This window comes from Trachurus trachurus (genome assembly GCF_905171665.1).
Source record: "Trachurus trachurus genome assembly, chromosome: 5".
NCBI classification, from domain to species: domain Eukaryota; kingdom Metazoa; phylum Chordata; class Actinopteri; order Carangiformes; family Carangidae; genus Trachurus; species Trachurus trachurus.
In genome coordinates this window covers 34,934,415-35,056,310 of record NC_139896.1, presented here as the reverse complement: position 1 = coordinate 35,056,310, position 121,896 = coordinate 34,934,415, and the positions used below count along the sequence as shown (strand labels likewise).

Below are 121,896 nucleotides of genomic sequence, written 5' to 3'. Positions count from 1 at the left end.
TGATGTGCTGAACGTGCAGCACTTATGACGCTGTCAGGGGAATATCAGTGTTGATGCATGTGTGCAAGACTGCTGCTGCTGCAGTAATAACATTTCCATTCATGCTTTGTTAAGAGGCCCATGAGGTTCTACATAAACAGATGACAAGGCTGCTACCTCAAGGGCTCGTAGCTCCACTGCCTACACACTTGAGGACAATAGACCACTCAGGCTAACCAGAGTTATTACCTCGCAATAATGAAAGCCGTCAGGGACACAAACCTTAACTGCAAGTTCACATTCTGTGTACTACGTCAATGCTTTATGTAATTTATTGAGAAGCACTTGGGGTAGGTGTGGATGACATATGAAAATCAGGTGTTTTTGCAACTCTAATTACTCTTGTTAGATTTTCAATACAAGAGGCAGCATACAGAAAATAAATCTTTGTTATAATGAGCCCTGTTTCAGAATTTTAAGGGGGAGACACTAGAGGTGAATAGGGTAAACATTCTAAATAACAGATATCACCATGAAACTTCCCAAGATTATCACTCACATTAAGACAAATATTTTTTGTATTACAAGTTTTGTCAAATTTTATGTTTAAATGTGAAAATGAGACAATATCTGATGAAATATGCGCTAATTTGCATACATTTCCAGAACCGAAATCTGAAAAATGGATAAAGCCACTTTCAAAATTCTCGTTTTATTTTGTTGACATATTAGAGTCAGGAGTTTTTACAGAGGGGATTTTGGATATCTCTTTTTATCACTTTGTAAAAAATACTGTCACTGGCCCTAAAAAAAAATCTAATTTCGCCTTGTTTTTAGGAATAAAATGTTGTATAAATCAGGCTTTGTATGATATATCAACAATCCCCTCTGTAAAAAAAAACCTTCAGAATATAGACAGGAATAAAACTGGAAGGTTTGGTGTCTCTAAGTGCTGCTGAAGTGGAGATTTCGGGCTCAGAGTCTGAGGAAAAACTCATTTTGAGAAAAGAGCCTACATCATTGTTCAGGAGTGAGAGAGCTTTACAATGATACCTGACATGACATGAGTCAGACAACAGGCACAGCACAGTATGTCACAGTAGTTTTGGTGAATTTAGGAAAAATCTACCAACAAAAGAGACAGAATGAAGTAAAATAACCACCTTAATGTGGATGTTCTACCATTTCTTTTGACTTTTCTGAAAGAATACATGTTAAGGAAGAAAAATAGCCCCAAATCTGTTTTGGCCTGTGTCTTTTTCAAGCTGAGTGTACAGGTGCTGTTGTAGTGTGTTTCATAGCTGGTGGCTGAGATGGCAAGTTTTAGTACTCACTGAAAATGGGTTAAGACTGAAGGTGGTATATGGTCTCTGACAAAATGCACATTGGAGAGCAAAATAAATAAATAATGGGGTAGTAAACAAAACAAGAAATGCAGGAAGATGAATGTCTTGTCTGGCTGGATAAATAAAAGCAGGGAGATAAAGAGATCTAGAGGGGCAGGGTGAAAGTAAACAGAGGTGTGTGACTGAGGAGAAGAATGAAAAAAACATCCCTGAGAGACAAGTGGAAAGAGAAAAATGTGAGAGCTTGTACAGCCAGTCTCAGAATGCATCAAATTAGTGAGTATGCAAATGTCAGATAAATGATTCTTCACTCCAGTGTTCCTTGCAAAAAAAAGGGCTTATTTGACAAATGGTCTACATTGTTCTTCTTTATTTCTAAGAAAAAAGAACGTAACACTGTCCTGCGTAACATCTTAAATAGGTGCCGACCTTGAAATGAAAAGGCAACAACAACAAACACTCATGTTGGAAAACCAAAATTGAATGTGACAAATACTGTATGGTCAGTCGTGGAAAAAAAAAAAAGAGAGAGATTAAGGCAGCATGAAAACATTCAGTCCACACATTTCTTAATCTCTCTTTTATAATCTCAGTAGTGTTGGTAGTAGTAACAGTCTTTACACATTCTTTTTTTTACTTTGTGCCTTTTCAGTCCATTGCCTTACAGAACAAATGTCAATAACAACGTTTGCCTTGCATGAGATTATGACCATCTTTTCAGGGGGATCCTTCAACAAATGAAATAGTGTAAGGGAATGCATCTTTTCATTTTCAACATCTTCATATTCGCCAGTCGATGTTAACAGCTTCTAAAAACAGCTTTTCAGCATGGTATCAAGACCATGGGAGTTCATTAAACACTATATGGTGCCTGCTTCACCACAGTGAAATATGATCTTGTTCTAACAGGATGTAATGAAGCTCTGACTGTCCTGTACTTTTAAAGACTCTTCTGAATTGCCTGCTCCTGCTGTAAAAGTGAAGCCAACCAAATGTTGCTGTGTTTCTGCGGGTTTCTCTCAATCCACAGCCAACAACATGATTGTTTTTCATTTATCACCAATATAAAGTGGGACAAACTAAAGTTGCACGTTCTGACCTTGTGTCCACGTTATCACAGAGCGCTGCGAGTGGCAGGATGTGGTGCAGCAGTGACTTAGTATGGAATAAGGTCATTATTTACATTAGATCAACGCATAATCACATGAGCTATGAAAGCAAATAAGGTGCTTCCCATGATCATTCCCATAACGTGACCGGATTAGTTACCACATCTCTGTTCAGTCCAACAAACTCATTGCGATTTGAAAACAGGAAGTTCAAATCTTTCAATAGAGAAGTGAATGTAAAAAAAAATCCACGTCATGCAACAGCCCAGTAAAGTCTGCAGCCACAGTGTCCGATTTCCTTTCCTCCACCAGCTGTAACTCTTGTTTCATTGACAGTGAGAGAGCACACTCTTCATGCAGTGTTCAATGAATATTATTCATTAACCATGAGCACTAATGGCAGTGCAGCTGTGAATGTGTCAAGGTGTGAAACTTAAAATTTGTGATGTGGAAGAAATCTCCATACCTCTAACAGAACAACAGTTCAGTTCAGTATGTGGTCTGTGATTTAGTGAAGGATCTACATAGTCTCCATCACTAATGTGTCAGTAATTGTAAAAAATGACACAATTAAAATTGTTTAAAGTAAGAACATTTTGTTCTTTTTATACACAAAGAACTGATCGTTTCTTGATCATTAAAAAAACTTCACATCTCTCTCTCTCTATTAAATGTATTTCTCATAATTACACAGCTACATGACACTAGTCTTGATTTGGATTTAGCATAGATCAGCATCAAGTTGATGAACTGCAACTCAAGTTTTGGTCTTTGTGTCTTCAACTCAGTTGAAGGATTTCACAGCTCTTATTATAGCTGCAAAAATACAAAAGGCACAAGGCAGCTTTAAGCATCACTGTACGTTAAAGCAAAGTCTAACTTGAAAATAAATTCATACTGCATTCAATGAATATTTCATAATTTACAGAATACAAAGAGAAATAACTGTTAATCTCTGTAACTTGTACAAAAAGTAACAAAAGGTCCTGCACACACAGTTCTGTTCAACACCTTTTCCGCTAAAAATAGTAGTCAGTAAAAACAGTAACACAGTATGAGATAGGTAGAGCAGTTTTTCCCTCTGTATTTATTCAGCAGTGATGTGCCAACTCAGCAAAAGAAACAAACAGAAATCATTCCCACCTTTGAAGAAAAAAATAAAAAGGGATTAATTACACCACATTTCACTCTAAAACCCAAACAGAATAATGATTTACCATAATAAAAGGTATTCAATTTTGTTTTCAGTGCTGCAACCTGCAGCCGGCCGACTGTACAAAACAAATGCACTGAGCTAGAATTGATCCTGAAAACTGTCCCTGAGCACTCGCACTGCTGCATAAAAGAGTCAGAGGGAAAACACTGCCTGCTTCTCTCAGTATGTGCGGGCTCCCGCTTTGCTGTCCTGGGCCTGGTTGAAGGGATTGGCCGGGCCAGAAGACTCATCCTGCTGGTCAATGGACTGGTAGGCGTCTCTGTTCCGTGATACGGACGGGAAACCTGCAGACACAGGCCCAAAGTCACAATCCCTGCCAAGCAAATGTACTGTTTTATTCATAAACACGTCTAATCAAGGCTCTTGTTTTGGAGAATGGACTATTATTGATGCATAATAAAACAGTTTTCACAGAGAATGAATCATTAGAAAGCTTCTATACAACTTTCTCTAATGTTTTTTCCACACCCACTACTTCTCCTAACACACAGATTCATGATACACTTGGGCAGATTTGTTATCTTGACTCGAGTATCTGGCCTCCTCTGGATAAATATAGATTATAATGCTGGAAACTGTTTTTGCCAAGCACACACTGTGGAGCTGATGAATGCTACACCATGAAAACATCAGATTGCATGCAACGCATCTCTGTGAGTGGTGCTGTGAAACTGTTTACACTGGAAACCTGTGCATACAAGTTCTTGGCCACATTGTAAATCATAATGAATTCTATGAAGGCAGTGGAGTTATAATCTCTCTGAAACGTCTTCCAAGACTTCCCATGATACACTACAAATAGCCATGGCCAGAATAACAATGCTGTGGAAGTTCAAAGGCCCAAGTCTTGGGATGGCCTGGTGATGCATTTCTGGGGCAAACATGTATCAGTGCTATCAAACAATGTTTTGATCATTTCAAAATCAAAAACAATTGATTTTATTTTTGTTATATCCAACTAAAAAGTATAAAGTCATGATTTTAAAGAACTGCTTCATGTTGGTCTTCTACCAAGTGTGCATACATACAGTACATGTTGCATTCATTGTCTATTATGAGTCAACATTATGTTGACTTTAATTAGGCTGATTTGAGAATGTGCACCATCATGCAGCCCTGCTTTAAATATATGCAAACAGAAAACACAGCCACTAATGAGGCGTCTGGAGAGTGGAAATATGAATAAAACATAGATGCAAAGTTGCAGAAACATATAAACATACAATAAAGTAGCCATGAATACCAACATATTATACTGACAAACACAGGAAAGCAGTGGGAAGAGAACTGATGAAGATGGGAACATACAGATGAAAAGCCAAAGAGAAAGGAAAATTTAACATGGACAATATAATAATCCGTAAGAAAAATACCATGGAGAAAAAAAAAAGGTATTTTTCTTTTTTTTATGCTGCCGCCTGATTTGTGATCTTACTTCCTGTATGGAAGGGGATGGGAGAAGATGACTGGAGGAGAGAAATGGTAAAAAGGAAGCCAGGAATCAATAGCGGCGGCCAATAAAGGCACTGTCAGCACTATCCGTAGTGCATCGACTGTCCACAGAGGTCTCTAAGTCTGAGAGGTCGAAGGTCAGCAGGGGAGAAGAGAAGAGAGGAGAAGTAAAATGGTCAAAACATAACAAGAACACCACAAGACAACACAAGTGTTCGCTTACAGAAAACATGACAGTGCAGTGTGACAGACTGACAGAGCAGGAATGATGACATGCAGGAAAAAAGGGAAAATTGGGTTTGGAGAAATTCTTACATGACACAGCTGGGAAAATATAAGACTGTATAAGGCTATAGGAATGCATTGTAGGCCTTTAAGTGTTCTGGTGTCCCTCTGCCATCATGGTAACTCATTTTACCAATACCACCAATATAAGCAATAACTTCTGCAACAATGTGTCCACAATGTCAGAGAGAGGTCAACAAAAGAGTTTACACAGCTGAAATGACACCTATCATGTAACTAAGGCTGGTCCTCAAATGAACGAGGCTTTTAACAGAGCCATAGCCAAATTAATATATGTGAAGACAAAAAAGACACAATGCCTCTAAAGTTCCTTGTTACTGCAGGATTTAGCTAATGACTACTGTACAGTATGATCAGGTAAAACTGTAATTTCACTCTATGCCAACCCTGTATGGATGCTAATTGCTAAATATATAAACACACTATTAATACATGGCACTATCTAAGGTAAGAGGTCTGGTTAGGTTCGCTGAAGGATAATCCTTTCCAAATTCAAAATTAGCTGCTAACATTAGCCTACATGCTAATTAGTGGCACGACCTTGGATCACACACAAGGCATGAAACTGTAGCTACACAGTGGCTGTACTAGTATTGAACAGAGGTGTTTTAGCATGTGTAATCCCATACAAAAAAGTAATAATAGGACGGTATAGTACAACATAGTAGCCTTTAGTATAGTTAGTTTTAGAATGGTATAATGACAAGATTTTGAGCAATGACACTCAAAACAATTGCTCTTGAATGTAGAGCCCCCCACTACAGAGCTTCAGCATGTTGACAGGCCTGATGCTATGTTGCTAAGATGTAATTGGACAATAGCAACTTGGGGTGATTTGTTTGGTCTATTCAATTAAAAGCAAATGGTTAATTGCTTGTTCTTGAAGCCCTTCTTGTAAAACTAAAACACACAAACCTAGAATTTAAAGACAAAAATGCTGCCAATCAACATTCAAGGAGCGCTGGATATGGGAAATCAACAATTCACTCAGTCATGTCCCTGATTAACTGCATCCGACAGTGCTCACAACAGTGGGGGACCATGTTAATGCCAGCTATGCAATCAGGCCGCAATTAAAACACACATTGTCTGAAGCTAACATTAGCTACATTTATCAGTCTAATGGATGTGCCTGCTGTGTGTGTGTGGTGCTAAAGTAAAACCACAGCGAGAACAGGTTCATCAATATTCAATTATCCTCCGAACAGGCAAATCAAGACATGCATTTCATCAACTACAATATTAGGTGGAAATGCAGGAGAATTTCCATTACATTTCCCTGTGTGCAGTGTAATAAGTTACTATTCTAGCTGACAAGATCACAAAAACCTTGTGTTTAGCGTTACACTCCCACATCCTGGTTTGTTTTTTCAGATTGTATCTTATTCTTCTTTTTGTAAAGATACACAATTGGACAAGAAACAGCAAACATCCCTGTATGGAGCCACTCTGAATACTACCATTAAATCAAACACAAGGGTGTTCATTCATATACATGTGTAACATTTTAAGGATTCAAGACTCCTGCACAGCTCAGAGGGATTCCTGATGGTGAAGCTCTCTGCGGAGCGAGTCCAAGTCCACAAATCAATGGCCACACATGTTTAATCAAAAAATATATTGAGTGTCTCCTGACTAGTCAGTGGAAGACGGGTACTTATCATTTGCTACATAGTCACTGGTGCGCCGTCCAGTGCAGATGCATCTCGACCTCTTTTCGCATCAATCTTGAACTATTTTTCTATCATACCAGATCACACATTTTTCAGCCTCCATGGGTCTAATAAGTTTCTCCATGCAGTAACTGGTAGCCAGGATGACACACATACGTTACAAACAACTTGTGGAGAAATGATTTCCATGCCCCAGCCGAGTTGCAGCTAAGATATTTCATTGCATTTAAGGTCTTGTGACTGCAACTAATTTGCTTGACTGTGGAATCATCTGCCAGTGGTTTAGCACAGAGACTTCCCAGTTTGTGCTGCACTTGGCAGGCCTTTCATGACAAACAGCATAAAACAACACAGGGAGGATCTCAGAGCGCCCCTGGACACATGCATCACACCGTGCCTCAAGCTTTAGTCACACTCCAGGCTGGGGATCAATTTTTGTGGGAAGTAGAACCTAAAACCTCACATATCTTAGATAATTTCTCAACAACGTGTACTGGCTAGAAAGAATTAGTTTCCCGTGTCATTTCCCTCTCAAACTGGAATCGGATCATAGTTGGTTTACTGGCTGTAAATTCTAATCAACTGCTGAATAAGATTGCACTTGATCGTCATTGCCTCGTGTGTTACGAGTTTTATTTATACTTTTAAATATGAGTTACATTTGTACATTCCTATGTTCCATCATGCTACCTCTGACATGTGTGTTAGGCTGTGTGTGACTGACTGTATGTGTATGGTGGATTGTAGAAACTGAATTGCCCTGCTGTTACTGTTACTGTTACTGAATATCATCAAGTTTACTTTATAGTCAGTGTTTAGATCACAACTAAAAATGTGTTTCATAACTAGCCTCTGACACATGACAGCACCTTTAAAAACGGACAAACATCTTCAGTTACTGTACTCGAGCCTACGCCCTCTGTCTGGTGGCACTTACCAAAGTTGATGTTGTAATCTCCTCCACGCTCGCGGTACATTTGGTAAACAAAGAAGCAGGACACAGGTTTGAGCAGCAGGTTGAGGATGGCCATTCCTGCACTGAAGCGAAACACGTCCCTTCGCGCTTCTGCTGCATAGTCATTCAGCGGGTAAAAGATCCCAAAGTGGATGATGTCGGTCAATATTGTCACAATCATCCCAATTAGAAACTACAGGGAAATAACAACAGAGAGAGAGAGAGAGAGAGAGAGAAGTCTTGAGAGAAGTCCACACACAGTGTGGCAGGCTTTTAGAATGACTGTGACAATCAATGTGAAGTGTACACATCCATGAAATTACTGAGAGAAAGTGTCTTTGTAACATCCTGCATGTGCAAACCTCTAGTAAAGAAGAAAATGTCTTTCTGAGGGAAAACAGGGTTAAAAAAAAGTATAAGAAAAACATGGTGCGTGCAAGTTCTACTGTAATTCATAAAAACGTGAAAACCAAAACGATCCAATTCCTCTATAACATCACAGATGCATTTAGTTGACTAAAAGGTCACCTGAAAACATACTAGACAGTTGAAAAAGCAAAGCCCTGAAAAGAAAAAGAAATAGAAATAGCAAAGCCCTGAGTTAATGCTAAAAATATTACAGTAGATTACTTTGTTCATTTCATTTATCTTTCAAGGACCATGCATGAAAAAGCATTTTCACACTTTGTTTCAGATTATAGTAAATACAGCAATACAGTAACAGAGTTCAAAATATCCATTACAATATAAATACACACAAAATAACATGTAAATATAGAAATGTGGGGCATTTGGTGTTGGTTTCTCTCATTAAAACTCAGCGTTGACTCTATGGTCAATCAGGGCTGAAATGAGCCAGACATACTGCATGTATGTGGTTGGCGCTGTGCTGTCAATAAAGTTAATAGGCTAGAATGGTAGTTTCAGGTGGGTCCAATTAAATACTTTTACAGCATTTAAAAAGAATTTCACTGCCAACAATGTGGGACCTTATACATTCACTACAAAAAATTCCTCCTTTGTGGTCACATCTCAATGAAAACATCTTTCACAGGTTCAAACCAGAGACAGATGAATCAGTCACAGTCACAAGTCTCATTGAAAGTAGACGGCAGGTTTTTCTACAGATGCATGTCCTACATCAAAGAGAGAAACACACCATTGTAGTCAGTTCTGACAACGACCAAGGTTTAATCTAAATTCCTCTGTTGCACAAAGCTTTCCATTTTCTTCTTCATCTTAAACGCAACAGATTTCAACCATGAAATGTACATGCAGTAAAATCTTAAAGCAGTACAGACATGCTACAGTGCCTCAAAGTGTGGCAGGACTTCAGTGCTTGAGCTTACTGGTCAGTAGATGACTGTTGGAAACATAGCTCTTAGTTCAGAGTTGTTAGCTCTAAAATATTGATCCAAAACTGTTCAGTACATTACAGAAATCTACAGCGAAACACAAACTAAAACCATCACTAAAGCTCAACAAAGTCTATACAGCACTTTTTTGTAAACTGACAACCATGAAAGCCTCGGCCTCTGTTCTATGTGCTGAATGGAGGGCTTTCCCTCTCAAAGGGACACTCACAGATTGTCCCAGATTCCACAGACAAATAGGTTAGCACGGGTACACAGTGGTGCGCCTATAGTTAGACTCCTGTACGTGTCACATGATGTTAAGGTTACAGCCGGCGTGAAGGAATCAAGGCAAAGACTCACCATGAGCACAGCATCAATGGAGTCCCTCTGCGCGATGGCCCAGACCCCGACGGCTAAAACAGCGAAGTTCCCCCAGGAGTAGGAGAAGGGCAGCCATGCCATGCATCCCCTGAAGGAGACACACACAAGTCAGACCAGACAGATTCTTACACATACTTCAAGAATGATGCTTGATTACACAAAAGCACTGGACGTGGAGGTAAATACGCCTGGATGAAGTGTGTGAGTCAGTCTCTGAGTGTTTGTGTGCCAGAGGAGGAGAGAAATTCCCCAGGTCTGCGAAAGAAAACCTGTGCTCATACTCACCATACTGTAAGCAGCCAGTGCACCAGTACTATGGCCTGTGATAGAGAGCAAAAGACAGAGTTAAAATGACATATTGATATTTCAGTGTACAGCTGGAACAAAATAAAATAATAATAATAATAATCAAGCCCCAACGAGGAGACACATGATCAGTTATTTACCGCCCAAACAGCTCCAGCTGCTCTGTTTTATATCATTGTAAACTGAACCTCTTAGGGTTTTAGATGTTGGACAAACAGAGACATTTGAAGATAACACCTTGGACTTTAAGAATCTGTCACAGATACAATATTTCACTAGTTCTCAATAAGACCGAGTAGTTAATCACTTAGTCCAATTTTCTTTTGCTATTATGGAAATCATTGTTAGCTTGCAGCCTTTGTTCAATCTTTATGAGCTCACAAACCTCACAAACAGACAGACACTTGAGAGTTAAATGTGAAGCATGTGACAGGCTGAATAAGAGGTGCTCAAACTGCTTTTAAACCTCAAAGGCATAATTCAGTTTAATGGTTTTCCTTTTAAAGATTATGGCATGACACGCAGACACCACCTCACTTAATGTGTGTTCCCTACAGAGACATCAGTAGCCCTGATAGATTAGTGGAGAAATCACACTGACAAGATATCATTCACTTTGTGCGATAAATAACCTGACAACTTCAAATTCACTGCATCAGTTCTGATATAAACTCCCATGATGCCATTTACTCCACAGGCCGCTGTTCTTCACTTTAAATGCGACTGTGTATACACTGCTAAGCTATTTTTTGAAAGCAACAACCACTGAGTAACTTTACCTTCCATTACAACTCAACAAAATCCCAGCAACACAAACACAGTGCACTGGTTGACTGTCAGCTGAGTCTTAAATAGAAATGGGTAGTTTCCACACAGAGGAATTACCAGTTACGAATTGAGCAACAATGTCGGCATCAACAAACAAGCCAAGGCCAGTCTTTGTTAAAGACTCTTCAAAGACAGGCAGTCATGAACACAACAACACCAGAAAGTGAACAACAGCCTCACCTTTAGATTTATGGCAGGGATTTCCATAATAGGCTGTTTGGTCCAGGCAGCTCTACCTTGATCCGATTCAGTGCTTCAACTTGTTGAGATGCCTCATGAAAAAAAGTGGCAGATTTGTTCTTCTTACACAAACTTCTCTGCAAGGCTCCTCCTCCCCTCAGCTCAGCCTGCAAACACAAACCATGTGACATCAACCTGACTGTTTCCCATGTGACTCCCACCCTCCTCATCCATCTCTCCCTCCCCTCCTCCTCCCCCTCCCCCCTCCCTTCCCCTTCTCAGCTTTCAGTATGTGAGTGTGGTGTCCCACCAGTGGTTCACTATGAATGATCAGGAATGTTGCATGTCTGATTTGAACATTAAGTAAAAAAAAGAAAAGAAAAATCTGACTGACTGCTCAGTTGCTCAGCTAAACCGACAGATACAAAATATACAATTCTACAATTCACATTTTAAAAGAAATATAATTATATTTTACTGTCTTTACTTGTCTGACTAATGAGATAACATGCCAAGCAGCAGTTCGATATCAAGTATATGCACATGTTAAATAAATTATATATATATATATATATATAGACCAGTTGTCATTTTCTGCAAATTGATGCTCTAAATTACTATATTTTTTTATTTCAAATTTGGGAGAAATGCTGGAAGTAGTTCGTAGAAAAAATCAGAAGTGTTCATTATACTCAAACACATACGTATATACACAGAGATAAGAAGAGTCTGTCTGTCTGTCTGTCTGTCTGTCTGTCTGTCTGTCTGTCTGTCTGTCTGTCTGTCTGTCTGTCTGTCTGTCTATCTATCTATCTATCTATCTATCTATCTATCTATCTATCTATCTATCTATCTATCTATCTATCTATCTATCTATCTATCTATCTATCTATCTGAATGTTTCCTGTAAAAATAAAAGCACAGATATAGTATGTCTGATACATGTTTTTCATATGCATGTCCTCATATATCCAGAGGATGTGTATGTGTGATCATACTGTAATATGCCCTCTTAGACTCCTCAATGTCTCCATAGAATTTCATGAAATCTAACCAGCAGGTCCTGAACATGGATCAAAGTGATGGACTCATAGACAGACATCGGCATCTCTAGAAAACATCAATGTCCAGTTTTTGGTGTGAGGCCTTAAAACCAGAGTGTTCAGCAGTTCAACAGGAAATCTGCATTTCTACATTTCTTCACTAAAGCCGCCTCAACAGTTCTGGCTGGTAGCCCACTGTAAAGGCCCATAAGGAACTATACTACCACTATGAACACATCTCTGAATGATTCAAGCAGCACTTTGTCTCCCTGCAACTTCTCCTTCAGGGCGTTGTTGTAACCATGAAAATCCTCTCCCACAGTGTTTCCATACAAATTGAATTCTGAACAACAATGAGGTTGGTTTAGATTGATGTCAGCAAAAGCTCACAGCTGATCAAATTAAAATGGGTTTTCAGACTCATGTTACAGTCACTTTGTCAGATAGTTTGTGGCCTTTTGTGGAAATGTCATTCGATTGTTGCTCACTCATCCTTTCACACTCTTTGTTTTGTAGAGATACTGAATCTATTTTTACAACAACCACTTAGTTCACCATGAAATTTATTGAGGATTCCTATAAACCCTAGAGGACTTCTATTGATTTGTGGCCAGACTTCTTGTCCAGCATCACAGACAGTCACAACATCCCTTTTTCTTACTCTTGGGAGTCACAGTCCCCCTATAGGCTACAGTGCTGCTTAAAGGTTTGTGAACAAACATGATGCCTGCATGCTTGTGGCCATATTATTCAATTTTAGAATAATCTGTCCAGAGACTGGACTTCCAGAAGGCCTCTGGTTTGTGCAAGTGCTCTCTGGCAAAGTTTAAAAAGGGCAACTGTGTTCTTGCTTGCAGTGGCGTGCACAGGGGGGGGGCAGGGGGGGCGGTCGCCCCCCCTCGTGGCCCAATTGTTGAAAAACGCGTGCTAAAGTGCCCCCTGGGAGCCAAAACGCGCGTTAAAGTGCCCTCTTGGAAGCCAAAACACGTGCTAAAGTGTCCTCATGGGGGGCAAAACGTGTGTTAAAGTGCCCTCTAGGAGCTAAAACATGTGCTCAAGTGTCCTCATGGGGGCCAAAACGTGTGCTAAAGTGCCCTCTAGGAACCAAAACGTGTGCTAAAGTGCCCTCTAGGAGCCAAAACGTGTGCTAAAGAGCCCTCTAGGAGCCACAATGCGTGCTAAAGCGCCCTCTAGGAGCTGAAACGCGTGCTTAAGTGCCCTCTAGGAGCCAAAACGTGTGCTAAAGTGCCCTCATGGTAGCCAAAACGTGTGCTAAAATGCCCTCTAGGAGCCAAAACACATCTTAAAGTGCCCTCTTGGAAGCCAAAACACATGTTAAAGTGCCCTTGGAAGCCAAAACGTGTGCCAAAGTGCCCTCTTGGAAGCCAAAACACATGTTAAAGTGCCCTTGGAAGCCAAAACGTGTGCTAAAGTGCCCTCTTGGGAGCCAAAACACGTGTTAAAACAGGCCACATAGATGTTTTTTAGTCTTAAGGTATTGATATTATAAAACAGGCCAAATCAACGTTTAAAAAGGCCAAATTTTTTTCGCCGCCGACCTGTGGTCGTCGGCCAAACACACCATGTCGCTACAGTCTCACTCTTGTCATTTTCTGAAACTTGACAGCCCTGAAAGTGCCCTCTAGGAGCCACATCTAGGAACCAAAATGTGTGCTAAAGTGCCCTCTTGGGAGCTAAAACACGTGTTAAAGTGCCCTCTTGGAAGCCAAAATGCGTGCTAAAGTGCTCTCTAGGAGCCAAAACGTGTGCTAAAGTGCCCTCTTGGGGGCCAAAACACGTGTTAAAACAGGCCAAATCGACATTTTTTTAGTCTTAAGGTATCGATATTAAAACAGGCCAAATCGATGTTAAAAAAGGCCAACATTTTTTCGCCGCCGACCTGTGGTCGCCGGCCAAACGCACCATGTCGCTACAGTCTCACTCTTGTCATTTTCTGAAACTTGGCAGCCCTGAAAGTGCCCTCTAGGAGCCACAACTAGGAGCCAAAACATGTGCTAAAGTGGCCTCTTGGGAGCTAAAACACGTGTTAAAGTGCCTTCAGGGAAGCCAAAACGTGTGCTAAAGTGCCCTCTTCAGTGGCGAGGACGCGCTATTAGGTGCCCCTTTTTTTCCTTTTCGCCCCTGCCCTTCAAAAAGTCTGTGCACGCCACTGCTTGCTTGAGAGCAAAGGCTTCCTCCTACCATCTCTCCAATGAATGGCATGTCTATTCTTTTTTTTTTTTTTTTGCCTGATTGTAGACACATGCACATTTATCCCAGAGGCTGCCAGAGAGGTGATGTGTAGGTTGACCTTTACCTGATACCTTTTTCTTCTTCTCGTGCTTCTTGGTGAAAGTTTTGATGCTGAATTCCCTCCATTTGTTAATGATTTGTCTCACATGTGGTCACACAGTTATCTCAAAACAAGTATATGGAATTGATAAATATAGACCTCATATTTCAAAACTGGTGATGATAAAATAAGAAAATCATGGTATAAAAACAGAAGAGTCGATACTACTCAAGTGGTTCACAAGCTTTCAAGCAGCACTGTATATTATGTACAGTATATACACAGCGAGGAAAATAAGTATTGAATGCGTCAATATTTTTCTGAGAAAATATATTTCTCTCAGCTCTCATAGAGCTATTGGAATACATTTTTCACCAGATGTCAGCAACAACCCAGTAAGTAAGTGACTAACAAGTAATGCACATATCCAAACATTTATGTCCATAAATTAAGTGATGTGTAATAAAGTGAAATGACACAAGGAATAAGTATTGAACACATGAAGAAAAGGAGGTGCAAAAGGTATGTAAAGCCAAGAAAGCAGCTGGAGTCTGTCAGTATTTAGAAAGTAATCCTGTCCCCTATCAGTGCAAAGTAATATCAGCTGGTTTAGTCAAAATTGACATCTATGAAAAGGTTTCTCATCACCAAGGTGTCACACAAGAGGCATCTGAGGATGGGTAAAAGCTAAGAGCTTCTCAAGACCTTCAGAAACAGAACTTACTGTATGCAGAACATACCGATTGCATGTCCGAATACACCGCTTTATCTGTTAGTGCCATTAGTCAGGAACTGAAAATAACTTTATTTCACCATAAACTGGCCACGACAAGGTGCTCCTCGCAGGATTCTGACCCTGTGTGAACCCTGACCTCTTGGTGACCCCTGACCCCTGTGACTGACGGATTGTTTTTTGTTTTTTTGCCACCGCACTTGTCTGGGTAGCATAGTGCATCAGCCACATCTCTGAAAGCGGCCTCGCAGGCGTATCCGAGCAACACTTCAGCGACCCAGCAACATAACGGTGTCCCATTGGTCAATAAGAAGCTCATTGCAGACAGGCAGAGTCAGTCACAACTGCACTGGGTCTTTACTGTAATAAAAATCACCCAACATGGATTTTCAAAAATATGGGACACGTCTTTTAGTCTCCAAATACGGGACGATTCCGTATTTCCAGGGACGGTTGGCAACCCTATGACTATAGGTATTATGGCAATGGGCCAATTTGCCAAAATGTTGAACTATCCCTTTAACAGCAGATATATAACTAGCTTTTAGTAAAAAATGAATACAATGACTCAAAAGAAGTTCAAAATACTGAAATGTCTAATATGTTACAACTGTCCTCGAATTTCCCCAACTTTAATCAGTTGAACAACTCATGCAATTGCAAACAAATTAGCACCTTCACCTACTTAGGTGCTGTGACAAACTTAACAAGTGTTTGACAAAGTGCATGCACATTTTGCTGCACAGACTGTTAAAGAAAGGTCTTCCCCTATTTATTTATATAATTTTTTTAAATCAGTATTTACTTGTCATTGAATGATTCATGGTGTGTTTTACTGTCTCTGGAGCTGATGAGAGATTGCACCATTTCCTGCACCTTTGTTCCCTCAAATGTAAATCTCATCACTTGGCTAGTGTTGGAAAGTTGGGTTAAGATAGTGACTTTGGTAATTAATTACTTCAAGAAAATGCTTAAGAAAGGTGGAAGTGCCTTTGTGGTGTTGGGTGATGTGAAGCTGCAGCTCTGCCTGGATGTGGCTGTGTGTAATCTATCACTGTGCTGGCTGTGGGCCAGGTTTCAACAGGGCACTACACCAGGGCACTCTGTCAGGGGTAAGTATTAAAAATACATCACTGCTGCTTTTATTCTGCGGCCGTAAATCAGGACAGCACAATCACCAGTCACACTGAGCTGCTGCTTAGGGAGGAAAAATGAGTGTTACTTTCACCAGCTAATCAAATATTGATACGGACAGATTTTCCGAGGCCTTGTGTGTTCTGATCAGAGATACATTCAGTGTTATTGCTTGCACTTGCTCTAATGTGTCGTAAGCTAAAAGCTTTTGACGGTTCGGAGTGGTTGGGAGATAATGAGCTTCAAAGACTGTGGCGATAAGTTTATCATGGAGATGGATGGTGGTTTCACTGACGGAAAAAAGATGATGTGAAGCTGTTATAAGCTTTAATCTGACACACAGTTTCAAGAAAAGATGTTCCCAAAAATCCCTTTATACAGGTGTCATATTTTTTTCTTTTCTTGAGCTGATGTGAGTTTAAGATCAACATGTCAAACAAGTTATCAGAGCTCTCACCCTAATAGACACTCATTTACCTGCTACAAGAAGTAGAAAAGTCACGCACATCCAATAAAAAGGTGCTGGCCTCAAAAATGAATGTACATAAAGAAAAAGGAAAAGTGTGAGTGTGCGGTCTCCTCTTTTCCTGCTACAGAGGTAAAAATATTTCCAGGAATTTTTACTTTACATTTATCGTTATTTAGATTTCAACTTTCATTCATCAGACATGTCCATGAGTTTGTAGCAGGGTCATCAAAGTGATTCCCTCTTGAATCTTCTTAGACAGTTTTAAACAGCAGCTCAAAGTCTCAGGTGGCAAAATTATCTAATATTTCACAATAAAATCAATGTCTTCAGATAAAATGAGCTAGTGTGGCCAACCTTTCCAGTTTTCTTCACTTGGATTAGCTATAGTACAACAGTTCATTTTTCTTTAGCTTTAAGTGCATTTTCATGATAAATATTTGGTATTCTAACTTCAGTAGAATTTGGGATGCAGTACCTTGACAAAAATGAGATGGCTGCTCATCTCAAGGAGCTATCCATAAATAAATTTGAATCTAATGAAACTTATTTACACTGATGCACCTCCTCACCAAATACTACACCTTCATACATTAAACATGTAAGTGTATGGTTATGATGTATGTTACAATAGTGGATCAATGTGTTTACACGTACTTTCCATTACAGATATTCTTTTGAGGATTAGGATTTCCTTTTAGGATAGAAATGTGTGCATGCTAATTCCTAACAGATGAAAGTAGCAAACGCAAATATTAGTCACAGCCCAAAATATTTATCCTAGTAAGAGTTTAATCATGGGCAACAAAAAGGGCAGGAAAACACAATATATAGACAAACATGTGTTTTAGGTACATTATAAATAAAACATATATTAAGACATGGATAAGGGAAGTTAAACAAGCGTCTTTGTTTATCATTCTACTGTTAAGTACATTTCAAGAGTAGTGGTGTCAAAAAACAAAGTCAAAAACAAAAAAAACAACCAACCAAAAAAGAAACAAACATCTGTTTTCAATTCAAACACACTCATATTTACATTACAGGGAAGCAGACTGCTTTCAAATAGCATTTACAGAGTAGTGTTTAGTGTTTGTCTGGAGAACCAGATGAGCAGAGTGGCAAAAAGTAGCTGTCAAAAGTCATTTTACCGTCATTTCTGTGAGTGACAACCTGGATAAGGTGTGGAGTAGAAGAACCAGTCTGTTCTGTGAAAAAAAAATGGTTTGTAAACACTATTTGATTCTGATCAGCAAGACAGAGACAATCCATAGATCTACAAAAAAAAAAAAAAAAAAAAAACTTTCCAAAGAAGTTTTCAAACTTCACTCAGTCACCAGCCCAGCAGCTCTCTCACGTTTTTAAAACCATGAAAACCAATTAAAAACATATTTTCTAGAACTGAATGAACTTTGAAAAAGTTCCTCTTTGTGTTTTCTGTTTGCCTCTGTTGTGACTGTGGAGTGAGCAAAACCCAATGAAGACTAATGTATTTCCATTATTAATTAAATCAGTCAAATGCTTAATTATAGATGATGATTTGGTAGATGTGGATGAGGGCTCACCCCACGATGCAACATTCAACCTTCAGTCTCTTGTTTTGTTTTATCTGAGCAGATTTTGGATTTGGGTGTGTTACAGTTTGGGAGTTTGATTTGAAGCTGTCCCTTGGTCTGTCAGCGGTGTCATGTGATGTCTTGGCAGCACTGTCTTCTACGTATGTGAGAGCGGTCATGGGGGTCATTCTTCTTGTCCCTACTCCTTTCAGCTCCTTCGTCTCTGCCTCCGTCTCTCCATCAGATGGTGATGAAGCCGCCCTGGTCACTGTTGACTGACTCTGGCACCACGCAGCGGCCCCTCCTCCGGGTCACGCGTCGCTTCCGGTGGAATTTAGCATAACAACGAAAGCCTTGAGCAGAGACAGAGAAAGATTGAACCCTAACTGAGTCTAGTTGATTAGAGAGACATGGATGTGGAAACCACCAGAGCTTTAGTAATTAACATGTCAAATCAATGCTTTGCAACTCTGAATTCATCAGGAGCATGCAACCACTTTCACATTTTTATTAAAATTGACCCAAGAGCAGTCCCAACTGCACATAAACAATCTCTTAATGTTTTTAAATTCAAACCGGTTTTGAATGAAATCAGCTTTTTCTGGTAAAGGGATAGTAGCATTTTTTTTAAAGTGGGGTTGTATGATCTACAAATAACCCCTATTGCAGTAGAAGACTCTCTGCACTCCTCCCGTTAGCAACGCCAGCCCATAGCCCTGCCCAGAGATTTACAACATACAGTGTTGTGAACAGACCCAAAGAAACGGCCTATTTTCGCAGTCTAAAAGAGGTTTTACCTGGAAAAAAAAAACACAGTTCCATTGTTCGCTATAATATAATTTTTTCCAGCCCCTCAAAGTGCAGGAAAAACGTTTTTATTTGGACCTAACCAACTGCTGATCGGCGGGCGCTAACCCTGGGTGGAGGGATACGTGAGTTGGTTAGGTCCAAATAAAAACTGCGTTTTTCCTGAACTTTGAGCAGCTGGAAAAAATTATATTATAGCGAACAATGGAACTGTGTTTTTTTTTTTTTTCAGGTAAAACCTCTTTTAGGCTGCGAAAATAGGCAGTTTCTTTGGGTCTGTTCACAACACTCTGTTGTAAATCTCTGGGCAGGGCTATGGGCTGGCGTTGCCAACGGGAGGAGTGCAGAGAGTCTTCTACTGCAATTAAAGTACTTAGGGGCTATTTGTAGATCATACAACCCCACTTTAAAAAAATGCTATTATCCCTTTAACCACTATATTAGTCTGCCACTAATTTGGCCACTCCCACCCATCACCTGGCACTGACTTTTAATGAATGAATGAATTAAATAATTATAAACAGTGACAATAAGGGTCCCTTAATTAACGTTAGTTAGTACATTATTAAGCATTAATTAACTGTTTACAGATATATTAACAATCATTTTATTATGTATTACTTAGGATTAGGAAACACATGTTTAATACTCAAAGTTAGTTAATACATTATTAAGTAATAATAAAAGTTGAATAATGTAAAATAGTTATCATTATGTATGCATACTCAGCATTAATTAACACATCTGTTTATATATTAATGCTTAGTAATGTACTAACTAACGAGGGACCCTTATTGTGAAGTGTTACCAAAAGTTTCACTGTTTATAATTATTTAATTCATTCAGTGGCAGGTGATGAGTGGGAGTGGCCAAACCTTTGGGCTTGAGCACATGAGCTGCACATGAGAAGATGAACTGCTGCTGAGGATCACACAGCATCCTCCACTCACCTTCCTCACACATGCAGTCGTCGTAGCATTTGTTGTTGAGGCCTCGGTTGTGAGGTTTACACTCGTGTTGTCTCAGGTCACAGCAAGAACCTTCAATGAAACGAGCACAAAACATGCAACAACTAAACACACATGATGTTCCCCTGGCAAGGATTACAGTAATGTGTACTGCTGAAAAACAAATGATGACAGCATTACTTGAAAGGAAAATCTTCTTATCATTTCAAAACACACACACACACACACACACACACACACACACACACACACCCTGCAAGGTCTGTATGTTCTGCCAAAATTAAACCATAGCAAGCCTGCAGGAAGTGAACAGCTTTTTGTTTTTAGGTGGTCTACTGGTCTCTGGTCAGCCTATGAGTATGTGACAGATATCTTGTGACATCATCCAGTCATCTAGGGCCTCCTGGAAGCAGGAAGTCACAAGTGGAAGTAGCTTGCTGCTATTCATAGCCACCAATATTACCCAGTGTAACTGCAACAAAGTTATTTCACACAGTCATGATTTCAGTCACTGGTTTCATCGGAAGCAGAGTGACATGTATAATTAACTTGATTTAAGCCTAACCCCAGACCTACCTGGCAGACAGTCCAGGTGGTGGTCACACGGCTCAATGGCATCAGCATCCACAGTTGCATTCCCACTGCTGAGGTTCTTGCTCCGCCTCTTGTCTGCAGCAGGCAAATGAGATCAATACAATCACTGTGATCTGAAAGGCTTCTGATCAATGCACAGCTTCAACCAAACAGATGTCACTAAGTAGCAGAATAATGCTTTTATGCTTGTTGTTTTCTAGTGAGGTCCTTTATGTGCCAAACAAAGCCAGGAACAAAGACTTTTCTACTTGGTTTAGATCTTCAACATCTGTGATTAGTTTGAGTAAAACGTTGTTAATATAATAATAGAATCTCCACCAAAATGTTTCCTGGTGGTGCCACTATGTAGTTTTGTATTTTTTGATACGGTATCTTGAAAACTATTCGATAAATTGCCGTAAAATGTGCCACAGTTCCCCTAGGATAAATAATAACTAGAGAATGCATTTCCTGAAGGAAATACCTAAACCTAATGAAGCCATGACTATCATTCTGGTAACCACTGTGGCAATTGGTATGCAGGTAAAGTCACATGTATTATTATTTTGGTATTTTGATATTATTATGGTATTAACCATGAACATCTAGGTCCATTACGTATGGTGCTGTAGGTGCAGTATTTCAGGAAACACTGTTAAAATATCTGTTGAATTATTGGATTGATTGACATGTCACTGACCATCCACAATGAAATATAAAAATTTGAATCCCCTGATTTTTCATTTACAGTAATATCAACAACAGGTTGGTTTGGTTGCATTACTAATCTGACATGCAGTTCTAACATGCTATATGAAATTGGTTAACATAATAACTTAATTACTGCCATTGTCAGCATCTCAGCATGGTGATAGTGAACATTTTGTTCCTGTAGCCTCACAGATTCGTATAGCTGCTGATTCTTGTTTATTTTAAGGTTTATTTCCACCAAGACTGTTTTCAGAACCACTAATGAACACACATCCCCTTATCAGTTAATAGTCAACCTTTTTTCCTGGATGATGGCCAGGTGTCCACGGGTTTCATATCCTCGTAGTCTGTCCAGTCAAAAAGCGCCATGTCCAGTGTTGGCATCACCTCTCCCTGTCCTTTTCCTCGGCCAGACCTCTGGTAAAGGAAACACAATTTCAACACACACCCTCCATCCTATTACTGTACATGGGAACTGTTATTGTATCACATATCATTGGGGACATTTGCAAAACAGCTTAACCCACGTTCTGTGTAATCCACACAGGACAGCTCAAACACGTTGATATGCAGATCTGTAAACACCTAATCCCATCTTCATTTATTTTCACCATGCTGTGTAAATTCTGCTTACATTATAATATTTCATAAATATTCTGTATCTATGTATTCAAAAACAATTGTGATCAGAATATGAAGATGTGCATTAAAAACTAATCCCACATTTGACGCTATCCTGCAGCACATGAGCTGTTGTAGAGAATACATCGGACAGATCAGCTCTGTCTCCTCAGACGAATGTTCACTTGCTTCAATTACAACTGCTGTGGCAGGAGATGTCTGATCAGCTCACTTTGTTTTGTAGGTAAAAAAACAAAACAAAACAAAATGAGGTTGTTCTCAATGAAACGCAAGGACAGGCGTTTTGATGAGCAGCAACACTTCATAGATTCATAAATCCTCCTTACAGGGAAAACAGAGATAGTAGGAGAGCTTTAAAAACCAATCGATAACAACTGATAACAGAGAACATGACTTTCCACAGCCTGGAATACAAATTTGTAGCATTTGTATTATTAAATACATACACAACAAACACACATATAGATGGAAACATATGGCTCATTACACACAGCCTCAGGCTTTGTACCTGGTCTGGCAGGCAACTAGTAGAATCCAGGGGTGAACAAACCCATTGGAGTTGTTATTTCTGCACTGCGTGATTTTAGTGTTGGAAGATATTTTAATTGATGTAATTTGTAAGTTAAGCCTGTAGTATTTTTTATTATTTGTCATTACTATTGGTAAATTCAGTCAGTCAAAGGGATTACAAGGACGTTTTAAAAAGTAAGTATCAGGAGGTTGTCTCTGGTGGTTTCTTGCTGACAGGTGATGGTGATGTGAAAGAGATGTAAGGCTAAGGTTCAGTGGGACGGACTGGGACTATAGCTGCATGCTGACTTCAGCAGAAGAAAAGACAGAGACAGGAGCTCACATTAGTTTCATCTAAACACATAAGTAAACAGCTGATGTGCTATGAGTGCTAATATTTGCTATGCAGCAATTGCATAGTAGGAAAACTAGCCAGCTCATCTAAGTAAATTCGACAGTACATTGGGAGTATTTCTGCTTGATTCACTTATTTAGGCAAAGCAGTATTTAACTGCTACACCAATGTCCTTGTAACTGACTAATGACTGTTAATGATATAAACACACAAAATCTGCGGTTTGAGCATTACACATCTGACACCTATTTGTTGAGTTTGTTTAAGCCATTTAAGATATTTGATTAAGGTTAATAAAAATACCTTAAAGGGACAACGAGGAGTTTTGGAAAAGCAAAGCGTTTTCACACTACATTTACTGTATGAGCCTCCGCGTGCACCGTAAAATTCTTTTGACCGGCGCAAGACGGACTCATGTTTTCATTCATCAAGAATTAAAGTCAGAGGTTCAAAGAGGATCACATACCGTCGTAGTTCCGACCATAAACGGCGATTCAGCTGCGTTATTCTCATGACTCGTTGCGAAACCGAAAGTAAAAAACGCTGGTCGGCTCGACCAGCATCTCCGCCACCACTAATAATAACAAAATAACGATAGAGACAGAACGATATATTTATCGAAAATGGGCCCATTAACAAGTGTGGGTAGCGGAGATTCATCCACATTAACGTGAGACTTTTTTATAACCGAATAGAAACTCCTCGTTGTCCCTTTAATATGAAATAATCCATTGGTAAATGTAGGAAGGAGGAGGGATGCAGACCTTTTTTACACTTTTCTTCTGTGGCCTCAAATTTTCATTCATACAAACAGAATTCAAAACATGTTTGCTTAAGTTGACACACAAAAATGACCTTCCATTTTGGACACTTCTTGACCTTTCCTGGAGAAAATATTTACTTTGAATCTCTCAGCTTGCCTCCTCAACAGTGGAGGTCAGTAACTGGATACATTTGGACTGAACATAAATTCCAACACAGGTCTGAGTGTCATAAATTCCAATACTCGACTCTCCAATACTCTACTTTCTTCAATAAAATGTTGTCATTCAGATTAGTATTTTATGATATAACTGTAAAACAAAACTCCTTGGTGAATTGCTCAGCCATCACTTCCTGCAATAAAAGCCATAACTTTCTTCTAACAAAGGAAACAAAATAGAAATGTTACATGGGATAATTAAGTGAACAAGAAGTGTCTCCAGAGGAATACTCCATCCATCAAAAAAATAAGAGCTTCATGTAAACAGATCCATACTTGTTTCCCTTCACCCTCAGGAAATAAGCCTATATGGAAATATCAATGAGATTAATTGCAGGGGGCAAGCTACGTCTTCTCTGCTGCTCATTAAACTATCAGCAGAAGATCGAACATTAATTAAGAAACCTTGCTGTGTGCTTCTGCCACTGAACCTGGGATCAGGATAGGCTATCACTTTTTCTTCTGTGGTCCAATAATATTTGACTGCTCTCACATTAAAGGCGTGCACAGTCTCCGGGGGTTCTCAGACTCAGACGTCTTGAAAACAGAATACCAAGTAGACAGACATCAAACCATACAGTAGGAACTGTCCAGGGAAATGTCTGAGTCAACTTCTTTTCTTCTTTCAAACTTCAGGCTGTAAATTTGAATACAAAAATCTTGCAATTAGTCCCTGTTTGGTTGTTTTACTTCCTGTCCCCATCCCCATTAGTTTCACCTGTAATGACACTCTGCATCTGCAACCTATCTTTGTTTCTGTTTGTATTCACCTTGCCTGTGTACCACAACCCTACAGTAGCAACTAACGTCAAAAATGGTATATTTCCATCCCTCTGGAGCCTGAAGCACATTGTTTCAGGTTGCCCATCCCTCTGTCTCATTCTCATGGACACAGTATTTCAGTAACACCTTGATGGAACTTCCTCTTCTTCAAATGTGGTACCATTCACCAGGACTCAAGGAGGAACTGATTTGGTGGACAAAGGTCAAAGGCCAAGGTTACAGTGACCTCACAAAACAAGGTGTGGCTCTGTGACCACAATTGATTTCCCAATAAATCCTTCAAATAGCTCCTTCAAATTTGGAACAAACGTTCACTTGGACAGTCTGGACTCATGGAACAACTGATTTTGGACTATAAAGTTTACAGGTCAATGTCCTGGTGACCAGACAAAAGTTTTGTCATTGCCAATGCAAATCTTTAAGGGAATCTTGTCAAATTCGGCACAAATGTCCACGTGGACTCAAGGATCAGCTGGTTGGATTTTGGAGGTCAGTGGTCGAAGGTTAAGGTCAGTGCAGCTTCAGATAATGCAATTTTGTCCTTCTGACTGGTATACCTTAGTAACTCAGCTCTATGTATCAGAATGTGTCATTTCCAAAATGTTAAATGTAAATTTTCTCTGCAGCTGAATGTGGTGCCTTGCTGGGAGCAGATGGTGGTGGTGGCGGTGATAGTTGCTTGCCAAGAGCTTCAGCCATCATTGAGTTTACGAGACAAGATGTAACAATATGGTCTCTGAAAAGCGCTACTTCTTCATCCTCTCATGCAAAACTGTGGGCAGTGGGAGCAGAGTGACTGCAGTGCTACAAGCTGGGGCTAGCTGGTTAGCATGACAACTTTAGTGGCAGAAATGATAGAAATAGAAGCAAAACTAGAGTTAACACTGGTCTTTCATTCAACTGTTTGAAGCTTTATCCACGTTTCTCTAGTCTAGACTAGTAAACAGGTAGCTGTTAATATAAATGTCAGCTATGCAATGATAGCAAAAAGGTACATATAATTTTAATGATATCCCATGAGATTACAATCTATTACATTCGTACTGTTTTGTTTTTTCTCTCTCTCAAACAGAGCTTCTTTAACAAGAAAAACTGTCAAACAGTGTCAGTCATACTGTGGCTCTGGACTCTTTTCCCATGAATGCTCTTCAAGCTGCTTGGTTTTTGAAACAGCATCAGTAACAAATGTAAAAGCTTTAATGGCGTGGTCTCTTGTCCACTGTTTATGGACTTCGGGTACCATTTTGTCTTAAAAAGTCTAATTTGTAATGGTTCAAACTGACTGAAGGAGGCACAGGAAGATTGTTATTCTCCTGTTTACACATCCTGCTGAAGCATCATGCTGGGTTAATGTGACAGGTGGTCAGTGGCGCCCCACGCACTCCTGTAGATTTTTCATAACACGTTCCCAAAGTTGGAGACAAAGAGGACTCTCCATGGTCACATAGATTTTACCCTGACGTGGTTTCTAATAAAGGAAAAGGAAAGAAGTTGGCTCTGAAATATGTGATTTTGATCCCAGAGGTGTAGTTATTATTCTAAAGAACACGCTCACATCTATCAAGCACAATGTGACCAAGAGCCAGCCAGTTTGCCCTGCCGGCAGATATTTTTCACCGGCAGCAGTTTTGGGTTCACGCTGTACAGAGTGTCATTTCCAAGATGAGCTATGAGGTTTGGGGCGGCATAACGGCAGTAATGGGGCCCATTTTCGCTCTACTTCCCCCGCACACTGGAACCACGCTAAGGCACAACAGACGCTGCCTTTAATAAGCACTCGGGCTTTGCTGGGGTTACCTGGGGTTTGGTGGAGGCCGGGGGCAGCGTTGGGGGATGCTCGTTCATCACCGTGGTAACCATGGAGGAGCCAGAGCCAAAGACGGCGGCGATGGGGGAGGGGGTTTCACTGGGCGGGGTCACACTGATGGAGGGGGAGGGAGCGAAGGAAGAGGAGGATGAGGGAGGGTCGTCAAATAGATCTCTATCCTTAGACGCAGACCTTAGCTCAGGATCCGCAAGAAACCCTGGACAGGGATGAGACAGAGAGATTTCACGTTTCCCCAATATGGATCCAATTTATCTTCATCTTCAATTGAATATTTAAGAAAAAACTAATTACAAAACCCTTTTTTCTGTATAAAGAATCTCACCATCAGGTCAAATTAGATTTTCTTAATCATGGACCTCATCACGGCCCCATTTAAAACTTACATGGGCAACAAAGCTGAAGTTTCATTCATTTGCAATTTCATGTCATGTGGAGGGACTGATTCTACATGTGTTGTTCCCGAGATCAAGATTAAACTTTCAGTCTCAGGTTCTGGTTTTATTTGTCTGTGAGTTTCTACCTCTAAAGCAGTACAATGGATATGAATAGAATTTCACTGTGGTGCTCACATTATTAAAAAGTTAAGCTTAGAAAGACATTCAACAGCAACAGTGTTCTTGTTATTACTGGTTAATACACAGATGTTTACTGAAGCAATTCAATTAAAGACCATTCATCACTGATGCCTGGGGATTATCTCAAACTCATTATTATGATTCATTATCTGTGGACAGAGATGTTGCTGTGCTGTGTTTACTTCAATACCATGAGCACCACAAACACAATTCAGTTTATCGCCGCTGTATCACAATTGAGGCAGAAATCTACAGTAACAACATGACCATATAAAAACAAAATGATATCAATAAACACAAGTCATAAAATACAGTATCTGTATTGAAACATCCCTGTAAGGCACGACAGTGTGACAGTGAGCATCATCAATACTACCTGGACCTTGAAACCGAAGCAGCTAAATGGGATTCAGCCAGGAATTCAGGTTTTTGTACTTTAAAGGGATAGTTCACCCAAAATTGAAATTTCACTCATTATCTACTCACCCTCATGTCGACTAAGGGCTGGGAGAAGTCTCAGAGTTACAGGGGGTCTCGGCGTAGCAGTGCATGTCCATATAATGGTTGTCAATGGATACCAACTGTCTTCATAACAAAAAGACACACCAAAAAACATCCAAATACCTCCATGCTGCTCGTATGTAATGTCCGTCCGAAGCCCCGACATGAGAAATTGTTCCGCCGGTCAGGAAGAGCAGTGAACCGAGACACTGGGAACTTCCGCTACAAACAAGCTTAAAATATAGACTTGTTTAATTTTTTTTCGGAACAATTTCTCATGTCGGGGCTTCAATACAAGAGGGACATTACAGACGAGCAGCATGGAGGTATTTTGATGTTTTTTGGTGTGTCTTTTTGGACGAAGAAAGTTGGTATCCATTGACAACTATTATATGGACAAATACTGCTGCGCGCCGCGGACCCCCCTGTAACTCAGAGAAGGCATGGAGGACTCTGAAACTTCTCCCAGCCCTTAGTCCACATGAGGGTGAGTACATAATGAGTGAAATTTCAATTTTTGGTGAACTATCCCTTTAACTTGTCCAATGACCTTGATGAAGGTAATTTGGTATAAATCATTTTCACCCTCCAGATTTCCCTGAGCTCACCTTTTCCATGTCGTCCCTTTTCACGCCGACTTCCTTGTCTCCTGTGCTCAAAGTGGTGTCCATGTCCATGTCCATTCCCGTGTCCGTGCCCTCTCCCTTTGCGTGACCCCATTAGTTGGTTTTCCCGGGCCTGGGATGGATTCCTCAGATTCATACGGACTCTGTCTCTGTCTCTGTCCCTGCCTGGGCCCATCTCCAGTCTGACTGGGCTCAGCCCCTCCAGGCCTGTCCCATCGTCCTCCGGCCTGGCCAGGGGGTGGGGGGGCCTGTGGGAGAGCAGCCCCGCTCCACCTTTGGAAACACGGGCCCCCCCCTGGCCCCCATGCCCTCCGCGGTCCCTGCTGTAGCCGTGGCCCTGTAGACCTTGTGGGGGGTGCTGCAGGGCGTTGCCGCCCCCTGCTGAGGTCTGCGCCTGTCTCCTCTTGCCATGAGCAGCTCCGGGCTCTGCAGAGTGGGACAGTGCCAGGGTGGCAAAGGTAAACGCCAGGAACAGACTCCAGGAGAGAGCCATTGTCTGTGCAGCACAACGCCACCTGCTGGTAGTAGAGAAAACATGTCACTATACTGCACAGTCTGAGTCTGCAGGGCTCAAACAACTGACACTGATGTTGAAGTTGAATTTAATCTGCACTTGTGAGTTCTTGTACAAAACAATCTTTCTTAGTCGCATGAAAAAGTAGTAATCCACAGCTATTTTTGATGAAAGGTCATTTAAAGCAGAAGTAAGCGGAATATTTGTGTTAATATAAGTCTTAAATAGTTATATCTTCTGACAACAATCACTTCTATAGAGTGTTTGGTCTGAAACACGGGTCTGTCAGTCACTCTGCTCTGCTGTAAGCCGAGGAGAAAACTTTCCTTGTATCCTACAACCTTTATCCAATGAGGAGAGAGAACGGCATAAAGGGGCGGTCCTCTCTGTGTGTGCAGCCAAGGGATGCGCGTGAATGTGGTGACGTAGGGACGAGGGCGGGGACTGCTAACTCCATCTGCTGACAGGAAGTTAGCCAAAACCACCGGATCGCTTACTTCTGCTTTAAGAGATGTTACCACTTTACTTTGCTTTACGTTTTCTTTTGGACAAACAAAACTATTTGAGGACATTTCGACTTTTGGGCACTGTGACTGGTATTTGTCGATATGAAAAATCTTATAATAAATAAAGTAATTAATGATTCATTAATAGAAATAATCATTTGATACAGCTCTGTATCAGTCATCTAGTTACCTTAGAATTTGACACACATCACTGATTATCACGACTGAGACACTGTGATGGTGTTGTAACTATTGTCGATGTGTGCTCTCCTCTGCAGCATTCACACTCTCCCATCATCTACTCTCAGAGTTCAGACTCCATTTCCCTCAGCCTCCAGAATGTACCCAATTATCTGGACTAGGTAGGATGAAGGAGGTGATAAAGAGATGGGCCGCCACTTCTTTTTAAAAATGCCTTCATGCCTGTATTCCTTCATGCCTTTCTCAGTGCAAGATACCGCACTGCACATAACCTACATTACTGACTGTTGGGTTGTCTTACGGGCCCTCCAAGAACACCTTTCATTACTAAAGTCAACATAACTGAGGTGTGACTAAACTGAAATATGAGGTTGTGTATGCCATTGTATTAACAGCCCAGCACCTAGTCCTTATGTGAATAAAATTATGGTATACAATCTAAAAATTAAACCACTGGTGTAGAAGAATTTTGTTTTGTTTTTTTATTCCTATTTTTTAGAACCAAACAACATAACTGTGAAGATGTAATGATAAATTCATAATACACCATTTCCAAAGTGACAAGATTATATATTTCCCAATATATAAAGGTCTGATGCCCCAAAGTTATGTTTAATGCAATGCACTCAACCCGTCAAATGTTCAGAACCTCTCTGTGAAAACTGATGAGGATAAATAAAAAAGAAAATTAAAAAAATTGAAATTGGAAAATCAACCCAAATAACTGATTAGCTTGAGATAATTTAGATTTAGAAATGATTAATACAGAAATTAGTCAACCACCAAATTCTGTCTGACAATTCATAGACTCTTGAATACCAAAGAGTGGAAGATAAATAAAGAAAAGATCAAGTATCGTTAAATGATAAGTGTAAGAATGATAAGCATAAGCAAAAGTATCAAGTTGATATTAAAAAAACTCATACACCCCTCTATTCATTTAACCACACATGCTTCTGTCATCTTGTTCATCAAGGTGGTGCCTGAGGGTATTTCTGGTTCTTGATGAAGCTCAACGATCAGTCACTGGAGTTACAGATCACCATGTTACTACGTTGAACACCACTTTTGTTTGTATTTTAGTGTATGTTATGTAAGACGACAGTTCATGGTTAATGTGGTGTGGTTTGTTTTATCCTCCACTTTAATGGGCTGAGACGATCCATATCCAGAGCCCCGTACGATGTCATTATGGCTACTCCTTTGTGTTAAAAGATGAACAGCAGGGCATGCAGAAAATCAATGGGGGAGAAATATTGAGCTGCTGGTGATGGCATGGCTGTGTGTGTGTGTGTGTGTGTGTGTGTGTGTGTGTGTATCTATATGTGAGGTGGAGTCTTTAAGACCTTTGCCCTATCATCACACTAAAACAAACACATAGGTGGAAAACGCACATTCTTGGGTTTGCAGTGGGTTATTTAGGTGTTTCTAAAAACAGCACAGAGGTGGCTGGTTGTGTGTGTGTATGTGTGTGTGTGTGTGTGTGGGGGGGGGGGGTATTTGCAGTGTGAGTGCAGGCAGCCCCCCAGGGGATTTAGAGGCAGACTGTGTCGGCTGGCCTTTGGGAGTTCGACCAGCTGTGCAGTTTTGCAAACAAGAGTGTGAGGCTGGCTGCTGAGGTGAGACCTTTATCTCCAAACCGGCCCTCAGAGTGTTGGAGAGGGGGGGGGGGGTTGCTGGAGAGGGGCAATCGCCCATGTCAGGCACAAAGTGTTTAGCCAGGAAACCGGGATTACACTCTGTCTGTTTGACACACGAGGCGCTGCTGGTGTGGAGTGGCCCAGAGTCTGTACACAGCGGCCAAAAGGTCGATCTCACGAGAAAACAAAGAAAAGGCCTGAACCTTATACTGTGGGATGAGGCAGCAGAGACACAAGACTGACTATGGGATCGTACCTCAACAGTCCTCCAAGTCTGTTAATCCAACGTGTGGTTCAGATATTCTCTGCACTTGAGTTAAACAAGAAGACTGATATCACACAGACAGTAAATATGGACCTACAGTCAGCAGCCAGCAGGGCCGTTGTATAGGGGAGAAAGGTGATGATAACTCTAGGGGCCCAGCGCCCAGTAGGGCCCACAAAAACCACAGTAGTCTAATCTTTGTATGACTGATTTATTCTGCAAAAGACCCCAACTAATACTCATAGTAATGCGCATTAGCATCAAAACAAAGTAGGCTAAATAAAAAATGATAATACATATGTAGTCTAAGAAAAAAAGTGGAACTTTAGTATTCTTTCAGGGGCCCCAGAATTCCTAGCAACGGCCCTGCAGCCAGTTATTTTAGCTTAGCGTTAAACCTAGAAGCAGCAAGCTTACGTTTATATGAAGGAAACAAAGTCCACCCAGCCTTTACTGCATGCCATCTATCTCGTATCTCTCCAAACATCAAATGTCAGAGTTGTGTTTCTGCAGGGGATGTTTAAGGGCTCAGAATATTTATGCAGTTTGTAGCTTGAGGCTTTGAGCCAGAACACATCTGCAGATTTGTCAACAAATGCTAATCTTACGGATCAATACATGGGGTGATTGTTTATAGTGCTGTCTGTTAGCCCTGCTTTGTTCAAGAGACAATGTACATGTCAAAACTGCTTGTTGGTTCATCGAGCATCCCCCCCCCCCACACACACACACGCTTCTGAATTAGATTTAGTGGCAGGCTGTGGATGTTTTTCAGGACTGACCGTTTGAAGATGTGTGGCGTTATCCCAGCAACAATCACTCCCTCTCCTTGTCCCAAGGGTTTCTTTTTCAGTAGGTAGGCTATAGACATTCTTACATGTGGCTGTTGAACACGTTGAATGAACTAGTTCTTTCAGGAATGACCCGACCTTTTACCAAGTCCAAGAAATAATGACTATCACACAAGAAGCTAAGCAGCGCTACAACAATAATGCGACCCTTCGGAAATTAATTTTCCCAAAGATGCAATGCCGCCATAGCAACAGTGTGTCAAGCCCATCAAACCTCAGGCCTGAATAGAGTTGTCATGTGAAAGGGAAGGCAGGCGGTGATGGAAGAGGACCAAGTATCTCAGCACAGCGGTGCCCTGTTTTCCTCTCTCAGACTTTCATGTGCCTGCTAACAGGTGGTCCTTTGAGGAAACACAGGACGGGGATGATAATGGAGCACTCTGGGTGGGATTCCGGGTTTTAAGCACAGTCTCTTGTGTGCGATAAACAACCTCCATGAACAACACAGCCTCCCACCAGAGCCTGTTATACATGGCTGTGTGCAGTAGGTAGAGCACAGCAGGGCAAGCATCTGCTACTGAGGCGATGAGAGGCCAAACGAATTTCATCCCCAAATAAAATAATCCACCACTTGAGCTGCAACATTTAAACAGTGACTGATGGTTGACGGAAAAACTGCAGCAAAGCATTTGGTCTTTAATTTATTGGTTAAAGGGACAACGAGGAGTTTTGGAAAAGCGAAGTGTTTTCTCACTACATTTATGAGCCTCCGCGCACCGTGAAATTCTTTGACCGGCGCAAGACAGACTCATGTTTTCATTCATCAAGAATTAAAGTCAGAGGTCCGAAGACGATCACATACCGTCGTAGTTCCGACCATAATTCGGCGGCGTTATTCTCATGACTCGCCACGAAACCGAAAGTAAAGAAACGCTGGTCGGCTCCACCAGCATTTCCACCACCACTAATAATAACAAAATAACCATAGAGACAAAAGGATCTTTTATCGAAAATGGGCCCATTAACAAGTGTGGGTAGCGTAGATTCATCCACATTAACGTGAGACTTTTTTATGACCAAATAGAAACTCCTCATTGTCCTTTTAAAGGGCTGAAAACACGTTAGAGGCCCCGAAAACCTGTTTTCTCATTTAGCTTCTTAGCTTTAGCTTCTTAGTGTTTTGGTTATTGATCCATGTGCTGTTTTTATTTGAACTCTTGTCACGTATATCAGGAGAATCTGGATTTAGAAACATTTAAATTAAGATGTGAAGCCTAGTAATGGTTTGTTGCCTTATTAGTCAATCAAACCACACCCACACAGTCCTGAAGACTTTTGAGCGTTGGACTTTTAATATAACAAGATGTTTTTGTCATGAGCTTCAATTATTGTTTTTTCAGTCATGATTATTAATGGCCATAGGAAACCACTCAAGAATTGTAATGAAGTTTTAAACAACATAAATAACAGGCTTTTAATTAGATATGTCGAAGCAAAGCTATTTGCCTCCAAAAATCAATGCAGGGCTTTGCCAGAGAAGGGTTTTTATTATTAGTATTGCAAAGACTGACTGGATGCAGCCTGAGGAATAACAGGAGGTGATGAACCCTTTCAATTCAGCCAATTTTTCACCGCCTTAAAATATACAAGTACAAACTTGTGTTGATGAGTCCAACACTGCTGCTGCTGTCACAAAATATGGGACTGGCATCTGTTCAGAAAATCGACATGGGGGAAATCGCTTCAGCTTTAAAAATTTCAACAACAAAAAACAGTGTTCACTTTTGAAAACGCCTTTGACAACGTTATAGTAGCACTAATTATACTACGGTACTTAAATCCAAAAAATAAAGTCACGTATAAATAAATAAAAAAGTCTTAATAATGCAGTTTAGCAAAAATAAAGCAACAAAACATGAAATTAAATTTGATTTTGTCACATTTGGTCTGTTTGTGCTCATCAAAGACTTTCTGAGGTTCACTGCTGTTGAGCTGTGTCTAACACCTGAATGTCCTCTATGAAGAGAAGACGATGCTCAGGATATCAGGGGAAATTTATAGCTCACAAGAAATAACTGAGTAAAAATCAACAAATAAGGTTTTTTAAAAAGGACACAACTCTTGGGCGACTCTATATTTCACCGTGACCTGAGGTCTTGAGGCTGTAATGTTGAGTTTATGGACATCTAAGCTCAGCAATACAAGGAAGGAGATGAGGTACTGTAATATAAAATATAATAAAATTGATTCTACATTTTGAGGAAGCCAGAGCAGAGACACCAATATTGGGTTATTATGGTTAACGTTTTGTAGGAAACACAATGCGTGTGTGTGTGTGTGTGTGTGTGTGTGAGAGAGAGTGAGAGAGAGAGAGAGAGAGAGAGAGAGAGAGAGAGAGAGAGAGAGAGAGAGAGAGAGAGAGAGAGAGAGAGGCTTGGAAACATGGAAGAGGCAGCCACCAGAGAAGAGTAAGATACGTATGAAGCGATAGGTAATCTTGCAAGAAATTGCAAAGGGGGCACTATTGGGGGCTGGATGATAAAGCTCTGATGAGATCAGAGACTTCTCTCCAGTCTGTGATCAATCGGTGAGTCCCTTAAGCATGGCGGCCATAATAATCTACTTAACAGAGAGAGAGTGGACCCAGACCTGAGGCCGCGGTGAGCAAGGTAAGCAGGAAAGGCAACGAGGCAGAGCAGGAGGCAACCCCGGTACTAAACTGCTGCATGTGCGCATCTTTTAGCTTCACCTGCTGTGACACCAAATCTCCAGGAGCCATCTGCTCCTGTTGTTTTATCTCTCATAGCAACCAGCAGGGCCATAAGGATCCAGCAAACAAAGGCTCCAGAAACAGGCGGCTGAAGCAGAGCTGTCATGACAGGCAGAGGCTGTCTTCTTTCTCCTGGCCACATACAGAGACTCAAAGGTTTAAATCAGAAAAACAAATCTACTGTCGATTAGTACACATCATATGCGCCGGGACAGAAGGTCGACAGATACCTATTAATCAGGCGTTTTCAACATACGCTGAATTTCAAAATTTATTACAGGCTGTCAAAAAGAGACCTACGGGTCAGTGTGGGAGTGTGTGGCTGCACAGGGACAAGCTAAATCTCTCCTTTCAGCTTTCATGGATCACTGAGCATCATCAAGTATCTGCTTTAAACAGGCACGATGGATAATAATACTAATGAGAAGAAGGGGAAGAAGAAGAAATAAAAAGATGATCAAATATATCTGTCGCACAGAAAAACAAATGCATCATCTGTTGTGTCACAAAAACAGTTCAGCTTCACTCCTGTCTGTCACCAAGTACAACCGCTGAATATCTGATGCATAAACACTTTGTTTTATATTTCTCATCTCGTTTATGCCGCCAAATTATCATCAATATCAGCTCATAACAGGCGCCCAAATTACAGCTCTAGTTAATGCCTCAGCGTAATAAACACCTCTGCCAAAGCAGCAGTTAACACCATAAAACTTCATTTCCTTAAGGGCCAATATGAGTGACTTCGGCAACATAAAAGTGCTTTGTCTCCCAGAATCCTCCTCGGCAAACAATATTGGTGAGATTCACACGTCGACTGACTGGGGAGGAGGCTTTTTGCAGCTTTTAGGTGTGTATTGGACGGTAAAGGCGGGCGACACAGGGTGATAAAAAACAAGAGCCATAAGGAAGGTCCATCTGTCAGAGAGTGAGCCAAAGCAGAGAGCAACTGGGACGCCGAGTGATTCGCTGCTAATTTGGTTGCAGGTACAACAGATGTGGGGCGAGACCGGAACATTGTCACTGATGCATGGTAACATCATCCTGCAACGAGAGCCTTATCTCACCAAGGCCCGACACACATGCACAAACACACACACACACACATTTCCTCTCCATTGCAATCAGTGCACACAAATACACACTCACAGCGGGGAAACCTCCTCCAGACACCTACATAGAGGCATGTTCCAAAAATGCTGTGAGACACATAAAGCACCAGAAGCACAGCAAGAGGCGTCCCACAGAGAGGAGAGAGAATGAGAGAGACAAAGGGGGAGAAGGAGGAGAAGAGGGATGGGAGGGGGGCTGAGAGGAAAGCAGAAAATAAGATGTAACATTGAGAAAGAGAGAGAGAAAGGAGGAGAGGGTAGAAAGAATGAAAGAAAGAAGTGAGATGGAAACAGAGAGGGAGGGAGAGTGGAATCAAAGCGGGAGAGAGAGGGAGACAGAGGGAGGATTTATCCTGTCTTAATTAGAACAAAGTGTCGGTGGCATCTTTCATTTTGGTGGCAGATAAGGACACCAGCTGAATCCCACACACACAACACAACAACAAAGCTTTGGCTTCTGAAACCAACAACAAAACTTGTTCTTTGCTAACCCGTGAAATCTGGACACCTCGGTCCCTATCTGGACGTTCCACATGGGAACGGTTTGACCGCTCAGCGGGGGGGAGACGCTCCTGTTTAGAGGTGATCAAGTGAAGCATGCAAACGCATTATATGAACCCCCAAAGTTTCTCTCCAACACCTCCTCCTCCTCCTCCTCCTCCTCCTCGTCTTCCTTTGCTGGAAGCGGGCGGCATTGACTGGCTGCCAGTGTAGAGAGAGACTTGATCAAACAGATGCGGCCACGCTTGGCAGTGGCGTTCAAGGCGAGTTTCACACCACGGTGGAGGAGCCTGGATGGATGTTTAGGGATGTACATAGCCTTCTGGCTGGAGATCAACGCCGGGACAAAAGAAATGAGGAGATTTGCTCGTGTAAAGACCGAGAGCACAAATTGGAAACAAACAAAGTGTGATTCTTTACAAGGGTGTTTGGATCCATGTTTGACACCTGCAGATTAGATCCAGAGTGTTGCTGCGCAGATGAATGATGAACACTTGGACGCTAATGTATATGAATCTCCATGTCAGCATCAAATGGTGTCGGCGTGTCCTTAGGTTATCTTCTCATTTCCACATAATTCAGTGATGAGTGGATCTGAGCTGTTGTTTTGGCCCGAGGTCGACTCACTGTGGGATCCCACCACACTCCCTCTGATGGGCTCTGATGCTTCCCTGCTGATTGACTCGCAATTAATTAACAGCATCTCATTAATGTGAGTCCTCAAATATTGCTGCTTTGCAGTGTGTTCCACTTTTAATTGAACGGTGTCACACTGAGACTCCCAACTTTAATCTCTCTCTTCCTCACCTCACCCTGCCTACCTTTACCCCCACCACTCATCTCTCTCTCTCTCTCTCTCTCTCACACACAAACACACACACACACACACACACACACACACACACACACACACACACACACACACACACACACACACACACACACACACACACACACAGTCTTTGGTGTGCAGTGAGCAACAATGAGCTGTCAAGAAGAGATAATGGCACCACTCACTTCTGATTCTCCTCACTTATTCATACAGTAAATTCCCCTGTTGATGTTAATCTGATTTTTAAAGCATGACAGAAGGAAACACCGCGCGCACAAAAGTTGAGGTGATCATCGGATTAAATCTGTTTTTCCGGTGTCAAACCAAATCTAATTTAGCTGTTTGTGAGGGTGTATGTGTGCGATACTCTCTCGGCCGCGGCTTTTTTTTTTTTTTTTTTTTTTTCAGTGAAACCTTTTGCATATATTAAGTTATTAACTTTTGCGACATGCGTTTTAACCCAGAACTGCAACAAACCTGGTGTTGATGAGGACTTTGGTCCGAACTGGGAACTATCCTATAGATAATCTGTCATTTGAATGACATTAAATCAGGAAAAATGAATAAAAATAAAGGCATGAATCACAATAAAAGTCGCCGCAAACTCATCTGAGCGTCACAGAAACAGCATGAAAACCAACAAACACGGTGCTGAAGGAACGACAGTGGTGTTTTTTTTTTCATTATTAACTAGAATGAAAGCGTCAGGAAGGTGAAAGCCGACCAACCCCCCCTCCAGCCAGCCCTTACCCTGGGAGGACATGCAGCTCCTGTGTAAAGATCATTCCTTACCTTGTGATTGTTTGTTGTTGTAGTTGTTTTTTCCTCTTATGTGTAAGGTTGGAGTGGCAGCTCGGTCATATGGCTGCAGGCTGAAACACAGCGACACACAGCAGCAGCAGCAGCAGCAGCTCTGTAGTCCGCTCTCCGTGCACCCCGGGATGTGCCGAGCATCCGGACTGTCTCCTGCTTCTTATGGGGAGGAGAGTCACTCACTGGCTCCGAGTGCGCGCTCCCGAGTGCGCGGCCGCGTCAGGACTGGCTTCACGGGGCTTGTCCGAGCAGGTGAGGCGAGGACAGGGTGGAGGAGGTGTAGCTATTGGTCGGGCTGTTTATTCAGAAGTGACCTTTAACAGGATTTTTTTCCCGAGTCCCCACTCCACAGCCACATTACATAGATGCCCAATATAAAAATGACAATCTTTTTCATTCAAAATTAAATTGCACCAAAAATATACATGACTCTGTTGTGGTGCTGTTTCCCTTGAGGCTGATCTTCAGTGATGATCTTGTGGAAGAATGATTAATACTAATGGTTTTGGGATGAAGGTTTCAAAAATCACACAATGCAGGGTCCAGTTCACTTTTGATTTTCAGTTCATATGGAGAAATAAGTTTTCATTTTTAAATTTAATTGGGGGAAAAATTGCAACTTGCCTTGTCCTGAATATTTGGAGTAAACAGCCCAGGAAAGCTGCAGTAACACCTTCAGTAACAATCTGTTTTTATTCAGTGGATATCCTCTGCAGTGAAACACTGGAGCTGCATTTTTCATGGCCTGTACTTTCACCAACTCAGTTGACTCCAGAAGGAATAATTCTAAAATCTACTGTGTGGGCCTGTTGTGGCTGACAGATTTAACACTGTGTATTTGCAGAGAGATTCTGTGCAAATCACTTAGGGGAGTTGACATTTAGAATTTGAGTCTGTAATTTTCATTTGTGCATCTGCTCAAAAAAAAATGTTTCTCACTGAAACCAATAGACAAATGTTTGTTATTGAGGCCGATGAACAAGCTTTATATTAATTTGGTTTGAATGCAAACAACGCCGACAAGCCACTTAGTGAAGTGTGAGTGTGGCACAGGGGGACCCGAGTCTGCTGAAGGAAGATAACAGACTCAAATTCAGAATGCCTTTAGAAATTTCCACTGAATGCTCAGACATCTTATTTTGTGACGAGTTCAATGATGCATGTTGTTGCATACACAACATACATGCACCCTGTGGGTTTATTTGTGTTGGTTACATACATTGCAGCATGTTGATTTATTTATCCATGTATCTATCATCTGTTTACTGGGCACAGGGTTTCTAAGCAGCCTTGTTTGCACATTGATCCCACAGTCACTATTCTTGGGATTTAAAAAACACATTAAAACGCTTTGATTTTTTTTTTCTCAGCTTCCGTTTCAAGTTGAGATTTCCAGATATTGCTTCATGCTTACAGCCTACGTCAGGCACATTTGAGAAGGATATCAACAGCTCTGCAAAGTACAAGATGGCATTTGAATGGGACCCCCGTGGCTCCTGTGTGACAGCAGACAGACATTTTTTGTATTAATTTTTTTTATTTTGGTATTCCTACAGGTCTACACTCTGCAGAACATTCACTGCAGGTGTCCTTGTTTGAAACGCAGATGGATGAAGTTTGCTCCAGCAGATTTCATAAAACTTTTTACAGATGTAAAGCTTATGTGCAATAATGCATAATTAGAAATCACTAGCTACGACAGGTTGATGGCACAAGACTCGCTCCCCATAGTCCCAGAGTGCATGCAAACTGTGGCAAACAATCCAATGACTCTAAATAATTCATGAATCAGTGATCGAAATATGCAGCTTCTGTCAGTGCAAGTGATGTGATGTGACTGCAAACTTGACCAGACTTGAAAACTTGGTGGAAAAATTGAGACCAAAACGTCACGGATGGTTTTGTCTTGTAGCACTATCCAAGTCAGTTCACCAACCTGCTGTGAGAAATTAGGGTAAATTCACTGTATTTACATGCATCTCAAAAAATAGTTGTGAAAATGTCTCAGGTCACCTGATTGAACAAATTGATGTTATTGTTGCTCAGAAACCACAAAAGGTTCAGCTACAGTGTGTTGAACTAAAAGCCGGGGGAAACCGCCTTTAAACATTGTTGTTTACTGTAACTAAAGTAATTGGTGTTATGCAAACGGTTATAGTCAATGCTGTACTGTTTTCTCAGGCTCTCTGGTTTCAGTGTGTTATGGGTTTTGTCTGTAATTAGAAAGTTACACAGTGACAGAGCATGCAACAAGCAGTCTGTCCCACTGAAGCTGCAGAAACACATCTATGAAAACTGGCACTTTATCAGTTCATTCATGGAGACTGCTTTTACAAATAAAATATGGAAATATCATTAAGTATTCATAATAAAAGTAATTTATCGTGTATTTTATCAATGTGTCAGTCAATGTCAAAACAGAACTAAAAGTCTAGCGCCATGCTAACAGCTCTGGGAAGCTGCACCAAGGCTCCATCAGCTTTGAGTGAAATGCTAATATCAGCAGGCCAACAGACAGCTTCTTGGCTGGTATAATGTTCACAATATGACCTGAGGTTTGACCTGATCACACACAAATTTCATTTAAATACAGTCTAATTAATTTGTGAAGACATTTGCATCAAAACTGCAGCGTAGCTCAGACATCAGAAAATGAGAGCCCATGGCCAGGCTTTCTTTGAAGGCTTTCTGTGGTATTTATTTTGTTTCTACCTGAGTGATGATCTGCTGTAGCTGTGGACTCCTTTGGACGGTCTCTCTTCATCAGCATCCAAAACACTCAAGTTAAGATTCAGCTTTTGAAACCAACACCTGTCTGTGTCCTGCTCTTATTTTGAAGGGATGAAGAGACTTTTACACACCTGAGCTCATGAGCGCCCTGTTTCATTATCCATTTATGAGTGCACTGATCCTGGAACAAGAGTCCACACTGGATATTGTTGAGTATAAGAATAATAATTAAAAAATGAAGTAAAAAATGGAGCTACAACAAAACAGAGCAGACCTTATATGTAGATGTCACTAAATCCTCGAGGGCGTCTCACAGAGCTGGCAAGTGTGTTCTGGCAGCTGGAGTGATGGGCGAGGAGAAGCAGGAGGACCCCCTGCCGGGCCTCTTCATGCATTATCAGCGTGCAGCTCCCCAGCAGACATCAACCACCACATACCAGGGTGTCGAGCTTTTATACCGCCGGGGGCAGGTTCGCTTTTTTAATATAGGGCAACTCTCAACTCCCTCAATTTCTCCACACGGCTGCAAACTCCCGTTAACGCAATCGCAAACTGAAATGAAACACACAAACACACTCGCGAGAATAAAATAACGGTTTTCAACCATTTAATTAAAACTGATTGTCAGGAGAATAATAGACAAAATTGTGCTTGGTGTGCTTAGCTGAAGTGATGCAAATGGATTAAAGATATATATATTTATATATATGTATACACACACACTTGTATATCACATATGTACAAATTAAACATACAATATTGCAATTTGAGTCCGTTTGTCAAGCATTGTGTAACTTTGGGAATTATTTTCAGACCAAGTTTCAATCTGATCCTGCCTTGGTTTCATATATTTACGATGAAGTCACAATTACAGTCAGCCACTTAACAATCACACAGTGTTTAATGTTTGTTACATCAAGGTGCTGCAGTATTATTGCCTTCAAACCGTTGCATTTTAATTTAAATCATGGGATGGATCACAGCGTGGACATGTTAATTACAGTGAATCCAGAAACCGACGCAGCTGAGTGACAGTAACATCCACGTGATGCTTTGATCAGAAAACCGTTCAAATATTTAACCTGAAGTATGCAGTGTTAATTTTGACACCAAGCACCTTGGGATAGATTTGAGAGAACTGTTTTAAAAACACACAGCGCAGTAGAACACTGCCACCTTGTGGAGGAACGTGACCGTATTTCTTCAGTCTGATAAAAGTGCAGCCTTCTCCCACTGATGAAACAATCTCCCTGATGCCACTTCGACAGCTACACAAGTCACAGTGGCAAATGGTTCATTTCTTAATCTCAATTAATTCACTGGCAGTCGTGGAAAAACAAAACAGGAAACGCATGGGTTCTGGTCTATAGTCTATGGCGTGAGACTGCTGCGAAACAGAAGCGGATTTTTGTGTCAACAGAAATTCAAAGCAGTCTGAGTGAACGATGCTTTTATCACATCAACCTCAAGGCACATTAAATACACTTCCTGTAAAATGTGTTACCGCTGGAAGCTGCAGCTCACTCTCTCAGAGAATCTCATTTGTCCTTATGGGTGCACAGTATCATGCGCTGGCAGCCTGTTAATGACTGATGCTGATTTTTTTTTATTATAAAGTTTTGTTTTTGATTCATTTTCCTACAAGCTGAAGATCTCATCTGTTATAAGAGACAGTTCAAGTTAACTGAACCCAGCCAGAGATGCTCATGACACTCTCTCTGCTCAATGAGATCAATAGGCAGTAATGATGGCAGCAAAACTAAGTGATTGTACAGGATAATAGAAAGCAATGATAATTATCTTAATGACACCCGCACTAAAATCAATAGTGTTTTAAAGTAAAATCTCCCTGTAAATTATCACCTTTAAAAACCTGCCAAAATATTACAATCAGCTTCACAATCAGTCATTCACCCAGTGGCAGTATCCGATCGTCGCCTTACATTCAGAGCTCCAGCTTTTCCCCTCTGCTCGCTCGGCTTCAGTGTTTCCTGTCCTGCTGAAACTCGAGCGCCGTCCCCGCTCATGAGGGCGTCAGCGGCGCAGAGTCCTGGCTGGCTTTCCCTCCAGCCGGCACCTCGTACTTGAAGACCACGCTGAACAGCTTCCCTCCCAGCCGGTCGGCCAGCCACGAGTTCTTGATGACGGCCATCTTGAGGCTCTCGCAGCTGAGCATGGCGTAGTAGTTGGTGTGGATGGCTCGACCCATTCCCTCGATGATCACCAGGTCGGTTTTCCGCTCTCGCACCATCGTCGCCAGCACTTTGTCCAGACGGCTGGAGGAAGACACAGGATTGTATATGATTACAACGGAATTAAATTTCACACTTCTAACTTTGAGACAATGAAAATGCTGTGTTGTAACATCTTTTTGTTTCCTGATTCAGCTATTTATACTCGTCAGAAGCTTCTGGTAAGCTTATATATAAACAGCACATGTGAATATGTGAATTTGGTTGTTTTATTGTTTTGACAAGGACATACGGGCTGCTCTCCAACACCTGTAGGAGGAAAGCTAATAAGCTCAACACACCTACTCAACTGTCAGATTATATATCTGACTGTAACCTTTCAATGATGCTCTTGTAAAAAGATTAACACATTCTTGGTCAAATTCAACACAGCACAGATGGAGATACTGCAGGTTTTAGCTCCCAAGTATTAGTATGAGCAGTGTGAGTACGTTTCCAAACTCTGTTTCAGTAGCATGTTGTTTTAGTCTTCTCCTGCCCAGTGAGAGCTCATGTCTTCCCATTTGATTTGATTTAGTTAAAAAAAACAGTGCAAAGAGGGAACGAAGCCTGGAGGGCTTGTACGAAGTTCCACTCCCATCATCTAAGAATTACATGAAACTCAAGATAAACAATAAGAAGTATTACATAGAAAAATTCAAGATAAACAATAAAATGTACAGTACAACATAGAAAAACTATAAAACATAAACAGCAAAAGAAAGGAAGATGGATGCATAATTAACACCAGGAAAATAACACTGAAGGTTATGACATAAGGTGTTTTTTCAGTAACTTTCTAAAGGTTGTGAAAGATGATGTTGACCTCAGAAACACATCCAAACCATTCCAGAGTACTGGACCTCTAAATGTAATATTAGATTGATGCCCAGATGTTCGACAGAAGGGTAAATGAAGACTGTCACTATGCCTAGTTGAATGAGAATGAAGGTCAGATGAAAAAGTAAAAAAAATGTTGAAAAGTGTCAGGAAGATTTTGTTTACCGTTGATAAACTTATGTACAAACAAACAAACATGAATGGAAGACATTAAAAGGGACAACGAGGAGTTTCTATTTGGTTATAAAAAAGTCTCACATCAATATGGATGAATCTACGTTACCCACACTTGTTAATGGGCCCATTTTAGATAAATATATGGTTTTGTCTCTATGGTTATTTTGTTATTATTAGTGGTGGTGGAAATGCTGGTCGAGCCGACCAGCGTTTCCTTACTTTCGGTTTCGTGGCGAGTCATGAGAATAACGGCGCCGAATCGCCGTTTATGGTTGGAACTACGACGGTATGTGATCGTCTTCCAACCTCTGACCTTAATTATTGATGAATGAAAACTTGAGTCTGTCTTGCGCCGGTCAAAGAATTTCACGGTGCGCGGAGGCTCATAAATGTAGTGTGAAAACGCTTCGCTTTTCCAAAACTCCTTGTTGTCCCTTTACGTTTGTGAATGGGCAATATTGAATATTTCATAAAAAGGGGTGCACATGGTTCTAGTCTACTAGACCGAGAGATCCTTCTTAGAAATCTTTTTTGGATTAACAGTAATTTGTTCAGGTAAACTGGATGAATTGCAGACCAGGATTGATCAGGGGAGAAACCCTTTTCAGTATACCAAGCATTTTCATTGATCTTTTGCTAACTTGATTAATATGATTATTCCAGTTTAGACCTTCATCCAAAATGACACCCAGAAATGTGGTGTGTGGTACTTGAAGGATTTCAACTCCATTGATTAGTATTTTGGCTTCTTCTTTTGCATGAGATTTATTTTTGTTGTAGAAGATCATGAAGTTACATTTATTTACATTGAGACTTAGCTTATTGTTCTGGAACCAGTTTGATAATTCATCATTTACACATGCAATGAGAGTCGTTCAAAATCCGTGCCCCAGTTTTCAATGCAACTTCTTCAGAATCACTCTAGTCTTGAAGCCCAAGTCAAGCTAACATCAGTCTATGGCAGATAAGAGCAGATAGCATACTGCACTCTCTTGAAAATGTCAAATAACTGACCTCAGATCAAGGCAGGGGGAACTGGATCCACTCTGGACCAACGTCAGCCTGTCCTCCCTCAGACCGGCCCTGCGCAACAACAACACATCACAGACATTCTTCTTGTTGGGAGTGTTTCACAAGATCCGACATGGAAAACAACATTTTAGAAGTTACAAGTTGCTGGTTGTCTCTTCATTGCCACCTGTAGGCAAGGCAATGCATACATAGTTCTTTACTTTGTATTGTAGTAAACTCAATACTCACTGAATCACTGGATCCATAGCAGCGATTCTCTCGGTCAATATCTGCAGTTCTCCATTTGTGACGTCATTCAGAGCTGGACCAGAGTTGCTGGCCAAAACAACCTAAATGTAGATGGACAATGGAGCTTCACAGAATCAAACACTTTGATCAAATATGATTTTAAACGACGCTGTAGCTGTTCCTCACCTCTGTTCCTCGAGAGAGAAGCTCTCTGACAAAAGGCATCACGCCTAGAATGATGTCTACTCCACTATTATCTACGAAAAACAAGGCACACTTATGAGGAGGACCCTGTAAGAGAAAACCAGGATGGATTGTTTTCAAGCACTAATCGTCAAGAGCAGACAAGACAGAAACACCATCGTAAGCATGTGAATGTGAAATGTTACTAATGAGCTACACAAGTCTGTTTTCTGCGTTTCCTCTCTGTGCTTCATGAAGATAGTTGTGCCTGGTAATGACAGCATCTGAGCTGTGTGTGTCTGACTAATCCAGGCTCATTTTGTGTTAAATACAGAGTGTGTATGTATAAAATCATGATAAAGTCAAGTGGTTTTAATAAAAGCCTCTACCCTCCACCCATATAAAGGTTTTGCCCGAGTCTGACCTTTAGTCTCTCCAGCCACTGGTCGTAGGAGTCAACCAGCCACGGCCGCTCTGAGGAGGCAAAAGAAAACACAGAATTAATCTCTGTTGATATTAATGAAAAGACAAAGTGTGAGACACCTTGAGACACAGTTTCATTTTCTTCCATGTAACTACAGTGAGTGTGTGTCCATTTCTGAGTGCTGCCAAACCACTGCGGGCAAGAAAAAGAAAAGTCCACACACCAACAAAAGCTCCAGAGCAATAATTTATTATCACCCAAGGGGGGAGTGACGTTTCGGGATCAAAAACCCTTCCTTAGACTAACACAGGTGAAAACAACAAGCTTCTAATGTACTCACGGGTCACATGATCAATCAGGTGACACATCATGTAAGTGCACAGTATTCAAAAACATTACATAATTATAAAACACACAATAAGAAAAGAGAAAAATGTGTGCACAAGCATGCTATGGTAACAGTAACATGACATAATCATCAGGTATATAAAAAACCATCATACAGTCATGTGATAAGTACCAGAGGCATCTTGATTTGTTCATATCAGGTGATAAACAAGAAAAAAAGGAGAAATAGAAAAAGATCCATCCGATGTCACCAAAGTAACAGGAAACAGAGATGCCTCTTGTACTTATCACATGACTGTATGATGGGTTTTTATATACCTGATGATTATGTCATGTTACTGTTACCATAGCATGCTTGTGCACACATTTTTCTCTTTTCTTATTGTGTGTTTTATAATTATGTTATGTGTTTGAATACTGTGCACTTACATGATGCGTCACCTGATTGATCTCGTTGTTTTCACCTGTGTTAGTCTGAGGAAGGGTTTTTGATCCCGAAACGTCACTCCCCCCATGGGTGATAATAAATTATTGCTCTGGAGCTTTTGTTGGTGTGAGGACTTTTCTTTTTCTTATCATTTACCTATTTTGTCCGGCACCCAGCGTTTAGATTTAGGGATGTGCATGCTTTTTCTATTTTTTCAAAACACTGGGTGCAACCTACTTTACTTTATTTGTTTATTTGGATGGGACAGTGCACATTAATGAGCATATAAAAACCATGTAAATGTGCCGGATTATAGCAGCAATATAAAACAGTACTCTCAGCAGTGTGCCTGAATGCCTTGGGTGTAGATGTGTACGGAGCACTGAGGCTGCTGCTCTGCTAAAATGCTACACCTCCTTTGTAGTCAACAGAGATACTCTGATACCTTCCAGCTGTCGTTTTGCCTCCTCAAAGCCGAACTCAGGATCAGATTCCAGGACACTGCACGAGAGACAAGACAAAATATTCCAAAGTACAATGTTAGGATTTAGCCGTCTGCCTCAAAAAAAGCTGTTATTGCACGTGCCCACTATAGCTGGCCATTTGGCAGTCAGTGGCTGTCAAAGTGCAAAGGAATGAAATAAATCTTTGAAAGAGTCACTGAGTGCACTCATATTGATTGTTTGGATCCATGGCAAGCAGCACTTACTTTAATAGATTTATTATTCTGTTCATATTGGGCCCCTGCAGGCAGGCAGGCAGACTCGAGGTATTGTAACTTGACAAAACAAGGTGAAACTTTCAAAGCAGTAAAAAAATCTCCTTGTTTTAGGTTGCCAGAGCCTCTCCCATTACAGTACCAACAATCAACCCTAGAACAGAGCAACCAGTCAAGCAGGCGGCTGACAGCTGGGTGTTAACGCCACTCACTCCGACACGGCCTTGGCTCCCCAGTCAAACACATTCCCAGCCAGGACGCCCCTGACCAGGGCAAACTGTCTCTGCTCCCAGCTCAACTCCTCCACCGACTTCACCGCCTTCTGGTAATACTTGAGAGCGGCGTCATTCTCCCTCTGTTTAATCTGCAACACAACAGAGACATGATACAATTTCACAGCTTCACATGAAATAAAAAAAGACTAGTCAATAATCAGAAATGTTAAACTCAAGAAGAAGAAAAAAAAAGCTATTGTGTTAAAACAACATAAATTTATGTTATCAGCTAACAGGTGAAAAACATGTGCAACACCGTGAGACTGTATGAAATGGTAACAAATTCACAAAAATGGATCAGTGAGGGCCAAACCACCTGTGTAACACACCACAAGAACACAACAAGAAAACAAAATAGGTTGATAGATTTCACTCAGACCTTAGAGTAGGGATCAGGAAAGTTGAACTCGTTTAAACAGTGTTCCCTCGTGTCTAAAAGACTTCTGACAGTGAGGGATCCATAAGCACTAGGTGAGAAGAGAAGCACTCTACATTAGCCAGAGAGAAACACATACACACAACGGGGCTTGGGCAGTAGATGCATAAAACTTGTTGTCGTGGTGTTTTTATCTATATTGTGGTTGATGACATAGTGTCAAAGTGACCTCTTAACAATTTCAACCACCACTCTGATATCAGCACTCTGCTAAGTCATTGGCATAATCAATACAACTGACACACACTTACGATGTCCGCCCCATTCCTAAAAACTGAAACAGTAAACAGAATTAACCTCTTCATTGACAAAGCACAGTTACAGTGGGCAGTTACAGCAGGTATGAAGACATGAAACTAATGCAGACAATGAAGAAAGGAGTTGGAGTTTTAGTCTGCTAAAAGCAACGTCTGGGTGGAACGGAAAGGGCCACGGACGCTGAGGAAGACACAGTTCTTACAATGGTTGGTGCCGGAGGGTCTGAAGCTTGTGTCTGTATTTCTGGCGGAACTTCTCGGCTCGCTCGTTCGCCTCCGGTATATCAGGCTGGCTCGCTACGGCTCTTTTAACCACCTGCTCCGGAAAAAAACAAAAAAACAAAAACACAACAAAACTAATCAGCCATGGTCATGAGCTCACACTGTGTGTAGAGTTCAATCATATCAGTTCATGTTTATGAAAAGTGCTGAACTGCAGACACACAGAGTTTTTGGTTCATCTCAGGGTTTATTTTGTTGACTAACGAATGACGCTGAACTTGTTTTAAAGGTATAATATGTAGGAATTCCCCCCATCTAGCGGTGCGGTTGCATATCAGAACGTATTCTTGATGTTGCATTCAGGTGAAATGGGGCAGACGTCAGACAGACAACAGACGCTGCATGTAACAGGATAAACAAGCTTCTATGTAAACAAGTGGTCCGCCAGCACGAGGCAAAACAATACAGGCCTGACAATATGTTGTCATGGTGATGTCGTATTGTTTACCTGACCCACGTTTTACCGTCTTTCTCTGGTGGAGTAAAATGACATCCGGTTGGTTTGTCGACGGCCGTCTGCCTGACTGCACCTGAATGCAACATCAGTGCCTCCGTCCTTCCTCACACTACACAGTGGTGACAGTTTTAACAGGCCGAGCCGACAGCTCCGCTGAGTTTCTATGGTTACCTACGGTCACGCTGCCACTCAACGTAAAAAATGGCGATGCAACATGGCCGCCTCGGTTCGGTGCGTCGCCCACTTATGTATTTGTAACGACTTGTAACAACTCATTCTAAGGTACCAGAAAGCTTTCATTTGTATGCGGGTGTGATTTGACGTGAAATACGAAGGCAATATTTGATTTTTGCTAATAAAAAGCCAAATAAGTTACATAATAGGGCTTTAAGCTGCCTAATATATCAGCAGGAAATGTGAAATTTTGCTGCGAGCCACAGACAGAATCCATAGAAGGAGGCAGAGATACCAATACTGCTACCCACCTACCGAACTGTTTCACAGATTCATTCATTCATTTTTCCTTCATAAATAGTTTCTGCACTTCTTTTCAAACCTTGCTTTTATACTCTGAAACAAGAGCAGCCGTCCTTACCCCGTCCAGGGCCTCCTCGAAGCAGTAGAGCCAGTACTCGCGAGCCAGAGCGTCCTCTGTGAGGTCCACGGTGTCAGGGATGTAAGAGGACGGGTCCTGCAGCAGAGGCAGATTCACCAGCTGCCTCTCCAGACGGTCCATCTCCAACATGTCAAACTAGACAACACAGAGACAGTGATGATACTTTCTGTCTTTCACAGCCCCCAAAATAGATCGGTGTCTCTTCCATTCTTCCTCTGTTTTTCCTCATTGAGGCAACAAGGAAGTTGAAGATGCAGTAAGGAGGAGACAAGAGGGAAGATCTTAGCAGAACTCAATCCTAAGGACCAGTGGATCCATTCAGTCACTAAGGGCACAACAACAGTCCGTTAGAGGGCGTCAGGTGTTTTTAAAAGGGAAATTCTGCATCTATTGGAGGTTTCTGATGTGGCATTTCACAGAAAACGAGCAAATGTTTCATTTTCAGTCCTGCTTCACACTTTGCCCATTTGCACCCATGAAAACTAGGCAATAAAAGCTGTAATAAAAGCAGGAATTTGTGGGGTGAGTTGGTGGTTAACAGCTCCTGATGTTGTATAAAAACCTTGCATGCTCCAAAAACCACAACAAGAAATGAGAAAGCAAAGTGCAAACTGCTATTGACTCCCTGGGAATCAAAAACAGACCTTCTCCATCTTCTTAGAAATGATCTAATAAGCGATACAGCGAAACAGCAGCAGGATCCTGCATGAAGCTAAACTAAAAACAAAACCTACTGTACTCTCCCGTCTCTAAGTGAGCACGAGTTGAGTGTCTGCAGCTATCGAGGGCGCCGTAAGCGGGACAACATGTCACCAAACCAAACCAGTGCACACAAGTGGAGCAGGCGGAGGTACTTACAGGAAACTGAAGGAGAGGGTTTGGTAGACAGAAGAATGTGTAGAGAGGAAATGAAAACAAAGATCATCAGATTGCAAGGACTGAGGTGATGACTGTCTTTTCATGATGGTTGTGGATTAGGTGAGGACAGAGGTGATAATATTTCCACAGGGGAGATGAAAAATAAAAACCGCAAAATAAAGCTCAAATGTAAAAGTATCAGATATTTGATAGAATGAAGTGAAAGGGGAAAAACCAATGGACAACTGACAAGAGTGAAAATAGGTCATGAGGCTTTTAAAATGGCACACTGTGGTGCACGGCCCAGCTTCAGGTCTTCATATCTGATCGCTCTTCACTTCCTGTGCAGACTCACCGTTCCACTACGAGCACGTTGCATGGGATTCATATCTGGAGAGACGCTCATCAGGCCTGAGCTTCCAGCATAGTTCTCACCCCAACTGTACTGGTTTGGATCTAGAGGAGTGAAAAACAACATTATGACATATTTATGGCAGAACATGTGCAATTAGATACATTTTATTTAGATCTTATTTAGGTTTGTTTTGAAAAAAACATTTGGTGTGCCATTGGCTGGCAATTTTTTGACAATATACCAAATTTCTAATTACATTTAGATTTTACTCCACTTATTATCAAACTAATCAGTCTGCTGTTTTCAAATTAATGTGTGTCATCAGTGTTTGTCCTGTTACTTAAATGTGTTTACATCAGTAGTTTCACAGCTGACGTCTGATGATTTTGTTTATACTTGACATCAGTGAAAACTTCATGGAATAATAATAATATATATACGATATGAGGTTGTGTTTTTCTTACTATCTTCCTCTGCTCCTTTAAGAAACGCTCCAATGGCTCCAAGATAGCCTTCATGTCTTAGGAACAAGGCCTGAACTTCACCCTACAACCACAAAACAAGAGGAGGTCATAACATAGAAATCTGAGTTGCAGGTGAAAGTTCAGCTAAAGACAAACCACGCTCAGAACTCAATTGAGATTGAACTAAGAGGAAGAGAACACAAAACATAGAGAGGAACTCTAACAGAGCAACAATACATGTTGTGTATCACATAAGATTCACTGTCATGGTCATGTGTGGGGGATTTCTAATGTGTTTGTGTGTCAGTAGAGAAATAGAGGCCTTGCCTTTGTGAAGAAGTTGATGCTGTAGGTGATTGTGTGCATGGTGACAGGATGCCCTCGGATGAAGAAGCCTCCAAAATAGACTCTGGACAGGTTGTGGAGCTTTGCATACAGACAGGCCAGCTGCCCGATGTCATTGCTGATCATATGGAGTAAGCTCTTGGCCATGTCTTCTTTAGAAAACTCTGCATTTCAGAAGAGAGTTATATAAACATAACAGCAACATGTCTATATCAAGTGAAAGACTGCTTGAGGACATTTAAAACACTAAGCACTGAATATACACAATTAATATCGGGATAAAACTGTTGCTTTTTTTTATTTTTTTGAACATTGAGACAACAATTAACATGAATGGATATCAACATCAAAAACATCCATCATATTTCCAAGCTTAAACTACATTAAATTCTCAAGAATGGCACGACCATAAGTAGATGAAGAGTAACAGGATTGAAATGAGCCTGAAAACGCTACAGATATCTCTGGAATGGTGCCATCTGTTAATTTCTTTACGGTTACAAACGCGGCGCAGGGAGCAAAGCTGCATTAGATCTGGGTGAAAGGTCATCCACTTATTTCAACACAAGCGTTGCACTAACTGTGAAAAATATGAGCCAATATTAAAATACGACTAAAAAGGACTGTATTTTGCCATAAACTGGTGACAGTATGACTGTTGGCAGTATTTTGAGCATAAGGGTGAACAGCAGAGAAGTGGATTAAACTGCAGAAATGTTTTCAGCGCCAATGGAAATTTTGATAAACTCTAAACTGTGAAACTGGGTCAGCATTGGAATATATTTTACCCACTACAGCCGCTGCCCTTCCAAGCAGGCAAATGAGCGTGTTACTTTTTTTTACAGCCACATCTCTAGTCCATACAGCACTAGTGTTTGATATTCTGCTTTTCTGTGTTTTTGTCATAATGACCAAATTAAATGCTAAATATTAATTCAGATTTATTACAGTGACCTGAACACAGACATACATAACACCACAGTCAGATCACATTAAGTCAGTGTGCCCATGCGTTACCTTTGTCAGCAGTAGCAGACTTTCCGAAACTGCTGGCGATGAGATCTCCAGTCAAGCCCAACGACCCGTAAGATCCTCCGTAGATATCTTTGACAAGCATATCCACACTTGTGTGCTGCCCTTTTGAGGCCAGCTGTAGCAACTCGTCAAATCTCTACAGGAGAGTAAAGAGTCACAAGTTCAAGATGCAGCTTTACTTCAAAGACATAATACAACAGTATTAACAGAGACCAAGCTATTCAAGATACCTTTGTTTTGGTGAGCAAGGCTCCAAGGCCCCAGAATGTCCCTCCACCTATTGAGCTCCCTCCTATTCGCTCAAATTTGTCCTCTGATTCAACCTGTTGAGGAGGAAGTGAATGGGATATTTATGTGCAAACTTGTTTGTGCTAATGTTAGCTATGTAGAAAAAGTCAAACATGCTTTTTACATAGTCTACTGTATAGATAAAGACATGAAGTCATTTTCATAGGGCTGTAACAGAGAGAGAAACATTGGTGAGTCGTGACAGAGAAGCAAGGCACTTGACAGATTTTCCATCAGCTGCTCTTCTGTGGATTAAAGTATGTAAACAGTCAAGTATGCTGCACAGACCTTGTGATGATGGCACTGTTTACACATTGATTTGAACTTTTCTTTTCTGCTGAGTCATCTTTATTCAATGCACTTTCTGAACAAACACATCTGAGATAAGCAGTCAATGCCACTTTGAATTATGAAACTGAGTCTGAAATGTCCTCATTGATAAGAGATGTAGGTCGACTTCGGCTCTCACTTGGTCAACTAAAATCTTCTAGTTGAAAAAAAAATAACTCTTGTTACCTTGACTATGGACACCCCAGAGCCGATGTTTACAAGCAGGTAAGGGAAGATGTCTGGATGAGTTGTCTGAAAGCGGAACTCGGAGTCGGCGTGCTTGGCGTACACAAAAGCTTCATGGGGAATGTTCCTCAGCACAAAGTTACAGCCTTTGATAAGGCAGGTCATCTCATCCTCTTTGTCCACTCTGCCACAATGCAACACATAAACAGTTCATTAGCTTGAATCCCTCTCAGACAAATTTGTAATAAAACCAGAGCAGGAAAATAGCCGTTCTGTATTGTCCACTGGCTCTTAAATTACAATGTGCAATCACCTCTCCTCGAAATTGCCAGACATTTACATTTTTCCAAACAGCATCTGTGTGCAGTCGTGAGTGTTGATAGACACACAGGCAGATTTTAATGCCAAACAAATACTTTCAAAAACTTTCACAGTCCAGCTCCCATTCTCTGGAGCAGCAGGGCCACATTTAACAGGAAAACTACTGTATATTACCTACATATTTTTCTCTCATTGGAGTCAGACATGCAAAAGCAAGTCAAACATCATATGAATGTTTTTTGTTTTCACATGTTTGCTTAGCCAACAAAGGAGCAGCTGAAGTTGTCAAGCTGGCAAATACTACTTTTTTCCCAGCATAGTCTCCCTAAAGTCTCCTAAAGCTCTCTCCAAAACAATCCAATCTGTCCTCTGATTTAAACCACTTCACAGGAACAGAGTAGGAAATTGCTTTGTGAGTGGATCGGCTAGAGGGAGGGCAGTGAACCGTTGTTTATTTCAAGTTAGTCATCCAGAAAATGCCAGAAATGTGCCTCCCTTGCCATTTTGTTTACAAATATACTATACACCAAATAGACAACAGGCTAAGTTAATGCAACACAAATATATATACACCATTCAGTTGGTTTGAATACTCACTTAAGTCCAAGTTTCCTCTCAATGAGTTCCTTGAACTTGTGCGCCCCTCCACCTGTGGCTTTGATAACTTTGGTTTCTGTGTTGACCAGGTGGTCTTTGATGAAGTCCAAGCATGTTTCAATGTAAGCATTTTCAAACTTGATAAAGTGCAGGCGTGCAGTGACCTCCTCCTGCACCGAGATCTCATACAGCTTGTCACTGGCAGCGTCCTGGGGCACAGAGGAGAGAGAGGGGGTGTGTGGATACATTCATTCTGCTGCTTGTGGTGTTTTAACAGAGAGGCAACACAGACTGCTGGGAGATAAATGCCTCCACGATGGATAATTAATAATTACCTCCGTGCTGTGCTCAAATGACCGTACTTTGGCCACTTTATGTTGAACCGTTGAGTAGTAGGCGAGCTTTGTGAGAGAGCCACCTGTTAAATAAATGATAATAGGCGATTAAAAAAACAACAACAACAGTACAACAGAAACATGCACACGTGAAACAGCTGGGTTGACGCCAAAGACCCTGACCTTAACAAACAGTGCACTTACAAACAGTTATGTGGGTGTTTAGGTCAGAGACGACAACACAGCCCACTAACGTTAACTAACACAGAGCTAGCCTAGCAGCTAACGCCAACGCTGCTGCACTAGTTGCCAAAGTTGAGCAGGTTGTTTGAGCAAATTCGCTTTAAGAGACAAAAACAATCCCGGAACACTAAACGAACAGATAGCGGGACTCGCTCTCAAACAAATTCAGGTTGGAGACGACTCCATGCAGCTAACATTAGCTTTGTCTTGTTTACTTGCACTAAAGTCATGTGTTGTCCTCAGTGTCAGGCTGCGGCAGAGCTGCTCCATAAACACACAGATTAGCTGCGTTAGGACAAAGTGACAGCAGAAAGCCGCCAGACGTTAACACCCCCAGGTACCTATGTCTATGGCGAAGCGTTTGGCGTTCTCCAAATTGCGGAATATTTCATCGGGCGGAAGGGTAATGCTTTTATCCATGGTATGGTTACTTGTGCTGCTGTCAACTCGACCACATTCCGCCATGGTCGGCGATGATTTTGACGCTGCGTGCTGCGTGACGTGCGTGCGTGACCGAGACGTCCAATCAGCGTGCACGCACAGTCTGACGAGGGGGGGGGGGGGGGGGGGGGGGGGTGTTGTTATTTTGTTTTGTCTGTTTGTTTTTTTAGGATACATTTGGTTCATTATGTAGGAGGATTTACCCACAGTATCTGAAATACATACTCTCATACTCTCAACAAAACATAGTTTTTACATACAGTGGGATCTTTTTTTTTTAAAGTAATTTAATCCAAAACAAGTTTCTATCCCCTATCAAGGGGTAGGCTATAATAATTGCACAGTTCTGATGCCGAGTTCAAATGAAAAAACACTCAACCCCTTTATTCTGCCGAACATAAACATTTCATGGTTAAAACTCTCTAGTGGTAGGCCTATTGGACACAGTAGTGACCGTTTTAAGTAAGCTATTTATCCATCTGCAGCATATGCAGCAATCAAAACGCTGCTAAGACTGTAATCGTTTTCAGTTATGTCATTTAATATTGTTCATGCATCAGTCACCACATACAGATGCCCATAGTGTATCTGACTGTGTAGAATAAGATGAGTTCATCAACCTTTAAAAGCTTCAAGGGGTCAACTGAATTTTGCAACTACATTCAACAGATGTGATACCCAAGCTGACCACTGAAGGTTAGTGTTCAGCCAACAAAAGATGCTGCAATTTATGTGGACTCCATACTGAGGGATGGAGACAGTACAGACATTTCATCACAGCAGCCCAGGTAATGATGTCAGCCCTGCAGTGTAGCTGGGCTCAGACAAACTTTTTTCTTACAGCTAATTTCACTCAGTGAAAGAATGCAATGTCACAGCTCAAGATTCGGTTGATGTTTTTTTTTTATTCAGAAAGAATCACATCATGTTTCTGTACCTCCACAGAGGCAATAGTGGTGATGATGCATCACAATAAACACTTAAGATCTAAGATAGTGTACTCAAATTGAGTCAAGTCAGCTTCAGTGTCTTTATAAAAGACAGATAATCATTTTGTCAAAGTCACACAAAGCAAACCAACTCTCTGCACTGAGAGAAGATAACTTTCAAAAGTCACACTTATGCTGCTGACACAGCAGAACATGTTTATAATAAAAAAGAGGACTCCAAGACCCAACATGGGTCAGTAATCTTTTACACTGTAAAAAACACATCAGAAATGATGCACAATCAAAAATGCCAATAGAAAGTAGCTGAATTTGCCAGCTCCTGTCACTGGACTGATCTCAACACGAGATCACAGGGATTTAAGTCATGTATAATTCTGACCAGTAAGGTCACTTTTTTTTTTTTTAAACAATATTGATAAATCAATAAAAGAATGTCATTCATAGAATACAATCTTGTGTTTCCCAATACTTTCAGAAAGAAAGAAAACAAAAGTCCAATAGGACTAAGATAAATGAAAACACTTGTCTGATAATAACTTTTGACCAACATGGTCGGCTCAGTTTGTCAGGGAGTAAGTCCAGTCTGTAGGTGTCTACCACGGCCTCCAGGGGGCGCTGTTGACTGGACTCTTCTCTTTAGTGGTGCTGATGTGGACTGTGGAGCTCAGGGGAGAAAAGTCAGCCTCCATCAGGGTCTTATCAGAGGAAGACTGCAGCTTGTTGACGTGCTTCAGCAGTCTTCTCTGGGACTGTGTCTTCACCTCCTCCTTGGACAGGAAGTGTGCCACCTCGTGGACACATCTGCTGTAACCCTGATCAACAACGGCTGAGCTCACAGCTTGATGCTGCTGTTGATGCTGCTGCAGTTGTCTCAGGAGGCAAACTGTCATCTCCAGGATGTCTGCTTTCTCCAGCTTGGAGTCTGGCTGCTGTTTGAGGAACTCTGGACCCAGGAGAGACTTGAGCTGCTCAATGCTGCTGTTGATTCGCTCTCTGCGTAACTTCTCCACCAGAGGCTTTCTGAGCTGTAGAGAGAAGAACAAAGTCATTAATAATCTTATTCTGCACAGTAATGATGAAGTATTAAACAAGAAACCTTCTTATACGTTTTGTTAAAGTGTTGAATCTTCAATTTACCTTGTGGGTCAGAGTCAGATGCTCCTGAGAGTTGGTGATTGCTGCAGTGATTGTAGGAGCCATGGCTGGATCTCTGTGCTGTAGAGGTCTCTGTAGAGAGAGTCTGATCTCTGCTGGCTTCATCCCTCCTATTTATAGTCCCACATCTCCATATGAATGTGTGGGTCTTGGTCTGGATGGAGTTTCTCACAGTCTCAACCAATCAGAGAGCTCGGTGAGACAATAGGACATGTGGAGCAGCAACACACTGAGTGCTGTTATTGCCCCGGGGACAATGGTTAGATCTCAGGGGAACAGGTGGAGGACTGGGGGGCGGGTGATGAAAGAGGCTCACAGAGCTCTGTGTGAATCTGGGAAAGTGTTGACCCTGTAGAGAGAGCAGATCTACTGCCTGATGCCGGGATCAATGACTTTGACTGAGCACACGCTGATCAACCTGTCGCACACGTGGGACAGTGACAACATCCCCAACATCAGCAAGTAACTAAATAGCAGCATTTCTTTAGCATTTATATATACAGCATACGCCAGGTAATTTGGGTACTTTTAAGTCTAGCGTAGGCCAGGTACTTCGGCTTCTTATACTTATACAGGGTAAGGCAAGGCAAGACAAGGCATCTTTATTTATATAGCGCATTTCATACCAAGGCAACTCAATGCGCTTTACATAAAGACAAAACAACTGTCACAGATTATAGGTACACACAGTACAACACACTATTTAAAAATGGAAAAAGATCTCTCATCTGATAGCTGGTCAGATGTAACAGAGCCTCCTGTCTGGTCTGTCCACTCTGAATCCTGTCAACTATGATCAATGCAACATAATAGGAGTTTGAATGCTTCACTGATGACCACTGCCCTGCTCTGAGAAAGAGACAGAATCTGATGGCATGAACCATCTGGAGGGAAAAAGGGAGGCGTTTTTATTTTTTATTATTGATAATACCACAATATCCAGACTGTGTTTTCTAATGTCAAACATTTCGTCACAGGTACTTGATGTTTTTAAGTAATTCCAAATCTCCATTTTATTTTGGCCAACAAAACCAGCTAACACTTCTTCCCCATCTTTTGTCTGTTCAAACACAAGACCACCCTCTGCACCATGAGATCCTGCTTGTCAAATAGTCACTTCATTTGGAGGTTTTTTAAAAGACATGGCATCCACATAAAGGTGTGTGTGTGCCAAAACATTAGGCCAGACAAAGTCTTGATAACCTTTGTTGTTAGGGCCACATCGCTCAGACAGTTTGGCAACCATCAATGGAGTAAATATAAAAGGCTTAGGTTGAAATGATGACCCGTTAGACAGAGGGGAAATTAAGTTGGCAAAAGTTAGTGAGTTGGCACCACACAGAGCCAGACACGGAAAGAAACAGAGGAAAAAAGAGAGAATAAGGAGAGACAGGAGTCTTCCTCTGGAGTGTGCCAACTCCCTTTGGAGAGTAGTCAGGTGCTGCTGGGGCTGAGGATGCTAATCACACTGAACTGTGACTCTGCTCTCTCAGCTTTCCCACACTCTGCCCATTGACAGCGCTCCCACTCAACAATAGACATGTGCCTTGTTAAATGCTAATTCATCCCCACACAAGCAGCTCCCAGCTCCTCTCCCCCGAGGCTGAAATTTGTTGTTAAGACACTCTCAATTAGGAGAAGAGAGCTGGAGAGATAAACACAAATATTTTGACTGGGGATCTAACCTAAAAACCACATCAAGCACATGGCTGCAGAGTTTATAATTAAATAAGAATTTAAACCACATAGTTGTACCTCCTTTTAACCCTGACTCTTTATGAACAGTATATAATAATGCTTTACAACAAACTATAATGTAGTCATAACATACAATCATATTTGTTGCAGTATATTTCACACAATTATATTTGAAGACTGCATGAATTACATTATTCAAATGTGCTATAATGAGTAATTATCTCCTCATTCACAAATGCATATCCACAGAAATACTGAAATACTACTTTTTGACAGACACATTCATAAATACTTATATATTGTATTGTATTGTATTGATATAGATATATATTGATTATTCGCACGCCCTCCTTAGAGAATTAAGGCATTGCAGTTTTGTATTGTATAAATTGTAAGTATCATAAATTAAAAGTTTGGTTTAGTTCTTAATTATGGAAATATAATTGAATTTCTTTAAACATTGATAAACCTCTACTCTTTGATTGTGTGTTTTCTAATTTTTTAAAACTATTTGTACCAATAAAATGAGCAACATCATCTATATTGTGAGATACGGTGAGTAAAAATGTAAACATTTAAAATTCAGTAGTAAAGAATTTCTCCTCCCCCCACAGACGTCTTTTGTCTGGTCTGCCTCTATTGTCCCACAGGGGCTCTGTGAGTGAGTTTTCCCTGGTTTCCCACACTCTGTCCATTCACTGGCTCCAAGAACAAAAGAAGTGTGTCTGGTTGCACATCACATTAATTATGGAGTCAGTTTACGAGTTTTGTCTCACCGCCCCTGAATGGAAATTCCTGTCATCAGGACTCGTCATTACCAGGCTTTTGTAAAATGTCTATGAGGAATTCTGTCATGCTAAGGATTAATGAACATTCAAAAGCTCTTGTTTCTCTCCTGCTTTAGATTCAGATTGTTCCTCTGCATTCCAGGCGGTTTATTTTGACGGGACCAATAAAAGGGAGTCCATTCCTGAATTGATCAGCTCCTGGTTATGGTGTGTGCAGCAAGACAGAAGCTAAAGTTTATATTTGTGACAGCCACAATCAAACTGTAAAATATGACCAAATCATCTTCATCCAGCTGCTGATAATGAAAACCCATGTTTAAACGGTTCTGTTTTATATTCTGTTATTCAAAGTTTACTTTTTATTACCTCAGCTCCAGATTCAGCATCATCCCCTGCTCACCCTGCTAAATAGAAATCAACCAAGTGGGGTGGTTAGTTTTTATGTGTTGTATAGTGTTGCATAAAGAGACTCCTTATTACAGTAAATCTAAGAAGTGTGCCTTAGGCTATATAAAAATAAATATGCATGTTTCGAAAATTGAAACTCTAAATTGTCTTCATTATCATTCTTCCACATGTGTGGTGGGGTAATGAGCGTGTGCCCAGTCAAAATCATTGATCCCAGCATCAGGCAGAAGATCTGCTCTTTACAGGGGTCACCACTTTCCCAGATTCACACAGATCTCTGAGTCACCCCCCTCCCACCTCTAAGCCCCCCTCCCCCCTTTAAGTCCTCCACATGTTCCCCTGAGATCTAACCATTATCCCTATGGCAATAACACCATTCAGTGTGTTGCATCCCTTATTGTCTCACCGAGCTCTCTGATTGGTTGAGACTGTGAGAAACTCCATCCAGACCAAGACCCACACATTCATATGGAGATGTGGGACTATAAATAGGAGGGGTGAAGCCAGCAGAGATCAGACTCTCTCTACAGAGACCTCTACAGCACAGAGATCCAGCCATGGCTCCTACAATCACTGCAGCAATCACCAACTCTCAGGAGCATCTGACTCTGACCCACAAGGTAAATTGAAGATTCAACACTTTAACAAAACTTATAAGAAGGTTTCTTGTTTAATACTTCATCACTGTTGTGCAGAATAAGATTATTAATGACTTTGTTCTTCTCTCTACAGCTCAGAAAGCCTCTGGTGGAGAAGTTACGCAGAGAGCGAATCAACAGCAGCATTGAGCAGCTCAAGTCTCTCCTGGGTCCAGAGTTCCTCAAACAGCAGCCAGACTCCAAGCTGGAGAAAGCAGACATCCTGGAGATGACAGTTTGCCTCCTGAGACAACTGCAGCAGCATCAACAGCAGCATCAAGCTGTGAGCTCAGCCGTTGTTGATCAGGGTTACAGCAGATGTGTCCACGAGGTGGCACACTTCCTGTCCAAGGAGGAGGTGAAGACACAGTCCCAGAGAAGACTGCTGAACCACGTCAACAAGCTGCAGTCTTCCTCTGATAAGACCCTGATGGAGGCTGACTTCTCTCCCCTGAGCTCCACAGTCCACATCAGCACCACTAAAGAGAAGAGTCCAGTCAACAGCGCCCCCTGGAGGCCGTGGTAGACACGTAAAGACTTGTGCGAAACAGAAACTGAGAACTGTACACTGTAGTTGCACCAATTCTTGTGGTGGTCTCATATTTTGATTATCATTGTATATGATTGATGATTTTCATTTTTACGAACTTTTGTGAAGTTTGAATTCTTTGTTTCTGTGATATTTGCAGACAGCAGGTTGGCTACTATCTTGCAATGCAAGTAGTCACATATTTCTGACGTCACATTGTTGTGACATTATTATTCCCTGTGGGAATACCTGTATATTGTTGGTAACACTGACATTGATATGTGACAATTTTATTCCATTAAGGAAACATAGCTATTCATGTTGAACATGTTTAAGATTTATATGTGATATTCACATATCGGACTGACATGTCCTTTATGATGTTGTTTTTTTTTTTTTAATATCTTCATATCTTGTCTGCATTTTCAGCAGATGAAGTTTATGTATGAAGAAAAAAAAATCCAAGACAAATGTGCTGCTTTATTACTCTGTGAGTGTCAGCACCCATACCTTCAATGAAGGGTCGTTTCTTTGGAAAATGTCTCAAAATGAATGTATCTCTTCAAGCCAAGTGATGCGCATTAAAACAATCACAGAAAAAAACAGAACATATGTGTACTTGTCTCATTTCCTCGTTTTATATTTGAACAACAAGTTATGCACACAGTGATGACTGGGTAATAGTCCGGGAGCCAAAGCCTGATTTTTTGATGAACCTTGTTTCGTCTGATAAAGTTTTTTTCTCTGCTGTTTCTTGTAGCTGGGGGGTTCCTCTTCAAAATCCAAGAGGGTGCCCGGTGATATCCCTTGAGCATTTTTAAATATTAACCCTTTGATGCCCAAAGCGCCAAAATCCCATTATAAATACTGTAAGCCCTGATTTAGTTACTATATGAGTGTATGATATTTGGTAGGGAGTATCATGAAACATAGGGGAAAGTAAAAAAAATACGTTTCTGGGACCTAATGTGTTGGTCTTGAGAAGAGGTCTGAGGGACATTTCATGAGATGCTCAGAGCTGCTGCTTTAACACATGTCAGCTTGTCGTTGAGATAACATCTGAAGTATCTATTCTACAGTATCATCAATGCAGACTGTGGCACTACTTTTTGAAAGTTATCTTTTGGGCATTTTAGGCCTTTATTGGATAAGACAGTGAAGAGACACAGGAAAGCAGGGAGAATGGCATGCAGTAAAGATCGTATAGGTCGGAAGTCGAATATGGGATGTGCTCTAACCCCTTTACCAACGAGCCTGGCCCAGCTGTGGCATAACTTAAAAGAGGGGAAAAAATGACAAACACCTCCATGTCTCAGTATTTGTAGTTATGGGATGCACCATTTCTCACAGCTGGGCCAGGCTCAGCCCCCCCCCCCCCTGTCCTCCCTGGAGGACATTGCAGATTCTCAGGGGCTCAACAGAGCCAAGAGTATCCTTGGTGATCCATCTCACCCTGGTCACAGCCCCGCCCCCTTTAACCTGCTGTCCTCTGGCAAGAGGGACAGGGTCTTGAGGTAACGCACAATCAGGCTCAGGAACACTTTTGACCCCTGGGCCATACATCAGGCTCTTGAACAATAAGATGCCATGAATGAATGATGTGTGTGTGTGGGATAGATTATAGTATGCTGTATTTTATTATTATTTTTATATACTATTGCTTTTATATTTATATTTATTGTCTCATATTTATTGTCATACTTTTGCACTAGGTTAGGGTATCCTAAACCAATTTTGTTGTTACACTGTTTACAATGACAATAAAGCATATTTATTCTATTCTATTCTATTAGAGGTATTCCCTTTTGATGCTGGTGATGAAGAAGAGCTGTCAAAAGGATGTGATGAAGACAAAGACCATATAATGTATTATCATTTTAATTGCATAGTTGTCCTTCTCTTAGCCTGCTCTCTCTTCCCCTCTCTCTATATAAAATATATATATATACAGAGATGAGCTCTGCTTTAAAATCACTTCTATTGTGATTTGGCACTATATAATGCAAATCTTCTATGATTCACATCATTTTCATTTGCGTCGTTCACGGAGCCTCTGTGTTTGCAATGATGTCTATGTTGCTTTGTTAAGGTTTTTCTCTAACTTTTGACCTGCCTGTGTCATGGTGGCAGTCACAGGACCAAAGCAGTAGGCTCCACCCACTTAAGACCACACTCAACAAGAGCCTTGCATATGATTTTTAAAGAAGAACCTAAACTTCCCCAAAGCCCAAATGTCTGCACAGATGATACTAAAATGATTGAGTCCTAAATTTATATCTTTGAAAATGATCAGTGTACAATATGTTATGCCCATGAAAATGATATACGTGAGACTTCATCATCTTTAACAGTTTTATTTTTTTGAAACCAGCAAAAACTTCAAAACAAATCAAAATCCACTTTGGATGAATAGAAATAAAAGTGATGAATAAAACAATTTAAAAATGCATACATGGCATACACAAAATAATAACAAATCCCTTTTCAGAAGAAAGGATGGTGTTTAAGAATATGACACATCAAACCTTGAAACAAGGCAGTATCAAAACAATAATGGTACAATATTAGCCTATACGCTTTATTTTCCCAGGAACATATAGGTTAACATTGTCGTATGGCTTAAAATGTTAAGCAGATTTCACTGAAGTTAAACAGTGAAATTTCTGAAGGTAAAATAAAAACCCATAAAAACATTTTGGTCCTAAATTCAAACATCAGCTTCTAATTACTGCATAGTAAACAGACTGGATTCATCTTCTGTGGCCTTGTTCAAAGAAACAAAGAAACCACAACCACTAGAATCATAAATCCCACAAATAGCAGCACGACATGTTTTAACAGTCTCCTGTTCAGTCAGTGACACCTTCACCCACAGATCTGACTCGATGATGATGTTGACTTTTCCTCCTCACACTGAATCCACAATGTGAGTGGTGGACATATCTTCTGTAAGATGCTGGATCGGGGCTCACAACAAGGCACATCAGTGTTTGCATGTCCACTTGACATAATGCAAAAAAAATGCATTTCTTCTCCATCCTCCAGATATTAAAACACACAGATGCAAAGTGCATCAATAAAATTCTGTTGTCCATCATCCTTATTAAAAGCAGAGTGGAGCCACGTCGTCCTCTGCGTCGGGGAACAGCCGTAAAATGTCCCTTGAATATTTGGAGTAACCGCTGTGGGACAGGAGGGCTTTTCTCAAGGTGAGGAAAGACTTTGTCTTCTCCAGGATGTCTGCCACAGGGATGCCGTTGTGAAGGTGTTCTCCAATCAGAGCCTTCAGCTTCTCTACTCCTGTGCAGCACTTCCTCTCCAGCATGTGGAGTTTACACCTGAAGGAAACAAACCAACAAAAGCACGTTTACTAATATGTTCAACAGTTTTGACTTTAACAGATATTAAAGCAACTACAGCGAGACACATTCTCAAGTGACAGTTTTGACTGAGCTTACCTAAAGAGCTGTTCCTTGACTGTGTCCTGAAGAGCGAGGTCTGTGTATGGAGCCATTGCAGAGCTGGTTTCTGGTGGTGGAGAGTTCAGGAGTCGCCGGCAAAAGGTTCAGAGATTGCTCTGTTTGACATGTGCACCCCTGCTCTGTATTTATGCTGCTCAGACTGCGCTCTCTCTCTGCTCCTTAGCCAATCAGGAGCCTCAGAGCAGTGGACAAAAGAGTGAATTTAATGGCTGTCACAGAGAACAGGTGGGATGCTTTATCTGTATGCCACACATCACAGAGGTCAGTGGGAAAATGTTTTTTTCTGGAGTGGACATGGGAATTTTTTTTTTTTCCCATACTGACCTACACGATGATCTGACATTAAAGACCCTGAATTGACACAAATGTAGGAATGAAAATAAAATGAAAATAAAGCATCACATTGCAGTTAATACAGGAAACACAGAGCACAGGCAAAATGCAGAAAAAAAGTATTCAAACACCAAATGTCAGACGGTGAATTGGTTCCTAAATCGATTATCATTTTCACTGCTGACCTTTTATGCACTTAACAGCAAAACTTTCAATTGTATATTTAGTAAGAAATGATATCAGCTATGGAATAAACATTCTTCAGTAAACAAAGTCCTAACCTTAATATCTAGCGATTAAGTTTTAAAGCTATATTTTCTCAGCCTGTGTCTGTGCAGTGAGTTACAGCTGAACCAGATGGTTTATCTGTGAAGTGGCCTTCTGTCTGTTCCTGGCCTGAGAACAGTCCTGGGGCTTTGTGAGAGCAGACACACTTCTATTGTGTGCGCGGCTGAGCGGGCTGCATACAGAAGTGTGGGAAGCCGTGTGTCGTGGTGGCTCCCAGCACCGGAGAGAGAGAGGAGGGCGTGTGACCGGGGCACATCCAGCCTGGTGCAGGGAGCATGTGGGGGCTCAGAGGAGGGGTGCTGGGAAACCTGAGCCCCCCCCCCCCCCCCCCCCCCCCCTGCACAGACAGCAGATAGACACAGAGGCAGATGGAGAGGAGATAAGCAGGGAAGTAATCCCACCTGAACCTGGTTTCACACCAGTCTGCCGTTGTCTTGGAGTGTGCTCACAGATGATTATGAACCAAAAAATACATTTATCACAGACAAGAAAACAACATACATGCACATAAACTCATGTGCATCAAAAAGATAAGGGAAATAAAACACAGTTATCATGAATATACAGTCACTTTATAATAGAACTGCATTACATTTAATAAGAAAATATTGCACTCATTGATTTTAATCAAAAGTTTTGCCAAACATCTTTGTATTAAAAGCATTCAATAAATAGAGAATACGCTGTTGAAATATGTTCAAATTTTCTCCACCCTGACAAACTACAACACTGACATTTTAGTTTCCCAGGAGTAATAGTAACCAGTAATAAAATAACAGTGATAATTTAACCCTCACAAGGGCCATTTTTTAATATGATGATTAGAAAATGCAGTACTTGTGTAGTTTGACTTGATAATTTTTTTTCTTTACTTTTATCTGTTTCATTTTCCCACTGTCACCCATCTTTATGTCTCTCCCACCTCCACTTACAGATGAGAACTTTAAAGGGACAACGAGGAGTTTCTATTTGGTTATAAAAAAGTCTCACGTTAATGTGGATGAATCTACGTTACCACTTGTTAATGGGCCCATTTTCGATAAATATATCATTTTGTCTCTATCGTTATTTTGTTATTATTAGTGGTGGTGGAAATGTTGGGCGAGCCGACCAGCGTTTCTTTACTTTCGGTTTCGTGGCGAGTCATGAGAATAACGCCGTTTATGGTCGGAACTACGACGGTATGTGATCGTCTTCCAACCTCTGACTTTAATTATTGATGAATGAAAACATGAGTCTGTCTTGCGCCGGTCAAAGAATTTCACGGTGCGCGGAGGCTCATAAATATAGTGTGAAAACACTTCGCTTTTCCAAAACTCCTCGTTGTCCCTTTAAAGGTGATTGACCTTCAGTTGTCATCTGTAAATAGAGGTAATCTGAATTGTAAAGTGTCTGAAGGAATCATAGAGACACCATCAGGTTCCTGAACACATACATGTGTCAATATCATGGAATCTTCTGTGGTAACACCTTTGTATTTGTGACTCTGGCAGTGAGTCAAATGCATTTTACAGGTAAAGTAACCTGAGGCAAATTGACCCGGGCACCATCAGCATCAGATATAACTGAATATGGTCAAAGTCACAGTCTTTTTTCATCTATATTGCCCGCCGGATACCTGAATGGGTGTCTTTTCTATAGCATATACCTCTCTCTCTCTCTCTCTCTCTCTCTCTCTCTCTCTCTCTCTCTCTCTCTCTCTCTCTCTAACACACCAACTCATGACTAAAGCAGAGACCAAACAGGAACAGCTTGCACAGCTTATATAATATTTAGCTTATGGCTTTTCACCTTGATAATATTTTGTTTTCTTGACTCCTAATATACTTAGGTGATAATGAGTGGTTTCATTAGATATCAGTGCGTTAAGTGTTAGCCAATGGCAGGACAGCTATGTTCAGTGTTCGACACCTCTGTCTACTGTAAATGAGACATCTGGTTGTTTTAGAACCAAGGAGCTCAAAGTGGCAGCAGAGAAAGTAAGCGTGAATTAAATAAAGTAGAATAGGACATTAAGTTTGCAGATGGCAATATCGTTTATTTAAAAAAATGGACAATAGGTGATGATTCATCACAACAGTTTGAAAATTTCAACAAGACACACTGTACTTACAGTGTGAGAGCAGAGGGACAATGTCTCCATAAAAGACAATACAAACTTCTATATAAGCAGACCTTAAAACAGACCACATATCATTATCACATTGTGATGACAGCAGGTTAAAAACCACAATTATGGGGGATATTTGTATTACGTCATATTCGTCACATGAAACTTATGACACGATATAAACAGAAAAATAAGAAATTTCTGATCAACATGATCAATACCAAACAATAGTTTGAAAGAGCACTGAAGCAAAAGCACAATGAAGTATAATAATAATTGCTGAGGCAATCACACTCGATTCATGCAACATGCATGACAAGATATTCTCTTTCTTGACTTGAAAGATACAGTAGTGTTGTTCATTTCCATTAGGAAATCTCATCTCACACAGATTAAACACAACCTTCTGTTCATACAGAAGAACAAGTCCTTAAATTTCATAGAATTCATTTTCATCAATCTTTGACCAACATGGTCATCTCTTGTTGTCAGGTAACTCGAGTCCCTAGGTGTCTACCACGGCCTCCAGGGGGCGCTGTTGACTGGACTCTTCTCTTTAGTGGTGCTGATGTGGACTGTGGAGCTCAGGGGAGAGAAGTCAGCCTCCATCAGGGTCTTATCAGAGGGAGACTGCAGCTTGTTGACGTGCTTCAGCAGTCTTCTCTGCTGTTGATTCTGCTGCTGCAGGTGTGTCAGGAAGCAAACTGTCATCTCCAGGATGTCTGCTTTCTCCAGCTTGGAGTCTGGCTGCTGTTTGAGGAACTCTGGACCCAGGAGAGACTTGAGCTGCTCAATGCTGCTGTTGATTCGCTCTCTGCGTAACTTCTCCACCAGAGGCTTTCTGAGCTGTAGAGAGAAGAACAAAGTCATTAATAATCTTATTCTGCACAGTAATGATGAAGTATTAAACAAGAAACCTTCTTATAAGTTTTGTTAAAGTGTTGAATCTTCAATTTACCTTGTGGGTCAGAGTCAGATGCTCCTGAGAGTTGGTGATTGCTGCAGTGATTGTAGGAGCCATGGCTGGATCTCTGTGCTGTAGAGGTCTCTGTAGAGAGAGTCTGATCTCTGCTGGCTTCATCCCTCCTATTTATAGTCCCACATCTCCATATGAATGTGTGGGTCTTGGTCTGGATGGAGTTTCTCACAGTCTCAACCAATCAGAGAGCTCGGTGAGACAATAGGACATGTGGAGCAGCAACATGCTGAATGGTGTTACATTGCCCAAGGGACAATAGTTCGGTCTCAGGGGAACAGGTGGTGGACTGGGGGGGTGATGGAGAGAGACTTACAGAGCTTTATGTGAAGCTGGGAAAGTGTTGACCTGATGCTGATCAATGACTTTGACTGAGCACACGCTGATCATCCCATCACACGTGAAGCAGAAAAAGATTATTCTATAATCTATGAATACATTTTTTATTTTTTGTTTTAAGTAGTCTAAACTAAGAGGATTTTTGAATTTGATTTTTTTTAAATGTATAATTATTACTGAGTCCCACAAATGTAACAGGTGAAATCTATCTAATCTGAGATATGATTTAATTGATATTCATTTTATACATCATGATTTTTAGATAAACTTTTGCATCATAAAAAATGCACCATTTAGCATATAAAATACTGTAAGATAACAGAAACAGTGTGATGTACACGTGTGGCATTAAAAAAAAGAAGTCAAGTGAATAATCCTGCTGCTGCCCAGATGTATCAGAGTCTATGGACACGTGCCGCCTTGTAGTCAGTGTGAGTAACAAGCTGAGCTCAGTTTCCCACACCGACTCTCTGAGCTGTGGTCAATAAACAACAAAGGGACTTCAGTGACAGATGCTGGGCTGGCTGTGGTTGTTATAGAAACAGAGCCTGACATCACCGGCCATCTGGAGGGAAACCATCCCATTGGCTGAAACTGTGAGTTTGTAAAATTTAAAATTATGGTGCAAGAGTATCAAACATGTGACCTCTCATTTTCAGTTATTTCAGTTATCATCAAACATTTCAAACTTCCACTTTTAATCATGTCCCTTCACTGACCATCATCTGGACTGTAATATCAGGTCTCTAAATCTGGGTGGGAGGCATTCTGGGCCTGGGCCTGGGGGGGCAGTAAGTCTACCCTAACTGTTTCATGAAGTGTGCCAAATCCCTCTAGAGAATTACTTTGTTGCTGGTGGAGTGGATGTATTTCACACACTGCTCCACCCTCCAGAGTTTTCCCACACTCCATCCATTAGCAGGAAAAAGAGACATGTGCCTCTCTGCAAATGGACTTGTTGAGAATCGTGTGCAGAATCAGAGTGTGATGGACAGTGGTGCCCGTGCCCTGTCAAAAGATGACGCTGCAATCTGACATTTTAGAATTATGTAAGAATCAAAAAATGTTCTTTCAAATTTCAAACCTTACAAATTGATAGCCTACCGTAAAATGCTATAATCTCATTGCCGTTTTGTCTGACTATATTAGGTTAGGTCATACTTAAAATTACTGGAAATTGAAACAAAATACAACCCTTCACGCAATAAACCAGACAACTTTTAAAAACCCTTTGTGACTTAAAGTTTATACCAGTGAAAAGAGTCACATCTGGGGAAACACTGAAAAAGACTGAAGGGCAGCTCATGAAGAAATTGAAATGGTTGAGGGCTAAAGTTGGTCAATAAGTTCACCCTGTCAGCCTCACTCCAAAACTGCTAAAAGACTGGTTCTCTCTGTTGGCACATTCAATATTATAGTATTTTCCCCAAATCAACAATAATATTGCTGATTTGGGGAAAAAGTAACCAAACCAAGTTGATGTGAAATCTTAATCTGATCATTTAGGGAGCAAAGTGCCTTGAAATCAGAGCCATCTTTTCAGCCCAGAGCCCCCTTTAATCTCTGTCTCCTCAGGGCAAAGGTCTGTCTCTATTGTCCCACAGGGCTCTGTGAAGGAGTCTCCTCTGGTTTCCCACACTCTGTCCTTTCACTGCTTTCACTGGAGGAACAATAGAAGTGTGCCCTATTAAACCTCACATTAGATACAATGTCTGACCTCTTTAGAGAGGAAAACGGTTAACTCAAAACATTTTTTACATTCAAACATCTGGTAACAGATGTTGTAGTAAGAGTTGTTCTTTATGTACAGTACATTATCTTGATGATTTGACTTATAGTGGCCGACCTCCATCAAATATCTCAGTGGAACCACATCCAGTTTTACTGTGCCTATCATTTAAATAAAGTGGCAGGTTAAGGATGTACAGTTATTCTTTGGGATACATTCAAATTCACTGGGGGTAGCATGGTCTTCTAAGTGAGTGGAAATCCTCAGGGAGAGATGAACAAACTCTGTGGTTCGTGGTGAAATGTAGGATATACTGTATATAAAGAAAAATGACATGGAACCAGTATTTTCATTTGTCAGTGTTAGTGTTTTTTATTCAGCAAGGCACAATGAGCCATAACAAGTATGAAGGCTCCAGCTAGTGATGATGATACATCATAACAACAACTTGTAGTTTTCTACAAGGCACTCTGTACTCAGAGAGAGTAAGGGAACAACCGTCTTTACAAAAGACAAACAATTTACAGGTCATATTCTTGACAATGATAATGAAATAAATCAGTTCATTCTCAAACGTAAAAATTAAACCGTCTCCAGAAAACTGTGAAAATGAGACATTAAGAAAACCTTTGACAACAAAAAGATAAACATGTTGATCTTAAACAGATCAGGTTTTACTGATCACATCAAGTGATGTAAGGTCTACTAATACAAAATGTCCACAACGGGACAATTAAAATATCGGATCAAAATGATCAATAAAATTGAAAAGGCAACATCACTATTGCACTATATTGTACCAATACACGATGCACAGTGAAGCTAAACTTTTAGTAAAAAGAAAAACCATTAGGATCTTAAAACAGATCAATGTGGAATAATCTGAGAGATTAAAGTTACGTTTGGTCTATGATGATGTCCGTAAAAAAGACATTTAAATATTTTGCTATCACAAAATGAATAGATAACAAATACCCATAGTATTATACACTATAATACATGAAGTACAGTGAAGCATAATATAAATTGCTAATGCAATCACATTCAATTCATGCAACATGCATGACAAGATATTCTCTGTCTTGACTTGAAAGATAGTGTTGCTTCATTTCCATTAGGAAATCTCATCTCACACAGATTTAACACAACCTTCTGTTCATACAGAAGAACAAGTCCTTAAATTTCATAGAATTCAGTTCAAGTGATCTTGGACCAACATGGTCGGCTCAGTTTGTCAGGTTGTAACTCGAGTCCCTAGGTGTCTACCACGGCCTCCAGGGGGCGCTGTTGACTGGACTCTTCTCTTTAGTGGTGCTGATGTGGACTGTGGAGCTCAGGGGAGAGAAGTCAGCCTCCATCAGGGTCTTATCAGAGGAAGACTGCAGCTTGTTGACGTGGTTCAGCAGTCTTCTCTGGGACTGTGTCTTCACCTCCTCCTTGGACAGGAAGTGTGCCACCTCGTGGACACATCTGCTGTAACCCTGATCAACAACGGCTGAGCTCACAGCTTGATGCTGCTGTTGATGCTGCTGCAGTTGTCTCAGGAGGCAAACTGTCATCTCCAGGATGTCTGCTTTCTCCAGCTTGGAGTCTGGCTGCTGTTTGAGGAACTCTGGACCCAGGAGAGACTTGAGCTGCTCAATGCTGCTGTTGATTCGCTCTCTGCGTAACTTCTCCACCAGAGGCTTTCTGAGCTGTAGAGAGAAGAACAAAGTCATTAATAATCTTATTCTGCACAGTAATGATGAAGTATTAAACAAGAAACCTTCTTATAAGTTTTGTTAAAGTGTTGAATCTTCAATTTACCTTGTGGGTCAGAGTCAGATGCTCCTGAGAGTTGGTGATTGCTGCAGTGATTGTAGGAGCCATGGCTGGATCTCTGTGCTGTAGAGGTCTCTGTAGAGAGAGTCTGATCTCTGCTGGCTTCATCCCTCCTATTTATAGTCCCACATCTCCATATGAATGTGTGGGTCTTGGTCTGGATGGAGTTTCTCACAGTCTCAACCAATCAGAGAGCTCGGTGAGACAATAGGACATGTGGAGCAGCAACATGCTGAATGATGATCACAATGATCTCAGGGGAACAGGTGGTGGACTGGGGGGGTGATGGAGAGAGACTTACAGAGCTTCATGTGAAGCTGGGAAAGTGTTGACCTGATGCTGGGATCAATGACTTTGACTGAGCACACGCTGATCAGCACATCGCGCATGAGTCACAAAATCATTATACTATAATTTATGAATTACAATCAATAAAAAATAAACAATATTGCCTGAACTAAGAGGAAAATATTTTGTTTTTGTGTAACACAAAATCCACCCATTTAGAGATGATAATTTTGTTTTATATTAATTTCTAACCCTAACCCCTAACCCTATTTTAAAAAAAAATATTATTAGATTATTCACAAAAGAACGCAAAAATCAGTGTGATGTCCACGTGGGGCATTTAAAAAAAAAAAAGTCAAGTGAATAATCCTGCTGCTGCCCAGATGTATCAGAGTCTATGGACACGTGCCGCCTTGTAGTCAGTGTGAGTAACAAGCTGAGCTCAGTTTCCCACACCGACTCTCTGAGCTGTGGTCAATAAACAACAAAGGGACTTCAGTGACAGATGCTGGGCTGGCTGTGGTTGTTATAGAAACAGAGCCTGACATCACCGGCCATCTGGAGGGAAACCATCCCATTGGCTGAAAATGACAGTTTGTAAAATTTGAACCTGTGGCACAAAATCTATCAACAATATCAAACATGTGACTCACAAATGTCCAGTCATAATCATGTCTCCTCACTGACCATCATCTGGACTGTAATATTGGGTTTCTACATGTGGGTGGGAGGTGTCGGAGGGGGGGTTAGCCTATCCTAATTGTTTCATGAAGTGTGCCAAATCCCTTTAGAGAGTTGCTTTGTTGCTGGTGGAGTGAATGTCTGTCACACTCTGCTCCACCCTCCAGAGTTTTCCCACACTCCATCCATTAGCAGGAAAAACCAAGAGTGCAAGCTGTTAGCGTTAGGCCTTATTACATGCTATCGTGATACAGTAGGAGTGTTAGGTCCCTCACTCTGCCTACAGCAACACAACTGAAGTGATGTCATCCACTCATTTCATTTCATTTCATTTCTTTATTTATTGAATTGGGACAGTGCACATTCATCAACACTGACGCATTAATACCAGTGTAAATGTGCCGGACTTAGCACAACTGCTAAATTTCAGCCGCAGTCCCAAGGCAGGTTTCTAAGAAACATAACACAGAATTTTAAAACCTTGTGATGACAAGTCATACAGTGGACAATTACAAGACAGAGCACAGACTGACAATATCAAGGCAAAACAGACGCAGACAAACAAAATAAGAACAGACAAATTTGACCCACAGTTAAAGAACAATATACCATACATGCCCATGAAAACTGCACTGAACACTATAGATGATCATGCTCATCCTCGTTGATGAGAAGAGGGCCTAATGTCAACGTCCTCTCTAAAGCCCAAAGCCCCTCACAGACTGAACTGATGCAGGTGAGAGAAGATGTAAAGGCTGAAACTGTATAAAGAGGAGTGGGACAGCACTTTGTGACATATCATGTAAAACATGTTGCATGTTGTAGGTTTGAGACTTCTGGTTACACAGAGCCCTCTCCTCTCCTCTCCTCTCCTCTCCTCTCCTCTCCTCTCCTCTCCTCTCCTCTTCTCTCCTCTCCTCTCCTCTCCTCTCCTCTCCTCTCCTCTCCTCTCCTCTCCTCTCCTCTCCTCTCCTCTCCTCTCCTCTTCTCTCCTCTCCTCTCCTCTCCTCTCCTCTCCTCTCCTCTCCTCTCCTCTCCTCTCCTCTCCCCCTCCCCTCTTCTCCTCCCGTCCCCCTTTCTCCTCTCCTCTCCTCCCCTCCCCTCTCATCACATTTTTAACTGTGGCGAACTGCACCCCTTATTCACAGCCTAATAGATCCAGTGCAGATGCCATCAACACTGCCTTCCACAACATACTGACACACCTTGAACACAATGGCACCTATGCAAGACTGCTTTTTTTGGACTTCAGCTGAGCTCTGTATTCAACTGCATCATCCCCAGCCAGCTGGTGTCCACGCTACTCAGCCTGGGCATCAACCAGAACATCTGACTGCAGCTGGATCAGAGACTTTCTGACAGACCGCCCTCCGTCAGTGCGGATGGGCACGGGGGCCCACTACTGTATACACTGTACAGTACACTTATGACTGTACACAGTCACACACACACACACACACACACACACTGCAAAAACTCAAAATCTTTCCAAAAAGATTTGTCTTATCTCTTGTCAGGATGTCTCATTTCTAGTCAAAACTCGTTTTACTTAAAACAAGAATCATCACCTAAAAATAAACTAGTTTTTAGATAATTTTCATTTGTTTCAAACAAATTTTCACTTGAAATAAGTAGAAAAAAATGATCCATTATCAGATGTTTCTACTTATTTCAAGTAAAAATATGCTTGAAAGAAGTAAAAAGTGTCTAGAAACAAGCTACTTTTTAATGTGATGAGTCTTATTTTATACGTTTTTTCTCGATTGCTAAGACACATTTCTTGAAAGCTTCTCTCATTTTCTCTAAACTGTGAACACAAACCCCAATTTTGAAGCTACATTCACTGGCTGGCACATGTTGGTCCCATCTTCCCAGCACACGAACCTCTGGGCCTGAAACACAACAAAGCCCTCCCTACACTGACATAACTTAACATCCCAGGTGGCTGAGGGGTCAGGGCAGATAATACAGACCATTAAAACTCTTCCTCACAATGCTTCATTCAGCGGGCCACAGGCCTCTCATCCTCTCCTCCCTTCAGCCTTGGAGATGTTTTGCTTTCACTGTGGCTCTGTGTGCCCTCAGTTTACCTCTGAATGATCAAACAGGTTACTGGTATTCATTGCATTATGAATCAGGCTGAACACAAATCTATATGGTTTGCTTTAAACTCAGGGGGTTAGTCAAAAATATAAGACACGATAGGTTAGTTAAAACATGAGACTAAACTTTACTACTACTTAAAGTGAACGCATAAACAGGTACATAAAGGCAAATGTTTCACACCACGCAGGATTAACTTGTTTAATTGGGTAAAATGAGTAAGTGCTCAGTCTAATAAAACAATCATCAGTGAGATATATTCATTGTTGATCAGTATCAGTAATGTCAAAGTGGAGAATATATGTTCAGTGTTAGTTCTGGTGAAGGTAAGTGTGTGCAGCTTTGCAGTCTCCAGTGTAGAGACACAGGTTCAGCTTTATTTCATCAGTCAGTAAAACATTGGTGTTCTATTTTATTTATTAATCAGTAAGGCACAATATCAACTTCAGTTAGTAAAAGGCAAACATTCAATGTTAAGACAATTTTCACCCTAACACTAATTTGCCTCTGAAACTGCTCCTGTCATGTTACACCTGTGCCATACAAAGCATCATTACATACAACATCATAGTGTGATTCAACAGTTGTACTGCAGCTGACAGAAAAGCCCTGGACAGAGTCAGGAAGTCAGGACAGAAAATAACACACACACAACTGCTGTCACTCCCCGACATATACCACACCAGATGCCAACAATGAGCACAAAACAGAACCCAGGACAGTTTCCACCCAGGCCACTCCTTGTTCCCACTGCTGCCCTCTGGGAGGCGCTATAGATCACCACGGTCCCACACCTCAGCTTCTACCCCAGTGGCAACTGAACTCTTACACACTGCCACATGCCTCCACACAGACACTGACTGACTGCAATTTAAAATTGACTGCTGCACTTTAGAGGACTGTGCAATATTGAATTTTATTATTGTTTTATTGTTGTTGCTTGTGTGTGTCTCTTTTTTTATCTTCACTAATATTTTTAACCACATGGAGGTTTGCAATTTGAATTTCATTTAGACCTTGGTATGAATGACAATAAAGGTATTCAATTCAATTCAATTTATTTATTTATTTATTTATGTAAAGCATTAGTATTTCTTGCTTGATGCACTTTAACATCAAACCATTTAGTGAAATTTGCAACGCATCACCTGCACAGTCCAGTGGTTTTGATGCTTTTGATGTTGAATGAGGATGTGGCCTGTGGCCTCTTCTGCTTTTTTCCCTCTCTTAATCTTTTCAAAACCTCTGCAACAGCCTATGGTTGGTTCTTTTTTTTTTTTCAGACCCATTATTCTGTGTGTCGGTATAAATACATTGTTTAACTGCGACTTCCTCAAACGTTTCAGAGGTGCACATGATATTCGGTTGGGTTGGATATTCAGACTGAGCTACACAAGTTCTCATCAGATATTAATCAGATAGGAAGCACAATGAGTGTGGGTGAAGTGATCTACACATTACTGGAGGTGGTCATTGCTGTCAGCTGCTGTTTGGGTAATTTGCTGGTCATCGTGGCTCTGTGGACCAGTAAGAGCATCAAGCTGCCCACCTTCTGCCTGATTGTCTCTCTGGCTGTAGCTGACTTTCTGGTTGGCTGCGTAGCCATACCGTTGGCTGTGCTGGTGGATGGACGAGTGAAGACTTCGTTTCACGGCTGTCTCTTCATCAGCTGTGTGCTCATCCTGTTGACCTTCGTCTCCATCTTGTGTCTTGCAGCTATTGCAGCGGACCGTTTCTTGCGGGTGTATATCCCTCTCAGGTGAGATGATTCAGGCTATGCTTACTGAGGTAAAAGTCCACTTGCACTGACAGGGTAAGGAGCTCAGTTTCCTATAAATGCATGTAGTTGTAGCACAGTGAATAATGAATAAGACATTAACGACTATGTTTATACACACAAAGAAACGATGGGTTGTTTTTTCAACCCAACTGCTAGGTTGAGCCTGTTGGTTAATTTAATTGGGTTATTTTCATTGAATTGGGTATTCTGAGAACACAATTCTAGGTTATTTCTGTTGGGAATGGAGTTATTAGCTGTTGAGTTGTAATTTCTATAATGTTATGTTGGTTTGTTTTGGACTACCCAACACATTGGGTTGACGTTCGGTGGGAGGAGTTTCCTAGCAGTGTGTTTGGGAATATAAGTTTAGGTTATTTCTGTTAAATATATAATAATTGTTGTATTAAGGGAATCAACCCAATTTGTTGGGTTATATTTAACCCAGTGTGTGTTCTGTCCAATATTTAACCAGCGCTGGGTTGGGAAACTACCCAAATTGGGTTGTTTTTAACCCGACATTTTTAAGAGTGTATGCACTAATTATATGATCAAATTTGAATGATACCAGCAACTTGTGTTTTTCTCTAGGTACAAAAAGACTGTGACACAGAGACACTCGTGGTTTGTGGTAGCTGCATGTTGGATTGTAGCAATACCGCTGAGCTTTGCTCCAATGCTTGGATGGTACAACCACGAAACCTTGTCTAATTCAGTCAACTCTACCATCGTCTGCCAGTTTATAACTGTGATCCCCATGTCATACCTGGTGTACTTCAGCTTTTTTCTCTGCAATTTGACACCTCTGCTGATGATGGCTGTATTGTATGGCTTTGTGTTCTGTATCATCAGAGGGAACCTTAGACTAAGACCAGGCAGCGGTGCCCAGAAACAATCTGTGATCTACCTTAGGAAAGAGAAACAGCTGGCAGGATCTCTGTCCCTGGTACTGGCCCTGTTTGCACTGTGCTGGCTCCCTATCCACATCATGAACTGCATTGTTTACTTCATTGATCCGAATCACATACCAGAGGCAGCCTTCTACGTGGGCATCCTGCTTTCTCATGCCAACTCAGCTGTCAACCCAGTTGTGTATGCTTTCAAAATACAAAAGATAAGGGCGGCATACCTGAAGCTCTGGAGACAGTGTGTTGGACGGAGAGAAGATAATCAAGCATCTCACACAAGCCAGACAACTGACAACAATCTCAGCAGTAATATTAACAGTGTAGCCATAAATGAGTGAATGGGGACTTCATCAACTGTGTTTGTTCTTATCTTTGACTTACTGTATGACTATACAAGCACATTGTTCTATTGTCATTTCATGTGTTTTTTATTATTTGTTTTTTTCAATGCTTATTTTGTAAGTATATTCTACATACCTACAGTACTTCCTATATCCGTCTTTGAGCTAAGCTAGGTTATTATGTAATACTCACAGTATTTCCGTCTTACATACACAATAGTATCATTATAGTGAAATGGAAAATGCATGTACTTCTAAATATATCTGCTATTAAAAATGTAGTTGCAAGTTAAGAATTTCTGTGACATTTTGTCTCATTTCATCACAAAATAATTAGACATAATGTGAACTTATTTTGCTTAATTTCAAACATCTATGTGCTACGTGCTTTTATCGTCTTCTTTTCAAGATGCAAGCAAACTATGTATGCATTGCACATTGTAAGCTGCTAACATTTGTTTGGGTTTTACATTGGATAGATCAGAATAGTGTGGGGGCAGTAATTTGATCTCAGATTATTTCCGTAAAAGGTGCTATAGTCAGTAGGGGTTGCACGACTTCAGGTTTTTAAAAGTCGACTCTAATGTTATGAAAGTCGAGTCGACGTCGACTAGTCGTTGATGACGTCATTCATATTTTTCCCATCATAAATTACAGGAGGAGGGAAAAGCTTTGCAACAATCTGTAGCTTTTCACTGACAGACGCTCATGCACAGAAATTAGTCCACAGAACAGCAGCTTTATAAACAACAAGCTGTAAATCAGTTTGTTGTTTTGTAACATACTCCTATACAAGTGCAAAAGATAATACTGTAGCTACTGTCCGTTAAACAATTAGGGAGGAAAACGACACACAGGCCTCGTGACTCGTCACCATCACAGTCCTGCTCACTCACACTTTTTTCCTGGTTGGTTGTTGCTGTTGTTGGTTGTCGTTGTGCGCGACGTAAAGCTGTCGATATGAGCGGAGTTTTTTTTTTTTTAATTGCCGGCAGCCCGGACACACTGCCCGCGGAAGCGCAGCGCCTCACAGGCGCTTGGCGTCTGCAGGCAGCAGCTTCTCCTGCTCTCTCCGCGCCGGTCAAACATCGACCCGTCTGTATCTGCTCGGTTTTCCTCACACAGGTCTGTCTCTAGCGCTGTATGGATGTGTGTCTTGTGTGCAGACGCAACTGACAAATATTTATAGACGGACAAGCAAACTAATCATCATTTTATTTTATTTTGAAAATCGACCGGATTCTCTCGCCTTTTCTGTGCCTGACTTCCTGTCTGGTACGCGCTCGTTCCATCCAGCTTGATGGCGCTCGTATTTTTTTCATTCAGCGCACTCAGCTGTTGTTTCAAGCCGCTACTCTTGTAGCCTACTGTTACATGATCAGCGACTAGTCGACGTCAAGCTGAAAACGTCATTGTGGAGCAGTAAAGTCGACTAGTCGATTAGTCGACTAGTCTGTGCAACCCCTAATAGTCAGTAACTTCCCCAAACATCTACTGTAATGGAATTTTTTATGTTTATGACCCTTGATTGAACTTTGAAGATGTATGCTCATGAAATAGGTGAACTTCGAAGAAAGTGCATGTTGCACTTGTCTGCTGTGTACAGGGCGATATGCAGGTGTCTGACTGGGATCCGGTCATTTTGTGATGATTACGCTATAGCAGCTGTCTCCGTATTTAAAACCATGGTGAGATGTCAATGAGATGTCAACATGCTGAGGTGTGAAAAAACACCTTCAGTTACAGACTTCCTGCTTTTACATATGATTTTATAATAGCCAAAAGATATGTCAAAAGCGCTAAGTGCAAACTTGGACTATGCAAACTTATTCTGCAAGAATGCAATAATGTTATTGGACAATGTATGGTGCCGCCTCCAAAGAAGAGAACATGGCTACTTCTCGCTCTTGTGCCTATGTAACCTGATGTAACCAAATCTCACTGTGCATTCTCGTACAGACTTTTGTGTGTATGACAGTCCACCTCTTGCAAGTACTTAAAGTGAAACTTCATTTTGCTGGCCTTATGATTTTCTCTCACACAAGTTAAAGGAAATTTCACACTGCACACCTGCTACTTTACACCTGATTATTTATATATTTGCAGCCCTTTGCACTTTAAATACATTCAAGTTAAAGGAGATATCAGCTTCACGGCCGTTTCGGCTAATGCTGCGTTCAAGGCAGGCTTTTGAAACCGTAAGTTACAGCTTCAAGTCACAACTACGACTTGGTAGCGTTCCAGGTAACCCGTAGCTCGTGTTTTTACCATCCTGTTGTCTGTGAAAGTTCCCTATAACGGCCACTCGTAACTTCCGACCCGTGAACTCGTACCAGATCGAACTGGTATGACTTCACAGGAAGGAAAAACACAAAGTACGAGTTTCCTTGAACGCACCATGAGTTAGCAGCCCCCGCCCTTGTCAGGCATCAATTGGTCTTCGTGCTACGTCACCACATTCACGCGCATCCCTTGGCTGCACACACAGCCCTTCATGCCGTTCTCTCTCCTCATTGGATAACACTTGTATCCCAGAAGAAATGTTTTCTCCTCGGGTTACAGCAGAGCAGAGTGACGGAGAGACTCGTGTTCCGGTCGAAACACTCTATGTAAGTGATTGCTGACGGAAAATATGACTAATTAGGACTTATATTAACAAAAACATTTCACTGATATCTCCTTTAACAATAAAGTGTTGCTATACTATTTGAACACAAAACATAAAAATTACAAATTGTATCTTATTCTTTCCTGAATGTTCTATTATTTTGTCTTTTTATTAAAGCACATTCATCTATGAATAATGTTCCAACTTCCACCTGCAGAAGTTTACACCAAGATGGTGACCAGAAGGTGCAGATTCATGTGACTTGCAGGATGGGGCTGATGTCCTTTCTCCATCTACATATCCTCTTCTTCCTATGTGCAGAAGCAGCAGAATGCTTTGGGCTTGCAGACATTTGATAGTGGACTTATCCACACTGGGATGCGGTGAAAGAACCACAGATTCAGATGTGTGCTCCCGTTGAGCTGTTCTGCCAGGTCGACGATGCCCTTGCTGTCTGGGCAGAGGCACCCCAGACAAGATCCAACAGTTTGGTGGATCCGCCTCTGTCAGGTCCTCCAGAACCAAATCCTGGGTGTTGCTTTCTGATGTGTATCTGTAGCACACGTCCAGGGAAAGAAGGGATTCTATTGGGAATTGTTGTCGCTTCCATTATGTTGAGAGTCTATTCCAAGATGGTCATGTCCAAATGTCAATCAAACCAACTCAGGAGCCTTGAAACAAGTCAGCATTAGATCGGATCCAAATGCACAAAATTGTTAAACACAAATATGAATATCATTCGGCTGTTTATCTTATTATTAGGCTATTTTTAGGCATCATTAGGACTGCACCTCTTTTGTGGTCCCACAAAGGGCAGTTTCATCAGTGATGTGATGTGATGAGAAAGGTTCACTTTCAGGTTGTTGGGTTTCTTGTTTTGTTTTTGAACTTTTTCTTTGCTAAATTAGCCTACTGCTCCAGGTCCCACGATTTCACATCACTCTACTCCTTTCTCTGGACCTTTTTCATTGGTGTCATAAAGAGTCAAAAATTAACTTTGTTCCCAAGCATAATAGCCTACCGGTATGCACCATGTTAGTTACTAAGAAGCCTATTTGAGTGATGCAGACACATGCAGGTACTGCCGTGCTATAGCCTACAAACCACTGACTTTAGAAAAGCCAGTGGACAAAAGAAGCTGCCTCTTCATGCTACACCCAACTGCATCCGGTGTGACGGCTCGGAGGGACTCCTGGACCTGGACTAGTGGTCTGTGGAATAGTTGGTGGGAGTTTACCCTGAATCGCTAACGTTGCACTACAGACTCTTACAGCGGCTTTAACTCTGGTTTCTCTCCCCTGCGAACTTCGACCCGGCATAAATAACAAAAAACGGAAAGGTCAGGCCGAGGTTCTGATACCGTCCCCGGAGAAGTCGCATTGAAGCGGGTTATAGTGGTTCCTGAATCCTGCGAGCCGCTTCAGCTGGACTGTGCTGCTCGGACGTCGACAAAGACCGTTTTCTGATAGCCTACGTTATCGGAGTAATGTAAGGAAGCGTAAGTTCTCCTCAAGATGTGATATAATCATGCATCCTGCAGACTAAATCCTTCATATAATAACTTGTGTTTTTCCGCGAGTTTATTGTGAGGGAGGTTTGCGATTCACGCACGACCTGAGAGAGTGGGTTAGGGGGTTAGGGTTAGTTGTTTGCTTGGTTGGTGAAACTTAAACTGACTGCACAGTCCCAGGTTAGTGAGTTAGCCTATTGACTCAAGACTTGACTGCTGCAGTGTTTTCATTTACAGAATCACTTTATAATTGTATTAGGCTACTCATACAGTAGATGTGATTATGAACATGACCTTATGCAACCCCCTCCCTCAAAACCTCAAAAAAAGAAGAAAAATCCATATGTGGGCTTATTGTCAATAATTAGGCCCGAGCGGCGAGTAGCACTCGCCGGAGGGACTATTGAAATCGTACTGTTTATTATTCTTATTATTATTATTCCGTCGCCTTCATGCCCCAATTTGGCCCCTTTCCCGACTTCGAAAATGCGCCAACTTTTGCCCGGACGTCCGGCCTGATCCGAAATTCGACATTTTTGGGTGGTCGCACATGGGCGGCGCTAAATTACCGAATAGCGCCCCCTACAAACCCGTGTCAATGGCATCGCCATTCGTCTTACTTTGTCGTACACACACAAAATTCGGTACACATATGTATTATACCCAGATATACAAAAAATCCTCTTGACCTCATGACCTCAACCCAACAGGAAGTCGGCCATTTTGGTTTTGATTTTTCCCGCCTAAAATTAACCCCTCCCACAGCGTTCGCCCGATCAAGTTGAAATTAGGTACACAACATCGTCAGACCTAGCTGAGCTTATCTTGTGCTCCGTGAGTCCGTAGGTCAAAGGGCGTGGCTGCCAGCGCTCAATACACTATGGCGTGCTCGCCATGTACATACGAGTGGCTCTCACGCCCACATACTTCATCCAATCAACTTCAAACTTGCTGGACATGATGATGGCTCCGCCCTGAACGTCCCGATATATTAACTTCCCACGTAACTCATAGCGCCCCCCGGTGGTAGCAGGAAGTGCCATTTTTTGCATCAACATTGTCCGATTTCCACGAAACTTCACATGTGTAATGAGGGGCTGACCCTGAACACACCTGCACGCATCTCATTACTGCCCCTAGTGGACGAACCTTTAACTGCTCATAACTCCCTCATGCTTTGTCCGATTTCCACCAAACTTCCCAGACAGCAGCAGACACTGGACCGGATCCGCCTACAAGTCGAGAGATCCGCGTAGCAGTCACACTGCCAAGCGCCTCTGACCCAGCTTTGCAACGAGTCTGGGTGGAGACAGGCGCCACACACGAAGCGCCAGGACACCGGCCGCCAGCGATCGCGTCAATCCTGGCAGGAAATCAATCAAAGAAACACGATCCGGTCAATTTTCAAAATTTTTTTTTTTTTTCAAAATAAAACACAGCGATTATACGAGAGGCCAATGTGTGTACGTTTGTTTGTGTTTATTAATCTAAACAGAGCACGAGAGATGAACACACACACACACCCCCCACACACACCCACACACACACACACACCCCCCACACACACCCACACACCCACACACACACACACACACACGAGAAGAGCAGGTGTGTCCCCGGCGTCGTAAAGACACATTCGGCTCGGATCCGTTTCGGCAGCGCAGCCCAGACGCGCTGAAATTCAAATTTTTTAGAATTTTTGAAAAATTTTAAACGACTTTTGGCGGAGATCGCAGTGCAGAACGGATCGAGAGACAGGAGGACACCGGCAGAGCATCAGGACACCGGCGGAGCATCAGGACACCGGCAGAGCGTCTGTCACTGGAGTTCTTGGTAAGTACATTTACACACTATTAAGACAGTGTAATAGCGTTGTTGTTCAAGCATCAGTTTGCAGCGTTTGTGTATAATGTACATCATTCGTTTTAGTGATAATATTATTGCAAGGGAGGCTAATGTAAGCAAGTTTAACTGATAGCCTAAACGATCCTGCACACAACCAAGCCGGTAGCTTCGGTCGCATCCAGGGGCTAAGTTAATGTGGCTACGGGGACTAGTGGTTAAGTTTCCCCGTCTGTCTCATGTTCTCGCTCAGTTTGACTGTTGTACATGGAAATCGGAGATTTTACCGGTGGGCTGACATTGCTAAACGTCCAAACACAGCTCACCGCTTGGTTAGCCACCATAGCTATTATTATAACCCCCGAAAAACAAAAACAAAACAACAACCAAAGATTACCTGTTCAACAAAAACGACTCCGCTGCCTGTATCAGCACCGGCGCTGCAGCCTGCGCGAGGTCGCTCTGCAAACTGCACACGGCGGCTCCGCTGAGTTAAGCTCCGACCCCGAGTCTCTGCTCCTCTCCCTGACACACAGCGCCCAGTGCTGGGTCGCCCGTACCGGCGGTCTCGATGCGCGCTGTGCACCAGCCACTGGTAGGCTAATGACCGCTAACAACAGCGGAGTCAGTTTCCGTAGCCGCCGGCCGCGACATCGGCACCGGCAACAAATTCTGTGTTACTGTGCTTCTCTGAATCCTAGTGGGGCTTTCAGCGGCAGACCTGCCTGGGGGGGGGGGGGGGCAATCGGGCGTTTAATTCACGGGTTCATGTGTCTGTGGGCCGGCTGACCTGCTCTTGCTGGTATGGTAGCTCTTCTACCCATTGTGGGTGGAGCCTGGTGAGCGGCAGTGTCTTGGAGGGAGGCGGACGTGATTGAACCAAGGCAGGGGGAGAACGTGATTGAACCACACAGTCTATGGATTTAACCAAGGCAGGGGGAGGACGTGATTGAACCAAGGCAGGGGGAGGACGTGATTGAACCACACAGTCTATGGATTGAACCAAGGCAGGGGGAGGACGTGATTGAACCAAGGCAGGGGGAGGACGTGATTGAACCAAGGCAGGGGGAGGACGTGATTGAACCACACAGTCTATGGATTGAACCAAGGCAGGGGGAGGACGTGATTGAACCAAGGCAGGGGGAGGACGTGATTGAACCAAGGCAGGGGGAGGACGTGATTGAACCACACAGTCTATGGATTGAACCAAGGCAGGGGGAGGACGTGATTGAACCAAGGCAGGGGGAGGACGTGATTGAACCAAGGCAGGGGGAGGACTGTCTGTATCCTATGTGATTTATTTGTTTTTTATTTCTGTGTATGTGTCTAGTGCAAGCTTGTGTGGTTTATATGAAAGGAAATAAACAAAATAAAAAATATGCTGAGCTGGACAAATTGATTAATCCAGATGTGTCTGACCATTGTGACTACTCAGACACACCTGGATTAATCAGTTTGTCCAATAATGCAAGACAGGAAATAAAAGTAGTGGAGCTGTGCATAGAGCCCATCCTTTTGATCTGTGTAGGTCGTACTATAGGGCCATAAACACCATCTAAATTACTTTAATAATAATGTTAATAAATCGTAGACCATAGCTTTAACCACTTCTTCATATACTTTGTTTCTTTTTCTTTCAAAATAGTCCAACAGACCCATTTTTTGTTTTTCTGATTAATGTTTTTCCCCTTAATACATGGATTATAGTGGTTGCCAGTGGTTTAATTTCTTAAAATCCACCGTGGAGATTTTAAAACTCCTATTTTATGATTTGCTCTCTTTTCAGTGTTTCCTCTCTATTTATCAGATTCTGTGAAACTGACACAAAATTAGTCAATAAATAGAAATTATGCACTTTATCATGGGTAATATGTTGCATATCTCGTACATTGTGAAATACTGATTTCCCACTCCTACAATGAATAGTTATTTTTTTCTGTGACACTCTGTGATTAATACTGAACATATACTGTGAATTGTATGATTTAAACTAAGATGATGTGTGACATTGATTGATCTAACTGACATGCCGAAATAAATAAATAAATAAATACATGGACCCTTTATGCGTGAAGACTTGAAACATCATCCAGCAGAAATAATAGAACTCCCCCCTTCCTCCTCTCTTCTCTTCTCTAGTGCAAATCACACTGCTCCACCACTTCTCCTCTGACCACCCAAACTGTCAGGTAAGTTAACTGTAGTTGTGATTCTATTTTAATTCTGTTGCACTTTGTTTAACCAAGTAAACTCCATAAAGCTTTGTTAAAATATTGTCCCTCTTATTTTCCTTACAATTAGCTAGCTTGGCTGGAAGAATATAAGTGGCGATGGATTCGAAGGTACTCTCTGACGCCACGATTAGATGGAGAGCGCGTAGAGATGTTGAGAGACGACTCAAGGAAATTAGGACCATGCACACTGAAAGAGTTGCTTCCCAGTGTTGCAGTCAGGAAAGCACAGAGGAAAGGCAGACTGAATGTAGAGAAAGTGCAGCTGAGGCAGTCATAGAAAATAGTGTGAGTGACAGAGAGGGGAGTGGAGGGTTGTTGGAGGAGGACCTAGTAGAGATGGACACATCACATTTTGACCAGCAGTCCTTTTCAATGGATGTGCCTGCGGAGGAGAGTGACTCCGACCAGGATACCGATGAGGCAGGGGATCAGTCATGTAATCTAGGGGCCAGTCTTCATAACTGGGCATTATCATTCGGTGTTTCCCTAGTGGCTCTCACGGCTCTTCTCGGTTTGTTAAGATTGTACCATCCTGATCTTCCAAAGGATGCAAGAACCCTCCTTAAGACAAAGACTACTCACAACATACAGGAAAGATGTGGAGGACTATATTATTACACTGGCATCCTGTCATCTTTCAAACAGAAACTGTACCAGGCATGTGAGTCAATCACTGATGGTTGTACCTTAAAACTACAGATTAACATTGATGGGTTGCCTTTGTTCAAAAGTAGTGGGATTCAGTTGTGGCCCATTTTAGGACTCCTTGTAAGTGTTCCAATTAAGGAACCAGCTGTGATCGCATTGTTCTGTGGACCTCATAAACCGAAGCCAGCAGATATATTTTTGAGAGACTTTGTTGTTGAGTTGAAAGAGTTACAGAATGGCATTGATTTTGAAGGGAAAAGGATCTTCTTTAAGTTGGATTCGGTAATTTGTGATACACCTGCCCGGGCTTTTATAAAAAATATTAAGTCTCACAATGGTTATTTTGGATGCGACAAGTGTGTGCAGAAAGGACAGTATGTTGGAAGAATGACATTTCCTTTAATCAACTGTCCACTGAGGACTGATGAATCATTTGCAGAAAAACATTATGAAGAACATCACCTAGATGGCCCTAACACTTTCCATGACTTAAGTATAGGGATGGTATCTCAGTTTCCAGGTGATTACATGCATTCTGTGTGCCTGGGTGTTGTAAGAAAACTTCTGAACATTTGGCTTAGGGGTCCTCTCAAATTCCGCTTACCCGCCAGCATTGTCAACCGGATGTCTGATTGTTTGACAGGTTTACGCAGTCATATTCCTGTGGAATTTGCCAGGAAACCCAGAACACTAAGGGAACTTGATAGGTGGAAAGCAACGGAATTTAGAATGTTTTTATTGTACATTGGGCCTGTCATTCTGCCTTCCTACCTCGACACAAACATATACAATAATTTCATGCTGCTGTTTTCTGGCATTGCCATTTTAGTAAGTCCAACTCTGTCTTCAGTGCACTGGCAGTATTCTGAGACATTGCTGCAGATGTTTGTGACACATTTTGGCCAAATATATGGAAATGATGCTATTGTGTACAATGTCCATTCATTAGTTCATCTTGCTCAGGATGTAAGGTTGCATGGTTGTCTGGATAATATTGCAGCATTTCCCTATGAAAACCATCTTCAAATGCTAAAAAAACTTGTCCGAAAGCCTGAGCGTCCACTCGCACAAATCCTACGTCGGTTGTCTGAAAAAACGACTTGTCAGACTGAGCAAAAGTCATACTCATTAAAAAAGCCTCACTTTGTTGGACCTGTTCCCGATGAACTTGCCTTCAGAGGGGTGCAAAGTCAATACAGCCAAATGATTACGGACCAATGGACGATCAGAGTTTCAACAGGGGATAATGTCTTCATGATTGCAGATGATATTTGTCTTATTGTCAATATTGTTGAGTGTCATGATGGCATCTATGTTGTATATAAAACCTTTACAGATAAGTCAAACTTTTTTACATACCCCTTTAACTCCGACTTCCTAAACATTTATAGCGTCTCCCAAGTATCAGAACAGTGCATGTATGCCAAGGTTTGTACAGTTACACAAAAATGTGTCCTACTCCCCCACAGAAGAGGTTTTGTAACCATACCCATTCTGCATACCCTGCAAAAGTAGATGGTACTGGATTGCTAGGTAAGTTGTGGTTAGTTGAGTAACTTGAGTCGTCTTAAAACATAACCTTTCTACGCTGAACATCAATGTACTAAGTATATAAGTTTATTTCTTTTTGTCGACAATAAAACATCTTGGTGGTAAAAATATCAATACAAATTACTTTATTCTTTTAATTCTCTTTTTTTCTAGGATGTTTCACGTTGTTCAATATTTTGATGGAGCAAAGTCTGTAGCGGTTGTACCTCAGGACTGGTACAGCGATGGTTACTCCCTCTGGCCAAATTACAACAGTGACGAGCGGATCACGAAAGCTGTGCGGTGTGCAGAGGCACCTGGACTGAACTGGACAAGGCATCCTGTCAGAGTTTTGAAAACATATGGTAAAGAAATATTTAAACATCTGGTTGGTGTTAGAACTTCATATCTCCCAGTATTTAGCTGTATTGTGTTTGTCTCTCAAATTAAGATTATGATCTGTAATTTACTTATATCAATTTTGTTTTAGATGACTACATGTCAGCTTGGCATGGTATGAAAAAGTGTTTGACCTGTGACACATCGGAGTTGGATTCACATGATGAGGGTTCACCGGTTGGCCGTGTTAAGAGAACACCTAAACCAATGTAAGAGGGATTCAATGTATTTGTTATGTTTAAATGCATGCAATATGAACATGATGTAAAATATCTTGTTGTGTTTATCCAGCCACTATTATGGTGATACAGAAGAGGAGAGTGACACTGAGTATGTTCCTAAAAGAAGGGTCATATCCCAAAAAGGCTCAACTCCAACAACACACCCTCAGCAGTCATCAGCATCCCCACTGTCATCACGATGGTAAATTTAACCATGGTCTGATTTATCATATTACATTAGGGTATTTTCTAATCCTGTAAACCAATCTTTTGTGTACATAAAAAAAAAAATTTCTAAACTGCTGGGCGGTTCATTTTTGTTTATTTTTTTCTTTGCTCTGCATGATATGACACTTAGGGATGTAACAATATCTCACAATATTTCGATATGTCAATATAATAAGTTCCCGGTACAATATTTATATAATAGGTAGGAAAATGTACACACCCTCATTTATTTTTGTTCTTTCAGCAATGCACCCTCTACAAGGCCATCCTCCTTTGCTGCACCTCCACCTCCACCTCCATTTCCAACACCACCACCTCCAGGGCTATTTTCCATTGCTGCACCTCGACCACCACCTCCAAGGCCATCTTCCACTGCTGCAACTCCACCATCACCATCTCCTCAAAGGCCATCCTCTGATGCTGCACCTCCTGAGCTCCCTCCTCCTGAGCCGACACTCACAGAGCTGACCTCCTTTGCGACATCGTCCCTCCATCCACCACTTCCTGGGCTGTCCTCGTTTGCACCACAACCTCCCCTGCCATCTTTTGAACAACTCCTTTCATCTCAGTCCACAAGTCCTTTGGAAACTGCCTCAGAGCTATTCATGCCCACTTTAAGAGCTGGCCGGTCTGGGAGGGAGCCAATTCCCTGCACACGTAAGTGTTGACTAATCCCTCAGCTGATGCAATTTTGAACTGATCATTTAAACCAGGGGTCTTGAACGTTTTTCAGGCCAAGGTTCATGCAATACTAAGCTATTCAAATAATACACAGGTTCACATATTCATGTTTTTTCTAAATGTGTACAGGTAGGGTAGCCATGCCACTGCCATTTAAAAACATACCTTGTTAACTGATACCAATGCTGTATTTTTGACGTTTTTATTTGAAACATAATGTTTTATATCTTATATTTTCCTCATTTGTCTACTCACCCAAAAATTCCAAGACCCCCCTGCAGCACCTCCGCGGACCCCCTAGGGCTCACGGACCCCTTGTTGAAGATCTCTGATCTGATCTGAACTCATACAATTCTGAATCCTATCAACAAAAAACAATGTAACCCAAAATTAAGACTTTAGTCAGTGAGATTTTTGTCTATATTTCAAAATGACTTGTTTTCCATAGAATTGTTTTGTTTTGCTCTGAGTATCCTCATCATGACCTCTCTAAATTTTCATGTTCTTTTTGTAGCTGCCGAGCTCCACATGCTCACTCTTTTGGAGAACCTAAAACACCAGATTAACCAACAAAGTTCTGTGATGAATCTCCTCATGTCACGACTGAACGCTGCACGTGAACCAGCAGCAGAGATGCCAGACGACATCTCCTTTCCTTTGAGTTCACTGGCTGAGGTGGACTGTTTTGAGGACTGGCTCAATGAACCAGCGAATGCCATGAAGAAGAGACAAATGGTATATATCTTGCAAACACCACATGTCAGTTTATATCAGGGGTGTCAATGTCATTTTAGTTCAGAGGCTACATACAGCCCAATTTGATCTCAAGGGGGCCAGACCAGTAAAAGTATCACATAATAACCTGGAAATAATGAGAACTCTGAATTTTTTCTTTTATACTTTGTGCAAAATACATTATTAAGATGTTAACAGTCTATGAACTATCCTTTTTACAACAAACAACCTGACATTTCTTGAGAAAAGTATGTAATTTCAACGAGGGCTGGGCTATATGGACCAAAAGTAATATCTTGATATTCTTTTTTAACTGAATGGCAATATAGGATATATATATATATTGTTTCCATGTTGTAATTAAGAGTTTCCCCCATTTAGCAGTCCCAATGGCTTAATACTTTTGTCAGAGGAAAACCCATAAAAAGGCAGTTCTAGGTCAAAACCACATGTGGCAAATTACACACAGACAATTGCAAGTTTTGGTTGAGGGCTGATATTACAATGTATACTGTAGGAAAAATACACCCCTTCTCTGTCTCTCTCTCTCACTCACACACACACACACACACACATACACCTCTCGCTGTGCTGTCCCTCTCTCTCAGCTGGATTGGACCCGGCCAGTTCCGGCCTGCAGGCCATATGTTTGACACCCCTTGTTTATATTATGTGCTCTCTCAGTGATTTCTTTCATACTGTTTTTTTTCCCGTTGCTAATTCAGTTCCTTATTTTTACAGGTCACTGTGCTGGCCACTCTTGGGGGACGTGACATTAAACATGTCACCTGGAATGTCCTGGTACACATTTTCTCACCAACTGTTGCCAAACAGATCAACTGGAAGGGTGTCAATAATAAAAAAAAATTCAGTGAGATGGCAACAAGGGCCCTCCTTACACGTAAGTGTAAATTATAAATATTGTAGTAGTCGTTTGTCAAAACAAATAAAAGTTAAAGTTTCATATCAAACTTCAAATCATAAAAATCAAAGGGCCACTGTTGCATCATGGGTCATGGTGCACTCGGATGGGAAAAACATAATGTCCAAACAAATGTCCAGTTTCAACAAATAATGTGGTTTATTTAACCAGAAAAGCAAGCAAACAAAGAACAAAGAAAATTCCTGTGTTTCTCCTGCTCCAGTAAAAACCATTTGCCCACCCAGGTGCATGCTGGTCCCTTACCATGAGCCTACCTACAGTAGGCTATATAATCTCAGATGCCCAGCCTACGTTCCCAAATGAAACAAAACACAAATAATAAACAAGAAACACCTAAACTAAATTCTGTCATTGTTGCTCTGTGTGTTTTAACGTACTGTAGGAGCTGTGCGCAAGAACCATCAAGGAGAAAAGGCCACGGACATGGAGATAAACCGGCATGCCATCAGGTGGTTCAATTTGGCCTCTGACCGCGGGGGTGGCCGTAGGCAACGCACACAGCAAACCATGTCCCAATGAACTCTTCCTGTCTCCATTCTGGACTGTGGGACACAATGGGACTAGGTGTCATGTTGTCATGGTGTCATGTACATGACTTGACTTAAGCCCATTGCTCCTCTTGGGTGCATAGTCAGTCCACGAATGTCCTTCACTTCACACGGTTCTTTGCAATTATTTTGAGGTCACCCCAGTTGATCCCACTCCCTGACATTTCTGCCTCAACACTTCTTCTCCAGCTGTTCCTGGGGCGACCTTGTTTCCTTTTCCCTTGGGGGTTCCATTGCAGGGCTTGTCGGGTTATGTTTGTGGCAGGTTTTCTTAGGGTGTGGCCAATACAGTTCCACTTTCTCCTTCGATTTTTGTAACTCAATGGGATCCTGGCTTGTTCTTTTCCACAGGTCCACATTGCTCACTTTGTCTCTCTACCAGATGTGCAGTATTCTTCTGAGGCAGGTGTTGATGAATGTTTGCAGCCTGAGTGTTGTGTGTTTTGTTGTCCTTCAAGTCTCAGATCCATATGTCATGTACATGCAAGTTTGTTAAGTTAGACAGAGCTGTTTTATATGTTGGTGTTTTTATGTGTGTCAAAGAGAGAGATGTTGATTTACCGTAATGTAAACCAAGAATAAATACTTTTTTGAATACAAATGTCCATTTCTTTGTGCTTTCTTTGGCCCGGATGTAAAATATGAATAACGGATCTGTGCCAAATCCAAACCAAATGTCATAGCTCTATTATTAATTATTCTGGGCCAGAACTGGCCCAAATCTGTTCCTGATTGTGCTGTATGTGGATCGCATTTGGCCCAGATGTAAAATATGAATCACGGATTTGTGCCAGATCCGAACCAAATGTCATTGCTTTTTTAACTGTACTGGGCCACAACTGGCCCAAGTCCGTTCCAGATCAGTAATCCGTATCTTCGCCGGTATTGGGCCGTTGTGAAGAAAGACCCCGGTGCGGACCCGTTTGCCGGATCTGCACCGAATGTTACGCACAGTCTGGCCCAGATCTGCCACAGTGTCTTTTTGCTGTCTGGGTTCACATGTGTGATCAGGGGCTGACCCTGAACACACCTGCACGCATCTCATTACTGCCCCTAGTGGACGAACCTTTAACTGCTCATAACTCCCTCATGCTTTGTCCGATTTCCACGAAAATTCACATGTGTGATCAGGGGCTGACCCTGAACACACCTGCACGCATCTCATTACTGCCCCCTAGTGGACGAACCTTTAACTGATCATAACTCCCTCATGCTATGTCCGATTTCCACGAAACTTCACATGTGTGATGAGGGGCTGACCCTGAACACACCTGCACGCATCCCATTACTGCCCCCTAGTGGACGAACCTTTAACTGCTCATAACTCCCTCATGCTATGTCCGATTTCCAAGAAACTTCACATATGTGATGAGGGACTGACCCTGAACGCACCTGCACGCATCCCATTACTGCCCCCTAGTGGACGAACCTTTAACTGCTCATAACTCCCTCATGCTTTGTCCGATTCACTCCAAACTTCACACGAGTGATGAGGGGCGGCCCCTGAACGCACCAGACCACGTGCGGTGACTGCCCCCTGGTGGACGAACGAAACATTGCGTTTTTGGCCTCCTTCCGGGTTTTTTCTCCATTTCTGCTCCGCGCCACAGCGTGCCTCAGGCCCCGCGGTGGCATGGGCAGCGAGGGCCGCCATCGCCGCTTGCGGCTTTAATTATTATTATTATTCTTCCGCGACAACATGCCCCAATTTCGCCCCTTTCCCCAACTCGAAAATGCGTGAACGTTTTGCCGGACGTCCGTCCGGATCCGACATTCGATATTTTGTGCTGCTCGCGCATGTCCGACGCGAAATGGCGAAATAGCGCCCCCTACAAAGTTCAAAAAAGCCCATAGGGAATTCGGGTCACTTTGGCGTAGACGGACAAAATTCGGTACACATATGTACCATACCCAGATATACAAAAAAGCCTCTTAATGTCATGGTGAAATGTCAACAGGAAGTCGGCCATTTTGAATTGGTCGTTTTTGGCGCCAAATTAACTCGTCCAAAACGATTCGCCCGACACGCTCCAAATTTGATAGACAACATCGTCAGACCTAGCTGAGCTTATATTGTGCTCCGCAGGTCTGTAGCTCAAAGGGGTTGGCCTCTGGCGTGCCCCCAAGTTTGGCGACTGTTTCGGTGCTCGCCATGTAAATACGATTGGCTCTCATGCCCACATACTTGATCGTAGACGCTTCAAACTTGGTGCAAAAATCTATGGCGAGACCCTGAACGATCCGACATATTATTTGCCTACGTCGCTCATAGCGCCCCCCGGTGGTAACAGGAAGTGAACTAAAATTCATTAAAAATACATAGTTGACCCCATCAACTTCATTCCACTTCTAAAACATGCAGAACCAGTTGGTGAAGCTACATTATGAAGACTGTGAAGCTACGAGTAATGGCGTCCCTGTGGGGGCGTGGCTACCATCAATTCCTCGCCATGAAAATACGTTTGGCTTTTTGATGGCTTTAATGAACTCGTATCATCATGAAAATTGATACACAGGTCCAGGGTGGAGACCTCTTCCATCTGATAGGGGTGTCGCTCATGTGGCCCCCTAGTGGAAACCGGAAGTGCCATTTTTTGCATCAACATTGTCCGATTTCCACGAAACTTCACATGTGTGATGAGGGGCTGACCCTGAACACACCTGCACGCATCCCATTACTGCCCCCTAGTGGACGGACCTTTAACTGCTCATAACTCCCTCATGCTTTGTCCGATTTCCACGAAACTTCACATGTGTGATGAGGGGCTGACCCTGAACACACCTGCACGCATCCCATTACTGCCCCCTAGTGGACGAACCTTTAACTGCTCATAACTCCCTCATGCTTTGTCCGATTCACTCCAAACTTCACACGAGTGATGAGGGGCGGCCCCTGAACGCACCAGACCACATGCGGTGACTGCCCCCTGGTGGGTGAACGAAACATTGCGTTTTTGGCCTCCTTCCGGGTTTTTTCTCCGTTTCTGCTCCGCGCCACAGCCCCGGCATGCCTCAGGCCCCGCGGCGGCATGGGCGAGCGAGGGCCGTCCATCGCCGCTTGCGGCTTTAATTAGTATTTGCACCTGCTGCCTATCCAGGATGAAGTGGTTTATACTTTTTATCATAGTTTATGGCAGTATTAGTGGGGATAGATTTGTGTCTTCTTCTTCTTCCAGTGGTAATCACGTCTGCTCTCATGTAACCTCATTTCAACCCCTTCACACATGAGCAACTATTGCTTTACCAGGGTGGTAAAAGAGTAGTTTTTATCTGCCTTCTCACCCCACCCATCCGTTATCATAGATGCCAGTGCAGCCTGAAATGACCCATTCTCAGCTAGGAGCATGTATTTCCATATTCTTGTGTCCCATATAGGCTATTACATAGCTACAGCCTAATATTCCAGGGTGTGGATCATTGATCTCTGTGTGAGCATTGATCCCATTTATATATTCTATACAGTATTTGAATACATTATGCAAAGACAGACCAAAGTCCTGATTCTTAGTTTAAATTTCCACAACACTTAGGAATTATTGTTATAAATTCAGGGAGCAGTGACAAAAATCTGGATACAGCATCAGTCAGTTCATACAGTTGTTGATTATTTCTGTTGTTGTCCATCCACCATCCTTTGATGCTTATGATCAGGAAAGATGTATTAAATCAGATTCTGTTACGTCCTAACCTGGTGAACTCTGTAGAGTACTGTGGCACAGACTAGCACAACATACTGTTTATAACACTCGAAAAGAGCCATTAGTTGTCTGTACAATTTTCAAACAGTTTTCATAGTTAATATTTGAAAGATGATCATGTGGTGGAAAATCACCTCTGGACGACCTGACCTGGTCTTGGCTGCTTAGATCTCAGACTCTGCAGGAAGCAACAAAAGCAAGGATCTCTATTTCAGTCTTATAAGCTAAAAGTTTTCTTATGAAACAAAACAGAAAAAAATCAGTAACTTGCTATGAAGTGAACAGAGGGAGTGCTTCTTGGATTTGACAGTAATGGCACAAATGTTGCACATGTCATAAAAATACTGAGCACAAGAAACAAAAATAATCAAGGCCCACTTTTTACAGCGCCAAAAGATTTAATTTAGGGTGTAAACATGAACGAATGAACACTCATTGACTTTGTCAAATGAAAATATTGTTTTGTATATATACTGTATATTGTTAATATCATCCTCTAGCTACATTTTTTACAGCCAAGTTTTTAGGAGAGCGTCCATCTTCATTACACAAATACTGTATATGTAATTGCTTCTCAGTTGTGTGCTGCTTGTCTTTGTCATATCTGACAGTGTACTAAACATGTTTTGATTTCGAACTGACTGTCAAATTAAAAAAATGATTTGAAGGTCTAAACATTTCATTGATAATCCTATTAGTTGAGGAAATAATCAGCAGACGAACTAATCACAAAAATAACTGGTTGTAGCCTTTTCTAGCTTATACTTTGAAGTTTTCTCGTGATTCATTATTTTTTTTCATTTCCATCTAGTTTACTCTGGCCATGAAGCTGGAAATCCGCCGGTACCGTCCCTCAGACAGGGACAAAGTGTTCGACCTGTTCAGCGTCGGCATCAAGGAGCACATCAGTCCATGTTTTCACAACGCCATGACGAGCCCTCTCTACCTCGCCATCACCCTGGCTCTGTGTGCTGCTGGCTACCTGCTGGGCTCTGTTTTGGGGGCTGTGGTGCTACCGGGAGTCTGGATGGGCCTGGTCTACTGCTGCTGCTACGAGCTGTACGCCGGCTACGTCAGGGAGAGACTCCGGACAGACATGCGGGACATCCCCGGAAACTATCTGAGCCGACCGGATGACTGTTTCTGGGTGGCTGAGGCTGAGGTGGACGGGAGGGTGGAGATCATGGGTATGGTGGCCGTGATGACCAAACAAAGTGCGGAAGGAGGAAAGTATGGGGAGCTGTTCAGAATGATCATCTCACCACTGTGCAGAAGGATGGGCATGGGCTTCAGGATGGCTCAGATCGTGGTCGACTTCTGTAGGGAACGAGGCATCCCCAAGGTCGTCCTGGAGACCAGCTCCACCCAGACATCTGCTGTGGCCCTGTACAAGAAACTGGGCTTTCGCCACATCCTCTCACACACCAGAACAGAGGCTCCCATGTGGGTTGCAAAAGTGGCCAAAGTCACAGTTTTAAGAATGGAAAAACAATTGTAAACCTGAAATAACCCCGACTGGCTACTGGGACATTCCTCTTCTGTCCCTTTGTATCAGCGGTTTATACTTTGGTCTCACAGAAACTCTCTTTTAAAACACATTTTTCTTGTACTGTACGGTGGACCTATCCATCAAACTCCAACCTGACACCCTGCTGCTCTTCTATGTTTACTGGATCATAGTTCACTAAATGGTGATGTACTGGTGGTATTTTTATTAGAAAAAAAAAACAGAACTGTGATTTTTAACATTCAATTGTATCACACAAGAACATTTAAGAAATAAACACACCCAAAGGTTTCACGGTTGCATGTTTTTCCCAGCTAAACCAGTCCAACCAAATGAATATAGACATGAGAGGATTGGCAAACGCACACAGAGTCCTGTTGTGGCTCTTTACAGCTGATAAACAACTTTTACCTCTAATCATTAAATCAACAGCTCATTCAAACACATGCCTCGCTCTGCTGGCAATGGATACACAATATATAATGAGTGCACTGTAACATCATGGTATAGACATGTGCAGGTCAGATATTTGGGGTTGTAGATGGTAAGTGATGAACACTAGAGGGCACCATTTATCTGAGCAACACTAAAGCTCCTGTCTTTATCAATAGAATCTACAATGTTGTGTTCAACGTCGAGTGTTTGCACTTAATGAATACGAGCAAATGAGTGAAGTGTCAAATAAAAGCATCCATAGTGCATTTTAATGCATTTAGCTGCAGTTGCTCATTAAGATTCAGATTTATACATTATCATCTTGTCATATGCAGAATACATTGTCACACCAGAAAACATAGTGACCAGTTAAAACATCAGAGTACAACATACAAGCAGAAAGTAGTAGAAGTGGTGTAAACAGATTGTAGTTGTTCTAATAGGTTGTCTTGTTTTGGTCCACAGCTCACTATGCAGTGCCAATATCATACAGGGTCTTAGAGTAGAGTAGAGTTTTTTATATTTAGCTTTTATTTTTAGTATATTGTAAAACTTTTGGACAAGGATTTGGATGAGGTGAGCAACAACAAGAGACAGATACACAGTAACAGCATATTACACTGGGGTTAAGAAACAGACACATGTTTTATGATGTGCAAAGGTCCTGCAGCAAATTCCAGATTTTGTAAGTCATAACGTTTAATTGGTTTGTTAGTTTTTTTTTAAGCCAAGTTGAAGTTGCTTTGTTCTTTGAGGCACAATTTCATAGAGCCTTCCCTTTATTTCTATAGTATCATTAACATTATTCTGATTCAATTAGTTTGCATCAATGCAAAGCAATGTCCTGGGGGCAGGTCTGAGATACTGTGTTGTAAATGTTACACAATCTAGATCACCTAGTAGATAACACAGTTCAGGACACCTGTGCACACGGCAGGAAGTGATCAGAAACCTGGATAAGGAGTTTACACGCTACAGTATCCAGTGGTGCTTAGATTTTTAAAAGTAGTAGGAAAAGAGTTAAAGTAGCAGTACTACAATAAAAATAGTCCACTACACCAGAAGTCTTAGATTCAAAACTTCTGCTTGGTAAAACAACACAAGTATCATCAAGTAACAGCGGTTTACTTCCCTCAGTGTTGGATCCATATCACTGGTGCATTGATGTGCATGTCATATTCTACTGTGCTTCTTTTAGGTGCTGATTGATTGTCAACTTTTAATGAACCCAAGCTCTTTTCAACCCATAAAGGAAAAGGTCATGTTGTAAAAGATGATCACAAAATATGGTCTTCACAGGAAAAGTTGAGTGTCCCAATCTCCCCCTCTAAGAAGTAGTGGTGTAGAAGCAGCCAAGGTAACTGCACAAAATAAAAGAATAAAAAAGAGAAGTTCAGTTCAGTTCAATTTATTTTCATCCTTGTTAATATTTATACTTAGTAAATAGAAATAAAACATATCAATACTGGTTGAAATCATGTAAACTTATAAGGGTTGAATAAGTAAATGGAAGTACAGTGTGTTCAAATTGTACATAAGTAAAGTAATTGAATAAATGTACTTCAGCTTCATCTGGGTTAGCAAGGTTTGAGAATCACAAAGATATCCAGGTTTACAGTGACACATAAACATGTGGCTTTTTTGATAGACAGCATACAGTATGTTGCACATCCTGTTTGCCACAGTGTCTTTTTATTAATCTACCACTGGGTGGTGCTAAAGTTTTTAAATCCTACACATAATATACAGTACAATCCATTCTACTCAACTGAGTGACCTTATAATAATACTTCTTTAAAAAAAACAGTTTTTTTAAAAAAAAATCTAGAATTGATAATATATCATGAACTAATACTGACAGGGAATTGAAAGCACCGTGTGGAGAGTTCAACACACGCTCCATCTCAAGTGGATGTGTGGCCCATATGAAGAAAGAATTCTGCTTACACAAAACCATGTTGTTATTTTGAGACCACTGTAGTTTAAGTCAGTTGGTTACTGTTTATAAATGTATTATTATTATTTATTTTCCATTAATTCTTTTGTTTCAGTAATTGACACACACACACACACACACACACACACACACACACACACACACACACACACACACACACACACACACACACACACACACACACACACACACACACACACACACAGTACATTTTACAAGCAACCTTGCATTGCATTGCATTGGTAATGATCTATCTCAACCAGCTGAGATATTATAACATGTGATTAATGTGACTTTACTTTTAAAACATAGATGCAGTCTACAGTCTACCACTCAGAAACCCATTGTAATTGGTTACTTTTGCAATTAAGATCACTTACACTGAATTAATGAAACATACATAATACAGCAGTGCATAAAGCAGTTAGATTAAGCCCCATCCAACCAGAATAGTATCCCAGTAGCTGGATTGTACACTTGGCTGATAATCCTTCTGCACTTTTACCTAAGTAACAATGTGACTGCGTGAACTTAACCACATCATTTTTAAACTGTGTTACTGAAGCTTTAATGATGAGCTGAATATTTCCTCTGCCACCGCCTACTCAACAAAATGTAGTTTTTTTTGTAACCTTTACAGCACATTTGCAAATCTGTTCTTTTTTTCCTTTCTTTTTCGGAGAAAACAAGTGACCCACACCTCAAAGTGCCCCATGGGCTATAACTGAGAAACACGCACACACATACCTATCCCATGTGTGTTTTTGTGTCGATAGTCAACCAGCAGACCAGTCAACAACTCACTCAGCAGGACAGAGGGCCGTTGGCTCCATTGAAACATAACTATGCCACACTATATTACCTTATTTACTACCATATGGAAAAAATCTGAATGGATCCAATCAGGCTTGTAATAAATGTTTTATCTTTAGTTCTCATTGAAGATTTAACGTTGTTGTTTTCACTTTAAATGCCCTGTAAACTTATTTTTCTTAATCAGCCATTTACTTTTTATAATGGGATCCTCCACAAACACGCTATTTTCTGCTTAAGTTTGACAGTTTTGTTGGCGTGAGAGATTTCTGTTTTCTTTTACCCTGAGCTCTTTCAACAGGTTTGATGCCCGCAGGGCTCATGGAGAAAAAACCTGATTAAACATATAACATAATATTATATATCACGTTACAAATGAACTGTCAAACTGTTTGAGGCTATATGAATAGACACTTTACCAGGATTCACAGCACCCATTTGAAGCACCAAACTAAGGCTGCATCCCTGAATTTCTCAAACCAACTCCCACCAAGAAATATTTGGACACCAGTGCTGATCATTATTATGTTATACTGTTAAATATGGAAATATGGCCAGCAGAGTGTTAGCTTAGCTTAACAGACTGGAAACATGGAGAAACAGCTTGTCTGCTTTATCCAAAACAACAGCTTCTGAAAATCTCATCATCATGTCTTATCACATTCTCTTTGTCCAAATAATGTGTAGCCTATCAGTGTAAACTTCACACATAGTGTTTCTGCTTTAGAGCCAGGTTATCTGCTTCCTCCCACTTCATGTTTACAGAGTGCCCACCTTCTCTCAGCAAGACAACTATTTAGTCCAAAAACATGTACTGTACCTATTCCTTTAAATCAAGCAAACATCTCTGTTAAAATGCAAAATTCGGTTTTACCAATTGTTAAAACATTTTAATGCACATAATATATGCATTTTTAATTTGTAACTAATTGTATTTGTTGTTAAACACATGAATGGAATGATATCAGGTGTTTAGTCCACTTTATGACAGAGGCAGAAATCTTCACCATGATAATGAGTTAGAGCCCCACTTGACATCCTTGTACCCACAAAACCAACACATGACACTTGTTTTGAGTTCATCTCTACACACATTTCAGGTGAATGACACTTGGCAGCTCTCCAAAGCAAAGAGTGTGATTGAGAAACCAAAGGTAAAGTTACTCCTGCCTGTGTTATAACATTTGGCACTGTTGTTGTGTGCTCTATCTGTCCGTCAAAGGCTTTGAGTTCAACACTTGTGAAAAAAGCCAAACAAGAAGGCAATACTGAATCTGTGTCAGTTGTTGAAGAGGATGAGGGGACAAACATATCAAGGTTTGCGCTGTTAAAGGCCTTGAGCGTCAACACACAGCCTGTGTAAACTATGTGAGATTATCTAAAGGGGGAAAAACAGTTTTCACGCTGATATGCCAGCAATAAGAACACAGTATGTGTTTAGTGCTGAGTAAAAACATGTTTACTGCATGAAAAAGACAATCAAGTTACAGTTCTTTAATGTGGGTGAGGGGAAAACCCAGAAAGAAAAACAGTATCACAGAAGAAGTGGCAGTGATGGTTGTAGCCTTGTGAGGAGGATAAACATAGAGACATTATATAACAACAATAACTCAAGTAGTAGAACTGGATAAGTTAAACTGTTTTGATCTCACACATTTTTAAACAATTTCTCCCACAATCACAGGGATAATGAAAAGTAACTACTACTACTACTACTACTAACTACACTGTAAAACAAAAGTGGGTTCTAATATTAAGCATAAATGAAAATCATTATTTGCTTAACACCACTTCTTAAATTAAATGTGTTGGTCCTGTTACATGATCTCTTGAATCTGTTCCCTTCATTCGAGTAGAACGTTTCTCCAGTTGGTGAATGGATGAAAAACAGTTTTTCATACAGTTTTTACTTTAAGCTTTGTACAGTAAATAAGTTTGACACTTTTCTTTCAATATTTATGACATATAATTAGATTAACTAGAATTACACAAATTTGTCTGTTTCATGATTTAAAACTATTTGTAAATCTTGTCATAATAAATTGACTGCAACATTTGACATGCACAGAGGTGGTTTACACCCAACTAGAAAGCAAGTATTGACACCTCTGAGTCCAAGACCATTGTTCTCAGGCAGAAAACAGTGGATTGCTCCAGTCTGGTAGGGAGTGTGAAGTGATGACATTTCTCCTCTTCATGAGTGGCCATGCCGTTAGGCAAGTGCTAATGGGGATTCATAATAAAGTTAAGTAAAGTGTGGGGGTGGAGCTTGAGGTTGACAGGTTGATTGGTGCTGTGTCAGCAGTTGTACCTTTGTGATCAAGATTGAGCTGAGTTGGAGGGCAAAATCATTTTAGATTTGCAAGTCAGCGCTCACCTGCGATCATGAGCTTTGGGCAGATTCAATGAGTGATGAGCTTCCACAGGGTGGCTGTATTCGCCCTTAGATAGGGCAAAGAACTCAGGGTGTATTCGAAACCGCATACTATACTGCTAGTTGATTTGGCCAACATGCAGTATGTAGTATATGCAAACAAATCTGCATTATGTGAAAAATTCCCGGAGGTCGTACTGATTCAGAAAAAACCTCCAGTGTGCATCTGACCAGTCTACATTGTGTACTGTATCCCACAATGCAATGCTCCCCTGATCTCTAACCCTAACCAAAGACGGTTAAGAGTAGTGAAGTATCTTTGCTGTGTACCGTAACCATGTTATATAGCTTAATTAAATAAAATAGAATGCAGAATGATCGGTTCATTGTAAAACATTTATTTATTGATGTAAATGTGGTGATTTCTGTACGTAACGTTAGACTACAGAGCCCCGAGGCAGCGCTGCTCTTCTGTGCCACAGTTGTTAGATTTCATCAATGAGACCAGCATTGATCTCCTAAAAAGAATTTAACCAGCCAGCGGTAAACCTCTAAAAACCTGCGGGTGAGTTACTCGGCTCGGCTCGTTTTCTCCCCCAGGATGACGACTCAGGTTGACTGGCCGATCACCTCAGCAGACCAGCTGCTCCCCGTCGCTGCTTCACTTCTCCGAAAACATAGGAGCAAATTTCTAAACAGGCTTCATTTGGATAAACTAACTGCATACTGGGGTCTAAACAGTTACTTTCTCGCATGAAAAAATATAAAAACTTAATAAAGTGACATAATAACAGCGCTAGCAGGAAATAAAACAGCTTTTCGCCTGTTTTACCGCTACTGCTGTCGGTTGCCGCAAAATGCATTCTGGGAAACTTGTATATTGTATACTGCGGTGTGAACAGCGTCAGTCTGCTGAAACAGCATACTAAATCCCACATTTTGTATGCAGTATAAAGTACATACTAACGCAGTATGTATAGGCAGTATGGTTATGGTTTCGATACAGCCTCAGACTCTCATGAGACTGTAGAGTTGAGTCACTCCTCTGGCATGTCCACCTGGGGGGAAATGCTGGCTGGGGATGATACACTGAGGAAAAGCAGCAAAGTAGATTTGAGCTATATTCAAACAAAGTCATTTTACACTTTTAAAATGCTTATTTATGATCATGTAAAATGACAATTTCTTCTTTTTAATGTGCATGTCTCCCACAGGCCTCAGTGGTACTGATTCTTTTGTTGAACACCCAACTATTTTACATGTAAATCTTTCAGATAATTGGTTTGAGAATTCCATGTTCAGTATAGTAGGATTGTAAAACAGGGCAAGCCTCTTCTACAGTGAGATGAAGCCAAAGATGTTCTCAAAAGGAAAGACAAAAAAAGGAGAAAAAGATGGAAGGAATTAAAGAAGATGGAAGCTCTCGGGATGCTTGAAGGGCTTATTTGGAGAAGAAGATGTGACGTGTGTAGCCTTTACTCAGATGACCTTTTATTTATTGATACTTTCAACTACTGAACTCCAGATTCTATAAATTGCACCAATCAAGAGTTTAATGGACTAGAACCTCAGTAAATTGACTAGTCAACACTGGAAGATGGGAATAGGAGCAGAAATCAAAAATGAGTGTGTCTCAGTTTCTTTGCTGGATGGTGTGTGGGTCAATAATCATGAACCTTACTCACGTCTATACAACTAGTCTAAATTGGAAGTTCCGTTTCACTGATACTGGTTTTGGCAATTGTTACATTCCTCTGTCTGTCTTGGAGATATTTGTAAAGCATTCTGTCAATGTTACACTTCTGTTGTTGACTGTCAACACTAGATGACCTACAAAGATGACTAGTTAAAGAAATTCAAAGACAAGAACAGAGAAATTACTTCTCTATTATTTTCTGACTGTATAATTACATGTCCATATTTATATTTATCCATTTGACATACATATAAAATTGACTTTATTGAGCAGTCGTGGTGCACATACAGACGGGGGGGGGGGGGGGGTTATGACATTGAACAAAGGTCCCTGGCTGGACCTGAACCAGGGACATTGCGGTTACACCATGGATCTGAACCAGTACACCTTCACATCCAGTGCTGTTCCAAAGTAAAGCACTAAAAGGAGACTGGATGCTTTCAAATGTATTTATCAGGTGACCTTATAGAAAATGCAACAAACAGAGAAATGTCAATCATATAAAAATCTGGTGTGAATACCAATTTCCTCCAAAAGTCCAGCTGCCTTCAGGACACTTTTTTCCCCCAAAGTTTTTCCAAAGAGATTGTCAGGTTGGTTGTTTCTGTCTAACTCTGACTCTACTGTATGATCAGGGCTGCGACATCTGCTCCACGACTCCTTGTTCTCCTTGTTACTGAAGATGTAGTGTTGTACATTTGTGGTTGTTGCCTTGATGCAGAATGAATTTACAGTAAGCGTTATCAGATACTTCTCTGGTTTGACTGATAAGAATATAAATATCAAAAGTTGCTAAAACTTTTGTACATGTCTTATTCCCAAAATAAGAGACTCCCCAATCCCCATAGTTTGAAATGTCTCATCTTAATGACACTGTAGGCAGACCTTTATGTGCTTCCTCATCTAGAAACAGTTGCTGTTTTGATCATGTAACGCAACTGGTGCATTATCTTACACAACGCACACATGCACGTGTCCTACAAATGGAACAGTGGGTACAACAAGCCGCTAGTCACACTGGCAAAAATCCTCCAATTGCACAAAAAGGGAGAACAAATGCCCAGTTAAACACACACACTGAAAGGACACACTGATGCATGCATGAGTGCACAACTGCCAAAATGTGTAATAGTTATTTGATCAGGTCATGTTGACAGATCGACCCTTTAATGATAAACAGATGGACGTCTCCTCTGTGCTCCCCAGGAGGCAGCAGACCGCAGGACCCTGACTTCCTCTGCAGGCTGTTAATAGAGAACACGGCTCGGGTCAAACAAATAAACAGGCTGCTGGACACGCACAGAAACCTCCTGGCTCCCACTTTACCGTTTGTGTTGTTTTACCGTAAATGGGCTTCATGAACAAAATGTTTTTCTGACCCTGTGACCCTCTGAGCCAAAGGCTTGATAAGGCATTCGAGGATGTCCAAAACTCACTCAGCTCCTGAACAGACAAATGATTTACAGTAAAAGAAAAAGAGATATTCATACAGGTATTCCCAAAGGGGGGTCAGTCCTATGTTCACACAGCCCTATGTTCCCACAGTCCTATGTTCCCTCAGCCCTATGTTCCCACAGCCCTATGTTCCCTCAGGTTTATGTTGCCTCATTTCTAAGATTTTTCTTATTTCTAAGAATTTTCTCAAAATGAAACTCTCGCCAAATGCCCTCCCCCAGAAGCTTGTGTTCCCTTGCTCGAACAGTGGTCGAGTTACCACTATTAACCGAATGGCACTAATGTTACCAAGCAGCTATCTTAAATTACCCCACTAATAATGTCCGGAATTCCTGGTGTACTTACTGTACAAACTTTCTAATGCTTCGTTTACTACTAACGCTAGTTTGTACTACTGTAGAAGTTTGTTGTTTAAATTGCACTAACTCATGGAGGTGAGTTTAATTTCGGTATAAGGGTTCATCACTCAACCCTACCGTATGTTGGAGTAGCGGTGTTGGAAGGGGTCAGCCCTGTGTTCCCAGATTTAGCTAAAAGCTACATTACATCTGTAGTCAACTGCTACTGGATAATAGGTTCGGTGTAATTGACTACCAAATTGGGAGAAATGGGGATAAAATCTGATGCAAATTGATCATAAAGGAAATGTGGGAACATAGGGCCTAATCTTGGAAAGAAAAAAAAACCTTAGAAAAAATGAGAGAACAAAGGGCTGAGGGAACATAGGGCTGTGCACGCTCCTATGTATGTAGCAGAGACAGAAGAGCTACAAAACACTGATCTGTTATTATGTAGGGCATGTGTTGAATTATGATTTGTGTATTGATGATTGACATAATTGCTTCAGAAAAAAGTATTGTGATTTATTTTTTATTTTAGATTCAAATTTGACTTGAAAGGACACATTTTTTGGCCTTTGTCTGCAGGTCTATTCAAATTGTATTAAGCGGACACAACAAGCATTGTTGGAATAAACCCACATGGAATCAGGCAGACGGCAAACCGGATGTCATCTTAGTGGACGAGAGAAGGACGGTAAGCTCGGGCGAGGCTGGCACAGACGGCAATGGTAAACGGCAATGCCGTACAAAGTTAAAATATTTTAACTTTTTACCGTCCACCACCATGGAATTCACAACCAGATCTGACGTTTTGGAGGGACTTCAACATAAGTTTCCGTTTACGATGCGATATCAAGAGAAATCAGAATTTTATAGCCATATATGTATAGCTATGATAATAACATTAAATAACACACAAGAAGGTGCTGTAAACAATACGCCATTGGCATAGCAACATATTAACGTTGTATCGTTTTGCCGTCATGCTGTTCTGTCAGACCCATAGACTGTAAAAAGAATGGACGTAGCATCCATGACGTCACCCATTGGTTTTGGGAAGTCGTTTTTGTGACTCAAATATGGCGGCCTGAACAGCGCCATGTTGGATTTACCGGCCGAGAACCCGCCCACTGGCCTCGAAGCAGCTGTCTCCGGACCGCTCCGGACCTGTCACTCAACGTTTCCGCGCCCTGTAGCAACCAAAAACGTAATAACGGCCAATAACGTAATAAGAGCCAATAACGTAATAATTTTGGCCATTTTAAATGTAATAAAGCCAATAATGTAATAACATGCCAATAATGTAATAAAACTTTTGAGCCAATAACGTAATAACATTTTGCCAATAATGTAATAAGTTATTACATTATTGGCTGGTTATTACGTTATTGACCTAGTATAAAAAAAAAACCTTTGACAATGTAATAACTGGTGCCTATAATGTAATAATACATAGATATGACTGCAGTTCTTGGAAATAAAAGGCAGTTTTGTGCAGTTTGCTAATCAAAAATAGGTATAGTGGATGACATAGTCGTCATATTTATTCATCCAAGATGTACCATCTTTCACCTCTCTCTCTCTCAATTCAATTTCACAAGCTTTATTGGCATGACTGTCATTACAATATTGCCAAAGCATTACAAAAATGGTAAAATAACACATACAATATAAATAAATAAACAGATAATATAATAATACAGATGATACTAAAGAACAGTGTAGATATCATTTAGCAGGTAAAACTCAACAGGAGCAGTAGCAGCTGCTCATATAGAGGAGCTCATGTTGAGCAGCTCTTCTCTCTTTTTGTGACAGGCACAAACATATTTTGCTGCTTCTAAAGCAGTGGCTCTTTGTTCTCCTAACAAATGACAGAATCTCTCTCTCTCTCTCACTTCTACCATGCTTAATGATATGTTTGCAAACGGAAGAAGTAAGCATTGTAGGCTATCAACAACCTCCAAAACATAACCAAACTTGTGTATTGAATGGTGTCTGCCAGCCAGTTTATGTTTCAGTCATGTATAACTTCCTGCCTCAGACAAACCATTGGGAATAGGTAATATTAAATGTGATAATCCCAGCATGGCTCGGAGGAGCAATGGCGTTGATTTGATTTTACCATTGATTTTTTTTAAATTAACATATTTAGCCATCATTTGTCCAAGGGTTAGGGTTATAGGGTAGTCATCCACTTACCTATTTTTGATTAGCAAACTGCACAAAAACTGCAAAAAAACCTTTTATTTCCAAGAACTGCAGTCATATTTATGTATTATTATATTATCGACACCAGTTATTACCAGCCAATAATGTAATAACTTATTACATTATTGGCAAAATGTTATTACGTTATTGGCTCAAAAGTTTTATTACATTATTGGCACGTTATTACATTATTGGCTTTATTACATTTAAAATGGCCAAAATTATTACATTATTGGCTGTTATTACGTTATTGGCCGTTATTACATTTTTGGTTGCTACACGCCCTAATTGGCCAGAATTTTAAACCTAATAATAGTAAAACGGTAGAGTTTTAAAAAAATTCACCCCCCTCAGAGTGTGTGCGGGGGTAGAAACTATCGGTTGAGACCAAAAAACGTTCTGACACCAGGCTTTGATCATGTTTATTGAGGATGTAAAATTGGCGATTTTAACATGGGGGTCTATGGAGAATGCTGCTTTCTGACACCAGCCCCCAGAGGAAGCCGAAGGGATTGCAGTTTTTGAACGCGGAAGTGAGCTTCACTTCTCAGACCGACAACTGCCCCCTTGGTCAGACCGCTTATTTGTTTTTCGCGTTACGTCCTGTGGCTGCAGTCCGTCCGCCGTTTGTCTGATTCCATGTGAATGCAGCATAAGGGTGTGCAGCAACCCTTTCTGTTGTTGGCTTTTGACATTTTTTAGACATGTAAAAGAAATGTGAAATGTTTTACCAGGTAAATTGCTGATCTAATCTGTCATGTTTCATCTGAGTCTACAATTACCCTGCTTCCTTGTTGGAAAAACAAAATGAAAATAGTTTTATTTTTCCTATATCTCATGTAAAACACTACATTTTCCTGTCATTCGTCCTGAACGAATGAACGGATCTTGTATATAATAATATATATACAATATACTGTATATATATAATAAGCTCTTCTGCAGTTACAGCTGGTGGACCTTTTTATTTCTCTCAGTGCTTCTATCACTCAGAGTAAAGTGAAGTTTCTACTTTTCCAATGACAACTAAGTGAACTCAGTCTGTTGATGAAGACCATGCAACATGACTGAAAGACCTGAAATGATAACTCCTCTTAGCTTCCTGAGTTCCTGGTTTCCATTGCCTCTAATCCTGCTTGGCAGCGTCAATTGAACTTTTAACTCTTTAACACACTTTGTTTTGTACTGTCAGCTACACACTGTAACTCAACACAAATGACAGCAGTTAAATCAGGCCCCACCGAGGCTTAACTTAATGCTGAACAGAGCCAATTAAAGTTTTACAGTGCTCTTTCTGAGAAAATGACTTCCGCTACGGTGAAATAATATTTACCACCCAATAAACCGTCACTGATGCATTGTTAAGAGAGACTACACCTCACAACTTTTACAAGAAACTTTTACCAGCAGTTAAACCACCTGGAATATTTGTCTGATTAAGCTAAGCCACAGAGATGTGAGATGACGCTCTGCTGCTAACAGTCTGTTTTTCTGTCCGTGGTCGAAAACAGAGCACAACAAGTTTACGGCAGATCAGAGTCCTCCAGTCTGAGACCTTGAGGAGGTGGTTCAGGGAGAAATCGATACGGTTAAATGAAATACAGTAGCAAAAACAGAGTTAGGAAAGAGGGGGGGGGGAGATGGAGAGAGACACAGAGGAGAGTACAAACAGTCACCCACACACACATGTTGGTGTTATTACGCAGTGAGGGGTTAACGATCAGATGGGCGGCCTCATCGTGTGTAATAACATCTGTGGAGAGGTCAGTCACTCTGTGTCCCCGCTGGCCCCCGACAATCATCCGACATGGACGCACAGTGAGCCTGTACACACACACTGTACACACATACTTCATGCATCAACATTTACCAGAAACAAGAGAGCAAATAACACCCACTTTAGCATCTCTGAGTCGGCTTCCTGTCTTTTTTAGAGCTGATTTAAACTTTTTATTGCTCCTTTATGGTTTCTCCCTCTGCACTGCTGCTGCCCCGGGTCACTGAAAACTGTAGTATTAAATGTACCGACAGTTAAGACAAACACACTGTACTGGTTCGTATTTATCAAGATGGTCAAAGTTAGTGGTGGTGACGGTTTACAGTCTGTTTAAAGGAGTCATCATCTGGAAATCGCATTTTTCCTTGTTAAAACATTTATACTGGTGTTGGACCTCAGTGGAAACTTGGCTGAAAATCTGGAGTTTGAAAGTGGCTGAGTTTTTTGATTTGGGCTCTTTGTTTAAGCCAGAGTAGCTCATCAGGCTGCACACCGCAAATGACCAGATTTTGACTCTGCTCCTGTGTTGACGTCACCACAGGAGCACACCTCTCACACACCTCTCTTCCACCACCCCGACTTACGCAGCACCGCCATTACTTGTTTTATTTCCCACTGTAGTGCTGTTATTTCGTCACTTTATTAAGTTTTAATATTTTTTCATGCAAGAAAGTAAGGGTTTAGATCCCCAGTGTGCGGTTAGTTTATGTTTAGAAGTTTGTTCCGACGTTGGAAGAAGTGAAGCTCCACCAGAGGAGCGGCTCCTCAGCAACCTGTCTGCAGAGCTCGTTAGCCGGCCAAACTACGTCGTCATGCTGGGGGAGGAAACCATCGCTAATTAACTTACCCGCAGGTTTGTAGAGGTTTACCGCCGCCTGGTTCAATTCTTTTTAGGGGATAAATGTTGGTCTCATTGATGAAATCTAACAATTGTGGCAGTCGTATTAGTTTGTTTGAATGAAAAGTGAAGCTTCACACAGAGCAGCAGCTCTGTAGCCTACGTACAGAAATCACCACATTTGCATCAATAAATACATGTTTTACAATGAACCGATTAAATGTTGTTTTATTTTATTAAGTTATATAACATGGTTACGGTACACGACAGAGAGCAGCATAGTAGCCTAGGCGGTTTCACCAGCCACCATTCCGGCTCTGTCCTTCCTGCGTCCAATCAATGCGGCCTCATTACAATGCAATGAACATCTGGACCAGTCAAAACCTTGCGCTTACTCTCACGAGAGAAGGTTGCCGTATGAAAAAGTGTCAGAACAAGCTCTATGTTTGATTTAAAAAAAAAAAAATTGAATAAGTTTTAAGAATTGATTCAAAGCAATTCAAGGGGGACTGGTCTGGATATGTAAAAAATCAGGTGATGACTCCTTTAACTCATCAGTTCAAACAGAAAAGTGAGTTTCAGTAAAGGATTTAACATTAATATTTCTTTAAACCATAAGAAATCAATAGACCGATGCAAAACCAATCAGGCAAAGCTAGGCAATTCCCTGAGGCGACACATCCACAGGTTTATCCTATTCGGGATCTGGAGTCTGGATCATTTAATTAATCACAGACTTCGTGGGAATGTGCTCCACCAAGGCCCTGGTGCCTCACCTGATGGAGTGTGCACCATGATCTTAGTTATCTGTCCCTTTCTCCTGGTCAATGGCAGAATAAAGGCATAGATTGCCCTAAAATTAAAAAAAGAAAAAAAAGAAAGAAAGAGAAACCTTTCATACTATTCTCTATAGTGTCACAATCTGGTTTGGACATGATTAGTCTTTATTTATATTGAGCTCATTTGTTGTAAAGTTATTTTTTAATGTGGGTGCAACTTATCAGCGCATAAATTGTCAGAGCCTCTAAATGATTGCCATTAGATAAAACAAACAAATACCATCATGGAAAGCTGCCAAACTAGTAAAACCTTGCATCTGTGTGGCTGAGTGTGTTGTTAACTGATTAATCAAATACAACAAATTTTAGAGCCCAGAAGGGGCTGAAGAAAAAATTTCTTTACATCAAATGATTCAGAGACTTTTATTGAATATTACAGCAAAATACCGACACTGTTGTCACACTGAGGAGTTGTGCCATGATGATGTCTGTGAGATGGGGAAAAAAATGCAAGTGTAAAAAAAAACCAACAAAAAAACAAAACAAAACACAAAGACGAGAAGTTGTGAGTCGTTGGTCAGTGTCAAAACAAAATCATTATTTTGCGTGATTTACTGGCAGTTATAGTGCTAAAGCAAATCCTTGTTTATAGACTGATTTTAATGAGGGAGTAAAGATCCATTTGGATTACTTTGTTCCTTAATCCACCGGCTGTTGCGAAGTCATTTAAGGACCAATTACAGTGTTTTTGTGAACTTCTAAACTGTAACAGACTACTGAATCACAGAAAACTGAATCATCTAGTTCCCGACTACTGAATCACAGAAAACTGAATCATCTAGTTCCCGACTAATCTGACTCATTTAGCCTGAGTATGTTTGCCTCTCACATTTTTTAATTTGAAAGATTTTTTAAGAATTTAAAGAGTAACTAAACCCCCAAGCCACTTTTTTCTGCTGAAAACAAATAAATTTGGGTATTAATCCAACTCTTGCCATTTTAGTCAAAATATTTCAATTTGGTGTACTTTTGTTGTAAAAATGTAAGAGTGAATGCCCTCTATGGGTTAAAACCCGGCTATTACAATTTAATTTTGCTATTGGCTGAGATGGAGGTCCGCAGCTTTCGTCACGAGCCGCCACTGTTGTGCCGGCTGCTGCCTGCGGCTAGAGAGAGAGAGCGGAGCGGCGGGGTTGGATAGTGATAGTGATAGTGGTAGTAAACCAGAATTCTGTGTAACATAAATATGTATACATGGTGTTTTTCAAATCTCATATAGCCTATTGGTTTTGTCTGAAAAATAAGTTCAAATTTAAAATTTGCTAAACTATAGATAAAGTACTTAAAACCAACCAACAAAATGCTAGTTATACAACCTACAGTATAATTAATTATCCACATGGCCCAGATACTGTGTATTTTCACACAGTAGGACTTAAAAAACTTTACATTTGCTTGTAATATTTTTTTCGCATTGCTGTTTTGGTATACTATTCAGATTAAGGCTTTATACATAGTTTTTCCATTACTGCATTTGAGACACCACAATACATCCTCACTGATGAACGTGAAGGGAGATTTTATCAAAGTGGTGTGTTTTCTGTGTTAATTAAAGCTCTTTTGGTGTAAAATGAGTATGGGCTACGTATGTGTTGTGTGAGTAATAAAAACAACAATGCTCATGTAGCATGCGTATCATGTTTGTTGTTTGCCCATGTAACAGACAGATAAAGAGAAACATCCACAGGAAACATGACTCAGACATGTGTGCTCTCTCCTGGTGGGTTTATGGAGGGTAAGAGGTGTTTCAAAGCGGCACTGCATGTTATCACTGTCACATCCACGCAAATAAGTGTTGAGGCCACCACGGGCAAAGTGTGTGTGGGAGTGAAGTGGGGGGGCAGAGGGGGGCATCACTTTCCACCCTGTTGGCACAGGCAAGGTCGACCGGTGCATGTTTTTTAGCTCATTCACTCATTTACCTGCCACTACCACCCCTTTCACCCTACACACACACACACACACACACACACACACACACACTGAGGTTGCAAGAGTTCAGAGCAGGGTACACAAGGACCCCTCTGAACTCTACAAGTTGGCTCAGTTTGCAAAGAATATCTCACCTCAGTTGCATAGCTCATAACAGAGCAGCGTCTCCTTACCTCGTACACACACACACACACACACACACACACACACAAACACGTGTAAAAACACAGCTTAATACACCGCCATGCTTTCCAAAACAACTGGGTTAGCCCTGCCCATGTGTACTAAACAGCATTTTAAAACCCTCTTTTGATCAGACTGGATGACCTCCGGGCTTTGTTGCTCTGCGACATCAACACACAGCGTCGGCGAGGCCTGTGCCCTGGCACTAAAGCCAGACAGATGTTGTAACAACCAGCGTGAGTGATGAGCTGGTTGAAACCACATCAGACTTTGTAAACATAAGTGATGATGATAGAAAAACAGGAACATGGAAAAAAAAAAAAAAAAAAAGAGGCAGAATTATCACGTGTGTCCATGCACATGAAACCTGTAAGCATGTTAAAACATGAATGTGTGGTTCTTCTAGATATTTCCTCTCAAGCATGTGTGTATCAAACCAAAAGCAAAACACAAACATACAAATAAGTAGAGGGGGGGAAAACAGTGGAAAAAACTGGTCACTGACTAACATGTACAAGTACAAAGTAATTTGCAGTGGAACAAACAAGCAATAACAAGATACAAGGTATTACAAGAACAACGGCAAACAAAAGCAGCTGGAGAGACAAAAACAGACATAATTGAAAACTATTAGAAAGTTACAAAAAACAACATACCTAAACAGACATAATTTAAAACTATTAGAAAGTTACAATGCCTGAAGTGGATGAAAGGACCGAATCCAGTTGGAGTTAGACTGAAAGTCATTATACACAATGGGGAATGTGACCCCACAAATGTAACTGAGTCCCTCTGATAATATAAGCTTTATTTCAGACACAGGTCCATATCACACGTACAATATAAATAGTAAAAAAGAAAGGAAGATACAAAAATACAAGAAAAGTGTACATTTTCTAAAACATACAGGCTATTGCTCCAATGCCACTCGACTAGGGCTTCAATTATGTTGTTATGTCAGAGTCTGATAGAGACAGACTCTGAGATTATGAAGGGCTGAACAAAGGTACATGGCTGTCAGTGCTCTAAACCCTCTAATATAGGCTTTATGCACTGTTCCACTACTTCCTGAATTTACGCAAACAAGCTCCTTTCCTACATTATTGGACAAACTGTGTGTCTGACTCTGACCTCAGTAGTCACAACAATGGTCAGACACACCTGGATTAATCAGTTTGTCCAATAATGTAAGACAGGAATAAAGGAGCTTGTTTAAGTTCAGGAAGTAGTGGAGCTGTGCATAAAGCCTATTACCGCCACAAATTTTGTTCTAACAACAGCATGCTAATAATGACAAGGCTAATGATAATCTAGTAGTGTAATCTAATGAAGAATGAGGAAAAAACGTTGGTCAAATAAATGTATGACCAAAACAGCTACTGCACATAACTTTGTGTTTTATATTTTCCCATGTCTCTTTAGGGGCTCTGTATATCCTGAGTGGAAGGAATGTTGTCCTACAAACTGTCATGGCAATCAGCCTAGAAAATATCAAGATGTTTCCAGTGACTAGGTAAATATCCTGACCTGTTGCCTTAGGAAGCTGTAATAGATAAGTGAAAATGAATGTGGTAAAGCTCAACAGAAAGTATTTTTCTTTTGTGATTTTGGAGGGGCCACTGTGCATCTGCCTAATCCTCCAAAACTGTGGTCTAGGCCAGGGGTGCCCAATACGTCAATCCGATCGATCAATCAATAGATGGCAAGGCAAGTGTGGGTACATCGTGTGACTTTTTACAAATTTTATTTTAGAGATTTTAGGGTATCATCTCATCCCTTACAGGCTTGTGCAGATCGGCTATCCGAACATCATCAGGCAATTGAGAGGGTGATCGACAATGTTTGTTTTCTTGCTGATGTTATAAAACACATTACACAGCTGACACGCTGCTACAGCTGTGTGGTGTCGCATCCATTGTGCTGGCTAAGCCTGTTGGCGCTCATGTAACGGAGGTGCAGTCACTCACCCATAAAGGATGTGCAAACCTGACCGCAAAACGGTTTGCATCGTCGCCTGCCATGCAGGAGACCAGGGTACGAACTCCACCTCACAGAGGACCAGATCGACAATTCGGCTACAGTGATGCCGTGACCCAGATGCCCTGGGTGGAGTGAGTTCAGCGGGGGTGAGTCTAACGGAGGTGCACTCACTCCACCCATAAAGGACGTGTAAACCTGGCTGCCAAGCACTCAATGAGATCGGAGACCAGGGTTTGAACCCCATCTGGGGCAGTCCGTACCGAGAAAACACAACGCAGGGGGCCAGATTGACATCGGCTACACTCAGATAGCTGTTAGATCTTCCAATGTTGAACTTTATACAATGTGCAGCCAAACACCAGGCTAAAGAGAGAGAAACAGCAGAGTGATCCTCTGACAGCCTATCGGTGCCACCTGCAAGTGAGTCTTCTTTTTGTTTTTTTCCCCACATGCAGTCTGTCTAAGCTTGTCATCTTGTCATCGTTTGTCTTTCAGGGGGTACATTTATGTGCAATAGTTAGATTAGAGTTAGATTACTCTCTCATATTCGTTATACACTTATTTTGTACCAGGCGAAGGCGAGGCACAGGGTGGCGAACCCAACGCAGTGCTAATTTCATCCAGCGCAACACTGCAACACAGTCAATTTGGCAATTTGGTGGACCGAGATGTACTGAGATGGGTGTGGTGGCGCAGTGGGGGGAGGTGTCGACAGATTCAGCATGGCGCGGTGACAATTTTGTGGTCTACTTTCAGCGTGTGTGATCACGAACCTTACGAACTGAAAAATGAAACAATGGGCCATTTTCACATCAGGTGAAAGCGTCTCTGCTCACAGAAGTTCGGAGCTCTGATGCTAGGGCACGACGTGCTAACAGCTAACAGTCATCATGCTACAGCAGCTGGCTGAGCATCTAGACATTCTAGAGGCTCGGCTCACGTTAACGGCAACAAGGTCCATGTGGACTCGGTGCGTTCCTCTCAGTCAGCTGGTGAAGCAGCGGCCTGGTGATGAGCATGACGTTTCTTTGCTGCTTTCCATCAGGAAAATCTCAGTTTCTTCATCCCCCCACACATATTATCTTCCACATTACTCCGCCGCCATTTTTTGAAACCATAGAGTAGAAATGTTATCCGGTTCAGTCATCGTTTATTTGCAAAACCTGTTTCCATTGAAAAAAAAAAAATCACATTTTCCTTTTATCAATACACTGACAAATCCACCCCCTCCTAGCGTAAAAACTTTTTTGCAAATTTTCTGTCTTTTTGCAAATTTCTAGTGTTTTTTTTTTGCAGTTTTTGAAAATGTGAATAAGTATGAATGGAAAAACCACGATTGTACAGCAGTGCTGTTTTGCCCCTTTGTCTCTTCCTCTGTCTTACCTTAGTGCCTGTTGTGTCTTTAAATGCCAAGCACTATGCTGTAACGCCTGTAATTTGCCCGTTTCAGGACAATAAAGATTTAGCTACTTCACTTTACTCGTCTCAGGAAATTCAAAAGAAAAGAGAAAAAGAGAGACACGCTGACAAGGGCCAAGCCACGGAGCTTGTCAATGCGTCCTTTACGCACAGGTGCTTCTGATTTAATCCCTGTTATGCATGGTATTTGTTTCTGTTGTGATCCGTGCACACTACTCATCTTTATTACATGGGATTTAAATATAGGTTACTAAATGTGGGTGTCTTTATTTGTGGAAAAAGGGTGTGTTTTTGTTATGCTGAGCATTGGGAAACGGCTCTCAGTGTATCAGGGCAAACCAGACTACTTTGTCTTCATCAGCCCGTGGAGGTCAGTTCCTGTTACCATATATTTGGCTGCTACGAGCTCGGACCTCCTGGACCAAAACATCAGTTTACTCCCGGGCCAAGTTTGTCTGTCTGGTGTTGCAGTCTCAAGTCGAAATGATAAAAATTGCAGTGTATTTTAGGGCGAGTAGAGGAGCTCATTTGATTGGTGAAGATCTAAGTCAGCTGTATTAAACCCACTTACACCTTCTACCCTCCCGCTTTCACACTTGTACCGGTAGGGACAGAGGTGGGGAATAGTAGTACCTGCACCGGGATGCAAGGCGTGTCAAACTTGCAAAGTGCACGTGGACACGCCCCGTTGGCGCGGCGCACCAGGGGCCTCATTTATCATTGTGGATACACCTTTTTTTACGCCATTTTCCCCTCGTTTTGTGCGTACGCACTTTTCTCCGCCAAATTTGGGATCTATCAAGCCAAAACCTGACGGGGAAAAGTGCGGACATTTACACCCATTTTGACCCTGGCGTACGCCTTTTTTGAGGAACAGGAGGAATTGGCGACACCGTTGCTGAGTCAGAGAACTGCAGTGTGAGAGGGAGAGGGGAGCGGAGTACATTTAGAAGAGCACAGAGGATTTTTTTTAAAGTAATTGTGGTAGTGGTGGACCGTTGATGCTGGCAATCCAACCCGCTCTATAATAACACTAGGCTTTATGTTAATTGATAAACAGAGCGCATTGTGGATTTTGCTTTTTTGATTAGGCTGTGTGACGTCCGACAAGGATCAAACCCTCCGCACACTGATCTGCAGCTACTGAGACTGTTATTATTCTGTCACCTGAGTTAACGAGGTGCACGTGTGTTTGGAGCTAACGAGAGGAGAGAATAAAGAGTGAGACAACGCGGCTCTGAGGAGGAACTGTGAAGGACTCAGCTCAGCTGACCTAAACCGAGTCCAGTAGAGCTGTAACTGTGTAGTGGGAAGGCGTGCAAAGTAATGGTAACTATCGTCCTGCTTCCTACATTGTTTTAACATCTAGGTTAAAAAATAAAATAAATTAAAAAAAAATATTTTCTGGGATAAACGGGCAGATTACATAAGATTCTTCTTCTTTCTGCTCCCTTTTGTTGAGATTTGGGAGTTTTTTGTTTTTATTGTAGCTTATTAAAATGCAAGATCATTTATTGCCCGTGTATCTGCTTTCGGAGAAGCGGAGGAGTTCCGCTTCTTTCCCCCGTCCTCCGCCGGTTGTCTCCGTTGTCACTTTGTTGTCACAAAAGTTGCTGCGCCACAGAGAGCACATGGCTAATTAAATATGCACATGCTGACCATATAACGTTGTATATAGGCGTTCCGGGGGTGGAGTAAGAGGTGTGTTCACGTGTGCACCATTCTTGAGTCCTGTGTGATTTATTGCGGAGAGTTGTGCGTAGGCACAGTTTGATTGATCTGAAAAAGGTGTAAATATTTAGGGTGTACGCCATTTTCGTCTTTTCGCCGTACGCAAATATTTAGTAGCAGTTTTACACCCTCTTTGATAAATGAGGCCCCTGGTCTGCAAAATTAGAGTCCTATGTTATATAATGCACATATCATGGTGGTCTATTTATCTGTATACTTTATAAACATATATAATGGAGGTAGATTATTTTGACCTCATCATTTTAAAAGTAGCTCACAAGCTGAAAGTGTGGGCACCCCTGGTGCAGGTGGTCTGCACAGGCAGAATTGCATGTTCACATCATCTATTGACAACAGAACATAGTGATCAGTATTCTTTTCTTCATTTCTACCTCCAGCCTTTTGCCCTAGTACAGTACAGTAGATCTGCATGAAAAGAAATCAAAACACTTGCTTGCACAACTCAAGTAAGTATTTGTAATAACCAGCTGCACCTTCATCTTTTCATCTTTTCCCACATTGCAAACCCTTACCACACCTGAAAAACAAAAATGTATTTTTGCTCTAGGAGCCTCTGGATGTTAGTGGGAGTCAGGTTTGAGCTACTGCACTGTCTCAACATGCTTGTTTTGATCTCCATCTCTTGAGTTCTGCTCCCTGTGTTTACTACGTCATTGAGCATTGGAGTTCATTTTCCCAATGAAACCTGATATTGTTACTGTACGCTCAGGAATGTTTTTCACCCGGTGAGTGGCAGGGTGTGTTCACGTCTCTTTGCCTAAACACTTTGTCCCTAAAAAGCCCCCGTTTGAGGCACCCCTGTTTGCGCACTCTCTTTATGAATGAGACATAACATGTCATGCAAAAATGAAGGCACAACTTTTCCTAGAAGTTGTGTGAAGGTTTTTCTCTGCAACCAGCTACTCTGGTTACAGTTGTAACAGATGTTATATGAGGTCAAAAAATCTGTCTGTCATAGTAAACCACACTTTCCTGGAACATGGAGGCAATATGCTTATATTCTTGACACTGACACCATTTCATCTCTAAATACAGATTGTTTTCACTTTTCAGGAGCCGACAATGGAGGGAAATCAACATATTAACTGTCACCTCAGCTAACTCCTATGGAACAAACTTGTTTATATGGGCAGTATCTAGAGAGGAGTTATTTGGCATCTAGCCAATGACCTTGGAAGAGAGTAGCATGCCCCCTCCAAATACAGTTTATACAAAGATGGATGTGTCGATATCTGTTCCCATATCGACATTTGGGTACTGGGTTAACTGGGGGTTAAAAATAATGCACTCTGAAACTGTAGGGGGAGCCCTGTAGAGAAAAAGAAAAGCAGCCAAAACAGCAAAGAATTACTGTAAGCGATCAGACTTGCATAGTCCCACTTTTCCTGTTGAGTGAACCTGAAGAAGCCAGATGCGAAACGTATCTTTTGCACAATAAACTTAAATAAAGTAATGTCATTGTGTGGCCAATTTTACGTTAGGCAGGTAATGGACGCCAAAATGTTCATTTTTCCACTGTAAAAACAACTGCTAACGAAAGATACATGACATAAATATTTGGCTTTTGAACAGATACATTTAACATTGTCCTCTTTTGTCCTAAAAACAAGTAATTTTCTTGCATTTTAGGAAAAGAATATACAA

General features: G+C 41.4%; 9 protein-coding genes across 12 annotated transcripts; 3 read left to right on the top strand and 6 right to left on the bottom strand.

The window, feature by feature from the left end:
* Window positions 1-1,678: 1,678 nt before the first annotated feature.
* Window positions 1,679-11,229, bottom strand: agtrap (angiotensin II receptor-associated protein). Of its 3 annotated transcripts, none has more exons than XR_014595358.1 (6): window positions 11,087-11,229; window positions 10,058-10,092; window positions 9,752-9,860; window positions 8,019-8,229; window positions 1,774-3,934; window positions 1,679-1,721 (listed from the first exon to the last, which is right to left on the bottom strand). XR_014595358.1 is itself a non-coding variant. In XM_083971008.1 (5 exons), the coding sequence occupies exons 1-5, from the start codon at window positions 11,111-11,113 to the stop codon at window positions 3,810-3,812; spliced, it is 507 nt and encodes a 168-aa protein (XP_083827134.1). In that variant the 5' UTR covers window positions 11,114-11,229; the 3' UTR covers window positions 1,679-3,809. The 3 variants fall into 3 exon arrangements, 1 of the variants encoding a protein (XP_083827134.1); XR_014595359.1 differs by having other exon boundaries at window positions 1,679-1,726; window positions 1,780-3,934; XM_083971008.1 differs by having other exon boundaries at window positions 1,679-3,934.
* Window positions 11,230-18,551: 7,322 nt separating this feature from the next.
* draxina (dorsal inhibitory axon guidance protein a) lies at window positions 18,552-28,665 on the bottom strand (the record flags this gene model as incomplete). Its single annotated transcript, XM_083972311.1, has 6 exons — window positions 18,552-18,664; window positions 20,069-20,158; window positions 20,663-20,755; window positions 21,667-21,787; window positions 26,440-26,666; window positions 28,155-28,665. 6 exons carry the CDS (start codon window positions 28,663-28,665, stop codon window positions 18,552-18,554), a joined length of 1,155 nt encoding a protein of 384 aa, XP_083828437.1.
* Window positions 28,666-41,432: 12,767 nt separating this feature from the next.
* pank4 (pantothenate kinase 4 (inactive)) lies at window positions 41,433-55,609 on the bottom strand. Its single transcript, XM_083972275.1, has 19 exons — window positions 55,477-55,609; window positions 54,893-54,975; window positions 54,558-54,766; window positions 53,640-53,823; window positions 53,066-53,158; window positions 52,818-52,971; window positions 51,783-51,964; window positions 51,456-51,537; window positions 50,992-51,092; window positions 49,758-49,913; window positions 48,627-48,739; window positions 48,110-48,197; window positions 47,668-47,819; window positions 47,183-47,238; window positions 45,963-46,012; window positions 45,542-45,646; window positions 45,356-45,456; window positions 45,110-45,178; window positions 41,433-43,123 (listed from the first exon to the last, which is right to left on the bottom strand). The coding sequence occupies exons 1-19, from the start codon at window positions 55,598-55,600 to the stop codon at window positions 42,871-42,873; spliced, it is 2,355 nt and encodes a 784-aa protein (XP_083828401.1). The 5' UTR covers window positions 55,601-55,609; the 3' UTR covers window positions 41,433-42,870.
* Window positions 55,610-57,119: 1,510 nt separating this feature from the next.
* LOC310985797 (transcription factor HES-5-like) lies at window positions 57,120-57,786 on the bottom strand (the record flags this gene model as incomplete). Its single annotated transcript, XM_083971460.1, has 2 exons — window positions 57,120-57,551; window positions 57,664-57,786. The coding sequence occupies 2 exons, from the start codon at window positions 57,784-57,786 to the stop codon at window positions 57,120-57,122; spliced, it is 555 nt and encodes a 184-aa protein (XP_083827586.1).
* Window positions 57,787-61,084: 3,298 nt separating this feature from the next.
* On the top strand, window positions 61,085-61,739 carry LOC310986008 (transcription factor HES-5-like; the record flags this gene model as incomplete). The annotated part of the gene is made up of 2 exons (XM_083971700.1): window positions 61,085-61,195; window positions 61,308-61,739. Exons 1-2 carry the CDS (start codon window positions 61,133-61,135, stop codon window positions 61,737-61,739), a joined length of 495 nt encoding a protein of 164 aa, XP_083827826.1. The 5' UTR covers window positions 61,085-61,132.
* Window positions 61,740-68,468: 6,729 nt separating this feature from the next.
* LOC310985805 (transcription factor HES-4-like) lies at window positions 68,469-69,036 on the bottom strand (the record flags this gene model as incomplete). The annotated part of the gene is made up of 2 exons (XM_083971469.1): window positions 68,469-68,801; window positions 68,914-69,036. 2 exons carry the CDS (start codon window positions 69,034-69,036, stop codon window positions 68,469-68,471), a joined length of 456 nt encoding a protein of 151 aa, XP_083827595.1.
* A 3,225-nt stretch (window positions 69,037-72,261) lies between these two features.
* On the bottom strand, window positions 72,262-72,928 carry LOC310986516 (transcription factor HES-5-like; the record flags this gene model as incomplete). Its single annotated transcript, XM_083972452.1, has 2 exons — window positions 72,262-72,693; window positions 72,806-72,928. 2 exons carry the CDS (start codon window positions 72,926-72,928, stop codon window positions 72,262-72,264), a joined length of 555 nt encoding a protein of 184 aa, XP_083828578.1.
* A 4,394-nt stretch (window positions 72,929-77,322) lies between these two features.
* Window positions 77,323-78,915, top strand: LOC310986350 (adenosine receptor A1-like; the record flags this gene model as incomplete). Its single annotated transcript, XM_083972202.1, has 2 exons — window positions 77,323-77,651; window positions 78,261-78,915. The coding sequence occupies 2 exons, from the start codon at window positions 77,323-77,325 to the stop codon at window positions 78,913-78,915; spliced, it is 984 nt and encodes a 327-aa protein (XP_083828328.1).
* A 3,972-nt stretch (window positions 78,916-82,887) lies between these two features.
* On the top strand, window positions 82,888-98,391 carry nat8l2 (N-acetyltransferase 8-like 2). Of its 2 annotated transcripts, none has more exons than XM_083971054.1 (2): window positions 82,888-83,024; window positions 97,555-98,391. In XM_083971054.1, the coding sequence occupies exon 2, from the start codon at window positions 97,567-97,569 to the stop codon at window positions 98,239-98,241; it is 675 nt and encodes a 224-aa protein (XP_083827180.1). In that variant the 5' UTR covers window positions 82,888-83,024; window positions 97,555-97,566; the 3' UTR covers window positions 98,242-98,391. The 2 variants fall into 2 exon arrangements, with proteins under 2 accessions (XP_083827180.1, XP_083827181.1); XM_083971055.1 differs by having other exon boundaries at window positions 82,896-83,014.
* Window positions 98,392-121,896: the final 23,505 nt, after the last annotated feature.

What these genes read in the sequence shown, in the direction of transcription:
- nat8l2 (XM_083971054.1), top strand. Translation starts at nt 97,567, where the DNA reads ATGAAGCTGGAAATCCGCCGGTACCGTCCCTCAGACAGGGACAAAGTG.
- agtrap (XM_083971008.1), bottom strand. Translation starts at nt 11,113, where the DNA reads ATGGAAATCCCTGCCATAAATCTAAAG. An exon ending in CACTGGCTGCTTACAGTATG is followed by an intron (nt 9,861 to 10,057) that starts GTGAGTATGAGC and finishes TGTCTCCTTCAG; the next exon opens with GGGATGCATGGCATGGCTGC. An exon ending in AGATTACAACATCAACTTTG is followed by an intron (nt 3,935 to 8,018) that starts GTAAGTGCCACC and finishes CTGTGTCTGCAG; the next exon opens with GTTTCCCGTCCGTATCACGG.
- pank4 (XM_083972275.1), bottom strand. Translation starts at nt 55,600, where the DNA reads ATGGCGGAATGTGGTCGAGTTGACAGCAGCACAAGTAACCATACCATG. An exon ending in GAGAGGAAACTTGGACTTAA is followed by an intron (nt 53,824 to 54,557) that starts GTGAGTATTCAA and finishes GCATTGTGGCAG; the next exon opens with AGTGGACAAAGAGGATGAGA. An exon ending in TTCCTGATCCCTACTCTAAG is followed by an intron (nt 47,820 to 48,109) that starts GTCTGAGTGAAA and finishes GTTGTGTTGCAG; the next exon opens with ATTAAACAGAGGGAGAATGA.